We start from the raw sequence: 144,179 nt of genomic DNA on the forward strand, positions 1-144,179 counted from the left end.
AGTTTAATTACTGAACTACGGTTCTGTAATATTGTTGACATCATTCTCAAAGCTAATTTTTCTTGTTATGTGTATTGTTGTTGTTGTTACTACAGGGCTAAGTATTTCTAGATTTCTCAGTTACATGTTACACATATGTGCTGATACAATAAGCATTCAGTTAGTGAAAGTAAAAGTGAAAGAAGTGAAGTTAGACTGCATAATTGCCAATTTAGTTGTAACAAGTGATTTATAAAATGAGTTTCACAGCTCGTATTGTAACAGAGAGTAAAATAATTTGTCTTGTAAATTGGGTTCTAAAGTAACTGAATCAGCCTTGTGACTTTTGATGAAAAAATTCATTGTTTACGTTCTGGATACAACTGTGGTAACCCAAGGGGCAACATACGTGAATTTATCTCTAATGAATGAACAAGCTGCTATTCTTTAGGAAATAAGACTTAAAAGTTTTCTCTGGACACAACACACCTTTATTTGCCTTTTTTTTTTTTGACACACACAAGTTTACATTTAAAACACATTTTCATCTCATGTACACATAAATATAATGATTATCATAAAATCCTTTTTTACAAAATGTATATATTTCTACTGAAATCATTTGAGTTTAAGAACCTAATTTATCCAAAACAAAGAGTCAAACTGATCTAACTTTCAGCGTTTATCACAAAATAGTTTTGTATTTCAAGTTCTCTTTGGAAAACTCATTTTATTCTACAAGCTTGATGTATCATAAAAATAAATGGTAATAGCAGTAAAGAAAGTTAACAGACTGTTTCAATAATAAAAACAGAACATTATAACCTATTCCATAAGTTTAATTTCTCATTATACAGAACAGCATTTTAGCAGTATGCTTTAAGTTCTTAAGCTATATAACACTTAAGAAATAAGCTTCATAATTACTACAATAAACTAGAATGAGGTGTTTAGCTAACAAGAAAAGGTAAAAAGTAATATTTTTATTACCTTAGTAATCCATACAATTTTGTATCATTTTTTAACACAATGATGCTGCTAAATAAATATTCTCACTAATATAGGTTCAGTTTTTGTATCTTCAGAAAGTTTGTTCTTTGAATATAAACCAAAGTTTAAAACTTCTAGATCAATCAATCAATCAGTCATAAGTTTTTATTTATGTCACTATTCAATATAAATAACCAAATTTTACATAATTAATCAAGATAAAATTATTTTTTGAAAGTAATGAAAATAACAGTTTGTAAAATTTGTTAAAACACAATACAATAAACATAAATTGAGTGGATTTCCATACTTGTAACTTTAGGTTTTATCAATTATTTTGTTTAAATATTTGTTGTTAAACATGTTTTAAATAAACAATATGCACAGGTCAGTTTTTCATAATTCTAAAACCTATCTTAGAAAATAACTTTCGTAAGATATAAGAAAATAAGCTTTATTTGACTTTAGTGTGAATAAAAATTACCAATCACCAATACATATTAAAATACATTTTTATACATACATGAAAGTCCTCTTTAATTAGAGATTCACAAAACATACCCATCAAACTGAATTAATCACTCTCTGTACCCCTTATATCTCACAATAGTACCTTAAATACAATACATGTGGCCTTTATAGATAAGCTAGAACACAAATATTAAAATATTTTGGTCATGATGCCTCTCCAGAGATCTGAACACTGATATCATACCCCATGTCTGTGTGAAGGACTAACACACTCTGGTATTTACCCTGTTTGGTTGGTTTAAACTGAACTGGAAGGCTAATGTAATGTCTGTTCCTGTTTAAAAAAATAAAAAATCAAACATTACATTTACACATTTAGATTTGTTTCACTTTGATTTAAAGTATAAAAAAGTTCTCTTACATGTGATGTTTCAATTTTATTTATTTATCAGTGATTCTAACATTGGTAAAAAAAGAAAAGAAAAGCTGATATTCTATAAAGTCAGTTAAATGCACAGCAGACACCAAGCAACTATTTTTTTTTTTTAACTGAATGTTTTAACTTTTAATTTTATGTAAAATAACCAGAGAAATACCTTTAAGTGATAAAAACAACTTATTTGCAAGTTCATTAATTTGAAACATTAAAGCCAAATGACTAAAACATGACCTCTCCTTTGTTAGATAGATACACAATTCTTTTATACTACTAAAGTGTGTTAAAAATGATCAGTGGATTTATTTCAATTTCCATGCTATTTTAAATTTATTACAAGAAAAAAAAAGCACAAACTAGTTTAATTACAACATAAGTAGCATTATGTATGTATGTATACTTTAATACTTAAATTCATAAAACTTATAATAAAAATTTCTAATACTAAGAAATAAAACTGAAACTTATTGTTTGAAACATACAAAATGTAGAAAACTTACTTAATTGTGAGTTCATTATGCTTGACTAGAAATGGAGGTATTGGAATAACAACAGAGAGCTGGAAGATAAAATTTATTTATATCAAAAACAAGCATAGCATTTGCACTATAAGATTTAAATATTTATTAAAAATCTTGAAAGTAAGTTTTGTTTACACTGTTATTTGAAGCATTTCTAAGTGTGTATCAGAACTCCATATGATATCCATCTTTTAAAAAAATATTTATAGAGGTAATGTTCTTACTTTGAAAACAGAGTTAAACAACAGATGAAAATGTTTTTAATCTGAAATATGTGATGCTTGTTATTTCTTTTTCAATGTATAACACCATCACAAGGTGTCTCAGTTATTTCAGAGTATTAATTACTAATATAAACACATTTTCTATCTTAAAGATATCTTACTTTGTGATTTTCTGTAGATACATTTTTCAGCATAAGTTTAACAGTAGCACTTCCTCCAATTTGTGTTACTGGAAAGTTAATTTTACTGGTTACTGGAAACACTGGTTGTCTTGAATTTTCCTCAATAGAATCTCCAGCACTAGCACTTCTGTTTAAACAAAACACCATGTTTAATTTCAGCTAAAAGTCTTAGTGTACAATATTATCACAAAATATCCTCAAACATACAACAGTCTTCAAATAAGAGTTGTAATCTTGCATTTAAGACTTCATCAATATAAAATAACAATTTATTGCTGTTTTTATCTAATATTTCATAAAAACAAGTTAAATACACAGAAGTTCTTATAAAAAATCTGTAACGTATATGGGTGAGCTTTCATTTTATTTTCTAGTTATTATGAACTTAAAGCTATATTTATTTATGTTTGTCCCAATAAAAATGTTCAACATACCTATTAGAAGGCTTGGATAAATATACATCATGTGATGATATATCCATATGATTAGACTTTGGAATGTAAAGTGAGGAATGGCTGGTCAACTTGTTATGTACTACTATGGATTGTGGATTATCAATGCCCTGCAAAGTAATTCAGTTAATACACATAAAAATTTAGCAGATGTAATCAGCTGAATTAGACTTACCTTGTTACAATAATTGCAAGTCTTTAAACTAAAACCACCTTAAAATACCAGATAATTGATTTAAAAAAAACAACAATTAATTACTGTTGTAATAAAACCAAGAATAAAATAAAAATTGTAATTACAGATATTTTAGGATTTTACATTTCTATACCAAAAATACTAGAAAATATGCTGTAAATAGGGACAGTCAACAGACATATGTGATCAATAATGTAACTGATATTTAGGTAAAATTTAACTTTAGGATAGATTCTACTGTTCCACAAAATTTATTCCTGTGGCTAAGTACTAAAAATAACAGTCAATTTTCTTTAAAGTACAGCATTATGAAGGTTTTATTATTGTTAAGGAAGAGAGCAATTCTAAACGTTAACTGAAGTCATGTAGATATCAATGTTATAAGTATGAACACAACCGTAGTTGTAAATTGATTTTTTGTATTCACATTGTTGAAGAAAAACAAAACTTAAGAAAATTAAAATTATTTGATATTAACAGAGAAATACAAATGTTGAATGTTTAGGAAAAATTATCACACATCTCAAACTTTACAGAAAACAGCTTAATTGTTTTCTTTGGGAACCTGTGAAACAATCAAGACTTTGCAAAATTTGTTAAAAACTAGAAGGCCACACACATGTATCATAGTATAAGGATATCTATGAATATTTGTGCATGAACACATATCTGCTATACTTTTAAAATGCCAAACCTTTCCTTCCATTTTCAAGTGTTCACTCTGTCTTGCTTGATCCATGGTCTCCATAATGATCTCCCAAAGTTGTTTGTATAATCCAGCCTCTGCTGGACTAAACACAAGTTTGACACTCACAAATTGATAAGGCTCAATTTCACCACTGTCAGGTGTCACACAAAAGACAGAAGATGGCAATGGTTGTACCTGGTTTACAGTTTTCTCTCCAGATAAATCCTGTGATGCATGTTAATTGCATTGTAAAAAATTTTAGAATATTAGAAATATTTTTAATTAACTTACATTTGAATGCTTTGTATTTAGTTCTGTATGACTAAAATATTCTGAGATTAAAACCAGTTTGTGAATTACACTAAACAAATTAGAAAACTCCTACATCAAACATACTGAAAATCACCAGTCTAATGAGGAACCTTTAGTCTAATCAACAGTTCTTCAGATTAGCAAAAATCTGACAAAGATTTACTTTATTTGAATGATAGCCACACACACACAAATGTGCATGCACCATTTAATCTTACATAAACTATGATGTATATTTTTCTCTTAAATTATTTCCTGAGATCAGTTTGATATTATATTTTCTAAAAACAAATTCCTTATGCCATGAATTCACACAATAACTAATGCAGCTATTTTAACCCTAAAACACCTGTGTTTGGTGATCCTTCACACATCTCTTTTTTAGTTTGTTTCATTGAATAAAAAAAACAAATGAACTACAACATGAAATCACTTGGAACTATAGATGCACCAACTATAAATTAAATAACTTTTGTAAAATAAAATATCCTTCTTTCATGTGATATTTACATGCATTCCCAACTTGTAAATTGAAAATCTTTCTCTGGAAATATTTTCTTTAAAAAGAAACAAAAACACGCATATCTTTGTTGTAATTTCAATTAAGTTTTATTATACAATTTTGTTTTGTTTAGATTTAAAAAAATACCATATGAAGTTTTTCAACATGTTTGTAATTAATGTTGTGTAATAACAACTTTTTTACATTTTAAAAATTTATAAAAGGAGCCTACTACCTTGAAGTTGTTAATTAGAAGAATTACTAACAAATTTTAACTATCATATTCATTTATATAAATGATTTTTTCTTTGGCAATGCAAACAAATAATTACTTAAGTCAATTACATTTAATATAAACATATAATGAGCAGCAGCCTTGCACTGATGAAACAAATCTCAATATGGTCAAATAATATTACCAGGACTGAAAGTGATCAGTCATATTTTATTCTGGAAATACACTATCAGCTTAGGCTTTTATCATTTTGATCCAATTTCTATGGCAGCTTCCACTAAACCAATGTGGAATATAAATATACCAAACATTTCAGTTGTTTCTGTGTGTGGGGTTCACATAACAAATGACCATGAAAGTTGAGTTGATGTTCTAGCTGCCTTAATGATTGCCATTCTATCAAGGACGTATCTATCTTGCTCTCTAAGGGTATGGCTGTAATACTATAATACTACACATTGTACATGGATGTATAAAACACTACCCTTAAATGGTAGTTTAGATGATATTTCTGGGCCTTACCTATGTTTAAGTTTGAATAACCAGTCACATGAGTAGCATGAAGTGTTCTCAGTGAACCCAATGTCAATGTTATAAGGGACATTGATTTTAAACCCATCTGTTAGATGATCTCGGCCTTATCAAAGATACTTAATCAATTACAACTGACCATTCCACATACCTAAAGCAAGTACACACAGAGTTTGTCAATAAATACAGATTATTTATATTTCTTTTACAATTTTACATTGTATCTGATCTCTTTCATTTCATTACCATAAACTGAGTTTCCCAGAAATTCAATGCTTCTTTGCAATACACATCTTGTTGAACCTCTTGTTATTAAGTGGACCTATCTAATTTCTCTAAAATTAACTCAATTTTACTTGAAAATACTACACTGGAAACGATACTGATTTACACAGTTAAAGAATGGTCTAGAATATTAACCAGTGACTTCCAAAAGTTCTTACACATGAAAACGTTTTGTAACACTATAATGGCTAACTAAAGCAAGAACAATTCAGTTGTACAAAAGATAAAAGATTCAGACTGGCACTGTTTTTCTCATACCCATCAATGTTCCTTCTTTTCTGTGCCATATTATGCTAAGATAATACTCAGAAATTTTAATATTTTTATCCAAAGCATGCTAAAATTAACCCAAAAACAATATAAAAAAACACACCAAAAAAACCCATAAGTTTTGGTATGTATAAAATTAGATGTATAAAACTTTTATGGAGAAAGTTTCAACTCTGAAGTATTAACAAAATTTGAAGAAAAATGAACACAAACTTATTTTCTATGAATACTTTAAATCCATGAAACAATTTTGTTCTTTAGCAATTGGTGAGCCTCACTCAGAGGCATGAAGTTAATTTCTTTTTCATCAGAGCTACTCACCTCAATAACAGGTACTGCAACAGGGCACAATCTCCACTTCACCTTTTTGTTACACTGACTCTTTAATTCAAACGAGTAACCTGATAGAAAAAAAATAATCTCTTAAGGTGTTACAAATACAGCAGACACTTCATAATATTACATTAGAAAATATCCTAAAATCCAATCACTTTGTCTAAAATTTTCTTCAACAGCACACTATTAAAAATCTTCAACTTACCTTTCCATAAAATAAATTAATAAATGGGAGAGTGAAGTGGAAATCTTGAAAACTATATTTTGAACACAATATTGTTCATAACTTTAGATGGTTGGTAAATAGCACTTATAATACTACCCATAGGCAAGTATTCATATAACTTTTTATTCTTTCAATTTAGCTATTCCTGATTTTATACTAGACACACTGAATTTATACCTAATAAAGTGTAATCAATAAAACATTACACAAGAAATTAGATAAAGTGCAAAATTTCTGGATTTTTACAAACCTGTGATTGCATACAATCCTACAACTATTATTTATACATTTTTTGACTTGAAAACAATGGTTGTCATTTAGCCATCTACCAACTGCTGTGGCTAATCAATCAGATGAACAAAAATAACATCCTAATTACAAGAAGTTTGAAACTTTAATTTTAATTAAAGTATACCTATTATATAGTATTAAAAATATTAATTCTCTGTGTCATTCTTGTCCAACATGTGTTTAACTATTTCAAAAAAACAACAACAACAAAACTTCTCTCTTCCTCCCTGCTTCATATATGCTAGTTAATATTGCTTTTCATTAAGTGCTACTTTTTCTTTGAATGGTATTTCACTGTGGATGAATTTTGAGCAATGGTAGCTACATTTGAATATTGCAAAACATGAGCTGGCTTGATTTTATTAATCTTGGTTGGAAAATGCTGATATTATACAGGTAAATGAGAAATGGAGAGTATTTGTCTCCAATGGTCTTTCTCTGTCTTTTTTTTTTTTTAATTCCTGAACCATTTCTCATTTGTAAGATCCTTTGTGCAGTAATCATATGTTCAGCAATCACTATTATCCAACACTAGTAACAGTATATTAGATTGATAGTTCTTGTGCTTGGACTTAATAAAATCAGTTGATGATGCCAATGTTTTAAAATGTAAAATAATTTGTTGTAAAAAGTTAAAACCAAACACACAAATAAAAACACAATACTGTGTCAACTTACCTGACTTACACAGCAATAGAAGATGAATAATGTACAAATACTTAAAGTCAAAAAATGAACCAAACATAAAAGAATCCTTAGAAACTGCAAAATAATATGATTCTGAATAGAAATTTAGGTTCTTGTGCCATAAAATTAATTTATAGAAATTAATTTTGTAAATGGCACCACTGTGCAATATGCAAATTGTACATGTGTATTTACTTGTTTATATAAATGAAAATTTATGCATTTCTCACGTTTCTTGAAGAAAACCATGCAATATAATATGCCATTAGACAGATGAAAACTTTGGACTTCTATTGTTTATAGAAGCTCTTTTTTAAACAGCTAAACAATGATGCAAAAATGTTAGGAATATTCAAGTATCTAGTCTGTTTTATTTGAAAATAAGAAATTTAACTCAAGTTTATTATAGTGCTTTAAATCTTGTTTCTCTAGTTCATCAGTGTTGCACTTAAGTGTTTACTCCAATATGAAAATTAGTATTAAAGTTTCATTCTTAAAATAGAATGTAACATATTATTGCACATATTTTACTATTCAGAGATGTGCTGTTTTAAGTAGTTACTAGAGTGATCTTATTTTTATATTATGAAAAACTGTGCTCCACAAGTTGTATAATGGAAAGAAAAATAGATATTAGTGAAACAATCTAAATGTTAGTATCAAAATTAACTAATATTTATAAGTTCATCCTACTTGATGACGTGTTGACAACTGTTTCAAATAATTTAATTTCTTTTGGATGCTCTAAAAGAGGTGTTGTAGGTCGTTTATTTCCTTCTTGGTTTAGGTACTGCAACTTCTGTGTCTCCTTCACTGGAGGTGATTGGAGAATATTTGCATGTCTGAAATAGAAAATTCTTGCATGTAATACTTGTGTGAAAAGGTAAAGAAAAAAAAAAAAAAAGATGAAAAATGTAGCTAAGCTTTCTTCTGTAACTTGGGTAAACAGTTTAAACCGTTACTATATGTGCTACTACATTGGAAAAACAACCTAAAGTTTATCCTCACTAAATATTGTATAATTGCAATCTGCCGTTACCAGTATTTAAACATGGGATGTTAGGCTTAGAATGGTGTTTCCACATCAATGCTTTGCCAACTGAGTAACAAGGGCTTATGCCCTAAACAAACAATTTCCCATCTTTCTCATTACAATTTATATTTTGTTTGATAATACTAGGATTTTAGATTGTACCAGTTAGAAAAGAACATTTTTTTTTTTCCAAACTACAAATAAAAACATTATCAGTCATATTGTAAAAAACTTAAACAGCAATAACTTAGGAAAAATATTTTCACAAAAAACAATATTAGAGATGGTTCCACCCTAATCTTCTATAGAATATTTATAATTTAAAAAATCATAATAAACAAATAAGATATTACATTAGTTCTACTGTCTTTTTTAGATTAACAAGCCTTCATTCCAACATTTTTTTTTTTAAAGAAAAAACACAAAACAGCTTAAGCTCAGAGTTCAGTTACAAATAAATTTGTTTTACAAATGCTTACCTACTTTTAGTACATACTGAATGTCTTGAATCAGATTTTAAGAATAACTGTGGAACTTGTAACAAAAATGCACCATATTTTAATCATATGTTATCCCACAGTAGAGACTGATTTAAATGACAACCTTATCAAACACTCACTGTTGGGTTTGATGATAAATGCTGTCTGTCACTGTACTATTTACAGTATCATGTAGTGCTGTGAGTGCAGCAAAAGAACTCATGCTCCCATAAAAACTTGAATCACTTGTTAGGATACCATACAAATTGACTGAAACTTTGTTTATGTTGTTGTAGAAGATGTAAACATTTCTGGATGTAGATGGGTAGTTGATGGCTAAAGGGAGAAAAACAAGAAAGCTAATTACTGACTGGATGGAAGTAAATCAGAGGAAAATAATCTAAATAATACAAAAATTCTAAGGTAAATGCTAATAACAATGGTAGAAAGATGCAAAGACAGCAAATAGCTTACTTATTAGAATAATATTTGAATCATCACTTAACTCTAAACTTGTAATCATCCAAACCTAGCAAAACAGCAAATTGACATGACACACATGGATGAGATGGATCAGAAACAACATGTGAAACACCATCAGAACAAGTATAAATATCCTAATGCTGGAAAATAAAACTGTAATTCACAATTATTTAACTTTCTCTTATCTGTTTTACTTCCAGTTCAGACACTTTAATGCCAGCAACTGAGAATACAATTTTTTGTAATTAATAATTAATTAATTTTTGATAATATGTTAACAAAAATACAATTCACACAAGTACCAATTTTATCATAATGTTTGTAACAGGTATTTTTACAAAACACTTCTGAAATTTCTGAATAGTTAACAGTGATACTTGTATAACCTTATGAATAAAGGTTAACAAAAGTTATTAATACAGGAGTTGAAAAAAAGTATATCATAGCACTCACTCTAAAAAGAAAGGAACATTTAATTTTATTATCCTAACTTTCACAAAATTACAAGATGAGAAATTGTCACATTTTGAAAATAGGTATCACAAAATCATCACAGCAACATATTTCTAGGTACATCCATTATGTTATGTAATAAAACAATTCATTTTTTACCTGCACTTCTGATACTTTGTTCCAATTTTGAGCTTTATTTAGTAAACAGGAATCAAATATTAAAAAGATAAATCTTCCAGAGACATCATTAGGTTAACTTCTGTTACAGGTTTTATGCATAATTTATCTTGGAAGAGTCTCCAATTTTACAAGTTATGTATGCTAATGTATTAAGATTTTAAATAGCCAAAATTTTAATTGTAATTTAAAAGTTAATTAAATGTTAATATATATAAAATGTATGATACTTGACAACAAGATTGATACACAATTTTCTTCATCAACACAAATATATTTTAATACACAAAATAATAATAATAATACAATTTATAATAACAGTTATTACAAATACTAATTAAGAATATTGGTTAATATACAAAAATTTTAAAATTCACAGCTACATGAAGAACAAATTACTTTTTATGCTGATACACAGATGCACTTCACTTGATGGGAATGCTAGCTTAGCTTGCTATACTCTTGTTGGGCCTAATACAATTTACAAGTTCATTTTTTTACCAAGGAAGATATCTAATGTCCTTATTGAAATATTAATGTCAGAAGAAAATTTTCTGAAGTTCAATGGTTTGTAATAAAAATCTATAAATCTTCTTGGTCAAATTTCTATAGTTTTTCCAGTTAATAAGCATTAATCACAATTATAGCTTTAAGGCTTCTACTATACTGACTTTAGCTGACAAAACAATATTCTGTTCTGTCTCTTGGCAAGTTGTTATTTATACTTTAAGGTGAGATTCTCAAATGTTTAAAAATGTTCGAAGACATGCTATTTTTTTCATAAATCACATGTTGTTGATTCTTGCTCTCAAGAATATTCTACAAATTTAGAGAACAGGTGGGGCATGTGCAATACATATCCAACCATATGTCACAAGTATCAAAATGAAACAAACATAGCTGTTAAAATAAATGTATAACAGTAATTCTACTACAAGGCTAAGTTTGCTTCAATCCATACATAAACTAGATGATTAAACAAAATACTGAAATGTTTATTTACCTTCCCTATCACCAGCTATTAACTAAGAAAGCTGATAAAGTTCATTAATGTGTGAGTTTAAGAATTGGAAATACCAAAATAAGTTGACAGCAACTGTGCTGCAATTTTTTAAGTAGTATGGGAACTCACAACCAAAGGAAGCACACACTTGTTTGATGCATCATTATTCATGAGTAATTTTGTTTGAAAAACATTATATTCTTCCCATCCAACATTTACTGTAACTAAAACCATAAATGCTTCAGAAATGTATTTCTCCATAAAAAAGTATTTTTCAAGCATCTGAAAATACTAAATATTACTATTATTAATTACAGGAAAATTTTATCCAATAGATTATAACACTGATTACATTATATCAAATAATACATCACCAAAAATTATCAATGTAGAAAATCCTCAACTGAATATGAACCTATTCTCATTGAAGTTCTATTGTAAATGCAATCATGCAGAGCTGTTAGGTATAAAGGTGAGCAGTTGGGACAGAGAACAAAGTGAAGTCATAATGCCACGATGAAAAGAGATTAAGAATTTTAAGAAATGGTTTCTAGATATAGCACCAGTGGCCCTACCATAAGTTCCAGACTTCAGGCTCTCGAGCTTCGCTTGGTACATTCAATCACATTTTAGATTTATGCACAAACTGATGCAATTAAGTTTTCTACTTTTGTATTTTGCACAAAATTTACTTGAAGAAAACACATTTAAGCTTTTTGGTTCTAACAACAACAATAAACCTACCAATAACCTCCAGGCTTATGAGAATTTGAGACCACTTTGCATACTAATAATTAAACACACTGTAATGTGTTAAAAAAAAAAAAAAAGACAGAACATGGTAGTATAATATAAAGACCTGATAATCAAAACAAATTATTCTTCAGTCCAGATGAAATTTAAGAAGTGCTATGAAAGGAAACTACACATCTAACTTTCAATAGACCACCAAAACCACTAGAATTCATGAAAGTACATCATCACATCTTTTATGCATACAAAGCTCCAAGCTGCAGCCTTTAAAGACTTCATTACATGTTTTAAGGGAAAGATGAAACATGAAACTCGAGGAAAGTGGTTCAAATGGAGGACAACATTAACATCCCATTTGGAAGGGTAGGTTGCTGGGAGGTAATGTATCCAGAAGGAATGAATAAGCATGCTAAGGACAGGGAGAGTAAAAATGGTATTGTAGTGGGAAAAAACAAAATGTATGGGATAAGATCATCTGATATCCTGAAAGTAAGAAGATCCATGGTCAAAGAGCCAGGTGAGAAATTCTGCTATATGAGACAGCCAGCAATAAATTTCCTAGTTGTAGACCAATGATGGAATACCTTCCACTTGTGTTGGTACACTTTCATGGAAGATGGAATCAACTAACAAGGAGGCAACTCATTGTGTGAAACCAGATCTTTTTGCCAAAGAGTAGACAAAAACAAGGAGTGAAGATATAGGAAATGAAAGGTGGGATGTAGGACATATGACTGATGTTGATGATGAAAGTGAGGAAAAATTGGAAGAGGTACAGGAGAAGAGTAATAAGGAGTGGATGAGAGAAATCACCTGATGAAGTAATCAGATGGATGAGTACACAAAGATACTTGTGTTACCAATACTGGCCGGAGGCACAGGCTGATATGGTCTGAGGATGAGGTACATGCAACCAAGAGAGAGGTAATGTGTTGTTGAGGATAGTAGCAAAAATCATCTACACGGGGCAACCCCACTGATGGTTAAGATCCTTGAAAATGAGGGGATCTAATGCCCAATATGTAGGATAAATCTGGTTGGAATATGAAATATATGCAATCAAACTGAAAGCACCCAGTATGACACGCAATAAGATTAATACGTCCAGTCCAGTATAAGGGATCCAACTTCTGAAAACAGTGATCTATGGACTGGGTGCCCTCTTGGTGGTTGATATGTGCCACCACTCTAGAATTGTCTGAACGAACCATCACCAGACAATATCAAATGAGAAGAAGGATGTGATGTAGTGCCTGATTTGCAGCTAGAAGTTTAAGAATACTGCTATGCAAAGCACTTTCATCCACAGGCCAATGGTCTGAGCTGAAGCTTTCTGATGATTGATCCATGACCTCTATCAGTGAAGGGAAGTGTCTGGGAAAAGATGTAGATTCAGGCACAGAAAAGGAAACAGCATGCCTACTGACATACCTGCTTTGTACAACAACCGAAGCAGTAGTCTCACAAGAATGAAAGGAAATGGGGCCTGAAAGAAGATCCAGAGCAAGGTTTCACTGATTGTGAAGTGCCCAATGTAGGGATCTCATATAGGCATGACTGAGGGGGACCAGTGATGTCAATGATGACCACATTCCCACAAGTGATAGAACCCCTCAAGTAGGCAGTAAGGAACCTAACAACTGCAAGTTTAGAAATGGATAGTTAGCAAGATGGTAGGAAATTACAAATTAATCTGAAGCCCACTGTGGGTTTGGCATGCTAATCTCCTTACTGAATTCTACGGTGATGAGAATTACCTCAAATATCAGGTGAAGGGGAAAATCCAAAAGAAGTGCTGGGAAAATTGCTCATACAATAAGGAAAGATGAGGTGCATAAAAATGGGGAAAAACATAAAACATTACCGATCTGGCACAAAATTCATAAAAACCACATTAGGCCTAGTAAAATCATTGGATTGGGAATGAGAAGGAAAAGCAATGGAGGTATAAATAGATGATCGAAGTCCTCATATACCTGCACAGTATAAATATTAATGGAAGAAACAGGCTGGATGAAAGCAAATTCATTTAAAAAAACAACTGCTTTGTGAGGAAACAAGGCTGAAGATGGAGCATTTAATAAACAAAAGAGCACATCTAAACCCAAGTGCTGCCAAATAAGAAATTATAGACAAATGTGAAAGGAGTTACATGCATCATATAAGCATGCCATGCTCCTACTGGTAAGGAGATGATGCATGGGTGATGTACTAGAGTCTTGCAATTCCAATAGGGGGAAATGGAAGGTTTGTGGCAAATGTAAAGAAATGGTTTGCATATAGAGGGAAGCACTGAACTGAAATAGTTAGTTTTGTAAGAGAGATAAGTATCATAATCATATATTCTTGCTTAAACTGCTTTGATATCTAATGCATAATTATACCAACTTCCATTTTCTAAGTTGTGTCATCTTTCAAAATCAAATATATTAAATTTTTATTTGACAGAAGTTTGTCTATTCACACTTAGCAAACTACCAGACTGGTTGGTCCCAAATCTGGTATATAACCTTAGAGTTCCCTGGCATTGTGCACATTCATAACTGGCAATCCATTAGATTATTGGTTGTGAAGTTTCTTATGAAACTTTAGGGTGCCCTGGCATTATGTACACTTATAACTAGCAACCCAATAAAAAGATGGTTACCAAGCTTGGTATACATATTTAGGGAACCCAGAGAATGACAAAAGTGGAACATCATTTACTCCAGACTAAGTTTATGTATCTACAGTTATCATAAAAAGAACTAAAAACTACATTAAAAATGGTAAGGTAGTTACGAAAAAAATACTACTAGCCTAAAAACCTTCATTTGTACTATTACACAACTTCAAGGTATCATAAGCGTATTATGATCTGGGCTATATATGTTCCAACTATATTTTTGGTCAAGCTCAATTTCAGTCTAATAACTGTTTTAATTAACCAGAAGATATTGTATTGGTAGCAATAAATATATCAATAAACACAATAAACATATTGTGTCACTTCAATAGTTTGCTGTTATAGAGCTTCTAGCTTACCATATTCACTCTACCTCTACATATTTTTACCTGATAATCTTGTTGTAGGAAAATAATCCCATAGCCTTGAAACATAAAAATGTTTAAGTTATCTTTATATATCATATTAAATACATGCTATAATAGTAAAAATATCAATTCTAAAGTATTGAGTAAAAGACAGTGTTCAAGTACAATTAGAATTACTATTTTTAGTTACATTTTAAAACTTGACAAGAAAACATGTATTTAACAGTGATTAACTGCATCATAGTTATTCAATGTGAAATATATGCTTACTCTCAAGTAAAGTAGAACAAAGTAACAATATTCTTTCTCAAGATGTACTGACCGATATCTTTCATAACTATAGTTTTAATGGTCAAGCTGAAATATTAATCAGTAATTGAATAATTCACTAACATTTATTCATTTAAAAGAGAATACCTACTTTGAATATCCCTGTCCTCTCCAGCATACAATACATCAAAGTTCACACTTCTTAATGGATTACCAGGGGGCAAAATCTTAGCAATATTTACAGTACTTATTGCTCTGTTGGAAGAAAAACATCTATGTCAAAATATTGTAAAGTTACACAAATGGCTATATATATACACCCATATTAGTCCCTAATTTTGAGAAGACAGCTAGTCAACAACATCCATTACCAACTCTTAGATTATGTTTATCTGACCAAGTAATGGGAGTTCACCACTCTTATGATGCCCCTGTGGTCCCCTTTATGTTCTTGTGGCAATAGGCTGTGAAGCACTAACACCTGGATTAACAGTCCAAGCATTATAAGTAACAGGCTACATCTGGCCAACTCTGTTGTAAAAAAGGATATACAGGGTGTTCGTAAAGTCACTATGCAGTTTTGAAATCAGCGATAACAGCATTCATTCAGTCTATTTCAAGCCAGCAACTGATAGCGGTGTTTAAAAACAAAATAAGAAGGATCCAAGCCTGTATTGATGTCAACAGGGTCACTTTCAACATTGTTTATAATTGTCATTCATATTTACCTCCTGTATTCTATATTAAAACATGTCTGTTAATAAATATTTAAGTGCACAGTGACTTTCCAAATATCCTGTAGATATGATGAATGCAATTCTCAACTAAATATAACCTTCCAAGTTAATTATACATACACCTACATTTTAAAAACATTTTCACTTTGTACACTACTACAATCTCTAGATAAAACTGATATGACACAGCAATCAATATTAAGTTTTTGAATAAAAATTTTAAGGCTTTTTAAAAAGTAACTAAAGTTTTTATCTAAACTAAAAAAGTATTGTTTTTTCTGTTACACTTACAAATTTTTAATTTACTTTGTAAAGACTAAACAGAAATATCAAAACAAATATTTAAATTAGCATTCAAAGAGCCATAAAACTGTAAAATGTTATTTATGCAAGGCACTGATAAGTTCCGTTTCATAATAAATATACAAGTATCGGAAGGTTAATCTTCATAAACAAAATTTGTGAACTAATATTACACTAAAAGTAATAATAAAATAATTCAGTGTTTGGAAGTTATTTTAGAAAACTGCACTACATAACGCAAATACACTGACCTTCTCATCATCTGCCTGAGAATTTCATCTCCATAAAATATAGAAAGTGTGCCAAGCCTTTGATTCTTCTGGTTAACATGCATCTTCCATTTAAAGTCAGACAAAGTACATGCAATGAAAAGGGTCTACAAAAAAGTTAAATTATTAAAATAAAATTAAGTAATCTATACGTATGGTATAGATTTAAGTACAGCTGAACATGCCAGAAATAATCAGAAATGGCAACAAAGTATTAAGTTAAATATTTCAATAAACTGACCATTTTATGAAATTTACGTATTCACTTTGTCAGAAGTTATTTGTTTCTTTTTTGTTTTTAGGTTCATTGACATTATGTATAGTGAAGCAAATCTGTAGTATTAAAAACAACTAGGTATTTGATTGAGAAACAAATATTACACTATATTTAAAGCAAATGCATTTACTTATTAAATTCTTGTATCTGAGCAGTAACTGTAAAAACTAATGAAGCTAACCCCATCTGTAACCCACCAATTGCAATAACACCTTTCATATATTATGTGTTCAAGTTTCACCTTCAATTATTGTCCAATTCATAGAAAGTATTATTGATGATTGTCACCATATCATAAAGGACATCAAGTGTAGAAACTAATCTTGAAAGCCTATGTTCATTTGTAATTTGAGCCTCAGCAGCAATGTTACAAACACAACTCTCACATCTGCATGACACAAACAATATCAAATTAGCACAGATGGGTAACTGTCATTGCAATTTAGAGAAAGCATTCCTTATTTTAAGCACCGACTTTGAATCTTTGCAAGAACAAAACCATCTCTTTACATATCATTTTCAGATAAATAATTTTTTTGTGTTGGATACCACTTGGCTTTTGTCAGACAACCATGGAAAGTCCAAAACTGCATCACCTACATATACGTTTTTTTTTCCAAATCAAACTATCAAGCTATACTTTCAGATTCCACAAACCAGTAGAGAGAAAAATAGATTTTCTGTTTTATATAAAAACATGTCGATAACTAATGCAAAAAAACAATAACAACAGTCAATACTCACATAACCTCTATAAAAGGAACCTACAGATTGGCAAGTACAAAGTCCAATACTTCTCACTGTTTCATATGACCACTTATTGCTTCTACTATCAAACTGTTTTACATCTAGGTACCTTTTTAGTGCCAGGTTTCAGTAGAGATAGTAATACCATGCCAAACAAATAGTTTGGTTCATGTTTCGACTGATACAATAGTCAGCTGAGCAACTGGTGCACATTTTAAACATGTTTAATGACTTATGTTAAAGTCTTAAATTTAGAGCTTGTATAATCTGATTTGTTTAAAGATATGTCTGGAGCAGAATATGAAAGAGGAGTTAACCTATTAACAGGTGCAAAATGTTTTAAATAATAGTACTTCTGATTGTATTTGCTACAAGTTATGTTAACAGAGGAGAAGGGTCTTTGGTATCTCTTGATAGTTTTTCCATCACAAGAAGAAATACTTCAAGTTATGCCAGCTTAGCAAAGTGTTAATAAATAACATCTAGTTTTGGCTTAAAAATTCACTTAGTTTTTGTTTTTTCTAATAAATTTTTACAACAAAATATCAAACTATTCTTGAGTAAAATACTGTTATAGAAATATAGCTAGTTACTATTTTTTACAGGAATGTTGGTATCTAATATTTGAGTGTGCTATTGACTCCTTAAAAATGCTCACCAGTCCAGAAAGTCCACAGTTACGTGTCCTGATATGTACCTTCTTATTTCAGTTCTGTATTCCATACTTCACATGTATACAATGCATCTGTATTCCTTTGGTCAGATTAAATGGTATACTTCTAACAATCAACACAAGCCTAACAAATTCCTCAGTAACCAATGTAGCATATTGTTTTCATAATTACTATCACCTAAAAGTCATTGGAGAATGTAATTTCTAATGAGTAACAATAAGACTGGCTCCACTGAAGAAGTTCCAGTTTTGTTTGTTTATATGTAGGGGATAAACAATATTAGTGGGAATTTCTCTAGCAATTACCTTTTAGATAATGTACATTTGCTTCACCAAATTAAAGGTTTCACATTCGAAGTATGACAAAAGATGGACCTTGGCTCTTTAGCATAAACTATACATTCTATAACAAAATAGCTAGTACCATTTTAAAAAAAACATTTTAATAACTATTATGCTTCACAGGGATAAACATATACAATTTGTTTGCTGAATTTTGCAAACAGCTGTATTAGGATTATGTGCACTAGCTATCTCTATGTTTGAAGTGAAAAACAAGAAAGAAGGCAGCTAGAAAACACCATCTACCACCAATTATTGGAATACTTTTGTTATATTAAATAAATATGTGTGGTCATATCTTCCTTCAACATACTTTAGGAACCAAAATGCAGAAATTTCTTTTCTTAGTGTCAATAACATGATGAGTAATGGAACCTTAAATCCATTGTCTGGCAACCTAACCACCAAGTCACACTTGCCCAAACATATATAAAATCTGAAATAGTTTCAAGATGACATTCATAGTACAAAAATAACAGGACAAGTAAGTGTAAATAATTATAATAATAAAAAAATTCTATCACAGGCAAAATAAACTTTAGAATGCAGCAAAGGTAGAGAAAACAGCTACAAAAGTGGAAAAACAGGACTAAGAAAGCCACCATAATCTTGCTTTTCTACATCTAAAATAAGATGTTTATTATTACTTCTTCTCTGTAATGACCTTAATCCTAACTAGTTGATGGTTGTTTGATAATTTTACAAAACAATAATTTTTATGCCTGAATAACTGACTAACAGCAACTATATATTTGAAACTATCAATCTTCAAATTATGAATCTGACATCTAGTCACCAGGTCATACTGGGCTATTACTTTATTATTACTACTGACAACTTATTGTCAACTTCAAGAGAATGAAAGTTGTCTGGGGCCCACTTCATTTAACATCAATTATAATTTAACTTTTATATGTTGAATTTTTCTGCTTAGTTATTTCTTTTCCACTTTTTTTACCAATATGTCCAGTTGTTACTAGTTCTGTTGAAGTTTTTATATTTTGATAATTATTTTGTCACATTGCCTTTTAAAGAAATTTCACTTTTAAAAACTAAAGTTCTCAGAATTTGTTTTTTAGCTTTCAGAACTATCTCTATATGCTTGATGTGAGCAAAGTTTGCTCCCATTTATTTCTTCTAGGCATTATATTTCATCAAATAAAGATTAGCTGCAGCTTGAAAATTATTGTGCATCTTATAACAGTAATATTAACAATAAAAGTAAAGGTATGTTACATGGCTGTTTCAACCGTTTCTTCTAACATAGCTTGTGTGTCTGATATTTCTATTGGGTTGAGGAATAATTCGTGAGCGTTTTTTCAAGTTAAAAAAATATATTCATAAATGAAACGCTTTTGCAAAATATTTCATGTCATTTGGTAAATAATTTTTTGCTCTAATAGATGGTGCGTTTGATTTTCATATGTCTTTAATTTTTGCTTTCATTTTCAGCTCATTAAATGGAATGTCAAGTGGACAAAATCGAGCATTTTCGACACCATCTGCTTTTCGCATTTAATTTCTTGCAATTTCGTTTAAAACAATGCATACTATATACCTAGGTATTACATGAAATAAAGTATCATAATAAATGTTTTGGGTGTAATGTGTTCATGCATTGAAGTATTGTATAGTCTTGCATGTAATGCTTGAATGAAATTATTTAAAAACGCTTACGAATTATTCCTCAACCTAATACTTTATATGATGTAGTTAAATATATCTTTTTTTTTTACAATACCATTAATTTTTGTTAGAAATATACAGAGTAAAGCCTTTTTAATGTGTATGTTTTTAATATTATAAACAACATATATTCAAATGGATATACATTTTTTGTAAATAATCATATTACTATTTATATTCTGACAAACACAAAACTATCCAAAGAATATTTTAACATATAAGACTCACTTTACTTTCCTGTTCAAGCAAGACAAACTCTGAAGGCTGTACTGTTATTCTACCAGCTGGCAAAATGCTTTCTAACGATGGGCCTGAAACAAATTCAGTGGAAATTTCAACTGCAGAGGGTTAAGAAAGCATCTAGACATGCTACAAAAATAGTTTTTGTATGTGCCAGTTAGTTTCTTACTACAATTGTACAAATCACACTTCAGTGACCTAAAGAATAATCAATTAAAGATATCATTAACAGATGTGTACACCAGTACTTTTGCTAGTTATTAGGGTAAAAAGTCATTAACACTAATATTCCCAAAAGGATGATTAGAGTTTACATTTTATCACTTACATAAATACCACTTTATTTTTATTTATTTTTTGACAAAGCCAATAGCTCTATTAAGGATGATTACCAGTAAAGTTCATGATTTTAATATAGGCAGCTCTTGTTCCTGCATTGGTTACAACAAAATGAGCCAGTGTAGCATCACTTTCAGCAAGTTCTCCTACATTCAGAGAAAAACTATCTCCACATTCATCAGGCTGAAGTCCTTCCAGTTCAAGTTTATTGGTTCCTCCATATCCTTGAAGTGGAATCTGAAAGAAATCAAGAACTTTATAATTTTATGCACGAGAGTTCATAGGTATACACCATAAAAATTGGATTTTTCTTCATAGTTTTAGGTGCAGAGTATTCTGACTTTGATTTAATTTATCTTTATTTGTTTTATACAATTTTTTAGAGGTTTACACATTAGTTCTTGTTGTATAAGGTTTTATTCTTTTTAAAAGTAATATTTAACAGATTTCTAAACCTTCGTATATCTGTATGATGTGATACTTATTTCCTTCAAACTGCCTATGTACATATGTGATGAGGTTTAAGTCAGTTCTATTCAATATTTAATTAAACAACTTTCTTATTGTGATATATAAACTTGGCATAAAATTATAACTAATATTACAAAGTTTAACACAAGTTCTATGTTATTAATTTTATACAGTAATATAAAAATATAAGCAATTTTCCATAGCATGAGAATTGTAACATTCGCTCTCAAGGCATTTCCTCTTCTGTTATTTTTCTGTATTCTTTGTGCATTATTTAATTAAATAAAAATTTATTTAACCCTGTATAATATACACAAGTTCATCTACACATTTGCATACTATGTATTTGCACTGTAATGTTCGATACAGCAGGTATATCTTCACAAAATTTGGTAGACTTTTAGTAAAGATTACAAGGATTTTAGTTAAAAAAAATAAGATCTTTTAAATAAATATGTTTACTAAAGATTAGCTCATGAAAATAGTATTTCACTACCAGACTAAGTGCAAAATGATAAATTTCAAATATTATTTGTGTAATCTCTAAAGATTAAAATGGCTACTAAAACCACTCTGGGGATATTCTTAGCTGTTGATTGGCTATTCTAGTCATATATTGAAGTAAGTGTATATAAGGGAGCATTTCCAAAAATGGAAAGAGATGAACAGGGTCACTGTGTTTGGTTCAGTACATAAGCCATATCTTAGCAAAATAAAAAGACACGAGGTTCTTATTTTATACTTTAGCTTTATAATATTAGGAATTCCAGTTCCTAATTTGTACAAAACTATAGGCTAAGTATTTTGACATCACAAACATCTAATTTTGAATGGTGCTATATTCAACACAACACGTGACTCACTAAAATTTATATTTGGATGTGTTCTTTTAATATTTAGTTTTAAGTTAAGAAATTAACTTGCACATAATATTAAAGATTGAATTATAATCTACAATTTGATTCCAAATTTGACATAAATTCATAAAATACTCGTTCAATAAAATTTTGGATGCATGTTAACAAACAAGCTTTAGTGCATTAGGTAATTTCATACTTCCTTTACTGTAACTGGAGCTATGCACTCCAGGGATTTTTTTTTTTTCCTGGGACAAATTCGCAAAATAAAAGTATTTTCAACCCCAAGATTGAATAATGATGCTTACAAGACAATTAAAGAAAGAAGTTTAGATTACTTACATTAAACTTTCCTTGTCCTTCATGATTTTGACCCTTTAGATGAATAGATAAACACGAGAAAGCAGCCTCGACAGCTTTTGGAGTATACTTCACCTTTACAATATGAATTCCACCAGGAGATATTGCTATTTCATTAGATGTATGATCACCAACCTCTTCTTCTTCAAGCTGTTTTTATAACCAATTTTCATAATTATAAATTATTAAAAACAAAACAACTGAAAGTCCACAGTAAATCACACAACCATGTCTCATACATTTCCACAAATACTAATGGGAAAACAAAAAGCAATACACATACAAGGATATTAAACATATGACAACTAGATAGTGAATTTATTAATAAAACAAAATGTTGTCACAAAAAGTAAAGAATAAAACTGGGTAATTTCTATAATTCACTACTATTTTGTATAACAATTTGCTTTAAATACATCAACAAATAACAAACTTTGATGTTGTTATATAGTTTATCAAAGTATAATTCGAGAATATTGTTTTAAATGTACCTTATAATACAATTCACAATTCAACTGAATTGTTGGATTGCTTTCAGACATTCTCTGGTTTATAGAAACTTGTATAGCCTAAAGAATGTGAAGGCCAAGCCATAATTGCGAGTGTTCAATCAACCTTTTTACCATCAAGATACCATTTTATTACACAGGCTCTGTGCTTATAATTGCTCTTTTACTAGAAGACATTCTCTCATAATGAGTCACATTCTTGATCAAATTTCATGGTGGAACAAAATCAGTTATACTTGTCAGTAGTCAGGGTGCCATTAATTTTTTTGCAGATTACTGTTGGCTGAAATGCAACCCAAACATTTACTGATCCCCATAATGACTAACTATAAATGTTGTACATTGACTGTAACACATTTCTTCTCTGCTCTTAAACTGTTGTTGATTTTTGCAAATAACTTGATAATAGATTTATCTGTAAAGTGCACACTTTTTCAGTTCTGCTCATTCTGTTTGTAGTCCAATGCCCTTTTTAACATGTTTAATTATATTTTCAAAGTAATTTCTGAGTAGCTACAAGTTCACCTAGAAACTGGTATTTTCAATAAGGTCATTGATAAGATCTTTTTTGTACTTCACTAATATGCTTGGCTTCATATTCAGAGAAGCTGGAAAGTTCAACCTCAACAGTGTTTGCTGCTAACAATGATAGTTTCACATACAACTCCTTATTGAAACACAATCTTAATGAAATGTTTCTTATGGTATATCCTTGACCAGCCTGAACTTTGATTTATACATGCTAATCATATAGTATTTTAGTCATGGAAACCATAACTAAGGTCACACTGCTACTACAGGGCACACTATAATCTTCTGACTTGTATTGGCTTTATATCAAATTGGCATTTTCTGATAAATTACATGAAAACACATTAGGTTATAAACTATTCAAATATGATTCTTGGAATAGTTCAATTTTATGTGAAAGGTTGGAATTCCAATTGTATTTATGTCTTTATACTTTTTGTTCCTCATTATTTCCATAATAATTGTCAACACTATTAAAAATGTAGAAGTTATATATTTAACTACACTTTTTATATTTTCTGATAAATTACATGAAAACACATTAGGTTATGAACTATTCAAATATGATTCTTGGAATAGTTCAATTTTATGTGAAAGGTTGGAATTCCAATTGTATTTATGTCTTTATACTTTTTGTTCCTCATTATTTCCATAATAATTGTCAACACTATTAAAAATGTAGAAGTTATATATTTAACTACACTTTTTATATTTTCTGATAAATTACATGAAAACACATTAGGTTATGAACTATTCAAATATGATTCTTGGAATAGTTCAATTTTATGTGAAAGGTTGGAATTCCAATTGTATTTATGTCTTTATACTTTTTGTTCCTCATTATTTCCATAATAATTGTCAACACTATTAAAAATGTAGAAGTTATATATTTAACTACACTTTTTATATTCTGGCTACACTAACTTGACAAAATAAATCTATATAACATAATATAATATTAACATATTGTTACTTTTGAAGAATCAATGATAAATAAACTACACCATATTGTTGCTTCAGCACTGGTTTAAAACTATTAATCAATATTCTTTCCTTTATTTTCAGTTTCTGTTAACCTTTGGTCCTAGTAAAGTTACTGAATTGTCCTTTAGTTATAGGTTTACCACACTCATTTAACTGAATACAGATAGAAGATAGAGAAAAATAGGCCAGCCAATGTTGAATATTGACAAGAAAAGGATGAGAACTAATTCTAAGCAATGCCAGTGCTAGTAGAGACCTAAGAGAGTCAGTGTAAATAGTACAATCTGTATACTACATTTCTTCATGTTAGGCAGTATAATTCCATTCCTATGAGTGAAGATACACTTTACTGCAGACATTCTGTGGGTGAAGAAATCAGCAAAGATCTCTAAACTCAGGGATGTTCTTCAAATCCTTCTTAATAATAACTCCTCTTGAGGAATTCAAAGTATTAATAGCATGAGGGAATAACATCAATGGTTATATCCCTAATGGCCTTCAAATTCAATAGGATTTCACTGTGATTTGGGGTAGATGTTTCAACCAGGATGTTACCAGAATGTATTTTCTTGACTGATTTAGGAAAGCCAGTACACCCATCTAATACCTTATGAATAAAAAAGGAAGATATATGCCCTAAAGGTTTTCTGACAAAGAATGTAACATGAGAGAATAAAATACAGATGTAGACTGCTGTCCAGTCTTCAAGATATAGTCATTTATCAATGATCTGTTTTTTATTTGGATTTGGAGGATTCATAATGCAAGAAAAAATGTTTAGTGCCCACTAATCCCACCCATTATTGAGTCCTATGAGGGGACACACTACAATGCCAAACAAAGACACTGCAGCAACACCAAGATTTTGTAAGCTTTATACCAAAACACCAGCATCAGACAATGTTCACAACACCTGCTGATGATTATCTCAGAATTGCTGGTATGGGTATTAACACTTTTGACCTTCATAGGTCATGTTCATGTTAAGATGACCTAGGTTGGTCAAAACATTGTTCTCTCTTTATCAATACAAGTGTTAATACCCATACCATCCATTCTGAGATACATTTTTATATTCAAGTGGATTTCTTGTCATCAAGAACCTGCTGAGGATACCCAATGCTGGTATCTGATTGACCCTAGCCTAAAAGGACCAGCCAACTGACCCTGATGGAGCACCTCAAAGTCACTGTCTACAGGATTTCAAGACTAAAATGGTGTGATGGGGTTGGACCTCTCCTTCCCTTTATGGGTCACAATGCATAACAAATATGTGGGTGGATGTTCAGATCACAGAGGAGGTAAACTGCAAAGACAGAATCTACTCTGGGAAATTCTCTCACCATCTACAGGCATCCACATGCACACACTTATGAGAGTATCCCAAACTGCAGCCATGGGTTGATGCATTCCCAGCCACAAGAAATCACAAAAAGAAGGTAAGCAACACTTAAGTGGACACACAATCTCCTCAACCCAAAGAAGAACAAAAAAGCAACACCCCAAGCTTGGAATAACAGGATCTCATTTGTCATATTCTACCTGAAGAAACAGAACACATCCAGTCTGGAATAATCAACACTCATCCTCACTCCCCAGCTGTTGTGTGGGCAAGGTAAATTCCACTTGCCCCAAGAATTATGAGGAGGATGTAGAACAAACAATGATCAACCAAAGTCTCGGGACGAGATCACTCTGCATTTAGAATTGTGAAGAAATAGTGAACCTTCTGACATAAACAATGCACTAAACCAACACTGATAAAAAAAAAAAAGAATAGTCACATTCAACCCCGCATAGGCTGGTGCCTCTCCTAATGACATCTCGGAAAAAGCATCCATGGACCTGGGTAAGAGGATCCATAACTTTACCCTCTTCTCCAAGAGTGGAGGAAATTCACTTTAACAATCTGGAGAAAAAGCCTCTGTTCACCATCCCAGTGAATGAAAACCAGATGTAGTAGAATCTGAGGGGCAATGCACAGTGGAAAGTCCCGAGGAACAGCGAGCGCTCTGGAAACATTGCAATACATGAATCAAATTTACTATATTTTTAAAAGCAAACTGACCCCGATTCATTTAATCTGATGATTAGCAGAGATGAACATGATCACCTTGTGCTTTACTCATGATAGTCCACAAATGGTGGTCTATCATAGTACACACTAATACCACCAGGTCAATTAATGTTTGTTGGTGTGGAATTAGTTTAATATAGTACACCTGCTTAAAAACACACTCACCAAAAAATAGGATCCAGTGAAAAATAGGTAAGGTCTCCTGTTAAGCAGAGACAAGAGTAGCAATAAATATTCACCTCTCTTTATAATTTAGCTGATCTAAAGATAATTACAGGGGGTAGTCAGACACCCTCAAAGTGTCTGAGTGACACTGTTACATCATGCAAATAATGCAAGAAAAAGGTATTGTGAGAGATTCAAGTACTAGTCTGCACAATGTTCTCCAGCAAGCAATTCAAACAGGCAGCTAAGAACACATCAATATGACAAATCTAATAAGACTCACAGAAGTTCTCTCACCTTCAAAGAAAGCTCAAAATAAGAAATATGGATCAATTTTAGTACTAGCCTTATCAAAGTAATTGTAGATAAATAATAGGAAATTGAAGGATTTCAATGAATAAAACGTTGTCTTACCTCTAAAGGAGTTAGTGTGAGTCACAACACTTCAGAGCCCTAACTGAACACAAGTGATCACAGTCTAAACAGTCAGATGGATCAGCAAATAGAATTCATCTTTTTACCCTGAATGCCAGTCTTAGGTAGAAAGGAACTGTGTGTGTAGAAGGATATGTAAAATGATAAAAATTCCTGTACACTTGCAATGGAAACAACTCCCACTGGTAATGCCCACACACCAGCAGCAACAAAAACCTTTAATGGAAACGTAATAAATGGCACACAAGTACAAGGTCTCAAACAAATGTCAACACACCATGTGATACCACTCATATCCCAGCAAAGTAATAAAAAAATTCTTTTGAGATTTTTTACTCAAAACAATACGAGATAGCTGAATAGCATTAAGGACTCAAATAATTTCCAATTTTTTGATTACCTTAATGTAATCAATAAAGCCACCTTGCATAAACCTATTGTACACAAGGTTAAGCCCTTGTCAAAAAGCTAGGTTAAGAAAATGAGCACTGGTTGGCATGTCTGGATGAAGTGGGTTCAGTTTCCTAATGAAACACCATTGTCAGTATGCATGCCATTTCCTTTATGAATGTCCAGTGACTGAGACAGATATATGGTAATCTTGGAAGTTAAACCCCAGTGACATGTGAAGGATTATATAACATCCATGCTTGAAGCTTGAGCTTCAGGATATTCATCTGTACAATATTGGATTATGGCTGCCTCAACGGAGACAGCCAAAGAGAACATTCCAGAGCTAGGCACTCTTGAAAATACTGAAGTAGAAACCATAGTTAAGCTGGTCAATCCAGTGCTATCATCAGCACAAAAAAAGGGGTTGATTGAACTACAGGCAGAACATTGGGTAACAGACAAATCTATGACAAGGCACAGAGGTACAATCCTGCCTCTAGTCTTGACTGAATGCATGTATTGCCAATGTCTGAGGGGGAGGTATGAGAACAAAAATGCCTGTAGTTAAGTGTTCTAAGGGGTGGCAAATGCATCAATCATCAGTGTCCCAAACTGAGAGCAAATTCAGTGGAAAACCTCATGTAGCATTTATTCAGTTGGGGAGAAACAATTTATCTGCAAATAAATTCATCACCCTACAGAACATGGCAAACTAGTAGACACATATAATGGAAGTGAAACCAATAAAAAATATCCAATATTCAAAAATAAAGATCCCACGACTGGCACTCCAAAGATGGGAAATGTAAGACACTATTGTGGAATGGTCAAGGTGAAGAATGACAACTTTTCTCTCAATAATTCCAGATTTTGAAACATTACCTTTGGACACCAAGAAGTTTTAAAATATTGATGCAGAAGGAAGTTTTGTCATCTGTACAGTGTCTGGATTTCATGATCATTGATATAAGCATCCTAACCATAAAGTGAAGCATCTACGAAGAGATTGATCTTTAGACAAGGTGGTGCTAGAGAAACACCTAAAATATTATTGTTCCAATATAATCACCTCCCAAGATCTAACAATTTGATCCTGAACAAAAACTGGATGATCCAGTGAATTGCTGTTCATGATCTGTTGATCATGTAGTGACAACTGAAGATATGTTGTGAGCTTATTTCAGTGTTACACCACTGAAAAAACAGCTAGTCAACACCACCTATTAACAACTATATTTTACCAACAAGTAGCAATATGATTATTAGTTAGATAGACACCATTCAAAGGGTAACTAAACAATAAAATTTAATTAGAAACAGATGTAAACTGGCATGAATTTTAAGCTATTTGGGATAAGCAAGTGTAGTTTCATGTCACAATATGAAGTCATTCTAGAAAAAATAAAATAGTTTATTTTGTAATTTTTCATGATAGTTACAAGGTTGTTCAATTTGACCAACCTACATAGAGTTAGGATTGAAAAATAACTGATAGTTTTATTTAAAAAAATGTTTGAGATGTATATAAAAAGTCTTAGAAATTATGTATATAAAACTTTACAGTTTTAAGATTAAAAAAAAATATTTGTAATCTCAGCACAAAATCACTTTGCCTTAAAGCAGCCAACATTTTGACTATATATTCAGAGAAATTTTTTGTGAAAATAATTAATTAAAAGTTCTAATTTTTTTGTCTGAAAAAGACTCCTAATGCTTACTGAAAGCTTGGAAAGTTTCACAAAAATACAGAAAACATTACATGTTACAGAATGGAAATGATAAAGGTTAATTTGGGGCTATGAACTTGGCTAGTTTGAACAAACCCACAGCAAGTGTTAAACAATAAATGCTTTTATATATATACACACACACACACACCATATAACTCAAATGCAGCACAACAAAGTTTTCTTTAGTTCTCCCACATAGTAAAACAGGCTATATTATTTAATAATATATTATGTAGAGATGGTGTTTTTTATGCCTCTGTATGTAGGTTACAGTGTTTTTCAAGTATGAGGATAGTAAGCTGTCTTCAAAATTTCTAATGTATTAAATAAATATACACATCCTAAACGTTTTTAGGTTACATTGGTTCCAACACAAGATAATTAAAATACTAGAATACACCAATTTAGAATCCATCATTTTATGCATTAAGAAATGTGAACTGAATGAATATGATGAACCTATAAACATAGAATTTAATGTCCTTGTAGGATCAACAGTGAACAGGAACTGCAAATAAATGGAAGTTTATTGCTTAATAGATAAACAAATTTTGAACAAGTAAAACAGGGTGGTTTGTTTAGTGCAAAATATAAATTCTACATTTTACTTCTAGATTTTTTTTAAAATAGAGGTTTTATATGTTAGTACTAACTTAACTTACTCATATATTAGTAATACTCTCATAAACTGAAACTGTCAAAAGATTATCTATATCAAACAGATTTGATAAATAGAAGAAATAAAACAAAAATAATGGTAATAGAAGTTCCATTTAGAATAATCAATGATAACTACCTTAAACACACAGCAACATAATATAATAATAAAAATCCACTAAAAGTTTGGGTTAGCTCTCAACATGGGTTTGGTCAATTTGATTAACCACATAACTTCTATGTAGTGTGTATGTCTTAAAACATTTAGTATGCACATTATTCAAAACAAGTATTTAAAATATTCATAGACAAATTTTATTTCAGCTTATTAAAAATACTTTCCCAAAAATGATTTTTTGTATGTGAAAGACTTGTAATGTTAACTGAAAGACTTCCAAATTTTTTTATGTTAAAATTAAGAATACTTTTCCTCATCTCATTAATCTCAAATTTCCTTTGTGTAATCTGCAAAAACTTTCTGAATACATTCCAAACTTTTTTTTTTTCCTGATTAAAACTTAGTATTTTATCTTTATACATACTTCATATATTTTACCTGTTACTTTCTCTACCATCTCAAAATTAGATCTGTCAATTGTAATGACCCCATAACTGCAAAATCTAAATTACCTTTTTTCCCTAGAATGACTTCAAACTGTAATATGAAACTACATTTCCTTATCCTAAGTAGTTTTACGCTCTTAACATTATACACCTATTTAAAAATAAGTTTCATTGTTCTTTTGATTGCTCTTTGAACTGTGTCTAAGTACTATTATCTGTGACATTATAAACTGTAAATCAATTGAAGCATATGCAGCTCATGAGTGACTTGTGAAACTTGTATTATTTTACCTACTCTAATGTTAACTAACAAAAAGATCTCTATCATTATGTTTTAGCTGCTTTTAAAATAATAAATAAAAATAAACATTAAAAACAAGAAATAAGGTACTTATCCAATCTTCTTTTCTTTTACTATCAATTGTCAAGGACATGCAAGCCTACTATTTCATAATGGTAGTACTGCATTAAATTTTGATTTAATTAAATAATGCACCAAAGAACAGACTAATAACATGCAAGAAGTAGACAATTTTCCCTAACTTTCACAATTCTTATGGCTTTCTAACCATGTGATTAGAGCTGTTACAATTCATCTAAGCTATTCATTATCAGTTGTACTAACTGAGAAATCAATAATTCTCTGTTCAGAAAACAACATATCATGCCATTTGAAAGATGAAAACCTTTGCTTTCTATTGGCTATAGATAAAATACAATTAAACATAACACAGAACTATTAATAAGTCCTGAAAGAGAGGATGTAACAAAAGGAATCAGATGTTCTGTTTGATAGCTCTGCAACCACATAAAATTGAAGGCTATAATAGTTATGGTCTGTCTAAGTGATGACGATTTTATAGTGAGTAATTTATGTTTAATTTTGTATTTACTTGAGGGGTAGTTGGTAAACAGATAAAATGCATAGGAAAAATGTGTCATGTGTCACACTCGGGGAAATTTATGATTTTGTAAAATACAGTCTTGTAGAATTAACTTAAAACTTGTATACTATTAAAATATGAATTATCAGCTGATATTTTATATTATACAAATTATGTAACAAATAAAAAGTAGTTTAAAAATTTTGAATGTAAAACATTTTTATGTGCAGTAAAGGATACCTGGAGCAAGTGAGTTAAAGTATTTGAAAAGTTTTCAAAATGCTTATGGTCTTCTCAGGTGCAAGTACAATACATTTTCAAATAAAATATCACATTTACATATTAATAATTAAATCACAGCATTTAGTAGTCTTTAATAATGAATAATCATTCTTTCAAAACTTCCAATGCTCTTTTCAAATTAATGATGGCTTCTCAAAAATTCATTTGTTAACAAAAGTTGCAACTATAGACAGTTCAACATTTACCTGAAACTGCTGGCTGTCACCTTTGATATTCATGCATAAATAAAGTGAGTCTGCACTTGAACCATTTCTCAGTGTCATTTGCTTTATTCTAAACAAAAATTGTAAAGTTGTTATACATCATTTTAGCTATTACTGATGATACTTGTTTTACTGGCTCATTTACTTTCACCATTATGTACATTATTATTTTAACTTATTTATATATTCATATATCGAAGTTAATTCCATGACTATAATCCTCATAACAAAAAATACTTTTTTTTATAGGTTTTAGTTACAAGCAAATTTAATAGTAAGGTTTTATGCAAGAATATAATTATCGAACTACATACAGGAAAATGTAGTAAAGCAACATCAACTTCTTAGTTATAACTTTACATTGTTTGTTTTATAAATTTGTACAACTTGTATATCTTTTTAATTAATCTCTAATTTAATACAAAGCATAAATGAGACAAGTAATTAAACATGTCTTCAAAGTACAAAAATGTACTTACACAGATGTTCCAACAGGTACACCTGGCCAGGCCAAGAACTTCTTATTGCTCTGCAAGGGAAAACCTTGATTGTCTGAATTCATTTGTGCTGAAGATGAACGTTTGGATATTCCTGTAGCAGGTGGTATTTTGATCGCCTGATTACTGAAGTCTTGTACTAGACCATTACTCAAAATCTTGTAAATGTCAAAGACCTGCCCAAATGGCTGTGCAATAGCTTGTATCATTCTGTTGGGATACATGAATGAAATTAATAAATATAGCACTAACAATATCCAAAAGTTCATCATAATGAAAAAAATTACAAATTAATTAAAATATGAGGTATGCTATCAGTTGCAAAAACAACCTTTGAAACAGTGGGGAAAACTGATACAAGTTAACAGTATTTAAAAAGGAAAATTCTACAAACTAATGCCTAACTGATACAAATGTATTATTACTCAATGGAATATGATAGAAATTAACAATTCAAAACAACTTGCCACTATTTTTAGTCCAAAAAAATCAAATAAAAACAAAACAATTAGAAATAGAAATACTTCAAATTTATTATAAACTCTCCATTATGAAATGCTATTACCATATACGAAGTCAGAAAATATAAATCTGTGATATACAAAAACACATCAGAATGAAAATATTTCTAGCATTCTTATGAAAAAATAATTTTTTCTAGTTTTTGAATATTATCTCCATTGCATGACACACAAAATATTTTTAGCCATAAAGCAGAGAAAGAAAAACATTGCTCAAAATTAAGTCTATGTTCAAGAAATTACATGAAGTACCATTTTTGTTGATGCAACCCATGCCATATCTTGTAGTAGATATGCACACTCTACATACAAACTTTTAAAGTTTGAATGCTCAGTCACAACAGTTTGCATAGAATTTAAATCATCAGTATTTTCTCATTCTGACTGCAAACCTTGATTTTGTATCTTCTGGTGTTTTTTTTTTGTTCAACCACACTATTTTTGCATTATGCTGTTTTTGATTAGCTTTATGCTATCAATACTATTTTCCTCATGCTTTTATATATTCTGATATAAAAATCACTATTTTAACAGAAATACATCAAGAGACATGCTTTTAGAGTACAAAAAAATTGGAGAAAAACAGAACAAATTTTAAAATCTTGATAATCTCATAATAAATGCCAATTAAGTTGTTTTACTGAAATCACTAGTAACTCATCTATTATATGCAACATTTACTAAACTTAGGTTTAAAGATGTGGAATAATAAAGCTTCTAAACAAAGTGCATCCAAAATTTAAATGTCACATTTAATCAAGAATTATTATCAGGCACGAGTGGCAAAAGGCTTAAAAAATCTGCATATTTTTAAACTTAGATTTATAAATTAAGTGATGTATTCTGATTTGTTCATACTTGCTGCTTTACATACCTTCCAATTTGTTTTCAAAATAAAGTTCCTTGTGCATACACCAAAAACGTACATAAAGCATTTCAAGTTCATTAACAGTTTGTTATCATTCTTTATGCAGCCAAGGCTCACTTGAGCACATTTTGAGTATTTTTACACTTTAATGGTAAAACAAAGGAACAGCTAAAATAGGTAAGCACAAAGATACACAATGGACTATTTGTGCTGTGTTTACCACCTGTATTGAAACATAGGTTTTAGTTATAAACAGTCAGACTTACTGCTGAAATAATAGGGACAAATTCTATGAACCAGAAATTTAAGATTTATTTTGTTGGTCAAAAATAAAAAAATAAAATGTGTTTTATAACTATAAATTGATGCATCTTTTATAGGATGCTCTTTTTATTCACAGGAAATTTCTGGCTTTTATGAGTTAAAGGAATTACCTATATGAAATTTGCCCAAAATGAACAAGTTTAAAAAAGTAAAAACTTTATAGAAATAATACCCATCTGAGAATAACATTCATTGGTCATTTATCAATGTTTAAAGACAAGTCACTCGATTACTTATTTGTATTAATTTAGGATATTCATTCACCTCTCGATTCCATCAAGGAACATAGGGTCGCAATCGCTTGCGGATTCTTCAACAGGTATTTAAGTGAGTAGGTTGTTAGCCCACTGCACCAAGCCATCCCTAATTTAGTAGTGTAAGACTAGAGGGAAGGCAGCTAGTCATCACCACCCACCACCAACTCTTGGGCTACTCTTTTATTACAGAATAGTGGGATTGACCGTCACATTATAATGCCCCCACGGCTGGGAGGGCGAGCATGTTTGGTGCGACGCAGGTGCGAACCCGCGACCCTCGGATTACGAGTCGCACACCTTACGTGCTTGGCCATGCCGGGCTCAATTTAAGTTATACCATATCAAAATTCTGGTAAATATGCAAAACCAACTATTACAGATTCTAGAGAAAATCTTACCCAGTCACTGGACCTCTACTAAAACTTGGTTCAAAAGTGATCCTTAAGGTGGTGTCATCCTCAGGTTCAAGGTAACACTTAACAGGAGAAACTTGAAAGGCACTATTGTCTTTAACTCTCAGGACTAATTCAACTGGAATTGTTCCTTTATTGTATAGTGGTAAAGAATGTTTAATTCTTGCTCCAGAACATTTTGCTGGAATATGACCCTTGTAAAATATGAAAAGAAAATTTTCAACAATAACAAATGAATTTAAGTTGTATTGGTTCTCTCTGTATTATCTTGTTATGATGCAAAGACAATAAAGGTATGTTTTATTACAAAAAACAAAGTAATATTAACCTATGTGAAGTTATACATAGCAATGTTTACTATAATTCAAGATTTACTATGTATAATCTTCACAAGATTTGATACTTTTAACAAACATTACAAGTACATTGTATACAAAAAATTAGTATTTCTACCAAAGATTTGTCTGTGATGTTAATAAGTCAGTTTGAGTTATGCATGAACTAACCTGAATGCAAGATGATTTTCATATCAGTAATACTTTTTTCCCCATCTTAAAATAACTATCAATATGTTTCACTTGGTAAAATTTTCTACTTCATCTCTTATTTTTTCTATCTTAACTCTTACGTGTAGTAAAATTACTTGTTGCTGAAGTTGGAAAATATGATAAAACAACAATTTTTCACTAGAATGACTTTAGTGTGTAACAGATAATCAACTGTTTATCTTAAGAGATTTAAGCATTTTAATATTTCATAACTGCTTTCATTTAATTACCTTTTTACTGTTCTCTGACTAATGTGACAAGCAGTAAATCACTGAATAGAGAAGCAAAGTAAACACATGGATTGTATTACACCACACACATCTGCCTGCTCATGTGATAATGAAATTAATTTTTGTCCAATTTACATTTTGTTCCCATAGCTAAGAAGTTTTTAACTTTGTACTTTAGCTATATCTATTACAGTATATCTCAATACATAAAAAAATAATACTACCATGTACCATCACTCATAGACCTATTTGTAGTCAATAATGCACTACATTAAAATTTTTTTAGCACTACTTTGGTTGTTCAGAATATAATTCATGTAGTTTTCAAATACACATTTTAAAACACAAACAGTAAAACAGATTGTCCCAAAACTACTAAAATTCATCTGGCTTTATAATTAGTCTATAAATAAGTTTAAAAATTTCAACATTAGACAATACACAAGTATTTGATTCACTGACAATGATTTTTATACATATATCAAACAAAAGCAGCTCTAAGCACATTTTGTTTTAGTTGTAAATTGAAACATGTGCAGGACATCTTCAAAGTGTTCCACAATGGCAGAATTTCCAATAGAAAATGTCATTTCAGAAAATAATTTTTGTTTTAATTCTATGATTTTACAGACCCTTATGAACCTGGTTCCCAATAAAATGAATGATGTCACAGTTTAGAGAACCAATGTATTTTCAAAACTGTAATCCATATCAGTAAAAACAGTTGTTTTATCAGACAAACTTAATCTTTACTTATATCAATTGCATTAAAGAGCTTTATCAAACACTTTCATCTGAAGAAGGAATAACCTATCAAACATTTAAATATAACTAGGAAAACTACGTAATACTTTATAAAAGTGTATAGGAATCTTCTCTCAGCAACATTAGTATATACAGCCTTACCTCAGAGGGGGTTTTAGTTATCAATCTGACTTTTCCAATAACAGCTGACCATTTGAGATAACCCAAAACTTCAGGTATAACTGTACTTTCTAGCATAGCTGTCACTGAAGCTGATATATTTTCTACAATATTAAGAAATATTTAATACAATATGGATCATATCAACACCCAAACATGTGAGTGCAAGATCAAAGAAAATTAGTGCAAGCTAGGAGTTAAATTTTAGTGATTTACATCATAAATTATGATGTATGTGCATACAGTATTATTTTTCACACAACACCTTACACCTCAGCCCTTTCTTTCTCTCTTAATTCACTATTTTATTTAAAATATGTTTTATTAGCTATTTTAGTAATAGTAAAAGCCAAATGAGTCTCATTTTGGCAGTTTTTTTTTTAATTTCATGGAAAACTACATAAGAGCTATCTGCACTTATCCCTAACTTACTAGTGATAGACTGGAAGGAAGGTAGCTATTCAACAATTAATTCATTAATTACAGTAACTATCACAGAAATCAACTTGCTTCATAAGAGTATTAGAAAAAATCTGGCTCTATATTTTAATGAAGAATGGATAATTAGTTGCATTACTCCTTATCAGCTATACGAGTCATTTATCAACAGAAAGAATTAGATACAGAATAATAACATTTCTCATTAAAAAAGTGTAATGAATAGCTACATATAGGATTTGTCTTTATGTCTGAAAACTAGAACATATTTAGAAAATAATTACAATAGAAATAATTCACCAATCCCCAAATAATACATGCTTACTCTGGAAATGATGTGTAATGCTGAAATACAATTTTCAATATTCTGCATTTCATTAAATTGTTACTGTATTACTAAACACTGTTACCAAAATTTCCTATTAGCAAATTAACCGTATCTGCAGAAATTGCACTGAACAGAATTTACTTTTACAAAATGTTTCATTACATGGAATAAAGTAACATACTGCAATGATAAAACAATGAATTTATGCTTATATTAATGGTTAAATAGATAAATAAAATTAAAGGTTACTAGAGAACATGACTAGGTTCAATTAGCTGTGTTGTTATTTTTAACAATAATGGTTAACTGAGGACTGAACAGTATACATCAAATTCAGATATCTATAAAAGAAGCATAAGGTATTAAACAAAGTATCGTAGCTTCACCTACCAACTAGGTTCCCATCATCCAAGAAACCAGCATTAAACACTAGTGGTACAACAAGTTCTGAAGCACAAGGTAAACGACACAAGAGTATTGTTGGAGAGACTAGCTGTGTTGACTTCTCCTTTGTTTCCAAATTTTGTACATCAAAACAAAAATCATGTTTTGACTTCATATCCTGTAAAATACAAGCAAGATATTACATTTTTACACCATTATATCATTTTTAAACTGAGCATTTTCTTTACCAATACATACTTTTTCACACAATTTAAGGTATCTTTCCCATGTGTATGCTATGTAGATTTGCATACAACTCACCAAGTTAACTCCTACATGATCTAATGTGAATTGTGCTACTGCATGATGGTGCATCTGCACTTGTGAATCTTCATTCTTTGATGAGGTAAAGAAAACAAAAATGCACCAGAAGAGGGCAGAATGAGTGAGAATGTGCATACAAAGGTAAGTATCTATCAGAAATACATTTTCAGGTAAAGGAAATCCTAACTTTCAAAACAACAGCACATCTCTTCACAAACACTTAAGATAGAATCTGATGATGAAGATGTGTGTGGGGGCATATGCAAAGATTTACCAAGATGAGCTTTCTTCAGAAAGTCTGTGGAGTGTGATACTCAATGAGAAAGGCCTTCATAGGGGTATACCTGTGGGAGATTACATCTTGCCTCTTACAGAGTATACTCTTCACCTAAAAGGAAAGGGAGGAAGAGGCAAGTGAGCATCATGTGTTGCAGAGATAGATGAAATAAGAACATGGCCATTTGAATGATTGTACACATGTTGAAAGCCAATATGTGTAGCAAGGTTGTGGTGCATTCAGATTTTACCTTGTGTACTCACCTCAACTCAAATTTTATTGGAAGAACACAGTAGCCTTGCTAAAAAGAATAGTATGAGTTGTGTATACCTCAACTCCACTGGAAAACAGCTGCAGGAGGAGGATACAAGTAGTTTAGCTACATAAGGGTGATGTATACCAAACTGACAGTGTTACCACTACCATCACTTCCTATCATATTAGCACCTTTTGTTCTACTTGATAAGGGTTCTTCATGGTCCACCACCTCAGCAACTAGAAACTAGTAAGTGAAAAGGGTATCCCATGTTCCAATCAATGATAAAAAGGGAGGATTCACACTGAGAAGATCCAACAAAAAGGTCCAGATTCCTATCTACCCTTCAGTTAGGAAAGATATTTTACTGGAAACAGTACAGTGGGTGACTCTGTAATCATATTTTGAAAAGCAAGCCAGCAAAAACCAAGGAAGTAAACATAACACCTCCTGGTCTTGGCTTTTTCTATGATAGTCCATAGAATAAATATTGTCTCAATGGGACAAAAGTCAGATGTATAGATATGCTACAATAACACCTCAAGTGGTTTTACAGAAAACTCCACTGCAGTGGGCATGTATGGACAGGTGATGGTACAAGTGTTTTCCATTATCCTTGCTCAATGTAGATTTTGGAAAACAAGTATATCCTGGGAGGTATTACCAGCCATTTGGTTGGATTCTATGAATGCAAAAGAGGATCTGGAAGATAAACAGTATGTCTTATTTTCACATCTGATCAATACAAAGCCATGGAAAAGAATGAAGATTTTTGAGTGGATATGCATATGAAGGTGTGCAACTCTTGTATTGTGGAGGGCTTTACTACATGATTATGCCATCATGCAAAACTGCGATTCGTATTAGATCATACGAGACGAGAAAGTGCCTGAGGACTTGTGAAATGCAAATTCCTGAAACAGATGCGTGGGAAAGGTAACTTAACTAAATGCAGAGATGTGGTGTTATCTCAGAATTTTATGAAAAAAGTATGAAATATATAAGAGTAATATAATGTACTTAGATAATTATGTTGCACAAAGTTCAGGTCCCAGTTGGCCAATCTCCCACTATCTATAACAGAATACTTTTTCTTGTAATTGCTCTGAATAGTGTGATCATCAACCTTTTACATAATTTTGTTACAATAAATAATGCTAATGGCAACAGAGTTTATTTTCATTCAAGACAAGAATATGGTAACAAGTAATATAATTTGATAAACAAACAGGAACTACCAGAGTTCATGTCTGTAAATGCCAATGATGCTAATACAAGTTTTTCAAGGTTTTGACCGTTTCCTGTTCAACACTGACTGGAGGTGAATTATGATGCCTGAGCATCTAAAACAGCATCACTCAAGTTGAAACCAAATGAGAATGCTGGTCAATCCATTTGCTTGAAATTATTTACTTTTTGAGGAAGATAGCAAACAGTTAAACATGTTGGGGAATGCATAACCACAGATCAAAGAAATGTATGAGCAACTGTACTTGTGTATGGTAAACTAATGGGAGTAAAACTGCATGCATTTATCATATCACATTGACAGTGATATGCTGTAGTGCACTGAGGTCAGTGTGACCACAAATGTACTGATCATTGCCCAGACTAGTATACCAACACTACCATATATTTATGAAATTTGGAATGGATCTAATCTTGACCACTTTCCTAATACATACCTATCTTACATCTGGCAGAAGTGTGCTTAAAAATAGACTGTTTTATAACAATAGGTTTAAGAATGCACACCACTGGCATGGAAGTCTCTTTATGACTTCTTGCATGTTAGCTTGCCATGCAACTGCTTTCATGAACTGTTGGTTTAAGAGCAAAATAACATCCTATTAACCATCCCCTTTGAAACAATTTTCTCTAATAATGTCTTGTGTTTGCACAGTTTCTAAGAAATTTTTTTCTATAGGTTATGTAATTGTCAAGATATCTTTGCTAAGGCACTGGCATATAAACTATTAATCAGTTTCACACACCTAAGAATTAAAAAAAAAAATCCTATAAATGTTCTGACATTAGGTCTGACAAGTAACCTGATATTTATTCTTCATTAAATTGAGCATGAACATTATATAATAACTATTTGTTTCTTTAAAAGTTAGAATCTAAAAACTCCAATTATTCATTAATCCTTAGTATGCGATACTAACACACTTCAGTGTAGTACCAATTACAAAGACAACTATCCCCTTTCGATTAATTGTTCTTAATTAATTTTCATTATTTTCTGATTTAAAAAAATGTATATAGCTTACTTCAAAACACTGCATAATAGTTATAAAATACACATCTTACAAACTGTCCAAAGGTACAAACATTAAAAATATATCTAGAAAAACACATACAAGTTTAAAATGAGGTGATAAAAAAATACACTTCTCTTACCCCAGAAATAATCAGTCGAACTGGAATGAAAGAGAGCCCTTGGTTTTTAACTACAAGTGATTTACTCAAGCTACAGTTTTCAGGCACATGCCTAACATTGCCAACATCTCCAAAAAACAGGTCAATTTTTGGCTTTTCTGATTTCACGGTAACGTTGATGTACAGTGGACATCCAAAAGAATGAAATGATGAAGCAGCTGTCATTTCTCTAAAATGGACACTAGCTGACACCATAATTTTTGCACAAAGGGTTCCAGGTTGCCTTGGTGTGTAGTTAATCTATAGAGCCCACAGAAAACACAAAATAGACATTTTAACTGATTTTTAAGAATATCATAACAAATATAATGAACAATATTTGCAGCATTGAAACTTAATAAATAATTGTGTATGTACAAACTATATGTATATAGCTTTGGTACTCTAAAGTTAAACCTAGCACAACCAAGTTACAAAAGCCATTTTGGTTTCTATTTTTAAGAAATGTTTCTAAAAACAACAAGTTGTTTCAGAAACAGGACAAAATAGTCATAAAAATTGCATTGGATAAAATTCAAGTAATAATAGAATCACACTTTACCTGTATTGTAACTTTAAAGGAATTACAAACATTATTTCCCAAAGTCAGGTTAATTATTATTAGAAAAACTATTTCTTTTTAATCATCAAATTACCAAGTTGCTTACACTGTTTACCATCAGTGGGGCTCATGTATTGCATCATGTTGAGTTATTTTATGTTTCCAGCTATTATAACACTCTGTGAAAAAATTTAACCAAAAGGGATAAAATTTCTCATCTTTTATAGGAAATTCTGGTAATAATAAAGAAAAGCATGGCATTTTTCCATGTTTTTACCATGACTCATGCTACAATGCCAAATCAATTTAGAGCATAGGCAGTTTAGAAACATTTAACCCTCTTGCTGTTAGATGGCCAAAACTTGTATATTTAAATTTTAATTAAACTACTTTTTATCATTGCATATAAATAAACTTGCCAGCAAAATATAATTTATAAATTACATTTTCATATATGTTTTAAGGTCTTAATTTTATAAGAATATATTTAAAAACATCTATTCTCCCAGGTATGAGAATTGTGACATTTATTTATATCTTCTCCCTTCTCTAATGTATTTACCAGTCTTCTCTGAAGCATGGAATACATTATTATTCATCATCATACACATATTATTAAGGCCTTTTATGTGCTTCACTCATTTGTTTATGGAATCATAAATCAGATAACCATGTCCCCTTGCCACACCTACCTGTCATATCTATTTCACAAATTGCAAATAGCTCCTTATGATCTTTCAGACTAAATTATTTACAACCAATAGAATGAAAACCAAAGAATGAAATGATGAAGCAGCTGTCATTTCTCTAAAATGGACACTAGCTCCTTCTGATCTTTCAGACTAAATTATTTACAACCAATAGAATGAAAACCAAAGTTTAACCTTTCAAGCTACATATTGTGACATTGTTTTGTGTGCAGATAATTTTTTCAGTTTACCTTTCTAATGGAATTGCATTAAAAAGCTTAATGCGGTATAGTTTTCACTGTATATCCCCCATTGTCAAATTTCTATATGTTTAAATTGTTTCTCCTAATCAAACACTTTTTTTTAAAATAAATACTATTCCACACTTTGTACAGTAATTACATTTTGTATTACCAACATTTCACTCTGTCACGAGAACTAAAATATCACAAAAATTGTATTGTGTGGCAAGGGTCAGGTTTGTGTAATGAAGAGGCCCAAGGTGTTGCTACTTGAAACCTAATGCAATAGGTGGAGTAAGTTCGAGTAGGGCACATTCTAAATATTTCCAAAGAGTACAATACATTGTCTTTTATAATTGTCAATACAAATTTTCAAGATTTACTTTTTTGATTTGTCAAAAATAAGGACAATTTTCAGAATTCAAATAAACAAGACAGTGATTACACACTAAGATTGCTATCAAGACCAATACCTACATTCTAGGCCAAGACCCACACAAAGACCACAAAAACTGACTTCCAAGATTCCATCTCTACAACTATCTATCTTCATTCTTTACTCTGGAGGTAACTAAACCACAGGTTTTAGCATTCTTAAGTTCATAAATTTACCACTGACCCACAAGGTGGTGGGGTGAAAGGACAATACATATAACATTAAAATTCTTTATTTAAATTGATTTTTGGCCTTAAATAACCAGAAGTTAATGACCTTTTAATTACTTAGTGGTTATTTAGGGTCTGAGGACACGCAGGGGTAGAAATATTTTAAATTTTCAGCAGAACACATGTTCTGCTGAACAGTGGAACTTGCCGGACATTTGAAATTTTAGCAGGACACCTCAAAATTGTCACAGGATATTACCGAAAACAAGAAATCAAGTAGAGACAATTATTATATAAAACAGAATCATTTTATTTATGGCACTGAGACATTATTTCAAAGCAAGTGGCAACAAGCCTTGTATCCATTAAAAATGACACATCAATCAAATTGGTAGATTTTGTCTTAAATTAAATCTTAAATTTTGCAAATTATTTTCCACTCATTATAGAATATACTTTTAAGCAAAATCTTTGGGCTGTGCATACACAGCTTTTGCCTCACTTATTTTTGAGGGGATGATGTATTTGTGTCCGATATGTTAGGAATATGACCACCGGTCACAATGTCTGGTGATAGATTGGAAAGTGCTGGTCAAACTTAATTTTTTAATGGACATGTCTGGCTTTAAATAGAAAATTTTGATCCCTGACACCCCATGCAAAATTCAGTGGTTGTACAAATCAGATAATCGGACCCACTTGCCACACCTTCCCATCACATCTGCTCTTTCACAAATAGCAAATAGCTCTCTCTGATTGTTCAGACTAAATTATCCACAATCAATAGAAAGGTGAAGCTTTAACTTATCATATGACATACACTGTTTTTAGTTTTGAAATTTTTTTTCTCATGGTATTCAGATTAAAAAGCTTTGAAAATTATTTTAACTCTTTTGCCACAAGGTCAGTTATATCAACCAACCTCGTAACCATATTGTACTCACTATATCTTCCATACCATAACTTGTAACACGTATGTTATCTTCATAACATTTGGAAGACTTTTAACAAATATTACAAGTTTTTTTGCAAAACAAGTTAACATTTTGTTAAACTGAAAATGTATTTCCAATAATACGTACCTTTGATGACAATATAGCTGTTCTTCGACATCAGGTTTGCCAATCTAAGCATTTATCTCACAAGCTTCAGTCTTTTATTCCCCACTTAAATGCTGTTAACAGTATCTAATTTGCAAATTTCTCTACCCTTGTCAGAATACCCTCTTATCCTGGCACTGTTCTTAGTTGAGAGGCAGGGCAAAAGAATGTCAGCAGAGGTAAATAGTATTGGAAATACATTTTCAGTTGAGGAAAATGTTAACTTTCAAAACATTACTTACCATTTGCTGACAACATGGCTAGAATTCCACACTGAGAAGATGGAAGAGCTGGTGTGGGCATGATCCATACAAAAAGTATCTGCACAGAACAGCAGTGTACCAAGATAAAAGTGGTAGACAAGTGAGGGAACTACACTACATTCAGAACATGTGTGCTCTTCAACCTGAAGCCTAGTTTCCGTATCAAGGGTGGATCAATACGAGCAATCATCATTATAGGTCAACTCCAACCAGATTGAGATTCCACAACTCAGTGTTGGAATTAAGGGGTCTTGATCCCTATATATCTATATCTGGAATTGTGAAGAGGATCTAGAATCTGTATTCAACTAAGGGTCTAGGATGGGACCACTTTACACTTGGAATTATGAGACAGTAGACCTTGAATATATGAAAACAACACTGATCAAAGAAGAAGGCCATTCATACAGCAACCAAATTGCATTGTGTTAAATCTGAATCATAATTATGAGTAGGCTCTCATGGAGGCTGGTGTCACTCCTATTGACATCTGGGTAAAACATACAGAGACCAAGTTGGAGGGCCCCCAATTTCACTCTCTTCTCCAAGAGTGGAAGAACACACTAACACTTTGGATAAAAAGCCTATATCTATCACCCAAGTGATGTGAAACTGGATGTAGTAAAGATTCCCTAGCTCCACTAGCAGAATCTTGGGGGTAATGTGAACTGGGAGTCCCAAGGAACACTGTTTTGTAAACAGTGCAACAGGTGAACCATGTTCCCAAATTTTTAAAAGCAAAACAACTCCAATTTATTCAATCTAAATTTTGGCAGGGACAGACAAAATCCCTTTAGCTTTACACACTATAGTCCACCAAGTGGCAGTTTATGATAATACTATCTGGTGAGCACCTAGGATGTCTTAAGAATGACCTCATTTATACAGAACTTGTTATTACCAGTAGTAAAAATAAAGTTTGCCAGTGTGAAACTGGATCAAGAGAAGCACATCTGCCTGGGCCAGTGCAAGATCAGGATAATTGTAGGTCCTAGGAACCTTCTGTTTGAAGGTCCTACCAGCTATACCAGTCAAACCAAAAGTTAGATAAATTATAGATATATAATTTATAAATTCTAGTTCAAAACTTCATAGGCTCTAAGGCACTGTACTGTAGTGCCTAATATATAATCTGGCCCTGGTCTGGGTAACACATCACAAAGCAGGATCTAGTAAAATTTAGATGAAGGGACCCAAGAAAATGTAGATAACTGTGACAAAAGTGACCCCTTTTTCTTATAATCCAGTAGATGCTGTTAAAACCAGCCATAGGGTAGGGAAAAACACCCAAAAGAAAACTGCCTAAGTGTGTAAAGAACATGGATTTCCTCAGTGATAATTCTAGGGTAAATCACTCAATATAGAAAATAATCTGACACACTGATGTTAAGTTCAAAAAAGAATGCCAACTGAAAGGATTCATGAAATAAAGAAGCTACCCTGATGAGATTAGATTTGTCATTAGTGATCAAACAAGATACAATCTTTACTCTCTGTCCTGCATGTTTTCACTCTTAAAAATTGGGTATAAAGTAAAATCATATTTTTTTGATTTTTTTGAACTTGCAATGGTTAAATGTGCCAAATTGAATGTAATACATCTGTTTGTTTATTGAATTTTGTGAAAAGATACACGAGGGATATCTATATTAGCCATCCATAATTTAGCAGTGTAAGACTAGAGAAAAGGCAGTTAGTCAATTCCTACCCACTGCCAACTCTTGAACTCCTTTTTTACCAATGAATCGTGGAATTGATTCCCACATTATACTGCCCCATAGCTGAAAGTTTGAGCATGTTTGGCACGATGGGGACTCAAACCTGTGATCCTCAAATTACGAATCGAATGCCCTGACCACGTGGCCATACCAGGTTGGGTGTAATATGAAAATAAAAAACAAATAAATTACAGTTAAACAAACTTGAAAAAAAAAATTACATATTTAAAACTGTGATGAAGATGATAATGAAAACTGCCAAATGGTATGGAACAAATGATTTGTTGATCTCAAACTACAAAAGGTGAGTGACATTTTAAATTATTAATGGCAAGTGAAAAATTGTAAACTTAAACCAAACACATTGCTTATATTCCACCAATATACCTACTTCATTTGTTTTGCTCTTCTAACGGTACTGATGAGTTGTAAATTTGGCATAATTAGCCTGTTGCAACAGAAACATTGAACCAAAGAATAGGTTAAGCCTCTGTATAATCTTTGCACAACTAAAATTCAGATTTTGGTGAGGAAAAGAAACTAGCTACTTTATTGTAGGTTTCATCACAACTCAAGTTCTACCAAGAAATGATAATGGTAAGAACCATCTTGTGACACACAATATTTCATTATTTCAGAACAAAAGATGCAAAAATTTCTTATTTTCCATACACATTCAATCCCAGTCTCGAACCTGAAGGAAATAACGACCTTTGAAAGATCAAACTGTTTTTCATTTACTTCTTCATGTAACAGAATATATATTAAAATATTTGTAATCCATGTGCAACACAATTAACAGTAAATATTAACAATGAAAACATTCAAGGTCTTAATTTCTACCAATATCAATTAACAAAATCACCTCAATTTCTCGAGTCATTCCACATTCAATCTCAACATGCTGAGGAAGTGAAAGGAATGATCCATGGAAATCATTCACTGTTAACCCATCCACTGTGACAGATTCAGTCTTGAATGCATACAACACATTGCACTGGGTTGGATTGTGGAGTGGTATTTTAATGGGTGCAGTGTCTCCAACACACACAATCCCTGGATAGCTAATTTCACTTGGAGCTTGAACAACTGAACATTGCTTGTTAGATGCTGGAAATACATGGACAGAAATACTAAATCATTACATTCCCCAGCAAGAAAAAGTTGTAACATTTATAGTCAGGGTAAAGCCTTGAAAAAACAAGCCTACTCCTAATTAATATTATAGATATTGTAAATCTAATAAAAAAAAATACCTTAGGTGTGAAAAAATAGCGAGGCCAAAAATGACTGAGGATATGACTTAAAGAAATTAAATCAAAATTAGTAGCCAACCTGATAGCTACACTTATAAAATTCATAAAATTTCACTGCAAATATTCATTCATTAGTTTTGTTCAACTTGGGGAAAGATAGTGGGTAAAACAAAATATGCAGCTTAGCTAACTAATAAGAATTTTGCATCAAATATTCATACATCAATGCTGTAAGTTTAGTGACCAGTTTGCCTCCCAATTTTAATTTAATTTTTTTCAGTTGCACACTATCTTTTTTTTGGCCATACTTTTTTCTTACATTTAGTGTTTTTGATTAGCTATCAATGCCTTTTGTCAATACATGCCAACAAACCACAGCAAGTGAGAAAGTAGCACTCAATAATAAACAACATTAGCTTTAGAATTGCAGCCCTGTTATTTGGAACAATCTATATTTTACAGAACAAACCAGATTCCTTAAAATAGATGTTGATAATATTGTTTTAGAGAGGAAAAACTAATAACTTCTTTTATAGAAGTGCTATGGAAATTAGATTAATGATTTCTTGTAGTCACCCACATGCACTCACAGTGCAGCCATATCAAGCATCATTAATTATGCTAATTGCTTAAGCTAATATTATGTGATGTTAAACACTTTAATTTGAAGAAGTTCATAAAATTTAGCAAATTTGAGTTTAAAAGTAATGAATAATGGATAACATCCTCCCATATGATTCTGTTGAAAGAATGAGCTAGTAACTAGTAATCAAGCTGACTTGGCCTAAACCAATACTTGCATACTTGCACAAACCTTCATCCCACAGTTTTGATGCTCTAAATAAGGCACCTTTAATTCAAATTTATAAAACTAAAAATAGTCCACTTTTACATGAAGCTGCAGTAAACATTTTAGATAAATAGCTCACAACTTTCTGTTTTGGCATGCAAAAAATTCTGGTCCAAATTGTACAATTTTGGTTAAATAACTTTGAACATGTGGCTTATATTTAGGCCAAATTTAATACTTATTTGCAGATTATACAGACTTATTAGTGTATTAATTTGAAAAAAAATCCATGAAAGTATATTTTTCTATCAAAAAATTTTTTGTACCTTTGATGTGAAAGAAAAAAAAAGGGAGAGAAATTCAATGAAAAGTGGAGATGTTATATCTGATGAATTTCTTAATGGATTGCCTTGAAATTTGGTATGTGAAGTAAGCATATCCATTAAAAGTGTGCACTGGTTTGGATTACCACAGTCCAAGTTACAGACTGTGAAATACTTCTGTTTATAACATCACAGGCTGTTTTGGTCACATGACACTACTGCATGTCTTGATAAATAAGTAGCTATGTTATAACAGAAGATATCCAAAAGATGAAAGAAACTAACTGTATTAGTGAAGATAATTAACCTTACTGTGTACAGAATCATTTAAAATTTCTACTAAAGGTGTAGATATTGGTCTACCATCTGAACTTTATTGGCAACACCAATGTACAAGCCTTAGGCTTGCACAAGCTTGTATCTAAGTTTCAGTAATAAATAACAGAATTCTATACATCTTTAGCAACATATGGGAGTTTGATATCCTGGACCAGTTTTAATACTTACATGTTGACAAAGACTGTTTACATTATCATTTAAAGCAAAATACTTATGAAAGTTATGCTTAAACATTTAACATGCAGTACTCCATAAATACTTCCTGGAAACCACACCCCATGATCAGAATTCAACCTACCTTGATATATAAGTGAAGGTACAGTTGAATAAGGGGAAATCATCACTGACTGGGTGGAGCCAGGAAAGAAAGGTGTACCAACAGTCATTCCAAATGGAGTATTGAGATCTACCCCTTGGTGGAACTTTGACCAATTGTCTATAGTAGGGGGAACAGATGGATGGAAACTGGTTGGCACACCAAGAGTCTGAAGACCAGGAAGAGGATAATTGGTTGTATAAGAGCTAGGATAGAATGTTGGCTGAGGGTCAACTTTACAGTGAACATTAATGCTGACTGGTACAGTTGAAGGGTTGATGGAGGTACCTTGTGAGAGTTGTGTTGCTGATTGTGTATTAGTTGAATTATTTACTTTGTTTGAATCTACCAACTGAACAATGGGTAGTTGTAATGCAGTAGGGAGAGGAAGCCGAACAGTGTTATCAAAACTACTGAGTACTTGTTGGCCATAACATGTTGAAGTATTCGTATTAGAACTGATAGTTGTGGAAACTGAAGTAATACTGTTTTCATCTTTGGCCTTATATCGAGTGATTATAGCATCAGTAGTAACAACAGTGACATCTGATGTACTTGTATCTTTAGTATTTCCTAAAACTTCATTTACAAATGAATTTGGCTTCAATGTGTGACTATCTTCACCATTTTTATCACTTGTTGTAGATAAAGTTGATTCCTTTTGTCTTTTAAACTTTTGCCATTCCTTCAAATCCTTCTGCTGATCTTTCATTATTTCTGGTGCAAACAAATGTGAGTTTATATTTCCCTTCAAGGTTAAATCATGTTCAACACCAAACTTGCAGATTTTATTGAGCAGACTGTCATCAGATTTATCTTCGTGTTTCTTCTGAAATGTGCTTTCAATATTCTGCGTTTTATTAATAGCTTTCTGAAGACTGAATCTATGCTGCTTAATTTCATTTGCAGAGTAGGTATTAAGGCTTAAAACCTCTGGTAGTTGATCATATACTCCCTTTGATGATGGTTCATTAAGAGTTTTCTTGTGCTCACCAACTGGTGTGTCTTCCCTAATTGTTGGTAGTCCATTATTTGGAGTTTTATTTCTGTCTTTGACCTTTTTTTTTGTTACTGCTCTAGCCTTTGACTTCTCAAGTACTTTGCTAGCAAATACAAAAGGGTCTTCACTAAGAGATGCATCACTTAAAAGTTTGGAGATGGAGCTACAACTAAACATAGTAGAATCACTGCTGTCCTGGGTAGAATCTGACAAAACAGTACATGAAGATGTCCTGCCAAGAGCAGAGTCTTCAGAGGATCCACGAAAAATCCCCTTTGGGATCACACTGTTCCATGCAAGTCTAGCTGATGACCCTAAAAGAATAATAAACAATGCATATAGAATAAATATATTATAGGGCATATTCGTGTAAATATCAAGTGCATGTTAAATGACCTTATAGCACCAAATTTATTATTTTTCTTTAATTGACAGCTTTCTCATGAACATTCTAATAAAAAACAAACCATGAATGAAAGTTTTAAAAAAATTACATTTAATTTTCTAAGTGAAATCAAATAAGTGCAGCTTAGCAACTTGACATGAGATTCATTGTTTGCACTGTCTGGTATAATAAATAGCTAATGCTGTAGTAGACAGAGGGTGAAAGTAAGACTCAGTAAATAAAACTAATTGGAATATCTGATAGTTTGGCTGTAAAAATAAACAGCATTACAACATGCAGTTCATTTTTTTTCCCCATCAAAGTTGGTTAAAAGGAGTGAGTCTTTATGAAATGTTACAGTATATAAACTAACAGATAACATTTAGCAAACAAAGGAAATTCATTTAGAAGTTTCTATACGTACTGCAAATGAAATCTGAAAACTGCAAGATGAAAAAAGGTATTTTTACATTGTACCAAGACTAGTCAATTTCAGCCAGCTATTTCATTAAAATAGTCAATCAAATATCATGTGTACCAAAACATGTAATATTTACAAAAAGCTTGCCAAATGTTGTAAAATACATTTAATGCATTACAAGTTACGATGTGTAGGTTTTCATGACAACCCAGTGGTTGCATTGTCAGTCAAAATGATGATTACCATACACAATCACAGATACTATTTTGACAAATATATAAATTTTTTATACTGATATATTTCTGTTCTACTCCAATTATATTATATCCATTGCAAAAAATATTTGACAGTCTTTACTAATGTGGTCAAATATTATACCTTTATTTTCAGAAATTGTTAACTGATCTGTTGTAGAATCTATCTTCTTTTTATTAATTCCAAATTCTGGCTGCAAAAAGAAAAAAAGGAAAATTATATAAAATCCAAACTTAACATTTGTTAAAAGTAACAAGAAAGAATATTTTTAAACAAGTAAAATCTGAATAAGAAAAAAACTGTTGCAGGAATGTTGTTCTTGAGCTATATTTAAAACCAAAAAACATTCAATATATTTATAATTTAATATTATTGTGCATCCTGATGTCAGCAAAGTATTAGCCAATTATATTTTGAACAATAAATTGTTAGAAACTTATGTATTGAGTTAAGATGCTTTTTTAAAATTTATTATTAATGACTTTAATGAACAAAACTAGTTAGAATTTAATGCAAGTAAATATTTGAGTGAATCATCTGCAAAAAAAAAGTTTTAGTTATTAATTTTATTTTAGCTTTTTCTACTAACTAATCTACAGATAAAATTGCACCATTTTAATATTAGAAAATATTTAATTTACATAAAAGTTGCTATAAAACTCACTCTCACACCCAGTTCACTACCATTTAAGTAACCCAATTCTTCTGTTTTAGCTCCAATAAACTGGCCAATGGACACTCGGCTGGATGATTTGCCACTATCCACTTCAGAATACCATGAAGGTCTGGATATATCATGCAAAGCAGCTAAAGTTAAGTTACTACTCATCAAACTGACAGCATATGTATCTGGAATGGTCTCACCCTAGTTTAAAAAAAAAACAACAACACACCAAACAATGCATTTATTTCTTGTCCTAAAAACATGTTAATGTTGTTTGTTTTTTTTACAGAAAATACAAAATGCTACAACTTTTTTTTTTTTTATTATTATTAAGAGGCAAACTGGTAATAACAAAGTAAAGCTAAGTGGGAAAAAAGATGAAGCCGAAAAATACAACCATGATAACTCTACAATAAAAATCAGCATCCTAACAAACTTACTTTTAAATCTTGTAAACTCAACCTCCAAACTGCCTTCATTAACCTAACAAATTTAATATCCCTGAATAATGTTCTTTGCATGTGATGGACACCATCTCAACTTCTCTGGTACATATACCTTAATTCCAAACTTCAAATACCTTATTTCTCATAGTATTCTTCCAGTCTTACCTTCCTCTTTCAAGTTAGCTCAATCATCCAATATTTTGGTAATAGCAGTTTTTCTACTTTTCCCTGTCAACTCTCCACATTCAATTCCAACCTAACTGCTGCCAATGTTTTACAATTTTGTCACTCTGTTTCTCAATTTTCCCACCTAACAATACATCACCTTCTCACAGTAATTTTTCCAGGTACTTCTTTTAATTCTTCTAATGAATGCAACCCAAATCACATTCCCACCAACATTTAGTTTCCACAACTAAATGCATTCATTACTCTTATCTTCCAAACTACCCCAAACCAACATCACTGAAACCACTGTATGCTCTACAGGAGAATCTTTGCTAGTCAACTAGCCCACTTCTCCTGTTCAGCTTCCTTCATTAAAAAAATACCTTACTCCATCTTCAACTAACTGCAACTCTACTAAAGACTTTCAATTTATATTTTATGCTTCATCATAGTGTTATACAAGTGAAGCAGATATCAACTTCATCTTTCTTTATAAAATAATTTTAGCAACACTCTCACCAATCACCTGAAAACACCCATGTGAATCCCTTAACTACAGTAGAAAACTCAACATAGAAAGCTTAGAGAAATGCACTAGGTAATTAACATGTCAAGTCACTACTGCATAACATACAGAATAGAAACATACCCTCATCTCTTATACTAAAAGCACTCATTACAATAGGTTCTCAAAACCAAAGTTTCTGCAACAAACAGCACCAGATTTTTGAAAATACCTCTTTAGAACTAAAAAATGTTACTAAGAGCTTCTGTCAAAATTGTGTTAATATCACAGAAAAGGAAATGTCTTACTATTTTTAACTCTATTTTCTTTCTACAAATTCATGAATTTCAAAAGAGGATGGACTCATTCCTCCTTAAGTCTCATGCTATAAAGTCAGTTAAATTGACTGACCTTGCAACTATTTTGTACTTGTTATAGTTTCTATACTATAACAATTTCTAATACACCTGGTGTTGCTTTACAAAATTTGGTAGACTTTTAATAAACATTACAATTTTTTGTAAACAAAAAATCAATTTTTTTTAATGAAGTATTTTTCCCGACAGATTTATTGGTGAATACCTATAGTATTTCTATATACTAGTCCAAGTGCTAAGCAAATTTAACATCAAGATTAAAAACACTATCCCAAAAATCTCAATGTGTAATCCCTTACACCAGCCTAAATTTCAAACATTTTATTTTCAGTAAAACTTTATAAAACCAAAAAAAATCAACTTTTTTTTAATGAAGTATTTTTTCCTGAAGATTTGTCTGTGAATGCATATGGTATTTTTATATATTAGTCCAAATGCTAAGCAATTTTCAAATCAAGATTAAAAAACAAACAAACCTCAGCATTTATTTGTTATCCTTTAAATCACTTAAGTAAATTTCAAACATTTTCTTCCCAGTAATACTACATTTTGTTATTTTCTCTACCATAACTTTACACAGTTTGTCAGTTTGACTTACCTCATAACCACCAAATAAGTCGAATTTACCTCGGATGACTTAAACAAATATGATTGCACATTACAATTTTATCTTAACTCTCTTTGAACTCATAACAGTATGCATTTATTTTTACTTATAATGGCATGAGTAGTAATTAGATAAGGTTCAAATGGCAATAAAACAATGACATTTAAGTTGTAAATCACTTGGTGAATATGCAGCTCATGTTATTTTATCAAATTACATTATGCACTAGTATAGTAATATTAATGGTGATACTGCATTAATTTTTTTTTTCGAAATTTATAATACACTAAAGAACAATGATAATTTGCAAAAAGCAGACTGTCTCATAACTATTACAATTTTTCTGGCTTTTCAACAATATAATAAGAGCCTTTGGGAATTCAGCTAATCTTACTGATGTGGTTCCCATGAGAATTAAGCTTGAATTGAAAGAGAAATGAAAACAATGTAACATAATAAGTCATTTCACTTGTTATAAATAATTAATAACAAGGTGCATGCACTAACAAAATTTACCCAATTCACATGTCCTGTTAACTGTTTATATACTAGTGATGTGTTTTTTATGCATTTAGAATGATGAATAAGAATCACATCTAAATTGGTCTAGAGAAACCTACATCCAGTGGCTGACATTTTGAAACATAACAAAATGTGACTTGATTCACTTACATAAAACTACATATGATGTTTTGTGAAAAATCTGTACACGATGAAGGAAAATGAATATCATTTTTGGATTCAGCATACAGGTATTTCTTGCCCAATTTTATGAAGCTGCATTTAGTACTATCAGTTATAGTACATATAATTTCATCATTATATGGTTATGAACATGTTGTGAAACAGTTAAACCATATCACATGAAACAATATTTTATACTTCAACTAAATCTTGCTGATTCTCTTTTTTTATTTTAAGGATGGATGTTTTTTCAATCAAAACAATATATTTAGTTCATTATACACAAAATGTGGTTAATACATCATCCATTGTATGCCATGCAAGTCTCCTTTTCATGAAGTTGCATGTATATAGTCACATCTGTTTTTCTTGTTATTAATTGCACAAAATGTAAATGTGATAGTAGCTATAATTACATAAATAATTAATTCAGAATATTATCATCAAATAGAGGAAACACAACCCAACAGAATTTTTGCATATAGTTGTGGTTTTTGTTAATGTAGAGAGAGACTTTGCCAAACTTACACCAAGTTCTCAACACTGCTTTAATTGGAATAAATGTTGTAGGAAATTACTTAGTAAATGTTTTTTGGATGTCTCAAATTATCAGAAGATATTAAACTTACCTCAAAAATATGTTCTTTTTTGAAATCTTCTTCATCTTTGTTTAACAGGTTTAAAGCTTCATCTTCAATCAGACAGTGATAATTAAGTAAACAAAAAATCATTATTACATATCTTTTTCTATTCATATACTCTTAACTTCAAAATTGTAGCCATTACTACAATTTCGTTTCTCACGTAAATTAGTGAAAATCTGGTTAAAATTTGATTAAAAATTATTAACTATCTACTAATTACAACTTAAGGAACAATGACTAGAGACAGTTTGCTTTAAACACAACTTAATATTAGAAATTATGAAAAAATATTGCAACAAGTATTTTACTCCATAACCAAAGATAGCTATTATTAGAAAACAGAAAACATGAGATTGATTATATAACTGATTTTTATCACAAAAAAAACAAACTATTATAATCAACAACTTGAATGTTGAAAAACTTGATACATAATAAAAGTTACTACAACAAAAACTCATTTCTGTAATCTACACACTATATTTATTATAACCAACGTAATTTAACAGTAAAATTACTGTTAGTTATTTTGTTTTCAAGACAAAGACAAACAATACCAGATAATCAAGTATTTGGAGAAAATTATATGGAGAAAATATCTCAACAGAAACAAAATAAAACAGCCTTTTCCCTTTAGCTTATGTAGTTTTTTCATAGAACTACAGAAAACACATTGGAAAATAATATATATATTTATATATACACACACCTGTCATTACATAGTTGAATACACACATCAAAAGCACTTAAAACAAAAGGAAAGGAAGCTTGAGGTCTATAAATTGTTTTTCTTTCATACAAGTAACGACTGAAAGTTAACCAGGTATTTGGTTTCTTTAAATATTTTTTCATTTACTATTCAATTGCACAAACCTTTTATAAATAAAAAGCCACTGAAATGTTAACAAATCTCAAATATAAATCCAATATCTCCATTCTAACTTTCCCTCTACATATGTATAAATTATTTTAGAGGAATATGTAAATAGGCTCTATATGTTCATTTCAAACAATATCAAATACTAAAGGTTATTCATTTAATGAAGGAATTTTTTTTCAATTTTTTTTTTTTTCCCCTCTCTGGTATATTTTATGTTTCAGTAGTCTGAAAGAGCTAGAAATCACTTTCCTGGGAATATGTTTGTGAGAATGATAGATCTTGTCAATGTTTCTGTTAAAATATAAAAGTTGAAGTAGTTGTATTAACCTAAAATAATTTTAACAAACCTAACAAACTGCCAAAGGCTGAATTAATTCTAGCAATTTAATAACACCCATAATTTAAAACAAAAGAATTATTTTCATTCACTTGTTTTTACTCTTTACTTTTATATCACTAACAGTAAGAATCTAGAACATAATTGATTGATTCATTGATTTAGTGTTTTACGGCACAAAGCAGCTAGGCTATCTGCACCAAGCGTCCGATAAAAAGGTAAAAATAAATTAAATGTAGTAAAATACAGAAAAGGAAATGAAGGTAAAACAAAACATCATTGAAAAACAGAAAAAAGCATAAAATCAATCTTGACACCTAGCTTACAATGTCAAGAGAGAAAGCAGAGTAAAAGAAGTTGTAAAATACTTATTCTAGCAAAATGGTAATGATCATAACCCGCCAGGAAGACTAACACGTAAGTATAAAAACCACCATCAGTCACCTGACGTTGGCCTTTCCAGTCCTGGTTCCAGGTTATGTTTCATAGCAGCCATTATCAAAATGTAAAATAATAGAAGTTTTAAAAGACATATAGCAAAATCGTAATAATGAGTAGCCAAATGTCCAGTAAAAAGGTAAAAGTAAATGAAATGTAGTAAAATTTGTAAAAGTAAACGAAGGTAAAAACAAAACAGCAATTAAAAACAGAAAATTCCATAAAACTGATGTTGACATCCAGTCTATAAAGTTGTAAAGGACTTCCTGTAGCAGAATGGTAATGATCATAATCCGCCAGGAAGACTAACAGGCAAGTACCAGAACCACCGTCAGTCACCTGAAGTTGGTCTTTCTAGTCCTGGTTCTGGGTTATGTGTCATTATGGCCAGTAGCAAAGGGTAAAGTAATAAAAGTTTAAAAGACATGCAGCAAAATTGGAATAACAACTCACAAGGACAACTATCGGGTAGTTCAAACAGCAGTGTTAGTCACCTGAAGTTGACCTTTCCAGTCCTGGTGTCGAGTTATTTAATGTTCTGGCCATTTCACAACGTCAAATTGAACTAGAGAGAAAGAAACTGTAAAAAGGGAACCACAATTAAAAAGGTGTAATGAATAAATATCCAACACTTAAATGAGATTAAAAAGATTAATGGCCATTAAAAAACACCGAACCGCAGCAAACCATAGCAGAGCCCACTGAATTACATGATTTGGAACCATCTGTATAAATGGGAACGGAATGATTGTTTGAAAGATGTTCAGTAAATAAATGACGGTACTTCCAATCTGGAGTATCTGCCTTTTTCACATGACTGAAAGAAAGGTCACATTTGGGGGCTGTAATAAGCCATGGCAGGATGGGCTGACCTGTGCTATTGCTCCGTTTGGTCTTCGCATCCAGCCCCAATTGGATGAATTGGGTCTGTCCTTGGATAACATTGCAGATTCCAGATCGTCTGTTCTGAAAAAGTACAGCCCACCGAGGAAGGAAAACATCCCCAGGTGGGATGCTTTGGTAAGGAATGAAGTTTTGAAGAATATAGTAAAGATAGTTGCAAACAGCAAAGGTGCAGAGAAGGTTCATGAGATTCAACGTATAAGCTTTGAACTGGAGAAATGCAGAAAGCTGCAGCGCAGAGTCGAAGTCCTTGGTGATGAATGGGGTCCAGCATCTTTAAGGCCGAGGGTCTGGCAGAGCCATAAACCATTGATCAATAGTCGAGTTTTGATCGAATAAGAGCATGATATACCTTTAACATAGAACAACGATCTGCTCCCCAATTGGTAGTAGAGAGGACACGGAGGATGTTCAGTGCTCTTGTGCATTTGACCCGTAGCTGCTTTAAGTGTGGTATAAAGGTCAGCTTACGGTCAAAGATAAGCCCCAAGAACTTTGTCTCAGGGACCACTGGTAGCGAAACTTCACCGATACGAAGTTCAGGATCAGGGTGAATACCCCATTGGCGGAAAAAGTGCATGTAAACGGTTTTAGAGAGAGAGAAATTAAAACCGTTTGCCATAGTCCACTTCAGTACATGATTGAGGACAGTTTGTAGTTGCCGCTCAATATATCTCATGTTCGACGACTGACACGAGATGTGAAAGTCGTCGACATAGAGCCCGTTTGCAACAGTGAGAGGGAGTTGTTCAGTGATGGCATTTATCTTTATACTGAAAAGTGTGACACTCAAAACACAGCCCTGAGGGACCTCAAGTTCCTGTAGAAAAGAACGGGAAAGTGTCGAACCCACACGAACTTGGAATCTCCTGTCCATTTAAAATGTTTTTAATAAACATGGGAAAATGGCCACGTAACCCATATGTATGGAGGTCTTGCAAAACGCCACACCTCCATGTTGTGTCATAAGCCTTCTCAATGTCAAAGAATATTGATACAGGATGTTGTCATTTGAGAAAGGCTTCTCTGATTGACATTTCAAGTTGAATTAGGTGGTCTGTGGTAGAGTGCTGTCGTCGGAACCCCCACTGGGTGGGCGAGAAGAGGTTGTTTGATTCGAGGAATCAAACAAGACGAGCATTAACCATCCTCTCTAAGGTCTTACAGAGACAGCTCGTCAAAGCAATTGAACGGTAGTTTGAAGAAATCTTGGGATCTTTCCCTGGCTTAGAGAAAGGTAAAGCATCTGGAGAAACATTCTCCTGCTAGATCCAGTTAAAGACAATTAAAAGGACATCAAGAGAAGCAGGAGATAGATGGTGCAGCATGTTATAGTGTACATCATCAGGTCCAACAGATGTACTGCCAGACTGATGAAGGGCCATTTTCAGTTCCACCAGTGTAAAGGGATAATTATAGTCAAAGAGACAGTCAGTTCAAAAGAAAAGAGGTGAACGCTCTGCCCAAGTCTTGATGGCCAAGAAGGTGGAGGAACAAGCAGAAGTGCTAGATACCTGGCAAAAGCTTTCACCTAGAGTATCAGCAATGCTCTGGACATCAGCCACCTCCTGACCATCAGAGAGTAAGATCAAGAGGGGAACAGAATTGTTGTGCCCACTAACCTTTTGAATCCTATCCCATATAACCTTGGAACTGATGGTAGAAGATATGCTAGTTGTGAACTTAATCCAAGATTCCTTCTGGCTTTGACGTCTTACCCACCTAGCATGTGCACGGGCCCGTTGGAAAGCGACGCGGTTCGAAAGTGTGGGATACCTACGAAAAGAATCCCAGGCCTGTTTTTGAGCCTTCCGTGCTAAGTGGCAAGCAGGATTCCACCACGGACGAGATATCGTGGAAAATGTGTCAAGGTTTTAGGAATACACTGAGCAGCTGCTTGTATAATATAGTCAGTTACTGCTGCCACACAGTCGTCTATTGATGGCTGATTCACGATGGCAGGATCAAGTTCTGCGAGAGCAGTGAAAGTGGACCAGTCTGCCGGGGCATGATGGTAGAGTGGCATCGACCACGGCCAGTCTCTCTCAAAAGTATAGGAAAATGATCACTGCCTAGCGGATAATTGTCAACCCTGCATGAAAAATGGGAGAATAATGAAGGGGAGCAAACTGAGAGATCAACAGAGGTAAAGGACTGACTAGGTGCATGAAAATAAGTGGAAGAACCAGTATTGAAAAGAGAATTGAAAAAAGATTGTGATCAGAGAGCAAACGCTCTACAGAGCGACCCCTTCCATCAATAACAGCACTTCCACAGATGGGATGATGTCCATTAAAGTCCCCCAGGATTAGAAAGGGAGATGGCAACTGTTCAACGAGAGCATCAAGGTCTGATTGATCATATGTCTCTCCAGGGGACAAGTAGAAAGAACAAACAGTGATGGTATGATCGAAGGAAACATGGCTGGTTACGGCCTCCAAGGGTGTGTTGAGTGACAAAGACAGGGTGGGTACATGCTGATCAACCAATAGTGCCACCCCTCCATGTACTCGTCTATCACACAGCCTGTCATTTTTGTACATAGAAATCTGCCGAATGGTGACAGTATCAGCAGGTTTTAGAAATGTTTCTTGTAAGGAAAGACACATGGGATGGTAGAAAGCAATCAGTGTTTTCCATTGTATCAAGGTGGGCATTTTTAATGACGGGTAGGCGAAGTGGCTGGAGAACCCTTCTGTGTACAACCATATCTTTTTTCCTTACTGTCCTTAGTCGGAGGAGGTCTATCAACCTCCATGGATCCTGCCCTGGGTCGATTAGGCAGGTCTTTGTTATTGAAAGGGAATTCCAGTGACTGAGGACGTGAACAAATGATTGTTTTGCATCTTGGGGCAGGAGAAAAAAATGTATCAAAAGAAATGCCTGTATTTGAAACCCAAGAATGTGGATCTTGGGGTTTATTGGAATGTATGGGAGGAACAGAGATGGGTGTAGAAGTTGATTCATCAACCTTTTTAACCATGGAGGTCAAAGGGCTTTTCATTTGTTTTGAAAACAATTCTTTTGGATGCACAGAGAGATCTGTCTGCACTCCCACTGTACTTGTGGAACGAAGTGCAGCAGCATATGTCCAAGATGGAGTGGCAAACAGCAATTTCCGAGCCTCAGGATAACTAATGTTATGAGTCGTTTTCAAACGCTGCACGTCTTTTTCCTCCAACCATTTTGGGCAAGAACGAAAGTAGGAAGGGTGAAAACCATTGCAGTTGACACAATGTTGGTCCGTGTGACACTCATAGGCATTGTGGTCCTTGTCACCGCAATGAGCACATGTCAGGGAACCACAACATGATGTCTTTGAGTGGCCGAACCTCTGACATTGGAAACAAAGAGGGTTTGGAATGTATGGCCGTAGCCTGCAAATTACATAACCTGCCTTGATGGTGGCAGGTGCACGTGATGATATAAATGTCAAAACGAGGGTATTTGTTGGCAGTGTAACTCCATCTTTGCGAGTGGAGATGCACCCCACTGCAGAAACTCCTTGAGTGGAGAGACCAGCTAGAATCTCTGACTCGGGGACATTCTTCAAATCCCTCTCAACAATAACTCCTTGCAATGAATTCAAGGTAGCATGAGGGGTAACCTCAATAGGTATATTCCCAATTGCCATTGAATTCAAGAGGAGTTCACTGTGGTGGGTTGTGGATGTTTCAAATAATGTCTCCAGATCGAAGCTTCTTTACTGACTTTGGAGAGCCAGCAAGACCCTCTTGTCTCTTCTGAATAAAAAAGGGGGATAATTGCATTAAAGGTTTTTCTGTAAGAGAATGTAATATAAGAAAATGAGGTACTGTGTTACAGATGTCGAAAATTGCTGCTCAGAGTCTTCAAGACGTGGTCGCTTACCTATTGACTGTTTTTTCACTATTTTATTTAAATTTTTTGAAGGAGGATCCATAGGGAAAAAGCAAAATTTTGGTAACCACTAACCCCACCCACCATGGAGCCCTACGAGGGGATGCACTACAATGTCATGCAAGGACAATGCAGCAACGCCAGGGTTTCGTAAGCACTATACCCAAATACCAGCATCAGGCACAATGTCCACAACACCCGTTGAGAACTTCCAACACTGGTACTTGGTTGACTCTAGCCCAAGCGGAACAGCCGATTGACCCAAAGGCTGCCCGTCTACAGGAATTCAAGGCCAAAGTGGTGTGTTAGGATTAAACCCCTCAACCATCCAGGATCCTCTCCTCCCCTTCACGGGTCGCCACGCATGGCAAACACGTGGGTGGATGTTTAGATCCCAGAGAAGGTAACCAGACAGAACAGAACCTTCCCTGGGAGGTCCCCTCACCACGTACAGGAATCCACATCGAGGGGATCTAGAATATAATCAACATAATGTGCAGACATTCTGTAAACCAGTTTAAACTCTCCACACAAGGTCAGATTTCACAAACTGTTGCACACAGTACATTTCACCATTGTTATAGCTCTTTGTGACCATAAGCCTACAACATTCCACCCATACATGTTTTGTATTGTGATTGCTTTGATTCATGTTTGTATTTACCTATACTACCTAGTATACTTGCACCAAATTTTATTTTAAATTTATGATATAACCTTTTCCATGAAATGTGCAAGAAAGTTAGCTCCATCCATTTCTATAACATTATGGTAATTTCTAACATTCTAGTGTTCTATATTGAGAATGTTCTAGAAATTTAAAATATTCTACAATCAGTTTGAAAGATTACAAAAGACTAAGAACAAAATCAATTTTATTTTAAAGTGGTAAATTTTGACTTAAAGTGTGCTATTCTGTGTGCTGCAATCATGCTCCTCACAAAAAATGTTCAAATTTTAAAATTAATTATGCTATATGGATGCTTAATAATAATGTTATCCTGTGCTTTGTGTTGAGACTGTTTGCAACAAAAGCATTCATAGATAAGAAATGGTGGATTTGGTGATTCCTTTCCTATTTTGTATGGTCAGTTGTACAGTATTTAAGCACAAAGATTAGCTCTACAAAAGTAATGAGATTTAAAGGAACTGATAAATAAAATGCCAAAGTAACAAAAAACAAATGCAATGGAGAGTGGAACAATTGTACCTCTCAAACATGAAAGACTAGTTCACAGCTTCAACTTTTCCTTTATTAAAATTACTACCTTACAGAGTGAGTTGAAACGTGGAAAATACTTTATCAAAAGTTCTTAAATAACTCACCTGGTTTCAAGAAAACTTCATCACTTATTCCCAAATCTCCTAATTGTTCCTGCTGTTGCTTACTTATATCCATATCTGTACAAGAAAAGTGGTTGACTGATGCATCTTGAACATTTATATCAGTGGTTAAAGGTTCTGCACATTCATCTTCTGATGGAAATGAATTCACACGTTTCTCTGAATCTTCTTGGATGTTAGGGAAAAAAATAGCAAATATTGTTTCATAACACTAAATGTGATAAAAGGTATAATGTCTAGATTATATGGGCACACTTGGTCAAATTCTGTCTTAAGAACATACTCGTGAAACTAAGATTTTGTTGTGAAAGAATTCAAGTATTTTTAATACAAAGTTAAAATTGATGGGATTATTTCATACATTTGATTTTTTTCCATCTTCAAATACTACTTGCTACATGTCTAAACAAAGACAAATTACAATTCTATATTCAAAGAGTTATTTAAAAACCATTTTATGATACCTTATTGTACATGTTTCCACATTACTGAACTGCAAAAGTATACTTAAAAGTAATCCTTATTTTTGAAGTTTTTGATTTACAACACTCCCACAATCTCATTTTGTTTTAATATATACAAAACTAAGTAATTCAGACCAAATATTATTCATACTGAATAACATTTGGAGGCTGCTCAAGACAGGTGAAAATTTATCTTGTATCTGGCAATACATTTGCATTTTCTAAATATTGTAAAATGTTCCAGAATACTTCAAGTAATTTTGGACTGTTTTAGCATATTATTATGGAATATAATATGCTAATTCTAGAATATTCCAGAGCAACCATGTTATTCAGAATGTTGAAGAATAATCCATAATGTCACCTTTTACTTTTGGAATATACTGTATGACACGACAGTTTTTAAAATTTCTAGGAGGGTACATAAGCATTTAAACAAATTCTTCTGCATCAACTAACAATGTATGGTGTATTACTGGAAATGGATACTACAACAAAAACTAAAAATATACTTTGACTGTTTGGTTTTGAAGAAATTGAAATAATAGGAAGCAAACCTCCTTCAAATAAGGAAGTGTCATGTGTGTATTTTCCTAACAATCATAAAACATTTAAGAAGATAGTTCAGGATAGACCAAAAGACTGTGATAAGGAAGCTGAAGATTTTTGTAAGAATGTTTGAATTCCATTTTGTTCATAACATCATGCTATTATCAAACTGGAGGAGTTTTTTGACAAGTGGGTAAAACCTAAAAAGAAAAGTTAAAAAAGGAAAACAGAGTGCACTAATGAAGCACAGTTTGTTAATAACCTGGAAAACCTTATTGACATCACACATAAGGATGTCCTGGCTCTGATCAAGATCCAAGAAGACACAGACTTTCTTGTTGCTCAGAAGGAAAGAGAACATTGTGGGTGCATGGGCCAGGTAGATAAAAATTATTTCTATCTAGGAATCAAGGGCTGTGAAAAGAAATGAAACAAGTATGGACAGGAAATGGCAAGCAAAACAGGATCAATAGCCCTTGAATGAAACTATCAGTTGCTGGGAACCTTCCCACAGTAGCAATGGTTACAGTACCAATAACAGTGGTTAGGATCGAGAAGCAGTTGAAGAATCATCTTCTACCAAGCATAAAAGAGGCTAACAAGAAATATTATCTCTCAACTTAGCAGCAGCTATAAATAGATAGAAGTTAAGTGACAGAAAGGCAAATTCATCCTTCTAAAACAGTTCAGTCTTGGTCATAATCTGCAAGAGCTAACCAACAACTGTTCTTTCATCCAAAAACTCAACACTACTTGCATGAAGAACTTGTCAAATACTTAAAAAAGCAGTGATAACCAACAATCTCACTTGTAGTTCACTGAAATAGTAAGCTCTTTAATGATTTTATAGAAAAAGAAATGGATTGTTTACCAGTGACCTGGTCTGAAGCAAGAGTAAATCAACTTCTAGGTGTTCCACTGTTAATTTCTTGCAAAAGGCTAAAGATTCTGCTGTGGTACATTTGCTGAAAGAATGGGAAGTCATTAGCCATGTAAAGGCTGTTTGCTCTAACACAAAAGCAAGCAACATTGGCCGTAGAAATAGGGGATATGTGCTGTTAGAAAAAAGATTAAACAAGAATCTTCTGCATTTGGTGTGCCAAAGTCATACTTACAAACCACCTAAAACACATTTTCAAAGACTGTACGGAACTTACCTCTGGTACAGATATTACAAGTTTCAATCAATTCCAGCAATCTTTGGAATATGTGGGCCAGTCCAATTCTGAAACTAGCTGATCATGATAAAGCAGCAGAAACCACAGAGAAAAGTAAGGACAGAGTTTGCTACAAGTCTACCAACCTAGAGATGATTATTGAGAGCTTCTGGAACTAGCGGTAACCTTTCTTGGAGCATCCATTCTCATGGAGTGCAGTTTACAACACCTGGAGCACTGCATCATGAAAGATAGATGGCCAAGGCATTGTGTGTCTTCAAGATATAGTTGTTTATTAAGCAGTTTAACTCTTTGAGTACAGGCTTGGTCCCTGGGATCGACCTTATAACTATTTCATGCTTGTTATAGTTTTCGTGCTATTACTTTTAAATTAGAAAGTGTACGTTCAAGGAATTTTGCAGATTATCTGTAAGCATTACAATGTTTTCATACACAAAATACAAGATTTTGTTTTTCTTATTAAAACTTAAGGTTTGTTAAACAATGTTGTTTTCATGCCTTTTTTTTTTTTTTTATTGTTGCATGTTACATATTCAACCTGCAAAGTAATTTTCATTTTATGATTAAAGATATATTTATGCATCAGAAAATTTTTAACTTTCATATTGAAAATTCTTATAATTTCTAGATAGTTTTATAAAATGCTTAAGAAAAAAAAATTATTTTGTGTTTTTTCAATAACAAATCTCTGTATTGGTTCAGTTGATTTGACTAATTTTATGGCCACCATAAAAAAATTAAGAAATAAATATTTATATCTTTTTTGTTCTAGAATAACTAGAATTTACAACATGAAAACAAATGCTAACTAAATAGCTTAAATCTCATAACATTATACATTTATAATATACTTATTATTTTTATTATATTGACCTTTCAGCCATGCTTGATTAATGATACAGAAGTTACAATTATGTGGCATGTGTGCACTCATGCTACCATATCCAATAATATAAAACTGACCTGTAGTCTTTAGAAAGTGAGCTGTCTTTGCTGTGTTTTAGTGGAGTGATATTTTGTAAAATGCAGTCACATTTCAATTATTATATATTGCATATGTATGTGGATTACTACAATTTACAGACAAGTTCTTAAACTTATTTTTAAAATGTGAAACAGTAAGTACAGAATTATCTCTTCTAGTTTTGACCTTTGTATTTGGTTGCTGCTTGTCATAACTTACTGAGCCTCAATAAATTTTATACACTGAGGATATTAGCAAAATATTTTAATAACCAAAAAATCATAAATTACTTCATTGATATCACAGACTTACATTATAATTTAAGGTTAGTAACTAAGCTTATTTGTGTCTTAAAAAAATGAAATTTCAAACAGGCTAAAGATTCAATTTACCAGCACAATGGTTTGTCGTGAAAAAAGAGAGGACACAGATGTATTTGAGAAACTTACTAAGGGGACATTCTAAGCTTCTGATTGGTTATTCACATTGCACACAGAAGTGTAAATACAAGGGATCGTTTTCAAAAATGGAAATTGGTGAGTGGGGCCAACTGTGTTTGATTCACTAAATATAGTGACAGCTCATAAAATAAAAGATAAAAGGTCTTGCTTTATATTCTAGCTTGTCAATATTGGTAATTTGTACAAAACTATACTTTGTATTCTGACATCACAAACATGTAACTTGAACCAATGAGGCATTCAACATACCATGAGACACAAAAATCAAATGTTCAGGTGCACTTTTTAAATATTTATTTTAAATTGAGACATTAAGTTATGTTTTATATGAAAATTTGAATCATAATCTACAGTTTGAAACCAAACTGAATGATAAATTTGTAAATTAATAGTTCAATAAAATACTGGATGCAAGTCAAACAAAATGGCATTTTCACCTATGACCTTGTCTGGAAAGGGTTAAGGTATCTAGCTGTAAGGAAAAAAAAAGAATTTCATGACATCTACATCTTTCTTGTTCAAGTTTATCTTTGGGTATAATTAACTGCTCCCGATGTTATTTCTCATCCACACAATAATCATTACTTCCTATAATTCTGCTTTCTCAAAATCTGCAAGTTAAAAACCTGCTGAACATCTTTGATAATTCAATGAAGATCTTGTTGGTTTGGCAGTCTTTGATTCAGCTGTATGCACAGAGAAAATGAGCAATGAAAAAGATAAGTGAGAATGAAGGCATGGGTAAACCTCTATAGCACATTCAGCTGAATATTAAGGAAGTTGAGAGCTCATAGTGGATACATGAAGGCATTACAGACAGTTCAACACTTGAATGCAGTAAATTACAATGCTTAAAGGGATGTGGCCCTTACTGAAGAGTATAATTTCATTACAACAGTGAAAGAACATAATCCTTTCCTTAAATTGTGCAGGATCATAGAAGACACCTTCCTAATAACAAAGAGGAAATAGCAATGCAAAGTGACTATCACATCAAAATCAAATAACTATGTAATTATACAATTGTTCATGTAATAGAATAATAATATACTTTAAATAAATATTTATAATACATAAATGTTTTTATATCGCACAGTATAGAATCTCAACCTCATTTGACAAGATGTAAATATGGTCCAAAATAGATGAAATTTGACATTTAATGTTTTTTTTTTGTACAATGGAACAAAATCAATGGATGAGAACATTAGAATCCAAATGAACATGCTCTTATTCTATAATTTATAAGAGTTCCAGAATATGTTTTCCTCTCATATTCCAAAGTTCTGATGACCAGTCCACTTAGTGTGGATTTTGCAGTTCAGGTGAAATAAGATCAATTACTTTCTTCTCTTAACATGTTTACTAACTAACATGTAGACTGAAACTCTGACATGGACTAACATGTTCATCAATCATGGAACTATGTAGATCTACTAGCTTATAATTCATCTTCTTGTAATGTATTGTAAAACTATTCAGAGGTTTTTAAAGAAAAAAGTTTTGAGACCACAAAAATACACCATTTTGATTACCTGTTTGTAGCTTGCTGGCAGGATCAGTTTTCACATTACTTGGAGTTGAGGAAGAACCAAAATCACCAAATGAAGATCTTGCCAAAAACAGGTTCCCAACATCAAAGTCCTTTACACTATTACAATTTGCAGGGTTTATTTCAAAGTATTTATTTGTTTGTTGCTGTTGAAAATTAGATTTGGATATCCTGCTATCCAATTGCACATCCTGAGACTTCAAGTTTGATGAAGTACATGCACTACTCGACTCAGCATTAGAACCATCAATCTTGTGGGTCTGATATGATCCAAAGGACGAAGATCTTGCTGAAATCTGGTCAGTTCGAAACTCAACCTGTGACAAGTGGGATGTAAAAGTTGGATTTTAATATCTTGATTTTTTTTAACTCTGTCAACAAGAGCATGAGTTTTTATAACATTTATATTATTATTATTTTACTTAATTTAGCCTTAACTAACAAGATTCCTATTTGACATTTTATGACAATAAAGGATATACATCAAAAAACAAGAAATAAAGTAGCTATCTGGGTCTTGTTTTTCCTATCAACTGTTAATAAAACTCAAGTGCACTAGTTTAATTACATTTTGAATATAACTCACTTAAAATCTCGTGACATGCACAGTAAAAAATGCCCAAGGCAAGAGGGTTCACAAAGAAAATAATTTACATCAAAAGCATATCTTAACGAAAAAAATATTAGAAAGTAATCCTATAAATGTCAAAACATCTAGTTGTAATAACACATTCCTATATCATAGTATTTTATTCTACAAGATATAATCTCCACGTTTAAGTACCTCACTAGACTTAGTCTCATTTTTGTCTTTTACAGCAGAGGACTTTAGATTCCTATATATTTCTTCTACAGTAAAGGAGCTAGCATCCATCTCCAGAGGACTGATTCCAAGAGAAGTACTGTTTTTGATATTACTTTCATCTTCAGCGGCTATCAATGGTTTAGCTGGTATAAATAGCTGAGAGTAGAGGAGTCCACTTGCCTGATTATTAGTCAGTGCTGATTTCTAACACAGAAAAACATAAATATAAAAATGAATCATGTGGAATCCTTTGTGATAATAATTTTTTTAAATTTTGGGTGAGGTTACAGTTAACATCAAGCGAGTGAAAAAAAGTATTGACTCTGTATTATCAATCTGATAAATATAAATTTTCTTGGACTTTCCTTATTTATTTTGCCTAAATCATCTATTAATTGCTAAAATTACAAACTAAGTTATAATCATCATAATTCTGTTTCTACATTTAATTATTTACCCTTCAAAAAACGAAACGCAAAAGGCAAAATATGAGACAAATTATTAACAAGTTTATTCCAGGTAGTTCTGTATGACATGTGTGAAACTTTGCACATTCACTGCTGAACATCCAAAGTCTGCAAAGGCGAAGTCCATGCTCACTAGGTGAAGTTTAACGTCACTCAACGTCAATAATGAGTATGCCCCCCCGTGAGCATCAATAACTGCTGGGCATCTCCTGCCCATGGAAGCGATGAGATGACGAATCACATCTTGTGGAATGGCTGTCCACTCAGCCTGCAAAGCTGCTGCAAGCTGAGGTAGAGTCTGTGGTTGAGGTTGTCGCCGTCGCAGACGTCGGTCCAACTCGTCCCAAAGATGTTCGATGGGGTTTAAATGTGGTGATCTGGAGGGCCAGGGAAGAATGTTGATGTTGTGGTGTCTCAAGAAGACAGTGGTGAGTCGGGCTGTGTGAGGACGGGCGTTGTCATGTTGAAAACGTCGTTGATGTTCACCATGATGGGTTGCACATGGGGCCTAAGAATCTCGTTGACGATTGCATACGGTCTGATCGGAAATCCTATGCAACCCTGGTATGGTTGAGGCAGTAGACGTCGTAGTGGTGGTCCTATCCCGAAGGTGACGTAACAGGATGTTGCGATCTTGTGTGGGCGTGGTCACACGAGGTCTGCCAGATCGTGGACCGTCACGAAGTTGATCCATGTTGTTGGTGACGATTCCATAGCCTTGTGATGGTGCTTGGGTGGACATTCACAGCTTTGGCAACATCTGATCAAGATTCGCCTGCTTCCAAGCGACCAATGACATTGTTGCGTTGTGCTTCAGTCAGTCTTGGTGTAACTGTATTGCGTGTTGGTGGCTTTACGCTGAGCTATGGAAACCGAGAACCCGTCACTTTTATAGGGATTTTGCACATATTGCACTTGCAGATCTCTCAAACAAATAATTGGACACGCATGCATTTTGGCGAAAAATCCGATGTTTTCTTCCGTTTTCAAAGTGCACAACTTTTATTGTCATTTTGGTCTGACAATCAGTGCCTTAACACGTGTAACATCACATACTCTGAGCTTGTAACATTATTACATATATTTCTCTTTAAAATAACAAAAATATCCCTTTTGCATTTCTTGTTTTGAAGAGTATATATAGTAAATAAGAGTTGGAAAAGAAAAAAAAATGAGTGGTATCTCAATAACCATTAAAGTTAAGCTTGACAAAACAAACAGTAAAAGAATTCACAAAATGGCAGTTTTTCTTGACTAAATTTAAACCAAAACAAATTAACAGTGCAAAAAAACCCCAACAAAACAATGTATCAGTTTAAAAGTGTATAGGTTTAAATTAAACATGTAACATTAAGTTTAGTATCTTGAAATAACAGGTTTTTCATTTAAAAGACAATAAACTGACTCAATATCACACAATGAAGGTTTTCACCATGAATTAATGTGTTCATCTGAAAGATAACTTTAAAATATAGACAAATGGTAAAAGTTCAATTTAGATGAAGCAACAAAACTGTGATTAACTTTAGAATTCTGTATAGTCTTAAATTTAAAACATAAAATTAGTCATGTTGTTTTCTTAACTCCCACTTGTAACTTAAGAGAAAAACACAAATAATTTTAAATTCAAACTTTCACTTGGCAGATTTTTTTGTCTTCAACAGGCACTGACATAAAACAATTCAAGCATTTGTTTTTTTTTTCCATTTTTCTGCCCAAAAGTTTTATTTTTCAGTTTTTGACATCGTTTGACACCTAGGATTATTTTCTTTCTTGCAATCAATTTGCTATTAAGCTACCTTCCTTACATAGATACACAAGAACTTAAACGTTATACACCTTGTGTCAGTGAGACACATCTGTAGACAGTATGACTTTTGGTGTCATTTTGTTATGATATTTTGTTAGTTGTAATCCACAAAAAGATAATAAATTAGCTCAATGAGTTCCCTTCATTTTTAATGTATTTTCTTGGCACTTAATCATGTGTATGCAGTAATTAGTTTTGTAGTTCAAGCCTGAACCAAGCCATCAATGAATGCTAGGATCATACCTTGCTAAAATAGTCATTTACTTTTTAACCAACAACAAAGGTTAAATATGTTTATATATATAAATATGCTACAAATAAACTTTATATATAAAACACTTGTCTGTGAGCTGGTCCAAAATGCAAGATGTGTTAACATTTATTCTACAGCATAGGACATACAAGAAAATGGAACAGGTGGGGTAGGATTGATAGGTGGTTCTGGGGACTTTTCCCCACTTAAGTGGTCTACAGATGAAAATGCTTGAGATACACTAATAAAATGTAAAGGTAAATGCTATCTAATTATCCCTGTTGTAGTGGGATAGGGTTAAAATGCTCTGTCACTGCATATGTTGACTTGCATTCAAAATTTTACTGAACTACTATTTTACAAATTTATGTTAATAAGTTCAAAATCAAATTGTAGGTTATAATTCAAACTTTAATATTATATATGAGTTTGAATTAATTTCTTAGTTTAAATGTAAATATTAAAAGAACATTAAAATATAGATTTTAGTAAGTCGTGTGGAATGTTAAATGGAGCACTGTTTAAAATAGATGTTTGTGACATCAAAATACTAAGTCTACAGTTTCATACAAATTAAGAAGTCAAATTACTAATATTATCAAGCTAGAATATAAGGTTAAAACTTTGTATTTTTTTTTTTATATTTTGCAGAGATATGGCTTATGTACTGAATCAAACGGTAGCCCAGTTCAACTCCTTCCATTTTTGAAAAGGCCCCTTATACATACTTACTTCAATATTTGACATGTGAGCAACCAATCAACAGCTGAGAATATCTCTAGAAAAGTTTACCCTGCCATTTTAATCTTTAAAAACACTACAATGTTCTTTCAGTCCAAGATTTCAATGAGGTAAGTGTTGTCTTTAGTGTGCTTGAAGTTTCATTTTTTTTTTTTAAATTTGCATGCATCTCAGTTACTAAAATTAATAAATTACAGTGAAATTCTATGATATAAGTGTAGTCATGCATGGTTTTTTTTATTTAACTGTGTGTGTGTGTGTGTGTGTGTGTGTGTGTGTGTGTGTGTGTGTGTGTGTGTGTGTGTGTGTGTGTGTGTGTGTAAAACCTTAAAAAAAATTTTGTTGGCTATCCTCCATCGCTTTTAAAAGCTTTTAGCAGCAACCACTTGTACCAAGAAGAGATAATCGTTTGCTTTACTTCTTGATTTTGTTCTATGCTTTAAGAAAAATAAGTTTAATAATTTATTTCTAAATAGTAATAATCTATATACATTTTATATTATGTATAATAATTGAAATGTAACTGTATATTACAAAATAATAGTCCACTAAAACACAGCCAAGACAAGGAAGACTAAAGGTTTTATATTACTAGATATGCAACCTGAGTGCACTTGCACCATACCAATACAAGCTATGTAATGTTAAGTAGGCATGACTGAAAGTTCAATATAATAAATATACATGTTCACATATAGTGTTACGAGACTTGCGCTGCTCAATATGTAATCAAGTACAATTTACATTATTTCCTAATTTTTTGATGATGGATATGAAATTAACTTTGTGGGTCTGTCACTTTACCAGAGTATAGAAAATTTAAAGTCTTACTGAAAACAAACATTTGAAATGTATTTAGTAGTAGGCTTCAGAGTTTATGCAAATATTTGAGATTTCTGGAATGAAGAAGTTTTTTTTAATCATAACATGAAATCACTTTGCAATTAGACTAGTAAGAAAACACTCTTATATTCAAAAACAAATATCTTTTGTAAAAAGAAATAAATTAAAACACTTGATTTTTCATATACAAAACACTTGTAACCTTTACTAACAGTCTATGAAATTTTGTGAAGATACACATGCTGCATCAGAAGTTATAGTGGAAATATGTAATACATAGAGATGTGTTAATGAACTCATGTATATTGCACAAAGTCTGTTGGGAAAGGGTTAATGTTAGGTTTAATACTTTAGTTATTTCTATTGCACCATTTCTTTCAACATAGTGGCCTAGTATGCATATCACAAGAACTACTTATGATAAGTGTTGATACTGACTAGCAGTTCAACTATTATGCAATGCATACATAATGGTATAGTAAACTGCTATGTTATGCAGTAGCTTTGATTTTATTGTAAATCACAAATCTATTAAAAACAATTTCAAAAGGATCATAGATATCATGCCACATACTTAAAATGTTTGTATTTGAGACTTGCTGACAGTTACAAATTATTAATGACTATTAATAAAACTATAAACTTGGTGAAACACTTTGCCTTGGCAGTTAAAAGGCTGCATTGGTCTAATATGTTATTATCATAACCGTTGGGGGTTGACCAAGGATGATAGGTAAGTATTGGCAGTTTTGAGTAGCAGTAAATAAGGTATTTACAGGAAAAGTTATACACATAATAATACAGCCAAGAAATAGTTGAACCCACTGACAGCAACCTGATGAAACTCATAAGATTATGAAATTGATAATTGAGGAGCAGTATGCTAATATGAATTTAACATTTTTTTCTTTGGTTTACATGAACTCCCATTCTATATCCAACTCTTATTTATAACATTAGAAAATCTAAGAAATGGTTTTATTTTAGATATTTAATGTCTTCAAGTATAAACAGCTAAATTTCCCTGACAGTTTAGACAGAAAATTTGCAGTAAATGAATCAATTACATCAGAAATTCAGTAAACACAGAAAGAAAAATTTAGAACTAAACTGCTTTGTTAGTTTCTATATATACATTTGTTTTTTTATACAGTTCTTTTAATATACACAACAGGTCATACTTATGGTACAAGTCAAATTAAACCAGTCATAACATAATATTTGGTACCTGTATAAAAGACTAAATTTTATTTTTATAAAGCTAGAAAATTGAACCAAAATATGTTGTACAACAAAACCACTGACTATTTGGTACAAAGTTAAGTAATTAAAACCCAAACATCAAGATAACCAAATAGATTCAGCAATATCCAAAGAATAATAAACAATTTTAATAAGTACATTTGTTCCTTGTTAAACTCACAATTACATGCAAAAATATATGCAAAGGATTATTTTGATTATTTTTAATTTTACTCACATTCACTCTTTTCAATATGCTATCTCAAATGACAGAGTAAAATAATAATTTGCATTAAAATTATTATTTTAATGGCTTTAAAAGGTATTCATAGTGTTACACTGCATTTCAACTTAAATATACTTTCATAAAAGTATTCTAAATACTTACATATAATTGTAAGCTTTCATAATCTTTCAGCAATGAACTATTCTTGATATCAGAATGTCTCATGGTTTTTGAAAATTCCTGGCCAATTGAAGAGTGACAATCTACCTATAGTAATGAAAATGTTTGGTAAATACATCAGTAGAAAGTTAATGTTATGTGAATTTTTGTTCAATTTTTTTTTTCGCAGGAAAAAATAAAATAGTTCTAACCGTAACATACACAACTAATAAGAAAAATATGTAAAAATGAAATGTTTACAACAAAACTTAAGCTTTTTATATACATCTCAAATCAACTCAGAAAATAAATACATATATAGAGCTTGCTGTAAACAAAAACAAGCCAAAACAATCTTAAATGCTGAACAAACTGAAAGGATCACCAGAGTACAGGTTATAATGTGGGATATAAAATGTACCCCAGGTTTTGGAGGTAATTATTAAACAATCAGCCATTTTATTAAATAAATTACTTAATAATTTATCTGATAAAATTAAAATATAAGTGTTAATGCTAAAAAACATACTTTTTCAATAATAAAAAATAATCAATCCATTTTAGAATATCTAAGAAATTGTGAACATGTAAATAATATTCAAACATTTGATTTCAACACACTGTACATCACAACTCCATTAAAAGATTTAATTTTTGTTATAAATTAATTAATAGAATAGTTCTGTTATCCTTTCATAGAATTGGAAAAAGAAAATTTAGCTACAAAAACATAAGATATATTAAGTTTAAGCATTTAAAATTTATTTTTCAATAACCAGGTTTTTAAACAAGTAATAAGGATCTGCAGGGTACAGGATATAATGGGGAATATAAAATATACCCTAGGTTTTGGGGTTGCTGCAGAAGTAGGACCCACACTGAGGTCTATCAGTCTTAATCTCCATTTAGCAGACTAAAAAAGAAAATCATAATAACAACTAAATAATCAAAAGAAATTGAAATTAGGAGAGCAAGATTTGGGTGCTTAATCCAACAACATCCCACATCTATATCACCCTTCACTACCTGCAGACAGTTGTGAGAAGGAGACTTCTCTTCAAAGTAAAAAAGAAAAAAATAAGGTACTACCACTTGGGGTCTGGCGAGATAAACTTAGCTCCTGAAGTTGGCATTGCAGACCCCATTATGGTTGTAAGGCTATAATTTGTAGCCCAGTTGACAAATTATGTTAGTATAAAGGTTCCATTATCTAAACTAACTAGTGCACTCCCAACCACCACCCTGTAAGTAAATGCAACTACCAATTTTCAGACACTAAACAAGCCTTTATGTGTGATGAGGTGTTCATCTACACAAATGTAATGTCAAGTCATTTAACCCTTTTATGACAAGCTTGGTATAATATACAAGTTTGTCAACACATTTGCACACTAAGAATTTGCACTATATAAAATTTTGTGAAGATACACATGCTCTATCAAAAATTAAACTTTTAGTAAAGGTTACAAGCATTTTGTATATGAAACATCTGATGTTTTAATGAAATATATATATTTTTACTAAAGATATGTTTTTGAAAATAGTGTATTTTATTCTAGTCTGAGTGCAAAGCAATTTCATGTTATGATTAAAAACAAAAAAAATTCTTCATCCTAAAAACCTCAAATATTATTTGCATAATCTTGAAAAACTTCTAAATACATTTCAAACATTTGTTTTCAGTGTATTTTCTATACTCTAACTATGTGGGGTCTGTCACTCGAACAAACTCATAACATCATAAAAAATAGGAAAATAAATAGAAATTATGCCTTTTCAGTGCTAGAATGACTACATATTACAACACAAAAATATAACTGTTTCATATAAGTAGCTTAACACTCATAACACTAATATATTTACACATATATTTTTTTACTAAATTCACATTCCAGTCATGTCTACCTAACATTATATAGCTTGCACTAATGCAGTGCATATGTTACTCACATCACATATCCAGTAATATAAAACTTACCTTTAGTCTTCCCTGTCTTGGCTGTGTTTTAGTGGACTATAATCTTGTAACATACAATCACACTTCAATTATCATACATTATAAATGTATATAAATTATTACTATTTAGAAAAAATTATTAAACTTATTTCTCTTAAAATGTAAAACAATAAATCAAGAATTAAAGCAAACAATTATCTCTTCTTGCTACAACCTTTGTACTCTGTTGCTACTAGATGTAGGTTGTTAAACCTTTTTAAAATATTGCACAAGGAGGATATCCAACAAATGTCTTTAGGTTTTATACACCCACACAGCTGAACAACCAAATAAATCATACATAAATACACCGATACCATAGAAGTTCACTACTGAAGGTTTTGAATTTCGTGCAAAGCTACTCGAGAACTATCTGTGCTAACCGTCCCTAATTTAGCAGTGTAAGACTAGAGGAAAGGCAGTTAGTCATCACCACCCACTACCAACTCTTTGGCTACTCTTTTACCAATGAATAATGGGACTGACCATCACATTATAATGCACCCATGACTAAAAGGGTGAGCATATTTGATGTGATGGGGATTCAAACCCATGACCCTTGGATTACAAGTCATCTGGCCATGCCAGAATTTCAGAATAATTCATTAAAGGTAAGTAACCAAGATGTATTTAGATTAAAAAAAACCAAAAAACTTTGAGCAAACTAAAGACACAACTTACCTCATTGAAATCTTGGATATAAAGAATGAGGTAGCCTTTTCAAAAATTAAAATGGCTAAGAAAACTAATCTGGGGACACACTAAGCCTTGAATGGTTATTTACATCATATGTTGAAATAAGCGTACATAAAATACTTTTTCATAAATGGAAAGAGGTGAATGGGCACACTTTTATTCAGTGCATAAACCATATCTCAGCAAAATATTTTATATTTTAGCTTGAAAATATCAGTAACTTGTACAAAACTATAGACTTAATACTTTAACATTGCAATTATCTATTTTGAAACAGTGCTGTATTCAACATACACTACATAGCCTAAAGTATGTGGACACTCGACCATCATACCTATGCGTGCTTGTTGAACATTTCATTTCAAAACCATGGACATTAATATGGAGTTGGTCCCCTCTTTGCTGCTATAACAGCCTCCACTCTTCTGGGAAGGCTTTTCACTACATTTTGAAACATGGATTTGCTCCTATTGAGCCACAAGTGAGGCCAGGCACTGATGTTGGGCAAGAAGGCCTGTCTTGCAGTTGGCATTCCAATTCATTCCATAGGCCTTCAGTCCCAAAGATTAAAGTAAGGGCTCTATGCAGGCCAGCCACCTTCTTCCACACCAGCCTTGGCAAACCATGACTTTATGGACCTTGCTTTGTGCACGAGGGCACTGTCATGCTGAAACAAAAAAGAGCCTTACCCGAACCATAGCCACAAAGTTGGAAGCACACAATTATAGACAATATAATTATATTTGTATATAATTATATGTCATTGTATGCTGTAGCATTAAGATTTCCCTTCACTAGAACTAAAGGGCCTAGCCCAAACCATGAAAAAAAACAAAACTCCAGGCCATTATTCCTCCTCCACAAAACTTCACAGTTGGCACTATGCAATCAAATAGGTAGCATCTGCCAAACCCAGATTCATCTGTCAGACCACCAGATAGTGAAGCATGATGCATCACTCCAGAGAATACGTTTCCACTGCTCCAGAGTCCAATGGTGGTGTGCTTTACACCACTCCAGCCAATGCTTGGCATTGCATATGGTGTTCTTAAGCTTGTGTGCGGCTGCTCAGCCATGGAAACCATTTTCATGAAGCTTCTGATAAACAGTTCTTGTGCTGATGTTGCTTCCAGAGACAGTTCGGAACTCAGTAGTGAGTGTTGCAACTGCAGACAGAAGATTTTTTATGTGCTACGTGCTTCAGCACTTGGCAGTCCTGTTCCGTGAGCTTGGGCAGCCTATCGCTTCGTGGCTGAGCTGTTGTTACTCCTAGACACTTCCACTTCACAACAGTAGCACTCACAGTTGACCAGGGTCACTCTAGCAGAGCAGAAACTTAACAAACTGACTTGTTGGAAAGGTAGCATCACATGAAAGTGCCATGTTGAACGTCAGTGAACTCTTCAGTATAACCCATTCTTCTGCCAATGCTTGTCTATACAGATTTCATTGTTGAATGCTTGATTTTATGAACCTGTTGGCAATGGGTGTGGCTGAAATAGCTGAACCTACTAATTAGAAGGGGTGTCCATATACTTTTGGCTATGTAGTGTACCAAGCAAGTTACTAAAATCAATATTTGGATGTTCTTTTAATATTTACTTTTAAATAAAAAAATTAACTGATAAAATATTAAAGTTTGAATTATAATCTATAATTTCATTTCAAAGTTATTGTATTTTATTATATTGACCTTTCAGCTGTTCCTGGATGACAATACAAAAGTTACAATTACATGACACATCTGCACTCATGTTACCATATTCAATAATATAAAACTGATCTTTAATCTAGAAAGTAACCTGTCTTCACTGTGTTTTAGTGGACTGGTGTTTGATAAAACAGAGCAGTAAATAAAGAAATAAAGCACACAATTATCTCTTCTAATTACAATCTTTGTACTCGTTGCTGCTTGTATTAACATGCTGAGGTTTAAAAATTTTCAATTTTGGAGAATATGAAAGAAAATCTTTTTTTGAGGTTTTATATATAAATTTAAATAACGAAGGTTAAAAATAAGTATTTAATCTTTCATACTAATACTGAGTTCTTTCCATGGTTTCTTCTTCTAAATAAAAATACTATTAGTATGAAAAAGTTGGGTTAAGTTTCACCGACAGTTTACAACAAAAAAGAAAACATGGGTAAGTACTCAATTTCTTGTTTTTCATGTGTATTTATTATTATTATAAAAGTAACAAAATATAATAAACCTTCAATGTTAGAATAAGTAAAATAATACATTTTCACAAGGTACAGCTCATGAGCAGCCCACATTACATAATTCAATAGTGTAATACAAGTTACACAATTGCTAAATCATTTATAACTTGTGTGGAAAGAATATTAGTTAGACATGATTCATAGGGCAACAAAATGAAACTTAATTACAAATAGATGTATGCAGTCATTTAGGATAAACAAAGGCAGTTTCATGTTACAATTTGAAACCATTATAAAAAGAGAAAAAAGACAATTTATATTTGTTTTGATTTTCTTTTGGTGGTTACAAGGTAGGTCAAATTGGTTAAAGTAGAGAAAATGAAATAAAATATAGAATTGTACTGAGAAAAAATGTTTGATATTTATTTCTGAGGTTTTGAAGATTATGAAAATGAAATACAAGAAATAAGAGATTGAAAAAAGTATTTTAATCTTAACCCTATAGCTATAAATTTTCTTATGGGTAGAATTCAGAGGGCATACCATCATATTCGTAGAATTACATTAAACTTTTATTGAACTATTTCAAAAATTTGGGACAGTAAAGCTTGGCATCAAATTGTACATTAGAACTCAAATTTTAGTATTACACATTAGACAATTTCTTAAAAATATTAAAATTTCTGAATATTGATTTTGTGTGCCATAAGGTTTATTGAATGCAGCTTTGTTTCAAATTAAATGTGTTGATGTCAAAATCTAAAGTTTGTAGTTTCTTACAAAATAGAAACTCACATTACCACCAATACTGACAAACTAGAATATTAAACAAGAACCTCCTATATTTTCTATATTATATTGAGAAAATCAGACAGTGGCTTTGCCAGCTCCTCCAAATTTTTAGAAATACTTGTTTGTTTAGATACACTCAAATTTATAACCAATCAAAAGCATGATTTAGATCCATTTTTTAATTTTTTTTTATTATGGTGGTTGGGAGGTTGGTCAATTTAACCAAATCCATACAGAGATAATATATATAAAATTCCAGATAAGGTATAAAAAGTTTACTACAGAAACATTTGATAGTTTGTTAAAAATTACACAGATTATGCAAATAAAATTTGACAACTTTGATGCTTGAAAGTACTTTTAATCTTATATTGTTTATGAAAGCCTTAAAATGTTTACTGATAATTTGCAAACTTTTGTGAATATACTCATAGTTACAAGTTAGGTGGATTCTACCCAGCTCACAGTGAAAGAATTAACATGAAAATAACTTTGCACACAGAGTAGCCAACACTTTGGTTCCACATATTCATGGGGAAATTGTATAGTGAAAATAGTTCATTAAAAAATTGATTTTTTTTAGTGTCTACAAATGACTCTTAATGCTAACTGAAAGCTTGCAAAATGTTATGAAGATACACAAAACATATTATAGCTAACTCTCTCATGACAACCTCAGTTAACATGACCAAAACATTGAACCCTGTATGATCTTCAGAAGTTATAGTTTCCATACTATGACTTCTAAACATCATACCGAGTTCAATGTTTTGGTCAAATTAACTGAGGTTGTCATGAGAAAGTTAATACAAAAAAGGGAGAAGGGTTAGGTTAAAGAAACCTTTGTGTGTGTGTGTGTGTGTTGTTGAAAAGACAAGTTTCTAGGTGTAGCCTCCCCTTAAATAATTACTGACAATCAGAGATAAGACTAATTAAAGACACTCATTAGTTGTTACAGAGAAAAATCCATACCTGTTCTGGCAAATTTTGCTGTACACAAGAAGTGATAAATGTTCTACACGTAGAATTTTTAGACAACCCATTTGCACCAGCATCATTTACTAGCCTGAAATAAACACCTCTAAAATCAATACTTAAGTGTATGGCAACAATTCTGACTCTTGAAAGATCATTACAGACACTCAAAACTGTAAAACAAATGTAAATGTTTATATAAACTGATGTAGTTCTACAACACAAACCCTTATACCAATACTTCATCAAAATTAACCATATCCTTATCTTGTGTACTTAAATATATAGGATGCATTTAACTCTTAAAGAAAAGCAATCTTTTGTCAATATTTCATCAAAATCAACCATATTTTTAATTAATTTTTATTTAAATAAACCTAGCACTACCTTAACACAATCACTTCTTAAATGCTCTTATTTCAAATTTTAATCAATCATTTGAATAAGCAATTATTTTAAGAACTGTAGATCAAAAGAAATTGTTTTAATTTTTTACTTTATTTCTATAAATACTGCTAATTAAAATGTGTAAAGTGTTCACATCGTGTTTGGAATTTTGGAATGAGCTAGCAAAATTATTGACAACTATTAAATTTTTCAGAAATCAGCCACAAAGCAAGTTTCATCTAATTCTACCAATGCAAAATTTTAACAATAAAAAAAGAGTAAATTTAATTCAGGAACATAAGGTAGTTTTTTTTTTTTTAATTTCAAAACTAGATCTTACCAAGTTGCCATTTAATAATCAAATTTAATAGCAACAGATCCAAATAAAAATAATGTATTTTTTATCAGCATTTCCAATATATACTTACACCTCACAATCATTTTTAGGAAAAAAATCATGAGCAGCTTTTTTTCTTTCACTTTTTTCTGATAAGCCACTATTTGACGCATAGAGTGCAGCAGTTTCCATCTTACGAGTAGAGCCTGAAACTGAAACAGACATTACAACATAAATGTTATAAATACCTATCAATCTACTATTCTAGGAAATTCAAAAATTATGCTTCACATACCAAGGTTCAATCAGAAAAAGTTACAAAACTTTTCTTCTTCATCTAAGTAGTGTTTCTTTTTCTTAGACAAATAGACTAAGAATTTTGTAATGGAGACTGAACATAAAATTGCAGTAGTTTATTTTTCAAGTTTTCATGAATTAGGCATCTGCCTATACCAATCCCTCTATTCAATTTACCTACATACTTCAAGACAATTACACATACACAACTCGACCAAATAACTATGTATACACATGTGTAACAGATTCTAAATTTCACTTTCAGGATTAAAATGAATAAAAAAATCATGTACCAATTTACCCAAAGCTTTCACGACATACTGCGCATATATCAGAACAATTTCGATAAATTCTACTTTTTCACATATTTTAGTTCCAGTTGTAATGGAAACTCATACATTGCCCATTTGTGTGTAGATGGGTAGTGGTGAATTTTATGAGTAACTGCCTTTTTATAATTTATTTCTTGAAATGTAAAATTCAAATTCATTAGACCTATCTTAGCAACAATGAAAGCCAGAATACACACACTAAGGAGAAGGTGGGTAACAGGAAGAGTTAACTTTACAGAAAAGAAAACAAAAAACACATAGTAAGAATGGTGAGACTAGAAGACAAATTTAATAGATGATTCATTAACACTATAAATTTCCTTAATAAACTCAACCCATCCTTGTATAACACATTGTCCATGACATGTCTCATTGTAGTAGTCCTCTTTTGACTCTTTCCAACAGATAAGTATCCTAAATAAGGTCTAACCATTGACCTATACAATGACAAACGACATTGTAACCTCTTTGGACCCATGTTCAATATTTCTGCAGATACAACCCAAGATCCTATTTTCTTGCCATTCTTGTACATTGCTTAGAAGGTTTAAGAAACTGATGAACCTGAAAACCAAGATCCATTTTATCCATACCACTGTTTAAGTTATTCTCAGAGTTATACTAGTAGAATGGTCAGACTGGAAAAACAAATTTAAATTTTATTAAGGAAAGAGTTATCTTCAGCTAAGACAGCTTTATTTTTATAAAAGCTTAGTTAGCTTTTGGAAGGGGTTGCTTTCAGATGTAGTTAATTTAAAGTAGTTTTAAGTGTAGGCTTAATAAGGGTTGGTTTTCCATTTGTATTTTAGTTCAGTGCAGTGGATGAGATGGTCTAGTTATACAAATAGGTCCTCTGTTGTTCTTAAATATTATATTCAAGTAATGATTGAAAATTTCCATACGTATGAAATCTAATCCATTTAATCAGTTTCTGAGAAAAGAAAGTAAAATAATCAGCTGTAACAATAAGATAAATATTGTAGGCAAATTTTTCTACTATAACTAATGTTAACATGTCATTCAGTTAACATAAGTTGATATACTTAATTTTTACAAATATTTTTCAACCATTTTTAGTGCCAATGAAGATGAAATGTGTGATCACCAAAGAATTATCATTTGTGTTTTTGACTGGATAGGAAAGGTGATAATGATGCCCTCTAGCTTTTATTTTCACAGAAAAACACTTAACTAAATGGCATGAAACTTTTTATAAGTTGATAAATAGTAACTAGTTTCTACTTAAAAATAAAACAATTAACTTAGTATTTTTATTAATGTTGTAAAATTTCCAAAATTTTACTGTGTTATAAACATTTTGATAAAACATTAAAAGTACTTATTTTAATCTTAGAATTTAAAAACTATTTAATGTTGAATAAACATTTTAATTTTATATATATCCATTCAGTTTCAACTTAATTGATGTTCATAAACACATTTAATATTTCATTTTGCCAATTAAAGTACGCATCATTTCTGGCTATAAATCATACAAAATGTGCCAAAACTAACAAATGTTCAACCTTAACCTAGAACTCCATCTTTCAAAATGCCATTACTATTTACCCCTGTATATGCAAAAATGGCTCGTTCGAGTTGAGAAATATTTTACATAGAAGAGCGAACAACGTTTCGACCTTCTTTGGTCATCGTCAGGTTCACAAAGAAAGAGGTAACTGACCGGACGCTAACCACATCACCCATACTGAACTATACATTCCTTGGGACTCAGCATATGAAACAAAACAAAAACAACATACTAAGAAATCAAATAAACACAGCCATAAAACTATGCTCACCAGATAAAATTAACGATGAATTAGACAAAATAAAACAATACTTCATCTACATCAATAAGTTACCTCCACAAACCGTAGAAAACATTATATGTACACACCTAGACAGAAAGCAAAATCAACCAACAAAAGTAAACATATCTCACAAATCAAAAAATCACGAAACCATATACTGCTGCATACCATATATTCCTGACATCAGCAGAAAAATAACCAACATTTGGCAAAAACTAGTAACAAAACATGACATTCCAGTTAGTACCAAATTTATTCAAAAACCAGGCACAAAACTGAGGTCTATACTATGTAAAAACTACACTGACAAACACCACACCAACATTATTTATAAAACACAATGTGATAACTGCCACGACTTCTATATTGGAGAAACAAGTAGAAAAATGGAAACCAGATTCAAAAAACATAAAAAGTCACCTTCACACGTTTTCGAACACTGCAAGTCAAATAAACACAACATAACCATAAAAAACACTCAAATACTAAATAAAGAAACAAACAAACAAAGGCAAAATTAAAGAAGCCTTACTTATACAACTTAAACCCAAAATAAACCCATATAAAGGAACGCCTTTATACCTAAATTAATATAATAAAATACATAAAATTATATATTCAAACATCTAACACCGCTCTCTACATTCCGACACTCAGTTACACAACCCCTTTCAAACATGTGGTCAGCGTCCGGTCGGTTACCTCTTTCTTTGTGAACCTGACGATGACCAAAGAAGGTCGAAATGCTGTTCGCTCTTCTATGTAAAATATTTTCTCAACCCAAACGAGCCGTTTTTGCATATATATTTCTCTACAAGTGGGTTTTTCGACATCACTGACTGTTCACCCCTGTCAGGTCAAGTTGGGTATCATGATTTTTGAAAATATTCTTGGTTGATATCAATTTATATTTACTAAATATAATTTATTTTGAATGAAAAGAAAAAAAGTATTTAGTGTGATAAATGTAACAATACTTAACACTTTTAGTCTAAGGAATAGAGTCAGAGTATTTTGCTTGCACTCACAGAATTTATTAAACTTAGCTATGCTTATCTAATGTCTTTTCAGAGAAGAAAATTTCTGTAGCTTTCAAGCATAAATAATGTGTAAACATTTTGGGGAACAAAAAATATCTAATAAAACTACAAAGATACTCTCAGATATATGGTTTGTTCTTAAGCTTCAATATTTTCCATTAGATTCTTTTGTTCTCTACTACAGAAGTTCTGGGTAGTCAATGTTTTGAAAAATCTCAAATTATTACTTAAATTATTTTATATTCTCTATACAGTTGTATATAGTTTATAATATGCTCTATCCTATAGTATGTATACACTAGTTTGAGATATCTTCAAAGTGAAATTTCATTCACATCACATGATGTGGTCTTACAAAAGGTGGCAAAGAATTTTTGTTACAAAATCACTACCAGAAAAACCACATGAAAAATATGCCATGAATCATTATATTTCCAAGGAATGACAGTTTCATAGCAAATGTAAACCTGTACTTTGATATAGGAAGAAACATTAAAAATAATAATAAAAAATGTTGTCTAGAAATAAAACTACTCAGCATGGAAATTAAAGTAGAAAGCATTTAAAGTTCTTTGAGAATTACACTAAATAATTGTTGCATAGTTGCAAAATATCAATTTAAAGATATTTTTTAGTTTAAAATTGTTAAAATAAGATAAATTATCTTAATTTGAGTTTTTAAATTTGATACGCAGGTGTGCACTTTAGATTTGAAATATACCCTGGACATGGTTGCTCTAAACTAGACAGTAGTTTTACAGTACAAAGATCTAAATCTTTATTGGCCAATTCTTATATTCAACCAATAATTTTTTTTATTTATTTCTTTAAATAAAATAACGATTTCAATTTTTTTTTAAAATACCATAAAATTTTTTTTCTTTAAAATTACTAAATTATTTCTATTTTTGATAACCAAGTCTTAAAACTTCTAACTCTTTACACATTTACTGAATTACACATCAAGAATTTACAAACCTGAAAAACCACTGCCATTTTTTACATTATCTTCTGTTTCTTGTTCACTTTCATTACTGTTTCTTTTTCTTCTTTCGATTATGAGCATTTCAGCTGTTTTGTTTGTAGAATTGTTAGAGTTAGTGGAATCCATTTTCTGTTGCATTTCTAACCATCTGGTGATTTCCAAATTTTTTGATGATACTAATTTACTTTCCCTTGGAATTTTCTCTTCCTGATGCTGATATTCTACTTTATTAAAAGACAAGCAACTTGTTTGTAACATGAAGAATGTACCAACTAATTAAAATACTTTTGTTCCTGGTTTAGTTGTCATAACCTCACTGTTGTGAAACAACCAATAATAATACTATATACAATACTTTTAACATTACTTGAAACTTGTTGCTAAAGCCAACATTTTATTTACCTAAAAATGTATTTCCAATAGATACACACTTTGCACACAGTTAAGCTATCTTCCCCATGCAAGTGTCTTACAGATTTGCATACCAGTATATTTTAGGCAACTGCCATATAATCCCACATTTCTTATGAATTGCATTACTTCATAATGAAATTATGCAGCAAAAACCCTCTACCAATAGGAGAGCAACACACTTCCTTGTGCACTAACTTTCTCTATGATTTTGCACTCATAAATCTTCATTGTTTGGTGAGGCAAGGAATACTAATAAAGTGCATTGAAAATGGGAAGGGCTGGAACGTGAATGAAGATATGAATACGTTGTTTGGTGCAAAGCAATTAGGCTTTCTGTACCAAACAACTGGTACAAATGTCAAAAGTAAAAGACTATAAAATGTAAAATATTATGAAGTTAAAAACTAAATAATCACCAAACATCAGGTAAAAAAAGGAACTTAATTAGAATTAAAAAGACACATGGTCCATAAGAAGCTAAAAACATGATCAAATTGGACAGTGTTACTATCATCTATGACACTAACATCAGGGATAAACTCTTAGAAAATGGCACTAAAATGGCACAACTCTAAAACATGTATAATTGTGACTTGAGTGTTACAAAAGCTACACATTGATAAGTCAGAACCATATAAAAGCAAACAAGTTAAACTGTGACCAATGCATAGCCTACCCAAAACAACTTCCTCCTTCTGATCCTTAAAGAAAGAAGATGGCAAGGGAATAAAAATAGGATCAATCTGGAAAAACATGTCATGACATTGTTCATTTAAAAGCAACTGCCAACCAGTATTAAGCCAAGCATTGAGTAGAAATCTGTAATCAATATACAGGACATGCACAGCCATGACACTACCAGAGCATACAGGTTTAGCTGCAGTACCAGTAAAATTACTCCTGTAAATACCAACATAGACAGAAAAACTGGATTAATACAGAAGATAGACAAAAATGGGAAAGTTGTTATTGAATATCAATAAGAACAGGGTGAAAACTAGTGTTAAACTACTTTCAGGGGCAGTAGACAGCCATAAAAGTCTGTATGAATAGTACAATCAGTGTACTGTATAGCTTCTACAGGATACAGGGCAAGAGAAATGGCACACAATTTGGCAGTGAACACAAAAACCCCATAGAGTATCCTGCATGTAACAGTTGAATCACAATAAACAATAGCATAGTCCACAGTCACACGAATTTTTTAACCATCGATATAAACAGAAATGAAAGTAAGATTTGAAAGATGTGTAACACATAGAAGACTGTACTTCGAATTGAGAGTATCTGCCTTCCTCAACTCACTCAAAGAAAGGTCACAAGTGGGGATGGTAACTGGAGACAAATGTCATCCAATGACAGACCCAGTTCAGTCAGCTGTGCCTGGATATAAAAGCCAAACGATGGAGTTGCATACTGTCTATTATGAAAGAACATAACTCATTGAGAAAGGAAGATAACCCAAGGTGGAATGCTTTGGTAAGGATTGAAGTTTTGTAACATACTGTAGAGAAAGTTGCAAACACCAGAGGTAAAAAGGTGGTTTGTGGTTCTCAGTGCAAAACTCTGGACTGGAGAAGTGCAAAAAGCCTCCACGCAAAGTTAAAGTCCAAATATCTTCAAAGCAGAGGCCCTAGTGGGACCAGAGAATCAAAAAATTAATCCACTCCCCAAGAAATTGAAGAAAGGACATAGAGAATGTTTTGGGCCCTTGAACACTTGACATGTAATTGCTTAATGTGAGAAATGAAAGTATGCTTACGGTCAAAGATAAGCTCCAATAACTTTGCTTCACGGACCACAGGAAAAACTTTATCCCTGAGACAAACCTCAAGATCAGGGAGTAAATCTTGCTGGTGGCAAAAGTACATGCATACAGTTTTGGAGAATGAAACAGTAAAACAATTTATTGTGGTCCACTTCAACAGGCAAATGAATGCAGTTTGAAGCCACTGTCCAATAAACCTCATGTTTAACAACTTACACTAGATATGGAAGTTGTCAACATAAAGGCCATTTACAACTGTAAAAAAGGTTGCTGAGTAATAGCATTGATTTTCACACTAAAAAGTGTGACACTCACGACAGCCCTGAGGGACTCCAAATTCCTGTGTGAAAGAATAATAAAGGGTCAAACTCAGACAGTCTTGGAATCATCTGTTATGTACAAAATTACAAATAAAAAGGGACATATAACCATGCAACCTATATGAATGAAGGTCTTACAAAATGCTGTACCTCCAACTAGTGTCATAAGCCGTCTCAAAATTAAAGAAGAAAGTAACATAGTCCATGGTGGAGAGCTGTTAATAGAACTCACACTGAGTGGGCAAGAGGAAGTTGTTTGATTCAAAGAACCAAACAAGAGAAACATTAACCATCTTCTTTACAACTTTACAAAGGCAGTGAGTCAAAGTAGCTGGATGATACTTAGATGGAATCTTGTGAACCTTCCCAGGCTTAGAACAAGGTAGGACAATAACCTTGTACACCAAGCATCAGGAAAAATGTTTTCCAGTCATATCTGGTTAAAAACAACCAGAAGAGTAAGAGAGGCAGGAGAGAGATAGTGCAGTATCTCATAGTGAATGTCATTGAGTCTGACCAGAGTGCTGCCAGACTAATGAAGAGCAAGTTTAAGTTTTACCAGGGTAAAGGAGCATTTATAATCATAAAGATGATCAGCCTGAAATGAAAAGAGGTGATTATTCTGTCTGAAATGTGATGGTCAAGAAGGTGGGGAAAAAATGGAAGTGTTTGAAAGATAAGCAAAGTACTGCCTGAAAGTATTGATGTATGCTCTGTATGCCAGCAACTTCCTAGTACTGCCTGAAAGTATTGATGATGCTCTGTATGCCAGCAACTTCCTAGTACTGCCTGAAAGTATTGATGATGCTCTGTATGCCAGCAACTTCCTAGTACTGCCTGAAAGTATTGATGATGGTCTGTATGCCAGCAACTTCCTAGTACTGCCTGAAAGTATTGATGTATGCTCTGTATGCCAGCAACTTCCTAGTACTGCCTGAAAGTATTGATGATGCTCTGTATGCCAGCAACTTCCTAGTACTGCCTGAAAGTATTGATGATGCTCTGTATGCCAGCAACTTCCTAGTACTGCCTGAAAGTATTGATGATGGTCTGTATGCCAGCAACTTCCTAGTACTGCCTGAAAGTATTGATGATGGTCTGTATGCCAGCAACTTCCTAGTACTGCCTGAAAGTATTGATGATGCTCTGTATGCCAGCAACTTCCTAGTACTGCCTGAAAGTATTGATGATGGTCTGTATGCCAGCAACTTCCTAGTACTGCCTGAAAGTATTGATGATGCTCTGTATGCCAGCAACTTCCTAGTCATTAGAGAGCAAGACAGAAAGGGAAAGTATATCTATCTGAAAGTATTGATGATGCTCTGTATGCCAGCAACTTCCTAGTCATTAGAGAGCAAGACAGAAAGGGAAAGTATATCTATCTGAAAGTATTGATGATGCTCTGTATGCCAGCAACTTCCTAGTCATTGGAGAGCAAGACAGAAAGGGAAAGTATATCTATCTGAAAGTATTGATGATGCTCTGTATGCCAGCAACTTCCTAGTCATTGGAGAGCAAGACAGAAAGGGAAAGTATATCTATCTGAAAGTATTGATGATGCTCTGTATGCCAGCAACTTCCTAGTCATTGGAGAGCAAGACAGAAAGGGAAAGTATATCTATCTGAAAGTATTGATGATGCTCTGTATGCCAGCAACTTCCTAGTCATTGAGAGCAAGACAGAAAGGGAAAGTATATCTATCTGAAAGTATTGATGATGCTCTGTATGCCAGCAACTTCCTAGTCATTGGAGAGCAAGACAGAAAGGGAAAGTATATCTATCTGAAAGTATTGATGATGCTCTGTATGCCAGCAACTTCCTAGTCATTAGAGAGCAAGACAGAAAGGGAAAGTATATCTATCTGAAAGTATTGATGATGCTCTGTATGCCAGCAACTTCCTAGTACTGCCTGAAAGTATTGATGTATGCTCTGTATGCCAGCAACTTCCTAGTACTGCCTGAAAGTATTGATGTATGCTCTGTATGCCAGCAACTTCCTAGTACTGCCTGAAAGTATTGATGATGCTCTGTATGCCAGCAACTTCCTAGTACTGCCTGAAAGTATTGATGATGGTCTGTATGCCAGCAACTTCCTAGTACTGCCTGAAAGTATTGATGTATGCTCTGTATGCCAGCAACTTCCTAGTACTGCCTGAAAGTATTGATGTATGCTCTGTATGCCAGCAACTTCCTAGTACTGCCTGAAAGTATTGATGATGCTCTGTATGCCAGCAACTTCCTAGTACTGCCTGAAAGTATTGATGATGGTCTGTATGCCAGCAACTTCCTAGTACTGCCTGAAAGTATTGATGATGGTCTGTATGCCAGCAACTTCCTAGTACTGCCTGAAAGTATTGATGATGGTCTGTATGCCAGCAACTTCCTAGTACTGCCTGAAAGTATTGATGATGGTCTGTATGCCAGCAACTTCCTAGTACTGCCTGAAAGTATTGATGATGCTCTGTATGCCAGCAACTTCCTAGTACTGCCTGAAAGTATTGATGATGGTCTGTATGCCAGCAACTTCCTAGTACTGCCTGAAAGTATTGATGATGCTCTGTATGCCAGCAACTTCCTAGTCATTAGAGAGCAAGACAGAAAGGGAAAGTATATCTATCTGAAAGTATTGATGATGCTCTGTATGCCAGCAACTTCCTAGTCATTAGAGAGCAAGACAGAAAGGGAAAGTATATCTATCTGAAAGTATTGATGATGCTCTGTATGCCAGCAACTTCCTAGTCATTAGAGAGCAAGACAGAAAGGAAAGTATATCTATCTGAAAGTATTGATGATGCTCTGTATGCCAGCAACTTCCTAGTCATTGGAGAGCAAGACAGAAAGGGAAAGTATATCTATCTGAAAGTATTGATGATGCTCTGTATGCCAGCAACTTCCTAGTCATTGGAGAGCAAGACAGAAAGGGAAAGTATATCTATCTGAAAGTATTGATGATGCTCTGTATGCCAGCAACTTCCTAGTACTGCCTGAAAGTATTGATGTATGCTCTGTATGCCAGCAACTTCCTAGTACTGCCTGAAAGTATTGATGTATGCTCTGTATGCCAGCAACTTCCTAGTACTGCCTGAAAGTATTGATGTATGCTCTGTATGCCAGCAACTTCCTAGTACTGCCTGAAAGTATTGATGATGGTCTGTATGCCAGCAACTTCCTAGTACTGCCTGAAAGTATTGATGATGGTCTGTATGCCAGCAACTTCCTAGTACTGCCTGAAAGTATTGATGATGCTCTGTATGCCAGCAACTTCCTAGTACTGCCTGAAAGTATTGATGTATGCTCTGTATGCCAGCAACTTCCTAGTACTGCCTGAAAGTATTGATGATGGTCTGTATGCCAGCAACTTCCTAGTACTGCCTGAAAGTATTGATGATGCTCTGTATGCCAGCAACTTCCTAGTACTGCCTGAAAGTATTGATGATGGTCTGTATGCCAGCAACTTCCTAGTACTGCCTGAAAGTATTGATGATGCTCTGTATGCCAGCAACTTCCTAGTACTGCCTGAAAGTATTGATGATGCTCTGTATGCCAGCAACTTCCTAGTCATTAGAGAGCAAGACAGAAAGGGAAAGTATATCTATCTGAAAGTATTGATGATGCTCTGTATGCCAGCAACTTCCTAGTCATTGGAGAGCAAGACAGAAAGGGAAAGTATATCTATCTGAAAGTATTGATGATGCTCTGTATGCCAGCAACTTCCTAGTCATTAGAGAGCAAGACAGAAAGGGAAAGTATATCTATCTGAAAGTATTGATGATGCTCTGTATGCCAGCAACTTCCTAGTCATTAGAGAGCAAGACAGAAAGGGAAAGTATATCTATCTGAAAGTATTGATGATGCTCTGTATGCCAGCAACTTCCTAGTCATTGGAGAGCAAGACAGAAAGGGAAAGTATATCTATCTGAAAGTATTGATGATGCTCTGTATGCCAGCAACTTCCTAGTCATTGGAGAGCAAGACAGAAAGGGAAAGTATATCTATCTGAAAGTATTGATGATGCTCTGTATGCCAGCAACTTCCTAGTCATTAGAGAGCAAGACAGAAAGGGAAAGTATATCTATCTGAAAGTATTGATGTATGCTCTGTATGCCAGCAACTTCCTAGTCATTGGAGAGCAAGACAGAAAGGGAAAGTATATCTATCTGAAAGTATTGATGATGCTCTGTATGCCAGCAACTTCCTAGTCATTGGAGAGCAAGACAGAAAGGGAAAGTATATCTATCTCTGAACTTCTAAATCTTGTCCATATGATTTTAGAAATGATGGTAGAAAAGATGTTGCTTAACTTAAAGATTATTTTAGCTTTGACACTGCACCTGCCAAGCATGGGTACAGGCCAGCTGAAAAGAGTGGGATACCTATGAAAGATGTTCCAGGCCTATTTCTGAGCTTTCTGTGCCTGCTGGCAGGCAGAAGACCAACAAAGACAAGGATACCATGAGAAAGGTGTCAAGATTTTGGGTATAGAATGAATAGCTGCTTAATTAATACAATCAATTACTGTTTCTGTGCATCACCACAAGATGAAGGAACACCTGAAGAAGGGACTGAAGCTGACAGTCCTGATTTCATAAGTGAATTCCTTACTTTATGCAAAATCGTTATGTCATCCTCAATCAACGTATCTTCATAGAACATAGTTGATACATAACCTATATAAAAGTATTCACTAACACACCTAGGAGTGGATGTTACATGAACTAGTGTAGAAAAAAGAAAAAGGAAATCAAGTTCTTTAAACATTGCAAATTTTGTTGAATTAAAAATATCTCACAAGTAATGTTCAATACTGAAAAAAGAATCACTATTACTTTTATGCAAGTTAATCCATGCTTTATAATGGAGTTCTTTATATGATAAAACACACAGAGCCATCTTATCCAGAAATTACATCACTATTGAAAACAATCACATTTGTTCTTTGCTCACTTTTTACATATATCTGGATACATTTGAAAAGAAATGAAAATGAAATAGAAAAACATCTTTTCAATCAGTCATTTCTATGAAAATGAGATTTTGCAATAAACTATCCTTTAGTTTCATAATTTAATTTTACAATTAAAAATGACAAAGAAAATTATTCTTAACCTTTTCAATACAATATAATTAATGGCAAATTCACTTACTTTATACCATGGGTTACCAAGAGCTGTATATATAACTTTAAATAATTCTCTTCTACCAGGTTATCTCTCTATTACAATACAATCTACAATTATAACACATTAGAAGTTCCCACGATATGCTCTTTATGGCTAAACTCATACAGTCCAGATCCACACCTCACTAACTTTGTCTTTTACTAACTTAACTTTACTTGCACTTTGTCCCTATATGTATTTATAACATGTAACAGAAAAATTTATAAATACCAAGCCCTCTAGTGACAACAATAGTTATATCGGAAAACTTAAAAGCTTTGAGTGACATGACACCAGTAATATTAAAAATACTATATATAAAGTGCAAACAATGTACAACTCTAAAGTTATGTAACAAAACTTACTATAATTATTGCTTTTAAGTTAATTATAAACTTAAATAATTGTTATGAAAACTAAATAAACTAAATAATAACTCTTAATAAACTAAACAGCCTTATATGCCTAACAAAGTTAATTTACTGTTTAAATTAATATTTGTCTGGTTCATAACCAGGTTGTTGCATCTCTCTAACCATCTTTTCCCTATGTTTGGGTCTCAGACATGCCACTTTTACTGCTATTTCTTGAATAATTACAGATTCCTGCTTAATATCTGGGTTTGTCTTTAACTGATATAGTTTGAGATTTTGTTCTTTTCTCTCATTCACTGCAATACCTCATTTTGTATGCTGCAGTTGTCCTTCTTAAGTTCAAACACAAGATTTGGTTCACTGAATCATGGACAATATTTTTCCTGATAATCTCAGCAGAATTTTTGCCATTTGCTCTAATCTATTACACTACTGTTTGTATTACTGAGCTGGAAGTTTCAATGTTCATGCAGCTTAATTTACAATTAATTACCTCACACAGGGCATTAAAAATCATAAATTACTATATCAATACCACAGAATTCTACTCTAATTTATCAACCTTAGTAACCAAGTTTTATTTATTTATTTAAAGACCTAAATACATAACTTAGAGCACACTAAACATACAACCTACCTTCTTGAAATATTGGTTCACAAGAATATTGTAGCTTTTTAACATATTAAAATGTCTGAGAAAACCACTAGGGATGAGGTTCTATGCTGTTGACTGGTTATTCATATGTCATATATGTTAAAGTGTATAAAAGGGACAATTTCCCAAATGAAAAGAACTGAGCAGAGCCACTGTGTTTGATTCATTACATAAGCCATATCTAAGCTAAATAAAGATGTTTTTATTTGATATTCTACCTTATCAATATTAGCAATTTTAGTTCCTAATTTGTATAAAACTATAGACTTAGTGTTTTGACATAACATCTAATTTTAACGAGTGATATATAGGTGTTCTTTTGATATTTACTTTTCAAATGAGAAATTAACTCATATAATATTAAAGTTTGAATTATAAATCTACAATTTGATTCCAAACAGACAAATTCATAAAATGGTAGTTAAATAAAATTTTGAATGCAAATCAACAAAAGATGGAAAGAGCTTTATATACCTGGATACCACTTTTTTTTTTTACAACATCACAAAGCTGTACTTTGATCCAGTATCATCCAAATATTTTTTGTATTATTATTCTTAAACTACTTCTCATTTACAAATAAAGCTAACATTTTAATAAAACTTAAGAATTCCACATATTAAGTTCAAAAAGTAAAACTTTTCTTTCTAGTACAAGTTAAATTAATTATTAAGAATTTACATACAATTTTCTCACTATATAAAATGTCTGAAGTAAAGCAAAAAATATTACTAACCTGCATCCTTAGTTTTAAAGACATCTTCTTCTTCCAGCTCCATGAAATCACTGAATTTAGCATCTAGTGACTGCAAGTCAACATTATCAAGTTCAATATTTTCTAAGCTTCCTTCATTCTCCACTTCACTACTTTCTTGTGTTTCTGTACATACACTGTTGGAAACAGGTGTGGCCTGTTTCTCGTGCTAACAAGTTTAAGCCATTAACACAATAAATAACATGGCAACATTTGTACAATGACATTAAACCAGTATGTACAACAAGAGTATTATGAACCTTGAAAGTTCAACACTATAACATTTGTACAATGACATTAAACCAGTATGTACAACAAGAGTATTTTGAACCTTGAAAGTTCAACACTATTTACACTCAAGATCCTTAAAATCAGAAGTTGTACCCTGTGTAATTATCACTTAGAAAAACAGTGCAAGTATGAATTGTACAATGCATACCTAAGTTATATTACAAAATTTAATTTTTAGTATGAGTAAAGGGCAATATTATACACATAATGCAGCTCGTCTAGGAAGTTAATATTTCTTTATACATTTTACATTCTTGTTCATAACAAAATAAAAAGGACATTTCTTGAACTGCACATGAAATTACACCCAAAAACTTATACCAGTGTAAACAAGGATTTTTTTTAAAAGCTTACCTTAAACCTTAGGATTTTTGTAAGAGTTAAAACTTAATTTGAAGATTAATACCACCTGTATCAGAACTTTGTAAGTTACTTTTAGGTATTTATACATTTGGGATTCCTACACTGTGATGTAATATCATGTTATATGAATTACACTGTAGATCAAAACATGATTTAGCAATATTTTCTTCAACATGACAAAACACAACAACAAAATAAGTTCATTACATTGCTCCTGTCTTGACCAACACCAATACCACCATGGTTGTTGGATGAAACACCTTTGTGTGTGTCATTGGTAATTGTGGCCAATGAATTTAATTTTGTGTCAGATGAAGAAGCAGTAACATCACTTGAAGAAACCTTGGCCATGTTTTCAAACTTGATTAAGCTCCCACTCATGTCTGCAAACATATAAAAAAAAACTTATTTTTAAATGAAGTTAATGTGCACTGAATAGTCTAAATGTACTTTTGTTATAATAATCATAATAAATTTATTTTTTCTCCTACTGAAATTTTCATTTCTGTCATCTACAGTACTAAATACAATACTTAATGAAATACCACATACAATCCATTATGAATTACACTTAAGTTTTGTTGCATGTGTGTTTCCATTTCTGGTAGGCTTATTATTATTATTATAACCCAAGGTAAGAGATTACTCAATTTTTCAATTTGTATTATAATTATATTACTTATGCTTTCAACACAAACTTTATCTATATTCTTGTATTTAATTTATTAAAAAAAAACCTGCACATCCTCGTTAAACAGAAATGCAGAATAGTTAAGTTTGTATACAAGTGTTATTCACACAGCTTATTTCTACAAAGCTCACAACATATTAACTGATCTGCAAGGTAAAAAATAATAATGAAACCAGATAAACTACACACAAAAAATGAGCTTCATAAGGAAGCTCACACTGACAATAATTTTCTTTAAATTTAAAAACAAAAATCATTACATATCTGGAATATCAACACACACACAAGAAAAAAAAAAACAGAATAAAGAAAAGATTTATAACAAAATCAATTACCACTAAATTAAACTGAAAAGCAAATTCCAATATTATTACCATTTACAAACACAATAAAATCAGAAGAACAAAAAAAATGATAAATTTTGTTGAAAACAAGTTAATATTTGCTAATCAACAGCCTAGGATGGATTAAAAATTCTGAAATTTCTGACAGTACTTACTGTGGTAAACAAAACATTATTTACAAGCACATCTAAAAGGTGATTACAAGATTTGTAAAGTATGAAATTAGTTTTGCCCAAAACTAACAGGTAGAACTTTAAGTCATTTATAAGTAGACAACTTTACAATCAATACAAACTTGAGTTTAGTTAAGCAAGAAAAACGTTTTCCTATTACTTCTTTACAAACAGCTAAATCACATGCATACAGATAAATCTACATATATATAAGATAATATTAACATCTACAAATATAAATATAGATAAAAGTGCATGTAGACAAAAATGTTAGTGATCGGGACATTATACTTCAATAATATAACTTTCTGTTAAGTATTAAAAATTCCTATATGCATACAGTTTTCCCATAAGTAAATATTTTAAAAATACATTATATGCTGCTATTTTTGGTAAATTGAAAATTAATTGCAAGTAAAACATTTTTGCAATACTCATATTTTTGAGGCAAAATAATTTTACAGTTTTACAAACAGTACATATTACTTAAAGCTTAATAATTAAAAAATACTTTGTGGCAGACGTAGAATCAGATAATGATGTTTTGAAACTGTATCCTTAGGCATGCAATTATGATTGGTTTTAAAATCTTTTGTACAAAAAAAATAAATAGGACAGTTATGTAACTTACTTCATAATTTAATTTACACACGTTGAATTTGACAAACAGTATCAACTACTCTGAAGCTTTAAGATGCTCACTCAAAAAGAAATGAAGTAATTCTTAAAATAACATTTTTTATTATAATAACACTCATAAGTGTATGGTAGAGGTAGTAATGCAGAACATATACAGGAATTTTACAAGTCTATCAGTGAGGGGGGTACAAAACGTTATAGCTTAGCAACAGAGGTTGTGTAGCCAGAATTCAAAGTTGTAGTTATTTGTAGAAAAGGTAATGTGATTTCATTATGCATAACAATTTTATATTTCATATTGTTATTCAAGTACCACAGTGCAATACAATATATTGTCTTATAAAAAAGAAATGTACTATTATACATTTGTCTCAACCTCTGGTGGGTGATTTTGTATCTTTCATAGGGAAAATAGAAAAAAACAAACTAATTTAACTAAAAAAGTGATCTCCAAACAGCTCCCCCATACATGCTTAATGTAATGTATATCCAGTACAGGCTATTCCAATCAGTCTACACCTTTCACTCAAGAAATATTTCAACCAGTGTAGAACAGCAGGAACAGTCATTACTAAAAAACTAGATGAGATCAAAGTAATTACAGTAATATATGGCAATAATAAGTTGTAGGATGTGGTTCCTATACTGTACATTTTTACAGAGCTTTAGACTAAAAGTCAGTTAACACAAACTACAGTTGAAAAAATAAACTTAACAAAACTTCATTATATACCAAACTTAACAATAAATACATCATATGATAAATTAGTACACAAGTAAACCAAAACCTATAATGTTTGGAATGAATTAAAATATCATTTGGGTACAGTTAACACTAATATCTATAGCCATCTTTGGAGATTTATATTACCCAACAATTAATACATTACACAAGCAATAAAAAGCAATTTTCATAATCAGAAAACCTAAAATCTGAATAATGATACTTTTATTTTCAACATGATAATGAATAATATTAATGAAAATGGAGAATGCCATTACTTACAAAAACATCTTTAACGTTAAAACAGTTATAGAAAAGCAGGTTCAACAATATCCTTTTCTACGAAATTAATTTTTTCTTTCAATGGATAAATTTTTTCTTTCAATAAATAAACCTTTTGTTTTACACTGACAATGAAAAATGTTCAACACAACTACATGTTTTAAGGATAATAAACTTCTGCATAAAAATGATTTATAATGTCTCAGCATTAACAAGGTAATTACCAATAACTTATAAACAGCAACTTACTAATTTGGAACAGAATTTAATTTTAAATGAATAGAGCAGATTCTATATAACACTCACAAAAAGTATATAATATGATAAATCAATAAACAAGAAAATAGAAATTTTTTGATTAGAATAAATTGAGTATGCAGCTGAATACCCTCATCACTTCTACACAGTGGTACAGTATTCAGCTGCAATTGTAAACATTTGATTCAGTCTTGGATCAGATACCATATAATTATAACTAGAGACTACTGACACACAACACTCATCTGCTTATGTTTTGTATGATGGTCTGCAGTGTCTAGATATCTGAGCAACTGCACAATTGGTTTAGAAGTCATTCCACATTGTGCTAATTAACATTTGAAGTAGCTATAACAAATTTGAAACAGCCTGCTAAAACTGGCCATATGGTTTTCTACAAGTGAAACATCCAAATGCCTTCTCAAAGTTTACTTATGGTTCATGAATGGCTTGAACCACTGTAAATTTTATGGTTCATTTCAAAGAAACAAGAAAGTGCGAGATCACTACATGTATTATAAGGGCCCAAAGATTAACCATTTGCACTTTAATCACTTTATTAGCTTTAATATACCAGATTTAGTTTTTGCTTGCTCACTGCATGGTTTAAAAAGCATTACCTTAAGTAAAAAAAAGTCACATGACCATCTGAAGTCAACCATTACCACAAATTATTGCATTAAAAAGATACCTTGCAGACAAACATCTTTCTTTTGTGCTTTGAATAAAGATTGTAAAAAAATTCACTTCTTTCAGTTGTTCCGAGTCATACAAATATGAACATAAACACAAACCTTGAAGGCTATCCAGTGATAATATTCCAAGTGATGAATGATCTTCTCCACTATCAAATGTTCCACCAGAATCCTTAGAATAATTCATGGTATTGCTATCTAAGGTTTCATGTTCATCTGCTAGGAGTTTGGTTATTCCTTCAATTTTGTCATTCTCATGTTTAGTTCGTATGGAATTTAACAAAGATGAAAATGCATCTGATGTATCTAAGGTTGGGAACAGTTCTTTTAGCACACCTGACAAATTTTGTGTCTTCAGAAACCCTTCCAACCTAGGAATAAAAACAAATTGAATGGATAAAAACACAACAATAATTAAAACACTGACACAATTTACTAAAATAAAATAACTTCTTTATGTCTACAATAAGTTCATGAAAAATACATTTCTTGTTAAAATTATTCAGTTAAAACACAATATAAAATAACTCCCAATATGTGGTACTTGTACATCTTGGTACAAGTTGAGACCTTTCTGGAAATACATGAGAATATACAAAAAAAAAATAAATAAAAAAAAATCATGTTTCAAAAATGAAGAGTCATTTCAGTGAGTTATAAACATGTGCTACTGGCGAACATTTGTGTATTGTTGACTCACTTTCTATTAATACAAACCACTAAGTTTTATTTAAGAAACTATGTGTGGGAGTTGCATCACCAGCTAAAAGGTATTGACTGAGGTTATGTGACATAGCAAAGTTAGGAACCACTAGTGTAACATATATTAGTAGAGAAAAACAACTGAGGAAGGCATTAATTGAGTTTATAGCTGAGTGATCTAATCAATTACCTATAATCAACAAATAAATTAGAGACCAATATGTTAACAGATTAATTTATTGATGTAATAAAAGTAATAAACTAATCAAAGAGAGCAATTCAAATTATTATTATTTCCAACTGATTTACCAATAATTTCAATTAATCTACTGGTTGAATATTTGAAAACAATAATAATTGGAATAACTAATTTCGTTTGTTTTCTTGACATGCTATTTAATTATTATTTTAAATAATCAATTATTGAAACAACTGAAATAATCAAACTGACTGTCAGAAAAAGCTATCAACTAACTGAAATTAAATGTTCTGATTATTACCATTTTCAAATATTCCAACAATCTATTAACTGAAATTATTAAGTCAATTGAAAAAAAACCAACTGATTAGAATCAGAGTTTCCAATTATCATAATTTTTTTATTATTCCAGTTCATGACTCTCAAACTGTATTCTTGTTGTCAACAAACTTGATAACTCTGTCTTTGTTATGCAAAGATAACAAGGGCATCTGACACTCTCACTGAGTTCCAGTCTAAATGAAAGGTGAGTAGCTGGCTACACCCAACAAATTAATTTGTTTGGCTACTAAAGTGTAAAACAAAATGCAAATTTAGTGCTTATTTTTGACATTTTGTTATATTTATAGCTTATAATTCTTAGAAATTGATTTTTTCAAAAGAAAGAAATCTTTACTTTATCGTATAGTATACAAAATAAGCAATAAATGTCAGCATATTTATTTAAATGGTCTATATTATAAAACTTTTTTCCAGTCTGTCTCAAATCAATACAGCTGGTGTATTTCATGAATTAAGATATCAGATAATATTCGATTACTGATACAAGAATATGAACATTAAACTATTTAAATTTTTACACAAACTAGAATCACTTAAGAGACTTAAAACTTATGAAGTTGATTTTTCATTGTTTAGAAGTTAGATTTTTCAAGGAGAAAATACTTTTTATATTGTTGATGTCAAAAATAATAAATGTAAGTAACAGCACTTACAAAACATTTTGAAAATAAACATCCTGGTCACAAGCATTAAAAATATAAATTTAATCACAACTATACATTTTTCTTTCTAGTTCTATTGTAAATAACTTTTAATTTTAACTTAATAAATACAGTGTTTATGTTGCAATGGTCATTATAACTTCCCTCACAATCACAAAGAACCATCAAAATTTTCACACTTAATTTTAATGTGTTTATCATAACAAAACTTTAGCAAAATTTCAGTGAACATTATTAGTCTTTTGTACAAAAAAAATCAGGTTTTTTAAATTAAGCATTTGTTACTTGCTACAAGTGCAAAGTGATTTTCATGTTAAGATTAAAAACACTTTTTCCTTTGAAAATTTTCATATTTCATTTGGATAACCTCTGAAACTTCAAAAATAAATGTTAAACATTTTTAGCAAAACTTTATATTTTAACTGTCATTTTCTATATCCTGACACTATACAGGTTCAGTTGATTTGAAAGACTTTGTATCCACCACAAGAATAATATAAATGTAAAATATTTTTTCTTTCTAAAATGACTGTAGATTATAACTGTTTATCCTAAATAACTTAAGACTCATAACAGTAGATATATTTAATTACTTAATTTACTTAATTACCATTTTTTTGTCCTTTTAACAGTGTCTAAATAATAATCCCACCAAAGTTGTAAATCTCTTGGTGAACACACAACTTGAGTGGCAACTCATGAGCTGCTCAGAAGCATACCTTCAAATTTTATATTTTTTATCCCATTATCCTACTTAATATGTTTCTATTTTTTATGTTTTAGCTACTTTTATAAGAAATAAAAAATATATTTGAAAACAATACATTTAGTACTTTTGACTCATTGTATTGCTGTTGGTTACCTGATTTTTTTTAACAATGATGATGCTAATACACTAAAATTTTTTATTTAATTAGATAATGGACCTAAAAATACAGAAAATCAACACACAAAGCAAATGATGTGCTATAACTATCATAACTGAATTTGTAACTAAGATAAATACGGCTTAGAACAAATCCCTTTGCTAATTGATCTGAACACAGTGAGATACCCTTTCAAACTGAACATGAAATTGAAGATACCCTATTTTGAAAACAACATATCAGACATCATTGAATAGATTAAAACTTTGCCATTTTATTAATTATAAATGATATAATATAAATTTTAGGGAATTGTTAAGAATTTGTGAAGGAGGGGATGTGGCAGGTGGGTCTTATTTGCATATGACTAAAACAAAACTGAAGACTAAAAATTACTATACTTTCCACTAGTAATGTCTATATTACAATGAATAATTTATGTTAAATTATTTCAGAAATGGGGTGGTAAACTAAATTAGAGAAGGTAGAAGTGATGTAGAAAAATAAGGTCACAATTCTCATACTAGTGGTAATTTAAATACTTTATTCCAAAGTAAGAAACTAAAACTTAGATAATGTTAATATTTGATTTAAATGTCAAGTTTATTCACATACATTAATAATAAAAGTAGTTTAATTAAAAAAAATGTAATTCTGTAAAAGAACACGATATGCACATTTTGACCTACCGATAATAATAAGGTTAAAGCTAACCAATTTTATGAGTTGACTTGAGCAGTCTCAGAGAATTCACTAATGGTTAATAATATTGCCTAAATATATTGAGAAATTAACTTACCCAGCTTTAGAGCACTCCCTAATAGCTGTAGATGCTGCCTGAGGAGATTGAGGAAGTGAAGAGAGTGAGGTATTGTCTAAGAAATCGTTTTTACTTGAAAGCTTTGAACCTATCCCAGCCATAACTCTGAATAAATATAAGTTATTCACATGAGTTAATGTGGTTTTGTAATAAATTACTGAAGAAACTTAAGTTTTAGACAATTCCTTCTAGAAGTTACATTTAATCCTTTTTTAAGACTTTGCTATACAACAAAAAATCATTTCTCATTAAAATGTGGATTAAAATGGAAATGTTTTAAGTCATAAATTATACAAGTATAAACATCGGTCTTCATCATCTTTCTAAACTTTGTTAAAGTTTTTCTAAACAGAATACATAAAGTACGTTTTTTTTGTGAAAAGAAATTAAAGTTAACATTTTCCAAAACTGAAAATGTATTTCCAATAGATACCTTCTTTCCAAAAACACTTTCTTCATTACTACTGTCCCTATTGACATAAATCTTCAACACTCACCACCTACTTCAGCATATTCACATGCAACTGATCATGCAAGAGCTCTCCCATCAACAGAAATGTTACACAACCCCTATCATAACCAGCACCCTCTTCACATTTGCACTTGTTAATCACTTTGAGATTGATCAAAGACCTACACCACATACCATCAAAGTGGGAAATGTGGGCAAAGTTAAGTATCTATAAGAAATAAATTTTCAGTGCAGAAAAATGTTAACTTCCAATACAATATCTTACCTCATTTCCCAAAATAGTTAGAATCCGCACTGAACTAGTGGAGGGGCAGTGAAAATATGTTACCCTTTAGGAAGTGCCCAAAGAGAGACCATTAGGTGCAGAACCAAAAAACTAACACCTCAGTGTGAAGACCACACCTCTTCTGATCCAGGTATATACCTCACTCTTTTATAACTACACTATGGATATAAAAGGCAGAAAAATACGAAATCCCATATGTGGCTAGGGCACAAGAGACTACAGTGGTAAATTATATACGTAAAAATGGCTGGTATGGGTTGAGAAAGCACTATGCAGAGGAGCAAACAATGATTCAACCTTCTTCGGTAGTTTGACCAAAAAAAAAAAAAAAAAACTAACACACCTCAGTGTGAAGACCACACTACTTCTGATCCAGGTATATTCTTTACTCCTTTGTAACTATGTCATGGATGCAAAAGCAGAAGAACATGAAGGAATACCATAATAGGTGGCTATGGCACAACAAACTATAGTAGTAGTTCGACCTCATCCAACACCTGGCAGTACCTGGAATTGTATATTAGTTCCATCGTAGGCAGACGATTACCTACCTCTTCACCTCAAAATTGGAATTGGTATGAAAAATAGACTTCTATACCAAAATTAACTTCCACTTGCATGCATTTTCACCACCATCTGATCGACCATGAACAAACATCTAGTCTGTGGAAGGAGTAGGATTCCCTGCTGTACACACATGAAAATACATGTGCTGTGTCCAGCTACAACCAACATCAGATCTGCCAAGAACCAACATCCAATATTTTGTAGGAAGAAGAAATGCAAACCTGGGATGTACTTTCAATTCAAAACCTGGCAGCATTGTGCATTTTTCATCCAGTCCAGGGTAGGAGAAAGGATAACAACCAAGACACATGTAAGAACTTACTTAGTTGGACCATTTCCAAACACTTAACCCACTGTAAACCATATCCAGAGTATGGCAGGTGGGAAAAATGAATCAGCAAATGCAAACCACTATATATATATATATATATATATATATATATATAGCTATAACATAGTAGAGTACTTCAACCAAAACCTGGCACTATTTGGAATCGATATGATTCTAATAGTGATCAGGCCATCTCTAACTTATACCAGAGCCAGCAGAAATATATATCTGGAGAATGGCAGGAAAGAAGAATACTACAATAGGAAAAAACATAAACCTTCATAGAAAGTAAAATGATTAAATTTACAAAATCAAACTCAGAATTTTCATTGCTGATCATCTCATTTTAAATAATGATCCCCTTTCATTACACATAAGTAGGTCTAAGGCTAATTTTAGAAAGACTTGGCCAACTAAGTCTAGGAAATAGGGAAGGCCTAGCTATCATTAGAAAAGCAGGAAAATGCATGAATTAAACAGATCATAATAATAACCAAACAAAATTTTGTGAAAGTTTTGATCATTATAAAACAGAATAAAAATAAATGTTAAGGCTAGGTTTGTCTCTTTCCAGGTCAATACAAATTATAAGTATGAATGATAATACAAGCCAGCAGTTTGTGTGTGTGTGTGTGTGTGTGTGTGTGTGTGTGTGTGTGTGTGTGTACACAATGCAGTGTTCAAGTACTGTATACATATTACAGTACAGTAGTATGTCCAATAGTTTTAATGCAAATCTAATCTTACTACATGCTGTACTTGTCAGGCAGGCTAAGCTGTATAGAAAAAAAAAAATACTGAATGAGATTGGCCAAGATCAGTGTTCTATTTAAAAGTTTTACAGGTCATTTACTGTTTCCTTTTTTTAGAGATACTATGGGACATCAGCACCATTTGAAGTTATTTTTTTTTTGTAATGTAATAAAACTTCTAGAATACAAAGTATCAAACATTAGTTGAATAAAGATTTAAAATTTCCAACTAAATACTGATTGTACTTTTTGAAATAAATAAGATACAAAAACATCAAAATTATTGTAATTAGGTCTTTTTACTTCAACACTGTCATAATTGGATCATTTTTCATGTTTTTTTTTCCCCTATACAACAAATACAGCCCTTCAAATAACCTGGAAATATCCTAAAACCTGTGCCCTCATAAGATGTAGTGATAACAATTTACACAGTAGGAGGGTAAGAAAATGAAAGGCACAAAACTAGGCACTAAATAGGGAAATAAAAGCTGCCCAATTATCAACAGATAATTCTTATTGTATCCCATTTAATTTTTTTCTAAATTTAGAGCCAAAATATTTCTCATTTCCATATGCAGCAAAATGTTGAACCTAATAGAGTAATGATCACTTGCACTCATATTTCACCAATTCCTACACCCTCTTGATCATTTCTATATTCAAAGTTAACAATAAAATATAAAACAGTACTGTTTCTAGTAGTTTCCTTCACTAATTGGGGAAGAAAACAATCTTAACAGCTTCCAAAAATCTTTCTCCCTCATGACTTAAATGTATTTCTCAATCTATACAAGTAAACTTAAAATTACCCATAATTATGACTTCATTAACAGCTAAGATCTTAATCTCACTTAAAAGTTTCTTTCTTAATTTTACCAGTAACATCTAGTAACCTGTAACAAATTCCTACTAAAAGCTTCCTCCCTTTATATCTGTTAATAGAAGTCCAAATAATGATTCAATCTCCTTACTGTTTATTATTTTTGATATCATCTCAAATAGGATGCTACTCGCATTTTATTACATATATAAAGCCACCCTTCCTCTCTTTAGTACTCTGTACCTATTAAATATCCTGTTTTTCAAAGAAATTCATCACCAAGATTATCTACATTTAACAATGTTCCAGTTATTCCCATTATATCAAAATCCTCCATTGCTACCACTACAATAATAAACATTACGTCTACCCTTATAACTACTTCTTTACTAATTCACCATTTCTTTGAGATTTTTGATGAAACTAGCTTCAACTCAAACCTTGAATGACTAGTTTGCATAATACCCAAGTGATCAATCTTTTTAATTGTTGTTAGTTTCATAATTACATGCAGCTCATTACAACCTTTGTTGCATTTGAAACTTGCACAAAAAGTACAATTAGATTCTCAAAGAATTATATGACTTCTTACACTAATAAGACTATTCTATCATTCTTTGAAAGAATAAGAATACAAATGAGTTAACACTGTATTTTGTGTATTGGTTGAAGTTGTCATATTCTCCTTATTAACATAGACAAATGGTTCTAAAAAAGTTTGAATAGTGTTAGAAATGGAAACATTTGAATAGTATAAGATTGATTGATTAATAAGTACAAGTGGTTTAAAGACTGTGTGTGTGTGTGTGTGTGTGTGTGTGTGTGTGTGTATATATATATAGATTGTGTTAATCTTATTTTTCAATTAGTCAAATGCCCAACCCTACCCTAATTGTATTTAAAGAAATATTTTGTTAATTTTTATACTTTCAGTCAATCTTGCTTCATATCACCTTTTTTGTCTAATGTTGTCTTGTTTGATTAACTCTTTTGAACTCCTAAAATCTTCTAAATCTTCTTTTATAACAGTCAATTTAAAATTCTTAAAATTATGTTTTTCTTTATTATTGTTTTTTTTAACAGCAGCTACCCTTTTTTACCCTGTAACTTGCAAGGAACATCTTCCTCTTGAATGTTTCAATTTTCCACATCTGATATCTGATCAGTATCTCTATTTAATTCACTTGCACAATTCAAAACAGCTTATTATTGTCTTCCCTTCAAAATTTATTTGAAATTTATAACCAAATTATTATTAACTCCATATAAAGAAAATATCAAATTCTAAGAACTTATGAGTAGAATTATGATACATCAGCCACAATACGTCCACCATATCCAATGGTTACACGGTCTTTTGCCCAGTAACTGGGCTCGTCACACTGGCTAGGGCACGGCACACTTAGTATAGTGTTCTAAACAGTAGTTAGATCTTCAATGTTCATGAATAACAGCTGTTATGATGTTTTTATTTATTTTTGCAATACCAGTTATTTATTATCATTAGTTCAATTTATTATTATTCAGAATAATTGTAAAACCAGCAAGCTAGTCTCCTTGTTACCAGACCAGGTCCAACAACCATAAAGTTAACAGGAGAAAACTACAGTAGCAATTGTACAAAATTATGAGTGAAAGTAAAGACATACATCAAACACCTTACTTGTACTATAGTCATGATATCCAATGCTGACAAGGCTTCACACCCAATACCAGAACTCACCAGTTCAAGTGAGACATGACAGATACAATAATGGTTTAGCTGCTATTTTTCTCATCAGTAAGTAACTGTGCACTAATTACTTGTAGTTGCATCCAAATGTTTTACAACATTATCTTTGCTTTCTTGGTTTTTTTTGTGCTACAATTACAAATCAACAAGATACCTAAAAGCAAAATAGCATAGTTTCTAATTCTGCTTCTAGTAATGGTTGTAGGTTCCCTGGCCAATTAATGGAAAAAGTTATCCTGAACAGCCTATCAGTATCATCCTAGTAGTCATACATTAACTCTAAAACCTCTAATGCAATCAATAAAAATTACCATTGAATATACACGAAACCAAAATACCAGTTGTTTGAGAAGGAAAGGTTTGATTTACACTAATATTTTTAATGAAATATCTAAATCATAAAAACATATGAACACTACCTGAATACTAAAGCATAAGGCTAACGGGACTTAGGGTAGCATCTGTAATTCAAAACATATTCTATTCGTTAGGCTTAACATTATACTACTTTTTAACTTAACCTTACGGTTTAAGTTTGTTAGGTTTTACCAAGACTAGAACATGACTATAATTTATAAAACTACACATACTACAATGTATTGCTTTAAATTAAGGTTGAGTATAACGGCTTCACAGCTTATTCTTTTTAATAGTATTAAAATAATAAAAAATATAATTAAAACTTCAAACATCTTATGTTTTACATTAAGACATACGCACCATATCTGTTACAGTAGCATATAAGAATTATATTTGACGGTAACAAACTATTTAAGGTATTCTAAATACCAATAACACAAATTTCCCAATTACAGGAAATATATTTGAATATTTAGTTTCGGCATTCGCGCTTTACTTAATAGCGTCATCTAACGGGTTAATTTTATTTCTAACCGTAAAATACTTAGCTAACAAAGAAACAACAAAGACAAACTCGAAGAAATTTCCGAGCTTCGCAGTTGCAATTAAATACTTACAATATTTTCTAAACTGAACTAGAAATTTATAAAACGAATGTTATGTATCTACGAATCCTTATGAAGAAAGATATAAGTACTATGCCTCAACCAGAGCACTTAAAGTATGGGGAAAATAATGTTGTAAAATATATCATTTTAAGTTCTGAAAAAAAAGAGAAAAGTTGGGAAATCTCAAAATTGATAATTTCCCTCAATTTAGACAACTTTTATCCTAGAGTTTTAAAGGAACTTAAAGATTTTATTTGTGAACCGCTAACTAATATTTTTATGTCATTTAGTAGTGGACAAGTTTTAGAAGACTGGAAGTTGGTTAAATTTAGTCCAATATTTAAAGGAGTGTGTGTGTGTGTTTCTTTCATCAAAGCCACATCGGGCTACTCAAAGGAGCTGACGAATATTATTCAGGAAATTACATGCAAATTAGTCTTACATTAGCAGCTGGAAAAGTTTAGGAGAGTGTGATTAAAGATACATTTCAGAATCACTTAAAGCAGTTTGATATAATTTCAAAGAGTCAGCATGGTTTCATTATGGAAAATTCTTATTTAACGAATCTTCTGATATTCTTTAACGATGTTACTGCCAAAGTTGATGAGGGAAATACTGTGTATTTGGTTTAAAAAATTAAATTTGTGGCTAAAATTGAATAAACATTTGGTTGGAGAGTAAAAGCAGAGAATAGTAATAAATGGAGTTACATCTGACTGGATAATAGTTACAATGTGTCTCAGGACTATTTTCTTGCTCCTCTGCTGTTTGTAATTTATATTAATCATATTGATTGTGGAGTGACTGAAACGTTTGCGTATTACATTAAGATATTTTATGTGGTTAATTGTGTCAAAGATGCTGTGGATTTACAGAAAGATTTAGATAATTTGATGCATTGGGTCAGTTTGTGACAGATGATGTTTAACTATCCAAAATGTAAGATGATGCATGTAGGTTTTTACTACTCAATTTATTATTACAATTAAAACGGGAATATAATAAATACTGTGATTAAACAAAATGATCTTGATGTTGTGATCGAAAAGTTATTTAAGTCATCTAAACATAGTGCTAACGAGATTTGGGGCAGCATCTATAGAAATATTGAATACAAGTCAATAGATATTATTCTTTAATTGTAAATATCAGTTATAAGGCCTCATTTAGTATACTGTGTACAGTTTCGGGCTTCCTTCCTCAATAATGACGTTGAATTGATAGAGAAGGTTCAGAGAAGAGTCACTAGAATGATACCTTGAATGGATGGAGGTGAGGCTACAGTCTCTAAACTTGAGAAGGATCAGAGTGGATTTGATTGAAGTGTTTAAGATTATTAAGACTATTTATAACATAGATCCATCAAACGTTTATATGTTTAACAGTGTAAACAATAGGACAAAGGGTCATCAATTAAAAGTATGGCAGCGTAGGAGTCGACTGCAGTTTGGAGAGTATTACTTTTCAAAGAGGGTGGTTGCCTTCAAGAGTGGTGGAGGCAGAAAATTTAACTAAGTTAAAAAAAAGATGTGCAGCAAGGGGTGGTTATAGTCAGGAGCTGGAAAGGACATTCTTAATAGGCTAATAAGCTTCTTTTACATTATTAAACTGCTGTTGAGTACACTTCTTTCACAAATAATTTATTCTTTCGTAAGGCCATCAAATATTAGGCTTTTTTTTATTAACAACTGTTTTTCCAATACCGAATTTACTGCCTTGTTTTGGTATATTACTTTGTGACTACAGTATGCTTTTGTCTGGAAGGACAATGTTTTACTGTGTTTCTTCTTTCCTTGGTTCATTCTAGAAGTGTGATCTTAGTGTTCTCTGTTTTTAAAAGGATCATTAATGTAGTATGTTTTCTACAATAAATATCATTGTGCTTACAAATCATTGTTTATTAATTTAATACTTATTACAAATTCAAATTATTGTCATACTTTGATGATTCCTTAAAAAATGTAAAGTTATATGATGATAATAAAAAGCTGCCGAGTTTAGTTTTTCAAAGAAGTAAAACGTTTAAGGTAGCAAAGCACAAACGTTAAATCGTTGGAGGAGAACGTTTACTAGCTTACGTGTAACTCATGAGATATTTTCAGCTGTATAGTTAAAACAAACAGTTTGTTTGTTTGTTTTGAATTTCGCCCAAAGCTACTCAAGGGCTATCTGTGCTAGCCGTCCCTAATTTAGCAGTGTAAGACTAGAGGGAAGGCAGCTAGTCATCACCACCCACCACCAACTCTTGGGATACTCTTTTGCCAACGAATAGTGGGATTGACCGTCACATTATAATGCCCACACGACTGAAAGGGCGAACATGTTTTGGTGCGACCGGGATTCGAACCCGCGACCGTCGGATTACGAGTCGAACACCTTAACACTACCCATGCCGAGCCGAAATTAAACAGAATATTTCGAAGAAACAAAAAAATCATAATATCTGTAGTACAAAAAAACACGAAATTGTATATGCTTTCAATAAATTAAAAAACATTGGAAAGAAAAATAATTATTTAAGGTTATTGAAAGTTTCTGTTACTTTTAAAATAATTTGAAAATAGTGTTTCAAGCAAATGTTTATCATAAATATTTTCATTTTCCCCTACACAGTAAGTAGAATACAACTTATATGCATGAAATACGATATCATCTCAGCTAGCGCCATCTTTGGTAAAACTTAATAACTGCAGAAATTAAATTTAATATTCCTACAAAGATGATCGATGTACGTTATGTGCTTCCATTCATCACCCAGAATTAGCTGGCTCGATAATCGCAGTGTTTTTACAGTAATTAGAAACTATCCAATGATGTACACGGACTACTGTGTTTTTAAATTTCTGCACGAAAAAGAAAATTAAAACACCCTGAAATAGGACACATTTCTACTGTTTTTTTATAGACTTTCGGCTTTGAACTTAACGACGCAAATAGTTAATCAGTTAAACAAGTCAATTATTACTTTATACAAAGCAGGATGTGTAATTGATATCATTAAGGATTTAACCATCAGCTGGTAACTAATAAAAACTCGAAAATGCTCCTATTTTGACAATGGTCATGCAGAATGATGTTGCATGAAATATCAAGTAATCCATGAACCGTCCTAAAACCATTGATACAGGGAAAATGAAATACTGTTTTGTTTGAATTTCGCACAAAGTTACACGAGGGCTATTTACATTAGCCGTCCCTAACTTAGCAGGGTAAGACAAGAGGCAAGGCAGCTAGTCATCATCACCCACCACCAACTCTTGGGATGCTCTTTTACTAACGAATAGTGGGATTGACCGTAACATTATAACATCCCACGGCTGAAAGGGCGAGCATGTTTGGCATGACGGGGATTCGAACCCACGAATTACGAGTCGAGTGCCTTATCCACCTGGATATGCTGGGCATGAAAAATATTTCATCAATAAATAATCATTATTATTGTTCAATAATAACAAGGTAAAATATTATCTTTTTATTTTTTTGTAGGGTTGTTTATCAAAATGTTGTAGTGATTTTTCAATACCCCTCGAAATTGTCTTTTTTTGTTGTTTTTATTATAAATAAAAGTTTACAACTTTGATATCATTTATAAAGTAATCCATCATTAGTGAAATAAGTCCTAAACGAAAGCCTCCGCTAGTGCAGCGGGAGTCTTCGGAATTACAACGCTAAAATCAGGGGTTCGATTCCCCTCGGTGGGCTCAGCAGATAGCCCGATGTGGCTTTGCTATAAGAAAACACAACACAACCTAAACGAAAAATAAAGATTTGTTATTCGAAAGGTTTCTAATTTAACGAAACATTGTTTGTTAGATGGCGTTCTTCAATTGAAGCTTCTAAAGCCTACTTCACCAGCTTTTTTGCTTTTTACTATATTTCTTGTTCATGCATCCTGTGCAACTGTTTTTCTTTTATTATTTCATTAAAAATTGGATGCAATGTCATGGACCAACCCCTTATGTTCTATACACACTCCTTTCCATTCTGGTCCGGCATGGCCAAGCGTGTTAAGAAGTACGACTCGTAATCTGAGGGTCGCGGGTTCGCATCCCAGTCGCGCCAAACATGCTCATTCATTTAGCCGTTGGGGCGTTATAATGTGATGGTCAATCCCACTATTCGTTGGTAAAAGAGTAGCCCAACAGGTGGCGGTTGGTGTTGATGACTAGCTGCCTTCCCTCTAGTCTTACACTGCTAAATTGGGGACGGCTAGCACAGATAGCCCTCGAGTAGCTTTGTGCGAAATTCAGAAACAAACAAAACTTTGCAGTTAAAAGAACTACTCATACTGATTAATTCTGCAGGTTCATATTTTTTATAAAAAATATGTGCTAATAAATGAAACATAGAACTTGGTACAGAAAAAGCCCTATCCGAAAGTTTTAGTTTTTACGTTTGCCGCTAGGAAAAGTACTGTGACGTAATAGTTGCCAAACAAACTACCAACACCAGCGCGTTGAATATAAATAAACATGGCCAGTGCATACGGAGAAACAGAGGCGGAGTCTGTTTTGACTTTGTGTTCTGAACAGTGTCGAGTAGCGCCATATCAATTCGAACCTAATCTGAACGAACCTAGAACAGTTACTTTTGACACAGATTTGACAAGTTCTAGTGATGAGGACAGTTCCACGAGCGAGAGTAGCGTAACTGTGAGTGATAATGATAGCGCCCAGGCCGGTTGTGAGTCGGTCATACCTACAGTGGAAGAATGGTAAGCCTAAGTCATGACAACAAATATGGTCTGTATTATTTCACGTACAATTTAAGCATCTCGAAACCTGTCTGGTGTTTATAAATTATTGGTATCACAGACTGGGTTTTATTTGTTTATACTTTGCCGACTGTGGTAACTAATACTCGGCCCTTCCACAATCGTTGTACCGGGTATTTATGACTCGTAACAAAATGAATTTCAATTATACGTCATAATTCTGTCTATAAAATCAAACTAGATGTCACAGTCTGATTAGTTAATTTATCTTGAAATATTAAATTTGAAAAATGGAATTCTTAAAACTTTTCCATATTTAAAAATGATACAAAAACATCTACAGAATGATCTTCCAGCTTTTAAACTTGGAATATACTGTATTTGGGATAGATTTGTCTACTGTCTAAACTAGGAAATCAAGGTTTCACTGACTTTCAGGTGCCACGCTCATTAATGTGAAATGTATATGTCTAGTTACATTCTTCAAAAACTTGTACTTTTTAAATTATTATATTATACTAGTTATTGTTTATCGCTTTATACTGCACACATACCTTTAAGTTTGTTCTTTTCATGATGGCAAGGGATGACTTCAGAAGGATGGAACCTGTATGCTGGAGGCTGAGATCAGTCCTCAGCTCTACACGAGGAAAGATGGTGGGGACGATCCTGTCTACTGCCGATGGTTTTTTTCAGTCTCAACCTGCCTGACTTGAAATCCATGGAATCCAAAACAGTAGGATCCGACACAAAACATGAGCGTTCAAAGTGATTTTGACAAAGCTTTGAATAGTATGAAGGAGTCCAGTTCTTCCTATTGACCATCCGCACCCACTTGCTGGTTCCTTCTCCTTGCATGGAAACGAAAAGAAGCTTTTCTCCGATGCCGAACCGTTTTTACAACCATAAGCAATGCAGTAAACCATGTTACCATAAAACAAACATAAAGTAGCAATGCCAAGACAAAAAATAGTCTCACAAAGTATGTAATCCGAAAAAAAACCCGATAGATTTACATGAAACACCAGCACTGAAAGGAACACAATGGTCGGTGCGCAACGAAGCGTGTTTGGCAACTATTACGTCATAGTTGTAAAACGTCACGGAAACATCCGAACAACCGAGGGAAATTTAAGTTCGAGGACCCGCATATTTTGTTTCATTTTTTACTCAAAAACTAAAATGTTTAAAAATATGGCAACCACACAGGAATTATACCTAACCAAAGTACAGTTTCTAAGGCAGTTATTAAATTTGTTGAAAATTCATCTTTAAATAGTTTATGCTCTTTCTGTTAAACAAATGAATTTGTTGCAGACGTACTCTAACAAAACGTACATATAAAGTGGTATTGTTATATATGTAATTATAAATAACTTTGGATTCACTGAGTGGATTACAATAAGTTGATACTCAAGTTCTATCGTTGATCAGATAAACTGAGAACATATGTAATTTAAACCAGTTTCATAACTCATTAGAAAAAGGGTAATTATTAAGTTGAAGTGATCCTTTATTATACTGTATGATACACATATTTCTTCTGACAAAGCTAGAAATAAATAGAAACGTTGCTCTAGACATTGATTAACATCATGGTTTTAGATAGCTGGGTCGATGACTGATCACTTATAATGATGTAGTTCGATTTATAGTATCGTGTGTGCATATCGTTTTATCTTGTATTTAATCATTCTGAAGAAAATCATAAAGATAAGATACCCCAAACACGTCTATTCCAATGTTAAGTGCAAGACAGGGCGTTAATAAGGTCTCGCATTGTTGAGTTAATCTGATGTAAGTTTATTTGGACTCTGACCTCCTTGAATGAGTAAAAACTGGTAATTTCAGCCCGTTAATACATCAGTTTGACGGCTATAAATATGAAATATAAGAAGTTTGGATGGAAAGGAAATATTTATTGCTCAATTAACACAGGATGTAGCCTTTACTTAGAAGGGTCTAAATGCCTTGTTAGTGCTGCGGCACGAGAAAGATAACACGTACGTTTGTAGTAGGCATGGTAATCATTGGAGCTAAATGGGTGGTCATTTTCTGAGTAAAATCGTTAAGACTCCTGAGTGATTTCACGTTCTAATTGCAAACATGTTTGTTTGTTTTTTATCTCTTGTTTCTAATTGGTTGGATACAACTGAATTAATTAAAAGTATTTTTGTCTTCAAACAGAATTACTAAAATTATCCTTTCTTATTCAAGCTCTGTAATAAATTTTTGTTTGTTTGTTTGGGAATTTCGCACAAAGCTACTCGAGGGCTATCTGTGCTAGCCGTCCCTAATTTAGCAGTGTAAGACTAGAGGGAAGGCAGCTAGTCATCACCACCCACCGCCAACTCTTGGGCTACTCTTTACCAACGAATAGTGGGATTGACCGTCACATTATACACCCCCACGGCTGGGAGGGCGAGCATGTTTAGCGCGACGCGGGCGCGAACCCGCGACCCTCGGATTAGGAAGCGCACACCTTATCGCGCTAGGTCATGCCGGGCCCTCTGTAATAAACTTAGCTCATTAAATTATATCTTCTACCATCACATTTTCGTACATAGTTCAGTTGCCTTTTCTCAAATTACGTTTTAATCGATTTTCCAATACTAAAACACGACTAGGTATAATTAAACTGTGTGTGCATTTTGAAATGCAAATCGCAAAATGGGATATATACATCCTGATCACAGCGGGTATCGAACCCTGATTTTACATCATCAATAAAAATGAAATTGTGTAAAAGCGTCATGTCACACCATTCTTCAGTTATTAATTGTTATAGTTATATTTTTTGTTAAAGCCTAAAGTGTACAAAGACATTTTTCCTGAACTGTATCATCAAATACTAACACAAGATTAATGGTGCAGTAACCATTATAAATTTTAATAAGTAATGGTCAATAGTTTCCCCTTACATACTACGGTAACGGAACATTTACACGTTTGTTTGAATTTGAATTTCGCGCAAAGCTACACGAGGGCTATCTGCGCCAGCCGTCCCTAATTTAGCAGTGTAAGATTAGAGGGAAGGCAGTTAGTCATCACCACCCACCGTCAACTCTTGAGCTACTCTTTTACCAACGAATAGTGGGGTTGACCGTCACATTATAACGCCCGCCCCCACGGCTGAAAGGGTGAGCATGTTTGGTGTGACGGGGATTCGAACCCGTGACTCTCAGATTATGAGTCGAGTGCCTGACCATGCCGGGACATATAGGTTTGTTTATTGAATTTCGTGCAAAAATACTCAGGAGTTGTGGGGAAGCAGTTAATCAACATCACCCACCGTCAAAGTTTGGGCTACTCCTCTGACAACGAGTAATAGAATTTATTGTCGTATTATAATATCCACAAGGAGAGTCGTAGCCAGTCATTGGCAAGATTCAAGAAATGCGCACCCCTCCACCTTTTCTATGTGGTTCGTGCATATCATTCGGCCGGCCCGTTTGGGAAGGTTCCTTAGCGTTTACTGGACTTTAGTTCTGCTTAACCTTTTCATGACACACATCCTTGCTGAAAAAAGTTTGTTATTCATGATCGTTATCCATTAAAGCCAAGAGTTTTCATAACACAGGATACTTAATAAATATATTTTAAAGATAATTACTAGAACATAAATGAATTATCAAACGTATCAATGCTCTACATTTAATCGCAATGCATCTCAGTTTTTAACTTTACATTATAGCAATGAAAGTTTGTTGGTGTATTTGTTTGCGCTAGCCGTCCCTAATTTAAGAGTATAAGCTACTCTTTTACCGACGAATAGTGGGATTGACCGTGACGTTATAACACCCCCACAGCTGAAAGGGCAAGAATGTTTGGTGTAAGAGGGATTCGAACCCACGACTCTGGGAGTAAAGTACCTTAACCACCTGGCCATGCCGGAGCTAGCAATGAAAAATACAGTAAAAGCCTAATTGCCTTACTGAGCATGCCGTTTGCGGTATTTAGTAGTCAGCAGAATTTAAGATGTCTTGGAACACTGGATATGTTATTTGTCCAGCCATATTTTTCTTTTTCGGAAAAACATATAGATATTACAAAAGAAGCCTGTAACTAAATGATATGGTAAATATTGCAACACTAGAAAATGTAAAAATAATTATGACATCTTTAATAATAAAAGGACATCAGTGTGCGTGTGACCACCGTAACTGCAAAAGGAAAGAGCCTATCAACCTAAACATTGCACACATACTGAGTGGGCGCTGAGAATTTACACTTGGGCATTATTATTTATCTATGGGCATGCTCGCATGTGGGTGCGCATCTTTTTATGCACAAACCCACACAGAAAAGAATATGCGTGCGCATATGCATCTTTTTAATAAGGCACGATAGCAAAAAAAAAAAAGTGGTTCCTTATATTACAAATATAAATTACAGACAGACAGACACGCATATAAAGTGCAGTCTGAGAGTGTGCACCTGGGTATTTTTTATCAACGTGAGTACACATCTTCGCACCTTTTTAATGAGGCAAATAGCGAAAACCACATAGAAATAAAATGGTTCTTAATATAACAGCTTCTAAAATATTCAAAAGCTAGTGGATTTCGATAACAATGCGTTCCAACTATGGCGTTTATGTGTGTTTTCCTTATAGCAAAGTCACATCAGGCTATCTGCTGAGTCCACCGTGGGAAATCGAAACCCTGATTTTAGCGTTGTAAATTCATAGACTTACTGCTGTACCAACTGAGGACATGGCGTTTATGACATGATGCTTAGCAACAAAAGTATATAGGTTATACTTTTATGCTAAAATTAGTCCAGAATACGCACACGTATTAAACAAAAATACATCTTAACAAGCAGATCAAAGCAGGGTACTTTCGCTAGTATAATTTAAACGAAACAATGTAGTTGAAGAATATAGAGAGAAGGCGATAACTTAAGTACCATACGATACTAAATAGAACAAGTTGTCTTGTTTAATTCGGATGATCATTTAAACTGGTAAGTTTCCTGTATTCGCCCTTCAGTCTGTATACTTTTGCGAACTGTATCCCCCTTCTGGCTGCGTCCTAGACAATTGTCCCACCCTAGCTACCGCTCTGAACCCTCGACTGAAAGGGTGAGCATGTTTGGTGACGGGATTTGAACCCACGACTCACATATTGCTATGTCAGACGTTTCTGTTATATACGTAAAAACACACATATATATAAACGATCAAATTTGGTGGAGTGAAAATAATGAATAAATATAAGGCCTGAAATATACGATTCCAGAAAAAAAGGAAAAAAACACAAATAAAATATTTTCTTCGTGTTTACCGTGGAGAAAAGAAAACTCCTTCCGGTGATTCAATGGTATAAGGTAAGAGAGGGGCATATAATGTTAAAATTCGGGGATTAATCTTCGTGTTTTTACTTTTTAATAATGACCGATCCATAAATATATATCAGAAGCTTACTTACTCCACGTCATCAGAGGTAAGTCTCAGGCTTATAACGCTAAAACTCAGGTTTCAATACCGCATGATGCAAATCATGTACACCCCCTTCTGAAACTTTATGCCAAACAACAAACAAGCAATACACACTTCATGTTCATTTTGTTCCGTATAGTATTCTTAATAAGAGCTACACGCAAGTTTAACTTGAGTGTTTGTGGACAAAAATAAGCTTTTGTAATTATGAAAGATAAAAAACATTAAAAAGAAATTTAACTCATAAGAGGGTTTTTTATGGGTTAGTTTCAGAAAAGTAAAATAAATTCGTTTAAAATTTAAAAGTTAGTTCATTAGTAAAGTAATAACGATTTCTTTTTTATAGTAACTCTTGTAACACATAAATAATAATTACCCACTTGGTAGTAACTATTGTAACACATAAATAATAATTACCCACTTGGTAGTAACTATTGTAACACATAAATAATAATTACCCACTTGGTGTAACACATAAATAATAATTACCCACTTGGTAGTATCAATGCGAAATATTTTTACAAGTACTTATTGCTAATATTGTAGCGCCATACTCAAAGTTTAGTGGGTTTATTATTTACTAATATTTAAGCCTAAAAACAACAACAGTTTAAAACAAACACAATACGACTGTTTTCCAAACGTACTTTAATCCTTTATTTGTTGTTTTACTGTTAAAAATTTCAACTTTTATCAAGACAATAAAATCTTTCTAACTGTAATTATTTTTTAAATAAGTATTCATCACTTTTAATACTGGATAATATTTTTAACACCCATGACAACACCGATTGTAAGTTAATGTTGATTTCAAATTCTACTTTCTGTATGAAAAAGTGTCCAAATCACAGACAACTTGGTTTAATTGTATATATAAATTCGCAGTTAGATAATTTAAACTTGTTATGTATAATATTATAATACAGCGACAAGTATAAAGCTGTTCTTAGTTGCAAATAACAAATAAGCAAATTAATACGAAAGTAGCCCTTAAAACTACCAATAGGACCCAAGACGCCATCGGCTTCTCAAACTAATTTTGTTGTAACTTAACTGTTTTGTTGGTTTCCAAATCCTTAATACCACACACACAGTATAAGTAAAATTACTCTTTATTCTGCCGTTAATTACACTAATTACTAATTTGGTCTATTATGCATTCCATATAAAAACAAACAACTGTTGCGGAGTTCGTTACGTGAATATTGCAACAGACAAATACATAAAATTACTTAGTATTGGGTTGAGGAATAATTCGTGAGCGTATTTTCAAGTTAACAAAATATATTCATAAATGAAACGCTTTCGCAAGATATTTCATGTCATTTGGTTGATAATTTTTTGCTCTAATAGATGGTGTGTTTGATTTTCATATGTCTTTAATTTTTGCTTTCATTTTCAGCTCATTAAATGGAATGTCAAGTGGACAAAATCGAGCATTTTCGACACCATCTGCTTTTCGCATTTAATTTCTTGCAATTTCGTTTAAAACAATGCATACTATACACCTAGGTATTACATGAAATAAAGTATCATAATAAATGTTTTGGGTGTAATGTGTTCATGCATTGAAGTATTGTATAGTCTTGCATGTAATGCTTGAATGAAATTATTTAAAAACGCTCACGAATTATTCCTCAACCTAATATAATCAAGAATGTAGACTCCACGAATGGTTTGGTGCTAATTCAATATCTTATAACGCTGAAACCAATTTTCGATATCAGCGGTGGGTAGAGTACAGACAGCGTTAGCTTTGCGCTTAACAACAAACAAAATTAATTAGTAGTGAACAGTATAAAAGCAAGTCTCCCATTTGAGGGTTAAAACTAACATTAGAAATTGGGTTAAAAAAGTCCCCAGTATTTTACTTATTACAAAAAAAATAAATAAATTGGCTATAAGTAAGAATAGAGATTCTGCCTTTCAATGCACCATAAAACTTTGGATTTTGTTTTTTATATTCTTAATACAGTAACACAATGTGCCTAAAAACAAATTATAGCTACTCATCATTCGATAGAAACAATATTCAGTGTTTTTATAAAGTTTGAAGCGCGGATTGATTGTGACAGGGGTGATGATTAGTTTTTAATTATTCGATAGAAGTAATATATATTTTATAAAGTTCATAACTCTATGGTGTTTTCTTATAATTGGGATAGCCGAACCTTAATTTGTTAAATTTAGCGATGAGACACTCGAAAACTATCTCTGATAACTGCATTTTTATAGCAAACAGTAGAATTGGCCGTCACACCATAACGTTCCCACGGTTGAAAGAGCGAATATATTCAGTGGCAAGGTTCGTTCGATCCCCTGACCAGCAGAGTGCAAGTGAATTACCATAACCATCAGACCATACCACACCTGTGCTACGATCTCTGGAAATGAGACTAGAACACTGTAAAGGACAAAGCTAAGGTTTTGGTTCTCAATAAATAGCTCTGTATTAACCTTCTATTAGTAGAGATGGCACTGGTTAACGTTTTGGACGAACAATCACTCTCTTGGAAATTTTTGAACAGTTTTATATGCTAATCTATCCATGACATATAGCGTAACTGTCGTTTCTTGTGCAGAATAACACAAATGTTCCCTAAGGTAACCACTGTACAAAAATAATGTTCTGTACTGAAAGCCCTAAGAAAAAAAAATAAAAGAAATGGGTGTAGGGATCCTATACAGTGTGGCGTTTAACTATAAACAAACAATACAATATAGGAAATAAGAAGTTAGCAGGTAGATTATTTCTTTCTATAATAAATGTATTAAGTGTTTCAAAAAGTAAAAACCAAAAAGATTCAAGTACTTTCTTAAAATGATTAGAAAACAAACCCTGTGTTTTAATAGTTTGTGAACCATGAGTTATGCCGAGTTTTCTCAAGTATTTCAAACGTAATATTTCAGAGGAAGCTTGTAATTAAATCTTTTTTACTTTTGCACATTTGAAATATCTTAATATTATCAATCATTTATTCGTCCTAAAATATTATAATGTTATGACTTAAAGTTATAATTCTGATACACATTTGTAACTAATACAAAACAAATCCTATCAGTTTTCACAGACTGAATGCAGCTGCGAAACTTATCTACAGGTGCGAAACTTTGGTTTACCTGCACTATTATTGCTCTTTTTTCCGTGTGAGAGGGAGATGGGGCTTTATAGTACAAAGGAAAGATTATAACTAATAAATCATGAGTTCTCTAAATTTTAAAGGATGTATTACTAAATGAAGGGCAAACTTAAGTATTTTTTCATGTAAATGATCATTCTATCTTTTAAGAATAAAAACCTTCATAGTGTAATTCTCATTTGTTTTAGAGCCCGGATCTTATCTTTACACAAATATACTTTTTCTTTCCATGAATATTCTAATTCAATTATCCCCCACATTCCTCGTGAACCTGCGGGAGATGTGCATTAACCGGTGTTTCAAACTGTCTCTCTCTTTGAGTATGTCAGCAGGTAACGTCATTTGCAGCACATATACGTACTACGATGCTGATTTAGGCCCATCACTAATTAATGTAGACACTAGGGGTCTACTGCATCCTGTAACGTTATCGCGTGCTTACGCTGTATAATTTAGCTATTGAGTCTTGTTAACGCAGACAGGAGAAGAGGTCGCCATATTGCTGTCATCGGTGCCTGAAAACTCACACCCAAGGCCAGGCGTCTATCAAGCTTGTTCGCTTTCATTTGCTTGTTTAAACTACTGCGTGTTCTTGACTTGCGTTTCTTAACGAATTGCCATAGGCAAGACAAGCACTTCTTTACATATCTTAAGCAGAACGCCTCCTCAGCAGTGAGTTACTCATTCTGCTGTTGTCAGCATCAAAGTTAATGTAAAAAATTAAGTGCTAGGCCTTTATTTTCTAACGCTCTGCATTTCTTTTTTAGGTTTCATTTACCTCTTGCGTCAAATGCTATTTTATTATTTATCGGGTAGCAACCCTTGAGTTACTGAAAGAAGAAAAATAAAATACATGTTTATTTCACTTTTCTAATAAATTATATTTCGAAGAAATAAACATTTTATTATACCAGTCGCGGTCGATAGGAAAAATAATTCATAAAAATACAATTTTTTAATAAAATAAATGTCTTTCTCAGTCTGAAGAATTGCATATAAGACAAATACAACAACTTGATCATTCGTGTAACTTTGTGGATCGATTACCACGAAAATACGTTTTGTGTAAGATTTGTTTAAATTGGTAATATGGTAAACCATTTATACTTTTATATCGCTCTTTCTTATTTCTATAGCTTAAGGTAGTAAAGAGGGATGCTTTAAACAATAAAACTAAATATTTAAAAAAATTAAGTAAAGTTTTAAAGATATAATATTGAAAGTAAACATTTGTAAACTTAGTGTCAAACGTAAGCAAGGATAGTAACCATGGTTTGAAAAGTCAGCTGAAGGCATAATTACCTTTCATTGCAAGTATTTAGTCTGGTTTGTTTTTGAATTTCCCGCAAAGCTATACAATAGTTATCTGCGCTAGCCATCCATAATTTAGCAACGTAAGGCTAGAGGGAAGGCAGCCAGCTAGTCATCATCATCCACCACCAATTCTTGGGCTACTCTTTTAATGCAAAGGTAGTATTTTTTTTGCATTAGTAGTAGTTTGCATTGATCGCAACATTATAATGTCCCTACGGCTGAAAGGACTACTTATATTGTAAGTAGTACAAAGTGATAAATATATGGCGTTTAAAATAAATAAACGTGATAACTATTTAAAGTCGAAATATTAGTTATTTGGCAACAATAAAAGCTTTGAAGGTCAATAAATATGACGTAGCATTGATAACGTTAACAAAGGAAGAGCAAATATAGGTAGTTTTCTTATACACAGGCAATTTGCTGAGGTCACCGAGGGGAACCAAACCCCTGATTTTAGCGTTGTAAATCCGTAGACTTACCGCTATACCAGTGGGGACAAGTAGTTTTGTATGGAAATTGCCATTCTACTATGAAACAAATGGTTCTTCCACTGTCCGGTTCTCAATAGTTTCATATTTACAACTGACGTGGGGAGTCTGAAAATGTTTTAAATCGCATCATTTTGTGTGTTTTTGAACACCCAAAATACAAAAAAAAAAAAAAAAACAAAATTGCTAGCAAGTTATATTTATAAATTAACATAAATAAAATAAGCTTCATTAATTAGAAGTTTATCCCTTTTTTTGATGAAACACATAGAAATCCTTCCATAAATTTGGTTCCTGATGTCTCATCCTTCGATGATGTAGATGTATCTTCTTGTCTTTCATTGGGTATTTTTGTCACATGGCTTATGGTTTGTTTTTGTTTGTTTGTTTTGAATTTCGCACAAAGCTACTCGGGGGCTATCTGTGCTAGCCGTCCCTAATTTAGCAGTGTAAGACTAGAGGGAAGGCAGCTAGTTATCACCACCCACCGCCAACTGTTGGGCTACTCTTTTACCAACGAATAGTGGGATTGACCGTCACATTATAATGCCCCCACGGCTGAAAGGGCGAGCATGTTTGGCGCGACGGGGATGCGAACCCGATACCCTCAGATTACGAGTCGCACGCCTTAACACGCTTGGCCATGCCGGGCCCATGGCTTATGGATTTTGTTTTGAAAGCCTTTTCCTTGCGTGGTGTAACTCTTCAAAAGGTTGAATAGCAAGTTTTTAAATTGCGAGCTATAATTCCATTCAATACCACGATGGTTTCCTTTAACTGTTCGCAAGTTACACACTATGTATGGGCCCGGCATGCCCAGGTGGTTAAGGCACTCGACTAGTAATCTGAGGGTCGTGGGTTCGAATCCCATTCACACCAAACATGATCGCCCTTTCAACCGTGGAGGCGTTATAAAGTGACTGTCAATCCCACTATTCGTTGGTAAAAGAGTAGCTCAAGAGTTGGCGGTGGGTGGTGATGACTAGTCTTACACCGATTTCTGCGCGAAATCCAAAACAAGCAAACAAACACTATGTCAACTCAGTTGACAGTGGGATCCTTAAAGTTAAGTCTGAGGTCAGTCTTCACTATTCGTGAACCAGAAAATTACGATAAGGTGGATTACTGGTCCATCTACGTATACACACAGACTTTGACATTTTGATACAACTATGGGGTGTTGTTTTCTATTAAATGTTATATATCTGTAAGTGCTGATGACATTTTCAAAACGTTCCTTGGTTCTGTTGAGTTTTCATTATGTTCTGTTGCATTGTTTGAAATAATTATTGAACGCTCACATTCCGAAAACCCAAACTCTCTCGAAAGTGAATCGTTGATTTAATTAAAACAGTTCAATAGCTTTTTTTTTTGCACACATAAAGAAAATTAAGTTTGTCATCATTGTTTCATTAATCCAAAACGTTTTTTTTTTAATGAAGAGAGAAATATTAGTACAAGGCATTACATTTGGAATAATAGTCTCCCAGTGTTACACTCTTCAGGAAAAGTTCAAAACTACATGTATATATATATATATTGAAGTTATGGGTTACTTAATGTAATGGTTGCGCTCATTTTCAGTTGTGGTGGTAATGTTAAAATGCTATAGGCTGAATGGAAATCAGGGTTCTTTTAGTGTGTGTTCTGTTTAGTTTAGAGCGTTTTGTTTTGTACTCTATTAAAAGTCAGTGTCATTTCAAAAGCTCAAAATGAGCAGAATCTTCGTAATAAAGTATTTCTTGGATCCATAAACCGAAAAGACGTAACTTCACTAAAAGTTGAAGAATTGGGAAACTAAACTGAATGTATATTTCAGAACGGCTGGTATGGGTATTAACACTTTTATTGATAAACAGAGAACAACGTTTCGACATTCCTAGGTCATCTTCAGGTTAACAAAAAGAGAGTTTGCAAATGACCGTTACAAACGGGTACGGGATTGTAGGAGACGTTGCAGTTGGATGTTAGATTATTAATTAGTATAGGAGTGTGTGTGTGTTTTCTTATAGCAAAGCCACATCGGTCTATCTGCCGAGTCCACCGAGGGGAATTGAACCCCGGATTTTAGCGTCGTAAGTCCGTAGACTTACCGCTGTACCAACGGGGGACAGTTAGTATAGGTGTTCTTTGTATTGGTATGCAGCAATGTTAGGTTCTGTAGTTTGTTTTATCAAATAAAACTAACGATGAAATCAACAAAATAATACAATACTTCATTAATATAAACAAATTTCTTCAAACAACCATGGAAAAAATTATACGCACACACCTAGACCAACAACAAACAAACAACAATAAATCCCAAGATACAACAAACTACAAAATCTTACACTGCTGCATACCATATGTTCTTGACATCAGCAAAAAAATAACCAACATTTGGTTAAAACTTATAACAAAACACAACATTCCACTAAACACCAAATTTATTCAAAACCAGGTACAAAACTAAAGTCCATACTATGTAAAAACTACACTGACAAACACCACACCAACATTATTTATAAAATACAATGTGATAACTGCCACGACTTCTATATTGAAGAAACAATCAGTAAAATGGAAACCAGATTCAAAGCACACACAAAAAAACACGTATTTGAACGCTGCAAATCAACACAACATAAACATAGAAAACACCCATGTGTTAAGCAAGGAAAGAAATGCAAAATCAAAGAAGCCCTACTTATACAACAACTAAAACCAAAATTAAGGAACACCTTTATACCTATACCTAATATTAATAACCTAACATCCAATAGCAACGCCCCCTACAATCCCGTACCTGTTTATACTCTCGTCTTTATGACGTCACTGGCAATGGTCAATTGCAAACTCTCTTTATTAACCTGAAGATGACCTAGGAAGGTCAAAACGTTGTTCTCTTCTTATCAGTAAAAGTATTAATACCCATACCAGCCGTTCTGAGATACATTTTTATTTCAAGTGGGTTTTTCGTCATCAAGAATAAACTGAATTTGTCTGTTGCTTAGTTCAGCTGTTTATGACATTTCACTCTACAACACTGTATTATGTATTTTTACTACAAACAATTTTTAATACAGTTAAAAGAGAACCACTACGTTAAAAGTAATTAGTTCATACTGTATTTTCTTGCTGTCTGAATATTCGTCACTAATTGTTATAGATTATTTGCACTCTTATGGAAACAATTCACTTATTCATAAAAGAGGAGCTATAGAAACGTTTGTAATGCACCACAAATAAAAATAAATTATATTAGTTTTGTCTTTCGCAGTTTGTAAAGTAATGATCTATGTTCTGTCTCAGTTCACATTAGGAGCAGACTTTAGTAAGAACCTGTTGTAGATGTCGATTGGCTCAACTTGTGGTAATAATTCAGTTGTTGAACAAATGTATAACTCTTTCATTGCCACGCTTCCTTCTAGAACACTGTCAGGTATCTCTGTAGCAAATTATATGTTCTCCTGTAGAACACTGTCAGGTATCTCTGTAGCAAATTATATGTTCTCCTGTAGAACTCTGTCATATTTCACTTTAGACTAAAGCATTTTCACTTATAGAAAGACCATTGACATGTTTCACTCTAGAGAACTTCGTATTTCCCAATAGAAGAGTGCACGTTGCTCTTTAAATTGCTGTCATGTTTTACTCTAGACCACCACCTCATTTCTCTATAGACTAGTGCATGCTCCTCTTTAAATTACTGCCATGTTCTACTCTAGACTACTGCCTCATTTCTCCATAGACTAGTGCATATTCCCCTATAAATTACTGTCATGTTCTACTCTAGACTATTGCCTTATTTCCCTGTATATTAGTACATGTTTCCATTTAAATTACTGTCATGTTCTACTCTCGACTACTGCCTCATTTCTTTATAGACTAGTGCATATTCCCCTTTAAATTACTGTCATGTTCTACTCTAGACTACTCCATCATTTCTTTATAGACTAGTGCATATTCCCTTTTAAATTACTGTCATGTTCTACTCTCGACTACTGCCTCATTTCTTTATAGACTAGTGCATATTCCCCTTTAAATTACTGTCATGTTCTACTCTAGACTACTCCATCATTTCTTTATAGACTAGTGCATATTCCCCTTTAAATTACTGTCATGTTCTACTCTCGACTACTGCCTCATTTCTTTATAGACTAGTGCATATTTCCCTTTAAATTACTGTCATGTAATAGACTAGTGCATGCTCCTCTTTAAACTACTGTCATGTTCTACTCTATCTACTGCCTCATTTATTTATAGACTAGTGCATATTCCCCTTTAAATTACGTTTATTTGTTTGTTTATCTATAAAATTACCCAGGAAAAAATATATATATCAGTTAACCAAGGATTTATTTGGTTTTTGTTTTCGATGGATTTTATACGATGTTTGGAAGGTTCAAACTCATAGGTTATAGTTAGAAATAATGGGGTGATTATATATACATATATAACATGTTTAAAATGATTAAATTACCTTGAATAGAAGGTAATTGCCTTGAGCAATTTAGGCCTAGCATGTCCTGGACGTTATGGTGCTCAGCTCTTAATCTACAAGTCGCAAGTTCGAATCCCATTATCGAATATACTTCTCTTTTCAGTCGTGGGGTCGTTATAATTTGACGGTCAACCTCACTATTTGAGTAGATTAGTCCAATAATTGGTGGCTTGTGGTGTTGATTAAGTGCCTTCCCTTTAGATTATTGCTTCTAATTTAGACATGACTATCACAGGTATCTTTTAGTAGCTTCACTCAAAATTAAAAATTAGCAAACAAAAACAAACCCTAGAGGAACTGAATTTCACCACAGGTAAACCGAGAGCCATAAGTTGTATTTAGAAAAGTTTGATACAGATAGAGGGTGCTTCAAAAATAGTTTCAGAATATGTTATATATGCTTTCAGTCATTTTAAACTAGCTTTTCATGTTCGTCCTTAAATAAAACTACTGGAAAATCTTTTCTGGTCCTCGCAGTGACTTTCACACTGACACGTATCTTACTGAAACAGCCAATTTCATATTGTTGAACGAAAATAATATTAGTTTATGAAAAAGCCAGTTTAAGGACGTAGTGTAATATAATTCTGAAACATCATGTTTAATACAGTTTAAGATTTTCTATGTGCCTCTTATTAAATTTAATATATCTGGGGTAAATATATTTCAAGATACAAATATTTTGAACAGTCACTCTATACAGAAATCGAGTTCGTTTTGTTACAATGATTTCGTAGTCTCTTAGTTTCATACAGTTTATCTCACCACCTCTGGTCATGTTCTGTATGAGTACTGTGCATCTTGACGATAGTCTTGCAGCGTAGTTTTCATTTCATTTACGCTCCGTCGATAGGCCGTCATGTCAAAAATATAAAAATTCTCCGTACAGTTTTTCATAATCTGTTTAGTGTACAAAGAGTGATTTTTAGTGTCTAGTTTCAGTAGCTGGGTTACATAGACCACTACAGGTACTTGACTGATATGTCTTCGTCTGGAATAACATGAATATCCGTTTCATTTTTCAGGCGCTTGGGGCATTCGATAGTTGAACTGGAAGTACGACATATTATCTTGGCAATCCAATACCCGGTTGGGCCCGTTTCCAGACAGAAATCCTTCTTTATTATATTTCGTATTTCCACGTGGGATATATGAATGGCATTTTTTTATTAGAATTTGTTTTCGTGGATTCTCAGCTGTTACAAGACACTATACTTTGTTTACTATGAAAGGGGTACGACTACTAGTAGGCCTCATTTTGTATGGTTCTGATGCCTCAATTTAATCCATACTCCTTTTTCGTCCAATGCTATAAAATAAAAAAATATATTCCCACCTTGAAAATTCCAAATTCTGATATGAAGACGTTTTTATGAATATTTTTTGTTAAAAAGGGCTGTTACATACCCTTTCCCAAAGCAATTAGTTTTTCGTGGCATCACGATATCTACAAATGTCATGCAGTGTAAAAATAAAGATCTCATAGGTTTCGTTCCATCTAACTTTTATCGTTAGGTGAATTACTGATTTGTCTCATTCAAAATCGATTTTCATGTTTTGATTTTTTGATGCTGATGTTTATGTTTCAAATGCAATCATACTGCCACTTCTGGAGGCAAATCTTTAAATTATATATATTTGTGTGAATGAATATTAATTACGTTCTGCTAAAAATAAAATAATTTCAAAATAGAATAAATGATACATTTAAATAAATGAATTAAATATTTACATACGTTTGGAAGAACAACACGAGACAACATAGCATTACATAAAATCTGCAATAGATGGCAGCAGTGACATCACAACAAAGCTATCTAAATATTTATTTTATTTTTATTTTTATATCTTTTCTTTCTTGTAAACATGTTTCAGTAATCTTTTTGAAAGAAAACGTAGAATACTGAAAAAAAACGAAGCTAATGTATGCGTACATAGTTTGATTTATTAATCTATATGGAGTATTTCTAAATTTACTAAAATATATACAGGTTTTGTTTGTTTCTGAATTTCGCACAAAGCTACTCGAGGGCTATCTGTGCTAGCCGTCCCTAGTTTAGCAATGTAAGACTAGAGAGAAGGCAGCTAGCCATCACGACCCACCGCCAACTCTTGGGTTACTCTTTAATAAACGAATAGTGGGATTGACCGTCACATTATAACGCCCCCACGGCTGAAAGGGCGAGCATGTTTAGCGCGACGGAGATGCGAACCCGCGACCGTCAGATTACGAGTCGCACGCCTTAACACGCTTGGCCATGCCGGGCCGTTAAACATACACAGACAAAACAATTTCTGCTGTATAAAACATACGACAAATTTCCTGCACTCAAGCGAGGTACTTCGTGTTTTCAATTATGGAAAACATAATTCTGAATACATGTTTTTCATAACAAAAATATGCAAAATCGACTGGTATATTTGTAAAGAAATAAAAATAGATGTACAAAGAAAATACTGGAGGAAAGAAAAATCTCTTATTCGAATATATTTCGCATAAAATATTTAATTTCAGATACTAGATTCTTTGTTTGCATGTAATATTATACTCTACGTACACATTATGTGTGTATAAAATAAATTAGGTTAAGTGTTTTGTTTATATTTGTGTATGTATATGAACTTAAGGTAGCCCAAATATATAAATATGGACATAGAAATTAAAATGTAAATGCATACAAAGTTATAATACACATATTGTTTAATACTATGAATTAGATATAACAAATATAACACGATTATTTCAGTTTTCGTGTTTTCTTAACTATTATGCTAGTTACACTTACCGTCAATACTGAGAAATTTTGTTGAGAATAGATTTTTTTACTAAACTGTTATTTTTCCATTAAACCTGTTACCAAGTAGAACGGCGGTAAATCTACCCACTTATGAGGCTAGAAATCCGAGGTTCGATTATCCACGGTGAATACAGCAGGTAGCTCCATGTGGTTTTACTCTAAACAAAGAACGGAATAAACAAACTTTTAAACGTATTGTAAAAACTATTGCAAAACTAGTGAGGGAAACACTTTATAAAATAGAATACAATTTACAAAAATAAATACCATGTCTTTGCTTCTGCAGTGGGTTTTAATGTGACGGTCAATCCCACAATTCGGTGTTAAAATAGCAATCCACGAGTTGAAGGTGGATGGTTTTGATTAGTTACAATTTCTTTATCTATAACTACTAAAATAGGAACGGTTAATACAGACAGCCCTCGCGTAGTTTTATGCGAAATTCTAAAACAAACGGTTTTTAACTATAATTTATTTCTTTTTTTCGAAATGGAACATAATGTTACATACAGTCATGTGAAAAAGTTAGGACACCCTATGAAAGCCTGCGTATTTGTGTAACATTTTTGGATATATAGATATTTAATTTCAATTTTAACAATACTGAGAGATTATAGGAATATAACTAAACAATTAAAACTGAAGAATAGACTTTTCAAGGTCTTCTGTAAATGTAATTCTACAAAAATGCATATTCTAACTGAGGAAAAATTTAGGACACCCTACCCCCTAATAGCTAGTGTTACCCCCTTTGGCTGAAATAACTGCAGTGAGACGCTTCTTGTAGCCATCTACCAGTCTCTGACATCGGTCTGAAGAAAGTTTGCCCCCACTCCTCAATGCAGAATTCTGTCAGCTGTGAGATGTTTGAGGGATTTCTTGTATGTACAGCCCGTTTCAAGTCACCCCACAACATCTCAATGGGATTAAGATCTGGGCTTTGACTCGGCCATTCCAGGACTCTCCATTTCTTAGTTTTCAGCCAGTCCTGGGTGGATTTACTGGTATGTTTTGGGTCATTGTCGTGTTGCAGGGTCCAGTTCCGCTTCAGCTTTAATTTTCGTACAGATGGACTCACATGTTCCTCAAGCACCCTCTAATACACAATAGAATGCATGGTGGATTCTATGATTGTGAGCTGTATAGGTTCTGCTGTAGCAAAGCAGCCCCAAACCATGACACTTCCACCTCCATGCTTCACAGTTGGTATGATGTTCTATTCCTGGGATGCTGTATTTGGTTTATGCCAAACATGTCCTCTGTTCTGGTGTCCAAATAATTCATATTTGGATTCATCTGTCCAAAGAACATTATTCCAGAAGTCCTGGTCTTTGTTTAAATTCTCTCTGGCAAACTTCAGTCTGGCCTTGATGTCTTTTTCAGAGAGCGAAAGTTTCCTCCTTGCACACCTCCCATGCAAGCTAAACTTGTGCAGTCTCTTTCTGATTGTAGAGGTATGCACTTTCACATCAACAGTAGCCATAGCCTGCTGTAAGTCCCGTGATGGCATGTTAGGGTTTTTGGAGACCTCTTTTAGCATCTTACGGTCTGCTCTCGAGGTGAACTTGCTTAGACGACCAGACCCGGGCGTGTTGGCAGTTCTTTTGAAAGCCCTCCATTTGTTGACTATTTTCCGAACAGTGTAATGGCTGATTTCAAAATTCTTTGGGATCTTTTTAAATCCCTTACCAGACTCATAAGCTGCTACAGTTTTCTTTCTGAAGGCCTCAGACAGCTCTTTTGCTCTCACCATGGTGCTCACTCCCACTTCAACAATCAGGAGCACACCAAACTAAATGTCTGAGGTTTAAATATGGCATTCAAAATGCTGAGTAACGATCTTTTAATCATGTGTACCTGATGTGATACACCTGTGTGTGTTGAGCCATTTTAAATGTGGGTGTGTCCTAATTTTTTCCTCAGTTAGAATATGTATTTTCGTAGAATTACATTTACAGAAGATCTTGAAAAGTCTTTTCTTCAATTTTAATTGTTTAGTTATATTCCTATAATCTCTCAGTATTGTTGAAATTGAGATTAAATATCTGTATATCCAAAAATGTTACAAAAATACACAGGCTTTCCTAGGGTGTCCTAACTTTTTCACATGATTGTAACTTATTAGTAAAACTGTATTACACAGGACTTGTTTATATTGTAGTTAAATTCAAAACGTCTTATGTTAAATGCAGGTAAAATGAAAGAATAAATAACAATGGTTTTAAGTGCAGTGAACACCTAAATGAAGTAAAAACAGTAACATAAAAAAAAAGAAGAGACATAAACGTTAATTATTTTCTTTGTATCACGTGGATTGTAAATATAGCTGTGTGTGCTTCCAGGATCCATTTGTTACCTACATTAAAAATAATAACAAACATGGCATTGAATTCAATGTAAGTTTGAAATTGTTATTCGTGTTAACTCACTTTTGTTTTGGTCACTGTAGTTGAGTCTTTTCATTCAGGTTTATGTATCTTTTGTTGAGGGTAAATTCTGAATCATATAAACATGAAAATCTGCCCTATTTGAGGTTTACATGTTACTGTTAAAATTTGTCTCGCTTGTCCGTGTACGATGTCTTTTTCAGGAAGTAACATGAAACATGCTTGAGTCCAAAAACTGTGATGAAACTTAGATTAACTCCCAAAATATAGTGAAAAATCTAAGTACTACTATGAAAAAAATACAGATTAACGCATATGTAACGGCTTTCAAAAATCAAACTTCGTCCATTTTTAAGAGGGGTGAAGATAATTAATTGCATGGTTGATTTTCGGGAACTTAAAAATAATATTTGTACATTGGATGAAAATGAACAAAAAGAGCCACTACAAAAATGTATTTCATAAAGCTTACGTGACTAACGTTGATCTATATAGGAAATGTTTTACACCTGGAATAGCTTCGCAAAAAAACACAACAACGAATAAAACTGAATGTTAAAAAATACATTCCAGTGTTAGAAACTTGTGTTTTTTATTTTAAAAAGGTACAAGCGTATTGGGCATTATTTTGCATGAATCCATACTTAAACTTATCATAGTTAACGTTTTAGATTCAAAACGGTACGTGTCATGTTTAGAACGTGTCGTAACGGGCTTAAAGTTCTATATATGATGTATTACTTTTCTCGTGTCAGGGCATACAATAAGAGCAGACAGAGAAGGAAATGTATTTAGACGTCTAAAAGGACAGAAACCGTCAGCAAAAGTCACTCTAGTTATGGATGATGGAAGTTTTATAATTGAATTTTACGTAATTAAATTTAGAACATCCCTCACGCGTCTGTTCCGTCCTAACGTAACAGCGATATGCTAGTATCGAACACTGTAGTGAGATGTGGCGGCGCCTACCATGACAGTGGAACATTTTTTTGTTGTTGTTGTTTTAATGTATAAGCTACGGTAACGCACCCGAAGATTTTAAGACAAGAAAACTTAAAAGCGTTGGCCCTGCATGAATAAAAAATCGTTTCTCATCAAAAGAAGACAAGAAAAAAATTCCTGTCGTAGGAGCACTCTCATCTTGTTGTCTTAAAAGTGTCTTCAAAGTGTATCGCCTTATCCGTTGTTTCATTGCGCTTAAATGTAAAGTACTAGTGCGACATATTTTGTAGGGGAGGCGGTAAAATGCGCTTGCAGCCGCAGGCATACTATAAAAGATAAAACAGTTTGATTTAGGGACGAGCTGAGCTGCATACTATAACAATTTACATGAATTTTAATTAGGGTCCCTGCCGGCCATTTCTTTCCAGCCTTGTTATTGGAAGCGATGGTTAGTTAGAGCGATAAAAGTTTACGGTACTATACATGCTCTGGTGAACAGACTTCCTTACCAGATATAACATCTTTATAGCTTCGCGAGTTCGTTCTACGACAATAAAGTAGGGATTATGTGTGTAAGAAGCCAAGTGCACCATGTTTTAACAATTCTTACTTCATATGTTAGTTTATAATTTTAGAGAATCTTATGTAATATAACTTATTTAACAACAATAGGCTTGTGTATTGAAGAAGAAACATCTCAGAATGGAATATGAACTTAAGTCTTTGATAACAGTTGGTCTTTTCTTAACTTAAGCCGTGCATTAAGAGTTTGAGAAGGAAAGAGTATAACAGATGTAATGTTTTGAATCTGGTTATTGATATCTGGTAAACAGCAAAATTGAAAACTCACGACAGTTATATTTGTTTTAAATTTTATAAAAATAACGACGATATATAAGAAAGCTTCTGGGTCCTCCCGTCATGCATATCTGTCCATATTTGTACTTCGTAACAAAGCAGCAGTTACAAATAGGAAAAGTTTAGTGTTGACTCGATGAAGTTACCTTACTTCGATTTCATCCTTGTTTGTGTTTGTACGTTACTTGCATATAAAGTACAATCTACGTTGTAAAATATGTTTAAAATAGCAAAGGTACCCGCGCCATTTATTTCGTCGTCTTCACGTGGATGGTGAAACGGTGTACATACGCCTCATTCGCCATGCTTGAATATAGAATATTCATAATGAGAAAAGGTATCCATGCTACGTGACGCGTTGAACATTAATTTCGTTTGGCGTCGGCTTTACGTTGTAAAGAGTTTGTTTGTTTTTGAATTTCGCACAAAGCTACTCGAGGGCTATCTGTGCTAGCCGTCCCTAATTTAGCAGTGTAAGACGAGAGGGAAGGCAGCTAGTCATCACCACCCACCGCCAACTCTTGGGCTACTCTTTTACCAACGAATAGTGGGATTGACCATAACATTATAACGCCCCCACGGCTGGGAGGGCGAGCATGTTTGGCGCGACTCGGGCGCGAACCCGCGACCCTCAGATTAGGAAGCGCACGCCTTATCGCGCTAGGTCATGCCAGGCGCGTTGTAAAGAGAAGTGAAATAGCAGTCAAACTGTTAACAATACTTTCTGAGCGTCAAAACAACAGACAGACAGACAGCTATACTAACCATATATGTATGTTTTTCATATAGCCAAGCCAAATCGGGCTATCTGATGAGCCCACCGAGGGGGAATCGAACGCCTGATTATGTCGTTGTAAATCCGTAGACTTACCGCTGTACTAGCGAGGAGCAACCGTATATGTAATTCACATGTTTTGGATAAATATGCGAAATTAGAGCTCTTAATCATCCAGTATTAATACATAGAGTAATTTACTCCAGGGTATTTTTGTTAAGTGTAAACACAATATATGTATTTCATATTTTCCTCAACGAGTATGTGATTAACGAACCGAAGTTAAAGTGTTTATTTAACGTTACAAGCGAGAAACTCGATTTGTTTATTCAACACAGTTAGAAATCATCGTCAGAAAAAAGAAATAAAAAACAACATATAAATAGAAAAAGGAAAGAAAAATACCAACTAGTTGACTGACTCTGGTCCAACTACACGACACACATTGAAAACTATACCAACTACATGACACACATTGAAAACTATACCAACTACACGACACACATTGAAAACTATACCAACTACATGACACACATTGAAAACTATATATATAAAACAAGCTTGTATGATGGGGACTGCTTGAAAAATCTTTTTCCACTAGTAAAACTGGTTGATTTTAGTCTTAGGGTGTCAACTGAGTTAAATATATCATATATAATTTTATGATGCTTAAAGGTACTTTTTTCAATGGTACCTGAGTCCAGTTCAAATTATCAAAATATATTGCCTAAATATTATATATTAAATAGAGGAGAGAAAGTACCCCCCTCCCCTCAAAAAAAAAAAAAAAAAAGATTAATCGGATTTCGCCTTAATCTTTCTACAAAATTAATTTTCCGTTGGTAAATTGTTAAGGACTGACCCTATAATGTAATATATTTATTTGTTTAATACAAGTCAACGAGGACAATATTAAACTACAGATACCGTAGGAACTAATAAATTTTCTTTAAGAACAAAATTAATTTTATGGGAGGGATGTTTTATAAATAGAATGGAAAGACGAAACTTTACTGGAGTGAAAATAATGGTGTATCAGTTTTAATATATTATCCTGACTTAATTCAGATTATTCGTTTTATATAAAAAAACAGCTCCAGCAAAACCGCCTGATATGAAGTCATAGTGAGGGAACAAGATAAAAAGAACACCGAACACGTGAGTGGAACAAAACATCCATGTTAACGAGAGTATCTTTTCTGGGGTGGAAGAGATTATCGATTTTTTTTTTGTCAATATTAAAAGCAGCTAAGGTGATGTACTTACAAATAGAAACTTGAAAGTCGTTTAGGAGATCTGATATCTTTATTTATAAATCATAATGGTTTGGAAGGGAGCGTCAGTTTGTTTCACGTGTACTATTGTTGTTTTCAAAAAGTAAGCCTCTAACGTCATTGGATCGTACAGAAATTTATCATTTAAGATTCGCGTGGTTTTGATGATTGGAGAATTTGAAATAAAGGCACTTCACGGACGCCATAACTGGCTTTTATTACGAAGTGAAAAACGAAGAAATAAAGAAGTAAAACAGAAAACATTTTACTTTAAGACATATCTTGTCGAAAACATTTTTATTTTAGTGAATGAACATATAAATACATTATGAAGAGAGAAAAACGGAGCTAAAATCGATAAAAATTCCCCTGGGTGAGGGTTCCTCCCAACCCTTCTCTCTTATGATTTTTTTTTATTTTCCTACAGGGGACAAGTTCTTTCTCCAGTTGCTTTTGTGAACGTGTCACGTGCAGTGTCTTTCTTCCTCTCGCACATGCACACAAAAACATAATCTTTATATGTAAATTGAGTTGTCAGGCTTAGAAGGGAGACTGAGGTTTTTCTTTTTTTTTAAAAACTACATTCTAGTAACTCGGACATGGATCATACGAGTGATTTTCATGTCTTTCATTAAGCACGAGGATAAATATACCATGCATTTTTTTCGTCAAAATTTTAATTAAAGAAAAAAATCCTAATATTATTTACATCTTTTACCACTCAGCAAACATTATGGTTTGTTTTGAATTTCGCGCAAAGACATGATGGCTATTTGGGCTAGCCGTCCCTAATTTAGCAGTGTAAGACTAGAGGGAAGACAGCTAGTTACCACCACCCACCGCCAACTCTTGGACTACTCTTTTTACCAACGAATAGTGGAATTGACCGTCATATTATAACGCCTTAACGGCTGAAAGGACGAGCATATTTCGTACAACGAGGATTCGAACCCGGGACCCTCAGAAAACGAGTCGAGTGCTTTAACCACCTGACCATACTGGGCCAACAGAATGGTTATAAACGGGAAGAAGGTCAGCAAGATCCAAACGCAAGTTTTGCATTATTTGTTTTGTCTGTTTTTCTTTCTAAGCGCTTCATGTAAATCACTTATATTTGTGTTTACATACAGGAAAATACAAAGTATGTGACAAAAGTCCACTGGGTATACGAATATTATTGCGTTTATTAACGCAAGGAAAAGAAGTTCGACTAGTAAGTGCGCGAAAAACCTTTCTATTAAACTCTTAAAATGTTTATCGAAAACAAAAAGAAACAAAACATTAAGGTAGAAGGTAAGACGCTGATATATATTTATATTTTTAAATTGGGGATATTCGTACGGTACTCAAATGTTGTTGGTGCATTCCGAATTTGTTTTAAATATTTGTAATTAGGTGTGATTAAACTGAAATAGTATTGCAAAAGATCACGTCCTAAAATATTAGGGTAAAGCTGGTTAATGTGTAAAACATTGAGAAAATAACAAATCACGACGACATTTGCTTCCAACGAGCCACTCGATGAGTCGGAGGTAAAATTACTAACTTCTAGAGGGCCCGACATGGCCAGGTGGTTAAGGCACTCGACACCTAATCTAAGGGTCGCGGGTTCGAATCCCCGTCATACCAAACATACTCGCCCTTTCAGCCGTGGGGGCGTTATAATGTGACCGTCAATTTCACTATTCGTTGGTAAAAGAGTATCCCAAGAGTCGGCGGTGGGTGATGATAACTAGTTGCCTTCCCTCTAATCTTACACTGCTAAATTAGGGACGACTAGCGCAGATAGCCCTCGTGTAGCTTTGCGCGAAATTTAAACCAAACCAAAACAAACTAACTTCTAACAATAAAGTGCAGAGTTCGATTCCCGTAATGGACAAATTGGGGATAGCCCATTACGTGGCTTTACGCTAAATCAAAGAACTATTTCTAACGACAGATTAGTGTTAGACACAGATATGTTAATTTATTATGAAATCAAAAAATTAAAAGAAAAGGACATTCATTATCCTACAGATATGAACAATGATTTATAAAACAAATCTTAATTTAAAATGTCATATTAATATAATTTAGGGTCAGGCATAGCCAGGTGAGTTAAGGCGTTCGAATCGTAATCTGAGGGTCGCGGGTTCGAATCACGGTCGCACCAAACATACTCGCCTTTTCAGCCGTGGGGGCGTTATAATGTGACTGTCAATCCCACTATTCGTTGGTAAAAAAGTAGCCCAAGAGTTGGCGGTGGGTGGTGATGACTAGCAGCCTTCCCTCTAATCTTTACACTGCTAAATTAGAGACGGCTAGCGCAGATAGCCCTCGTGTAGCTTTGCGCGAAATCCAAAAACATAAAAAAACAACAAATAATTTAATTTAACATCCTTTGGTTAGAAGAGTTTTATAATAGATATAATGATGCATACTGTGTTAATAAAGTATCCTCAGAATGTTAGGGTTTTTTATCGCATAGAAACCGATTCAACTTGTAAACCAATCGTAATATTTATGCCACCAGTGCAATCAATATATACAATACGTATATTTATTGTTATACACGAGAAAAGTAGTTCCGTCTGTTGACTATTATAGCAAATACAGGTAATATTACCAATGACTGTTTTTGTTTGTTATTAGAGGAAATTATTGATTGAAGGTCTTTTACTTTAAATAGCTTGAAAATATGAGTTTGATTTAATCTATAATTTACTATTTAATAAAAGCAACACTAACTTGAAAACCAGTCTTAACTAGAATTTACTATATATGAGATACTAGAATATGAGCCGCTCGATATTTGCAGTTATTGTTTAATGAAATAATTGTGAGCAAAATGTTAGCTTTACTGACCGGTTTCTGTTCTGTATATTTTATCGCTAGAGTGCGCTTTATAATTCTAGGTGAAATTAGTTTATTTGTGTTGTAGGGTATATTTGAACAATATACTTGGTTATGTTAACACTGTTTTCATATATTTTATGGTGGATCAAAACAGTTACTTGATTAGGTTTTGTGTGTGTGTTTTTTTCTTATGTGACGTACAGGTGATTTCAACAGCGTATTTAGTTGGGGCCGCACTGGTTGCATGGTAATTTTAAGTCATAAAATACTGTACTTAATTATATTTTTACTGTTTTTATGTATTATAAGGTGGATTTAAACAGTATACATAGTTATATTCTCACTGTTTTTATGTATTCTAAGGTAGATTTAAACAGTATATATAGTTATACTCTCACTTTTTTAATGTATTATAAAGTGGATTTAAACAGTGTATATAGTTATACTCTCACTGTTTTTAGGTATTATAAGGTGGATTTAAACAGTATACATAGTTATATTCTCACTGTTTTTATGTATTCTAAGGTAGATTTAAACAGTATATATAGTTATACTCTCACTTTTTAATGTATTATAAAGTGGATTTAAACAGTGTATATAGTTATACTCTCACTGTTTTTAGCTATTATAAGGTGGATTTAAACAGTATATATAGTTATACTCTCACTGTTTTTATGTATTCTAAGGTAGATTTAAACAGTATATATAGTTATACTGTCACTGTTTTTATATATTGTAAGGTAAATTTAAACAGTATATGTAGTTTTACTCTCACTGCTTTTATACATTATTGGGTAGATTTAAACAGTATATATAGTTATACTCTCACTGTTTTTATACATTATAAGGTGGATTTAAAAAGTGTATTTGGTTATGGCCACACTCGTTATGTGTGTTATAGAGTATATCTAAACAGTACATAGAGCTATATTCTCAGTATTGTTATGTATTAAAAGGTAGGCTTAAACAGTATATTTGGTTGTATTCTTTGTTCTATGTAAGCTTACATATAGTCCGTTAAAAATGGTAGGGCAAGTACTACCTCTCCCACCCTATAGTATACCCTTATCCTTCATTTCACAGCTAACTGAAGTGAATAACTCTTGCAAAATCAAACTTCAGCAAAAAAAAAGAGGCAGAAAGTGTAGTCGAGATAGTCAAATGTCAGTAAAATTCTGAGCCAATCAAAAATTAATATCATTCAAGAAATGAATTGGTGGCGTATTCATAGAATAATGATTGGTAAAAATAACTTACATTAACAGCTTCTAACATGTAGAAAAGCCACTGCGTTTTGGTTTGTGTGGAATTAAGCAAAAGTTACACGAGAGGCTATCTGTGCTCTGCCCACTATGGGTATCGAAAGACGTTTTCTAGTGGAAGGAGTCCGCAGACATACCGCTTTGCCATTTGGGAGGGGGGCAAGTAGTTAAGATTGTGGGTATAACAACAGACATACTGTTGTGTCGCTGGGGACATATACGTCTTGCTAGCATGATGTTCCAAGAGTGGTTTTTATGTGATGTTGCATAACAACAAAAGTGTTACCTAATTTTGTTATCAGTCTATGTACCGAATGCATAAAACGAAATGTATATAGGCAACAAAACTGGAAAAATATTCGTTGACATCATAATTTGAGTCTTGTTTTTATATATAAGAACGTTGGTGAAATAACAGAAAATATCTTAATTCAGAAACTATTTAAGTTTAAACTTGAATCGATATATTTACTTTCATGATAAATTTTAATACAATTTGTTTTAGGGTAGGTGACCCCACACCACGTCTTTACTTTGGGGTTATTATACCAACACACAGTGACTCACTACACTTATAAGGATTCCCACCCCCCTCTCGTCCCCTTCGCATCCAGTCACTAAAATCGTAATAAGCAGACAGTAGTCGAACTATTACATCTGGATAAATGCATTATGGCTTTTATGACTCCTCCTATTTCGAGAAATCAATCGTGACGTGACACAACCTGGATTTTGTTTGGCTATGCTCACAATGTTTTAATGTATTATAAAGTATATTTAAACAGTGCATTTAGTTACATATATATATCATCTATAGGAATCATCACAGCATCCAAAACTACTTAAAATAAAAATAAAAAAGGGAAAAGAAATTCCTAAAAACTATAAACTCACTTTACCTCTTCAAAAGGCAACTTCTGATTTTATTAATTTTTAATTTCTTGCGTTTTCTTGGCTAACTTTTTAAAATATGAAATTTTCCTGTATCAGCGTGGCTTAAATGTGGATTAACTGCCCGTGGTTACAAAACACATGGACTATACTTTGGGGTTATGAGTGCGTTACAGGAGTAACAATCAAGCTACGGTATTCGATGACGGTAAAGTAGCTCGAGAGTTGGC

General features: G+C 32.5%; 1 protein-coding gene across 3 annotated transcripts; it reads right to left on the reverse strand.

The window, feature by feature from the left end:
• Positions 1-453: 453 nt before the first annotated feature.
• spd-2 (centrosome assembly protein spindle defective 2) lies at positions 454-110,246 on the reverse strand. Of its 3 annotated transcripts, none has more exons than XM_076514799.1 (36): positions 110,092-110,246; positions 104,388-104,513; positions 100,917-101,188; positions 97,219-97,394; positions 96,340-96,526; positions 86,907-87,134; positions 82,537-82,657; positions 81,719-81,812; positions 75,103-75,207; positions 69,338-69,562; positions 68,537-68,870; positions 63,368-63,553; positions 55,590-55,651; positions 52,174-52,374; positions 51,633-51,702; positions 49,431-50,762; positions 47,290-47,534; positions 41,227-41,505; positions 37,973-38,144; positions 36,799-36,920; positions 35,100-35,308; positions 32,714-32,941; positions 32,217-32,304; positions 22,782-22,949; positions 21,165-21,348; positions 20,761-20,843; positions 16,790-16,914; positions 15,650-15,753; positions 9,467-9,662; positions 8,508-8,656; positions 6,596-6,675; positions 4,146-4,364; positions 3,238-3,365; positions 2,783-2,930; positions 2,377-2,435; positions 454-1,774 (listed from the first exon to the last, which is right to left on the reverse strand). In XM_076514799.1, the coding sequence occupies exons 2-36, from the start codon at positions 104,507-104,509 to the stop codon at positions 1,645-1,647; spliced, it is 6,831 nt and encodes a 2,276-aa protein (XP_076370914.1). In that variant the 5' UTR covers positions 104,510-104,513; positions 110,092-110,246; the 3' UTR covers positions 454-1,644. The 3 variants fall into 3 exon arrangements, with proteins under 3 accessions (XP_076370914.1, XP_076370916.1, XP_076370913.1); XM_076514801.1 differs by having other exon boundaries at positions 63,368-63,550; positions 86,907-87,137; XM_076514798.1 differs by having other exon boundaries at positions 86,907-87,137.
• Between the last annotated feature and the right edge of the window lie 33,933 nt (positions 110,247-144,179).

Source organism: Tachypleus tridentatus, chromosome 7, assembly GCF_004210375.1.
Source record: "Tachypleus tridentatus isolate NWPU-2018 chromosome 7, ASM421037v1, whole genome shotgun sequence".
Taxonomy (NCBI): Eukaryota; Metazoa; Arthropoda; class Merostomata; order Xiphosura; family Limulidae; genus Tachypleus; species Tachypleus tridentatus.

Bases quoted from the DNA above. Each gene is read 5' to 3' on its own strand.
- spd-2 (XM_076514798.1), bottom strand. From the start codon at position 104,509: ATGGCTGGGATAGGTTCAAAGCTTTCAAGTAAAAACGATTTCTTAGAC. The intron at 21,349-22,781 runs GTAAGTAATCTA...GATTTCTTTCAG, and splicing joins AAGGACAAGGAAAGTTTAAT to ATTCCACTTCAAGGATATGG. The intron at 9,663-15,649 runs GTAGGTATTCTC...TTCTCCCTTTAG, and splicing joins AGAGGACAGGGATATTCAAA to CCATCAACTACCCATCTACA.